This window comes from Agelaius phoeniceus, chromosome 5 (genome assembly GCF_051311805.1).
Source record: "Agelaius phoeniceus isolate bAgePho1 chromosome 5, bAgePho1.hap1, whole genome shotgun sequence".
NCBI classification, from domain to species: Eukaryota; Metazoa; Chordata; class Aves; order Passeriformes; family Icteridae; genus Agelaius; species Agelaius phoeniceus.
The window spans coordinates 53,463-175,358 of NC_135269.1; the positions used below are offsets into that span (position 1 = coordinate 53,463).

A 121,896-nucleotide genomic window follows, 5' to 3' on the forward strand; every position below is an offset into this window, starting at 1 on the left:
TCTCTCTTTCTTTCTTTCTCTCTTTCTCTCTCTCTCTTTCTTTCTTTCTGTCTGTCTCTCTGTCTCTCTCTCTGTCTCTCTTTCTTTCTTTCTCTCTTTCTCTCTCTCTTTCTTTCGTTCTCACTGTCTCTTTCTGTCTCTCTCTCTCTGTCTCTCTTTCTTTCTTTCTTTCTTTCTCTCTGTCTCTCTTTCTCTCTCTCTTTCGTTCTCACTGTCTTTCTGTCTCTCTCTCTGTCTCTCTTTCTTTCTCTCTTTCTTTCTCTCTCTTTCTTTCGTTCTCACTGTCTCTCTTTCTGTCTCTCTCTCTCTGTCTCTCTTTCTTTATCTCTTTCTTTCGTTCTCACTGTCTCTCTTTCTGTCTCTCTCTCTCTGTCTCTCTTTCTTTATCTCTTTCTTTCGTTCTCACTGTCTCTCTTTCTGTCTCTCTCTCTCTGTCTCTCTTTCTTTATCTCTTTCTTTCGTTCTCACTGTCTCTCTGTCTCTCTCTCTCTCTCTCTTTCTTTATCTCTTTCTTTCGTTCTCACTGTCTCTCTGTCTCTCTCTCTCTGTCTCTCTTTCTTTCTCTCTCTTTCTTTCGTTCTCACTGTCTCTCTTTCTGTCTCTCTCTCTCTGTCTCTCTTTCTTTCTCTCTCTTTCTTTCGTTCTCACTGTCTCTCTTTCTGTCTCTCTCTCTCTCTGTCTCTCTTTCTTTCTTTCTCTCTTTCTCTCTCTCTCTTTCTTTCGTTCTCACTGTCTCTCTCTCTCTGTCTCTCTTTCTTCCTCTCTTTCTCTCTCTCTCTTTCTTTCGTTCTCACTGTCTCTCTTTCTGTCTCTCTCTCTGTCTCTCTTTCTTTCTCTCTCTTTCTTTCGTTCTCACTGTCTCTCTTTCTGTCTCTCTCTCTCTCTGTCTCTCTTTCTTTCTTTCTCTCTTTCTCTCTCTCTCTCTCTTTCGTTCTCACTGTCTCTCTTTCTGTCTCTCTCTCTCTGTCTCTCTTTCTTTCTTTCTCTCTTTCTCTCTCTCTCTTTCGTTCTCACTGTCTCTCTTTCTGTCTCTCTCTCTCTGTCTCTCTTTCTTTCTTTCTCTCTTTCTCTCTCTCTCTTTCGTTCTCACTGTCTCTCTTTCTGTCTCTCTCTCTCTGTCTCTCTTTCTTTCTTTCTCTCTTTCTCTCTCTCTCTTTCGTTCTCACTGTCTCTCTTTCTGTCTCTCTCTCTCTGTCTCTCTTTCTTTCTCTCTTTCTCTCTCTCTCTTTCGTTCTCACTGTCTCTCTTTCTGTCTCTCTCTCTCTGTCTCTCTTTCTTTCTCTCTTTCTCTCTCTCTCTTTCGTTCTCACTGTCTCTCTTTCTGTCTCTCTCTCTCTGTCTCTCTTTCTTTCTCTCTTTCTCTCTCTCTCTTTCGTTCTCACTGTCTCTCTTTCTGTCTCTCTCTCTCTGTCTCTCTTTCTTTCTCTCTTTCTCTCTCTCTCTTTCGTTCTCACTGTCTCTCTTTCTGTCTCTCTCTCTCTGTCTCTCTTTCTTTCTCTCTTTCTCTCTTTCTCTTTCTTTCGTTCTCACTGTCTCTCTGTCTCTCTCTCTCTGTCTCTCTGTCTCTCTTTCTCTCTTTCTCTCTCTCTCTCTCTGTCTCTCTTTCTTTCTTTCTTTCTCTCTGTCTCTCTCTTTCTTTCTCTCTGTCTCTCTCTGTCTCTCTTTCTTTCTTTCTCTCTCTCTTTCTTTCTCTCTGTCTCGCTTTCTGTCTCTCTCTCTCTCTCTTTCTTTCTTTCTCTCTGTCTCTTTCTTTCCTTCTTTCTTTCCTTCTTTCTTTCTCTCTTTCTCTCTCTCTCTTTCTTTCTTTCTCTCTTTCTTTCCCTGTATTTCTAATCTGGGATTTCCATTCTGGCTTTAGGATAAAAAAGCAGCAGTAGAAACGTTCAGGCTACCGGGGAGTGCAAAAAACCCCAAAACGGTAATGATTTTAGGAAAACTATTTCCTCCATGGGAGCCTGAAATTTTCTACAGCTGCAGGTGACATCGAGCTTTTATTTCTTCTTCTAGATAGTTTATACTTAATACTCTATTTATACAGCGCCCCCTGCCGTCTTCATGGGCGCACTGCAGGCACAGCGCCCTTTGCCGCCTGCATGGGCGCACTGCCGGCACAGCGCCCCCTGCCGTGTGCATGGGCGAACTGCAGGCAGAGTGCCGCCGAATGACGTCACCTCGTCGACACGGCGCCCCGCCCCGGCCCCGCCCCCAGCGCCCCTTGGAAAGACCCCAAGGCGTAGCCGTTTTGCCAGCTGCCTGATCAAAATGCCGACACCCACCTCGAGCCCTAGAAACGATTTCCCGCGACGCCGAACCCTGCAGGCGAACCGGAATGCCATCATCGCAATTGAAACGCCACAGAAAAGCTCGTCGGGGCCGCGCCGGCATCGGTGTTCCGTGCAGGCATTCCGGATAGACACACCGCCGGGGGCCCTCCGTTCTTTCGCCCTTTTGAGAAGGTCAAACAAACTCCGCCACGCGCCACGCCCAAGAGGGCTGCCTGGCGGCGGCGCCGGGCTGCAGTACCGCGCTCTGCCCACAAGGCGGCAGCACTGCCGCCCACCCCAGCCGGGGGCGCCGCGCGCCTTGGGCCTGCGGGCGGCCAAGGCGGCAAAAAGGAACAGGGGCGATCCCCCCCAGAAGCTGCTCTGAAATAAATGCCCCAAAACAACCAGGAAGAAGAAAAAAATCCTCCTGCCTCTAACCTAATAGGATAAAAAAAAAAAACCAAAAACACCAAACCAAACCCAAACCCAACAATTTCTTTTAAAAAATAGGTAAATATTTTTTAAAATAGTTTTTCATATTAATATTCACCTTTCTATTTATAATGCGTATTGATGTATATTTATACATTTCTATTTATAAATAAATTTCTATTCTATATTACATCTCTCCCTAGTACTTAAATTTATTTCTCTATTTTTATACATATTTTTACATAGTAAGTATATATTTGTTAGGATTTTTGCTTCTGTAACGTTTACATTATTTAAAATAATTCCCCTGCCCCTACCCGGATAAAAGCCAAAAAGAACCCCCTTTAATTTCGACTGCATTTAAATTTGTAAAAAAATTATTTTTTTTTCATCTTTATATCCACATTTATATTTCAAATGTATATTGATGTGTAATGTTTATTTTTACATTTATAATTTCCGATTTTTTATAAGTTTATATTCTATTTTACATCTGTTCCTATTTCTTCTATTTATTGACATCTTTTTATTCATATCTTTCTATATTTAATCTATATTTCTGTGTTAGGATTTTTACTTCTGTAACTCTTCCATTATTTAAAATAAAACCCCTGCCTCTACCCAAATTCAAGCCAAAAAGAACCCCTTTCTTTTCAACTCTATTTCAATCTTTTTTAAAATTGTATCTTTCAGGTTCATGTTCACATTGACATTTAAACTGTATATCAATGTATACTCTTATTTGTATTCTATATTACATCCCTTCCTATTATTTCTATTTCCTTAGGTTTTATATTTATATCTTGATTATCTATCTCAATATTTAGAAACAGGTAAGAGTAATATCTATGTTCATATTATTTCAAATAAAAACCCTGCCTCTAACCCAAGAAGAGCCCAAAAAACCCCAACCCTTTCTTTTAGACAATATTTGAATAGATTTTACCCCTAGGTTTTCCTATTGATAGTCACATTTCTATTTATAATGTGTATTGCTTACTGATCCATTTCTCTTTATCAATGTCAATTTATAAATCAATTGATATTCTACATTACATCTATTCCGAGGACTTATTTCTATATTTTTATACGTATTTTGATTCATTGATTATCTATTTCTGCCTTCAGATTTTCACTTCTGGAACACTTGTGTTATTTCAAATAAAACCCCTGCCTCTACTCAAACAAAAGCCAAAAAATTCCCTTTCTTTCCAACTATATTTACATCTTCTTCTATTTCTATTCCCATTTCTCATTTATATTGCCACATAAGGTCATTTCTATTCTATACTACAACTCTTCATATTACTGACATAGATTTAGATTTCAATTTCTATCCATAGTTTCGTCATTTCTCTTTCTAGACTTATGATAGATTTCTATCTTAAGATTCACATTTCTATAATACTTCTATTATTTCAAATAAAACCCCTGCCTCTAACCAAACAAAAACCAAAGACACCCCTTTATCTAAACCATATTTAAAACTCTAAAAATCATCTCATTTTTCATCATTCTCTTCACATTTACTTTTATAATTTTTATTTATTACATTTGTAGGTATTATACATACTAGAGAGAATACCTTTTAATAGAATAATAGATATATAGTATTTTTATATCCTAGATATTCTTTTACTTCTATTTCTTTATATTCAATATTTAGAGAGATCGGTATACGCGTTATATATTTGGAGATCTGGATTTTTATTTTTATATTATTTCTATCTAGAAAAAAAACCCCAGCCTATAACCTAATAAAAAAAATCCCAAAAAATCCCCAATTCCTTTTAACTCTATCTAAATATTTTTATATTTACAACCGATCTTTATACATCTTTGTATACATATATAATAGACTATCGTTTCTATAGATTAGCATCTGTTACAATAATATACTATATAGTATAGTTTTATGTGTTTATCTATTTGTTTTCTATATTTATGTTTACCACTATCATTTTATATTTGTTTTTATATTGATATTTATTTCTACTTTAATTAATCTATATATTAGACCGTATCAATTCATTAACCCAACGCATCAGAACCACACAAATACCGCGCCTTCGGCAGCACCGGTACGCAGCCCACGCTCATCCCATCGCAGCGTATCCAAACCAAACCTATTTCTAGGACTAACAGAACAAAGACCCCACAACATTTAACCCTAAGAAAAACTCAAATCAACCGAACTGTCAAGACATTTGAAATCCCACTATAACTAGCCCAAAAGCTCCGTACATTCTCATCATAAACTTCCTCCTCAACCAATGGCTCAAAACCCCAAAAAACTCAGATACACATGGAAAATGACAGAACTGCTAGTCAAAACAAACACCCGTGAAAAATTAAATCCAACCAACTCACTAAACTCAAAACCCTACAACTGACCCTAAACATTACTAAAAAAAGCCCCCAAAGCTCTACCTTGAGGCTAACTCACAAATAATAACCAATCATCTAGAAAGGTTATCTTCCAAATTTTAAAACAACTCATTAAAAGCATGAAAATAAAAAAAATCGAAACTATTAAAATACTAAAAAATATCACTACCCAAATTGAAAGACACATTGCCTCTAGAAACCCACCGTCTACAAACGCCCCTGTCCCCCAAAAGAAAACCAGAAACAAAACAGCAAAGCAGAAAGAAATCGGAACTTAGGAACGCTAAAACCAGAACGTTCAAGAAGTTCCACCATATCCCTGATCGTACACCAACTACAAACAACGTGAAACGATACAAACAATTCTTAAAGACCGCCTTAAAACCACTACATTAAAAACCCTTTCAACAATTCAAAACTGCATTGAACAAAAGCCATCTCATAAATTAACACCCAAAACTCCAGCAGCCCAGCTGGCCCTACCAAATCTCTCTGTTGATACACACAGTAAACAAAACCAAAATCCCAGGAATACCTGTCAGAAGTCTAGGAAAGAAACCTCTTGAAATTTATCCTACCTCAAATACAAACCAACCCGTCCAGAAAGTTAGCTTCACTCAAAAAAACTATTTACACAGAGGTAATAAGACCAAGAAATAAAACAACACACCATATAACGAACCACCAACGAATACAACAGCGAAGGAAAAAAAAAAACCACTTTTTTTTCTTTTTTTTTTATTTCAACTAGCTTCCTTTATTAGCTAGAACCAAAGATTTTGCCAGGGCTGTAACAACAACAACAACTTCTTTTTCTTCTTCTCCTTCTGAAATGTCCCTTCTCCTTCCCAAATTCCTTACAACTTCTGCGTTTGAATCCAAGCCAAAAGCAAAATTCGTGCACTTGTGAGTCCGGTGCTCCTGTCAGATTCTCTGTCTCCCTCCACATCTTCTTACACTTTCAGTCTGAACGCTGTCCTGCCCTGATGAGTTTGACAGAAGAATTGGCACATGTTAAGAGAGCATTTCCCTCCCTCCCTCCCTCCCTCCCTCCCCAGAGCTGGTTTCCTTAGCGCATTTCAATCGATCCCAAGCCCGCAATGATGCGCGCTCTGCCGGAAAGGGGAAACACGTGCTAGTGAACAGCAGCTCAGAAACAATTCTTTTCTAATGTTACCTGCTCTACTTGACTGCTCGCTAACACAAGTCTCATTTTACCATTGCAGGGAGAAGGCTGTAGGAAAATGTCTGATGAGCAGCCACAAAAGGCCTCACTCCCTGCTACACAGCCTGCAACAACCTCGGCAGAGCGGAGCAGCCAAATCACCGCGCTCTCCTTGCCGTGGGCAAGGGTAGAAGATGACTGGGGGAGGCACATAAAAAGAAGGGAAACGCTCCTATAAATGCACAGCCATTTGCTTTCAGAAGCCCAGAGGTCAGGATCTTCTCTAGGAAGCCAGACGTGACATGATATTTCTAAGATTTTCTTCTTCATCGAAGGAAATGTACGTACATACCCACTCTTACAAACGTACCTACGGTTTTGGGGTTTTTTTTCTTCTGAAGCTCCAAGAATGATTTCCCACCTTGATTCATTCAGAAGAAACGGCCCCTGTGACTCAGGTCAGAAGGGCGGCCTGCGTTTTTGATCACGACAGCTTTTGGCTTTACCCTGTGAGCAGGAGCAGCCAGAGCTGAGGCTCAGCAGAGGCTGACCCCGGCCAGCCCCTTCCTCCCTTCCCTGTGTGTCACAATGACTTCCAGGCAGAAGGATGCAAAGCAGGTTTGTGTCTTTTCTCTTCAGTGCCAAGAGGTAAAAGATGTAGGCTTTGAAATAACTAATGACCCTCTCTTGGAACTCTCCCAAGGACAGTTTGAAAGCAAAGACAGAAGATTGCTGCTAAATCCATATGGGATAAGGATGAGAGCAGCAAGGATCCGAGGCCAGCAGCGTTGCCAGGCAGTGTCACGTCCCTGCCACCTTGTGACAAGGCACACAGCTGCAAAGCCCCAAAGCCTGCAAGCCCTGGAGCTGCCGCACGGATGGACCTGGTTCCCTTCCCAGGTGCCCAGAGGGACACCTGAGGGCAGGTGTCGTCCCCCGCCCCCCGAGGGCGCACCCAGAGCCCCGGGCAGGGACGGAGTCACTGACGGCTCTCTGGGGACGAGACCCTCCCTGCAGGTGACACCGGCTTGTCCTCTCCCTGTGGCACAGGGACCTCCAGGCTCTAGGACCAGCCTCATTTTGTCAGCATCCAGGTGCTGTGCTAGAGCCAGAGGGGTCAAGGCTTTCCAGAACCATAGGATCCGTAGCATCCTTGCGGTTGGAAAAGCCTTCTAAGGACATCGAGCCCAGCTGCTGCCCCCCCAAGTCAGGTCCCTAAACACCACATCTTGACATCCTTGACATGTCTCCAGGCATGGGGACTTTCCTGGGCAGCCTGCTCCTACGCCTCAGCACCCTTTCAGGGAAGAAATTTTCCCTCCAATCCAATCTAAGCCTTCCCTGCTGCAAGTTGAGGCCATTTCCTTTTGCCGTGTCACTTCTTACCTGGGAGACCTCGGTACTTCAACCTTACCTGCTCCTTCCCTAGGCGGTCTCTGGCTTGGCTGGAGGAGAGGAGAAACACTCCCACCACAGGAATGGCAGCTCAGGAGGTCCCACACCAAGGCCAGGGGGAGCAGCCGTCCTCGCCAGAGCTCGCACGTCCCTTCTTCTCAGAGATTGGCTCTGCTTTTCCTCCCGGGCAGATCTCTGCTGAGTGCTTCACACTTGCCTGTTTGGAGGAGGGGGGGAAAAGAGGTTAGCCAAGTTTTTTATCCAGACTTAGCTGCTGGCTTTGCCTCCTCCTGACTTCCTTCTGCTAAGAAAACAGCTGCCTTTGGACTTCTAGGGGCAACTTGCACGTCATGCCTGAAAAGGAACTACAGAAAAGCGCCTCATTTATAAAGCCTCAGCCAAGAAGACAGACAGCCATGGCAGGCACCAGGCCAGCTCTGCTCCTCCTTCAAGTTGTTCCCAAAGCTGCTGGAAGAACTGAAGGCTACTTTGGCCTTCCATTGCTCTGCTTGTCCCGAGAAAGAGCTTTGAGTGTTGTTACCCCTCCAGAAAGGAAGGGCCTTTCTGTCTCACACGCTCGGTGACACAAGGCTACGCAGCCTCTGCTCCAGGTGGGAAGGGCTTCCTTCCTCCTCTGGCACCTGGCTGGCACAGGGCACAGGTTGCTCAGAGGTCCCGGGGCTGCCCCACCGCTGCAAGTGCTCAAGGCCCGTCGGTGCTCTGCGATGAGGCTCTGAGCAAGCTGCTCTATGGAAGCACGTCCCTGCCCACGGCAGCAGCAGCCTTGGAATGAGGTGATCTTTAGAGCCCCTTGCAACCTGAATTCTTCCATGATTCTGGGAACTGAAAAAAGCGGGGAAAGAAATCCGTAAAGGTCACTAAATGCATCAAAGCACATCCCCATGGATCCAATCCTCAGCAGCCCATGCAAGGCAAGGTCAGAGCTCTCTGCCCACCGAGGACACGGCAAGCAGCACGGACCTTTCTCCCACTCTCCAGCACGGAGAAGTGGGAAGGCAGAGGGAGTCCGTCTGTTTACAGACACCGGAGGGCGGCGGGACGGGGCGGGGCGGGGCGGACGGTCTTACCTTGCAAAGCTGGCGGCAGAAAGGGCGGGCAGCGCCGCCGCCCCGCCGGGATTTTCCGGCCCGCCGTCGCTTCCTGGAGAGGCGCGTGTGCGGGCTCGGGGGGGGGTGCAGCTCCGTTCCGACGGCGTTCGCCCGCCCCCGCTCGCTGCCCCCGGCCCGCGGAGCGCTACGACCGCGCCTCCGCCGCCCGCCGAAAGCGGCCCCGCCGGGCCGCCCCCCCCCCCGGCCATTCTTCTCAGCCATCGTGTCCCTTTTGCACTCCTGAACGTCTTTCACCCCTCCCGGCCATTTACCGAGCCCGCCCCGCCCGCCCCTCGCTCCCGCCCCGCCCGCCCCTCGCCCCCGCCCCTCGCCCTTGCCTCGCTCGGCAGCCGCGCCCTTGCCCCGCCCCCGGCAGCCAGCGGCGAGGGGCAGGGCGCTGGCTCGGGGGGCTGCAGTACCGCGCTCTGGCCACAGGGCGGCAGACTCCCGGGTCCGCGATATCCCCGCCCTTTTGGCCGCCATTTTGAGAAGGTCAAAAAAAAAAAAAAATCCCGCGACATTGGCGACGCGCCACTCCCAACATGGCGGCCGAGAGAGGGCCCCCTCGGGCGAGAGAGGCGGTTACTCACATGCCGGTCAGAAACACGCCAAAATACGCCCGCCCGCGGCGCCGCTGACCACACAGCCCGTGTCGGGTACACCTAAAACGCAAGAGAAAATCCCGCCGGGGCTGCGCCGGCGTCGGTGTTCCGTGCAGGCAGTCCGGATAGACACACCGGGGTCCTCCGCTTTCCCGCCCTTTTGGCCGCCATTTTCAGAAGGTCAAACAAACTCCCGCGACATTGGTGACACGCCACTCCCAACATGGCGGCCCAGAGAGGCCCCCTCGGCCGAGAGAGGCGGTTACTCACATGCCGGTCCGAAACACGCCAAAATACGCCCGCCCACGGCGCCGCTGACCCCACAGCCCATGTTGGGTACACCTAAAACGCCACAAAAATTCCGCCGGGGCTGCGCCGGCGTCCGTGTTCCGTGCAGGCAGTCCGGATAGACACACCAGGGTCCTCCGCTTTCCCGCCCTTTTCGCCGCCATTTTCAGAAGGTCAAACAAACTCCGCCACGCGCCACGCCCAAGAGGGCTGCCTGGCGGCGGCGCCGGGCTGCAGTACCGCGCTCTGCCCACAAGGCGGCAGCACTGCCGCCCACCCCAGCCGGGGGCGCCGCGCGCCTTGCGCCTGCGGGCAGCCAAGGCGGCAAAAAAGAACAGGGGCCATCCCCCCCAAAAACTCCTCTAAAAATAAATGCCAGAAACCTGCCTCTTACCAAACAAGAACCAAATAAGCCCCCTTTCTTTCATGCCTTCTTGAAATAAATTTGATAGTTCTAGTTTTCCTAGTTCTATTCACACGCATATTTAGACCGGACAGTGATGTGTTACGTCCTTTATACCATCTATTATGCCTATTCCTATTATCTGTATTTATTCATACTTTGTGGTTTTAGCAATATCATTATATATTGACTGTATATTTCTCGACTTCCATTTAGATTTCTATCATACTTTTATTCTTCCAAAAAAAATCCCATCTCTAACCAAACAAATACCAAAAAACCCTTCTTTTCAACTCTATTGAAATAGTTTTATATTTAGAGCTTGCATAATTAGATTCACTTTTATAGTCACCGTTTATACTGATGCATTCCATTCATCATTACATATCACATATCTATTATTCACATCATAGAGATAAATCATTATTTTTATCATGTACCAAATCTACTGCTACAACTTCTTTTTTCTAATATTTTCAATTTTTATATCCATCTTGATGTATTCATGAGATCTTTTTACAAGTAGATTTCTACCTTTCTATCATTTGTATTTGTAGTTTTTATAATAAAACCCCTGCTTTTGCCAAGTAAAAAACAAAACCATCCTTTCTTTTAAACTACTTTTAATAATGTTGTTGTATTTACAGTTACCATATCTATAATGTTTTAGATATTATATCATAGTGATGTACTAGATTTATAGCCGTTTCCTATAATATACCATCATAAGATCTATACGGTATCACTTGTATTACGTGTTGTATGGATTTATGTCACTTTACATTTACAATCCTTTAATAATTTGATCTATATATCTGCATAGATTCGCAACACATTTCTAGATTTAAAATTTCCTTTGAGCTGTGTTTATATTTAGCATCTCTATTGATATATCTATCAACATACACAATGCTCTTTGAAAAATACAATATCTTATTGGAATATATCATGACTTAAGTTACCTGTTAAATTTTAAATAGAGATCGAATAGATCAAAATGAAAGTTTATTCCCATTTCTACACATCTACTCGTTTTGTTTAAAGATAGCTATCCTTAGAATTTTACATTTAAAATCCAATTCCTAAATGCAATGACAAAACAAACAGCATCGAATTCCCACCAATGTCTTCCAAAACCATCAAGATACCTCCACCAGCCAAACGACTGCCAGCGAAAAAAACACACAACACTCTTTTCACTAACAGTTCTCATCACATCAGAAAAATGGAACCAAACGAAAAGAAAACCCTTGAGAAACACACGCAGCAAATCACAAAAACCTCTAAAAAAACCCAAACCAACTCGCTCAACTCCAATCAGTGCCACTGACCCTGAACGTTATTTTAAAAACTAACCAAAATTCTACATCTACACTAACTCAAAGAATAAGCAATACTCTGTCAAAAGAACTTTAGAAAGCGAACTAATGAACGAAATAGAAAAAAACCAAAAAATCTCAACCACTAAAAAATAAGAAAATAACTACCCAAAAAAAAAAAAAAAACCCTACTTAAAAAGACCCACCATATAAATACCCACGTTCCCAAAAATAAAACTGATCAATAACCACCAAATACGTCAAAGGACAACAAGAAACCAAAAGAAAAAAAAAAGAAAAAAACAAAAAAAACCAAAAGAAAATACATTTGTAAAACAAAAGTCCCCCAAACCAAAGCAACTTTAATTTACCTCAAAAAAATTATTCCCAACTGAAGAATAAACGCATAGAGCCTCATTCGATCAAAATAAAAATACCACCCAGAAATAAACACAAAGCCGAAAGAGAAACGTAACCATTGACAAGATCTCCCAAAGGATCCGTCACAATAAAACGTACACTACAATCAAACAAACCAAAGAAATAAAAGCCCTGGAAGACGAGAAACACAAACGCAATTAGAGAGATTTTAAAAACCCCGCCGCTATTAACGACACGACGCCACCTCGAACCCACCGAAACAAACGCTACACGCCCACGCTAATAAAAGCCACGGCGACAGAATTAAAATCCGAGCCGCTGCTTCACGCAACGACCCGTAGAAACCATTGCACGCCTTTAAAAACAGAATAGCCCGGCAAAAAAAATATCCGACTACGGAACTCGATTCAAACCAAACCTTTATCCGACTACGGAACTCGATTCGTCACCACCCGAAGAACCGAGAACCGTACCGGTCAGGAAGAACGCCATAGCCCTTAGCGCACACCCACTGCGACCAGAACAAACCCGTGCGATCGATCCCTACAAAGCACCTCCGAACCGCGACACCCCAGAACTTGCGGCAGCCCAACCCCGCGCTGCCGGCCCCGGACGGAGCGCGGCTCCCGGCGGCAAAGCGGCTCCTCCGGCGGCTGCTCCGGCGCGCAGGGGCGGCGCCGCCCCGGAGACCCCCCCCGCCCCCGCCCGCTCCCCCTGCCCGGGGGGCCCCGGCGGCGCCCGAGCCCCGCGCCCGGAGCGGACAGAGCGGCCGGCACCGGCCGGGCCGGCGCAGCAGCGCCCGCGCCGCCTCTGCCGCCCTTGGCCGGCCCGGCGCCAGCTGCCCTCGGCTCCGCACGGCGGCTCGCACCGGCAAAGCGGCTCCGCCGCTGCCGCGCCAAATTCCCCGTGCGCCTCGGCACCCGCCCGGCCCGGGCCGGCAGCGCTCCCGAGCGGCAACGCTCCGGCCCGGGCCGCGGCCACAAGAAGCGCCCTCAAATGCAGCGGCACAGCCCGACTGCAGCCCTGCAAACGCCGCCAGAGCTGCGGCTTCCCGCAACTCAACCCCGAAACTGACGCCGCGGGCGGCGCTCACCTCGCTTCAACAAGGGCAAAGAAATGGCTTCTCCCCTTCAAGTTCATCCCCTGGGAGAGCAGAAAAGAAGGGGCTTTCCTCCAATGAAATCCTTCAAGCCATGTGCAAGGGGGGATTTTGACCTCCATTCAAACCCTTGCTAAGGAGGGACACCAGCGCTGTCCCCTCCATTTAAACCTTAGGATGATGAAAATGGGCTGGCTACCTTCAAATCAAAGCCATCCGATGACAACAATACTTTGCCCATTCCCGTTCAAATGGAACGCAGGGATTCCCTGTCACCCCTGGGATACCCCTAACAGCCGGGAAAAGGCAGCTTTTCCTTCAATCGACATCCTTGGAACCGCAAGCGAAAGCGGATCCCCCCTAGTTCAAACACAGACAATATTAGGAGAGTAGCTGCTTGCCTCTCCTTCATTTCTTTTGTCTTCACAAGCTCCCTTTTTGTTCCTGGGGAAGCGGGGAGGGGGGACTGCCAAGATCCAATTGAAAAGGGAAAGGACCAAAGTCCCCGCTCCAAATCCACACGCCCTCAGCCGTTCGGCTGCTGCTTCCCGGCGCAAAGATTCGTCCCTCGGCACCTCCTTGAAGCGATGCTCCGCGGATCCAAGCGCGTATCCAGGTGTTCGCCCAGACGCTGCGAGAAGCTCTCGCAGTCCTTCCATGAGACAGCCCCGGGAGCCCCCCCGTGAACCCCTCTACTCAGCAGCTCCATGCAAAAGGGAGCTGAGGCGAAGCCTCCCCCTAAAACAGCCTCGCACCCCCCCCCCCCCGGCAGGAGCCGGCCCCTCATCATCCTCACAGCTCACACCTGGGGCTGCTCCGAGCCCCCCATCATCCTCACAGCTCACACCTGGCGCTGATGCCACTCTCCAACAGCGCCTCTCCCCGTCCAGCACACAGCCCGCTTCTCACAGACACAGAGCCAACAGAAATCTGCTCCGGGTGCTGGCTTTTCTGAGTCCGTCTGCTTCCACAATTCAGACACGGACGTGCGCTGATGGCACTGAGGGAAAGCTTTCCAGTGCACAAAACTGTCATTCTGGTAGCGCGCTTTGAGACGCCTTCAGAAAAAGCAGAATCAGCGCCGCCTCCTAAGAGCCCTGCTGAGGAACCCCGCCCTCCTTGGGACACCCAATGCAGCAGAGCTCGAAAAACGAGGGCAAAAGTCAAGCTTGGAGTGGAAAAAGACAATAGAAATACAGCAGCCTTTCAAGAAAGCCTTCACACAGTAATAGTGGGAGCCGGTCCCATTTCTTCTTTCCTTGCTCTCTGGAATGACATCAATACGAAGTAAAAAACCCACACGAAACACAAGGCAGAGCTGGGATTTTACACGTCTTCCTTTTGGCTCTCGGGATGACAAGCGCCTCTTCCGGGACTGCGACACGCTTTGGGCGCTGGCAGAGAACGGAGGCAAAAGGTGCCAGAGAGCCCTTTCTATCGCCTTCAGCCCCTGCAGCTGTTCTGAGGGTTCCAGGGCACAGCTCGCTCCGTTCCTAGATCAAAACCTCACGGCAATATCTTCAGAACTACTACCCATCTCCAGTCGGAACCTTCTACATTCCTGTAAACAAATGAGTGCATAGAGAGGGTTTCTCCCAGCTGAGTTTAGAGACCAATTCCTATTCTTTAGCAATACCTAGAAAACCGAATGCCTTGCCAGGTTTTAGCATCCTACACCCACTCACCCCTCCCTGTGCATTTGGTGGCAGCTTTGGGTCCCTCCGGGGGACGGCACCCAGCGTGACCCCCGCCCCTCGCCCGCCCCCCACCTGCTCCTGCACCGCCGTGGGGCTCCCTCTCCCGGGCACCTTGGGGTGCCCCCAACGGCATCAGAGCCCCGAGTCTTCACCCCGCCTTTCCCTGACCCCCAAAGAAGGCTCCGAACGAATCCGACTGCCCCGGACAGCAGCGCAGCGCTTCCCCCAAGCCCTTCCCACACGTGCATGGCCCCAGCAAGGGATTCTGCTGCAACAAGAAAGGGGGGGCAGCCCCCAGAAGGCTTGAGGTTCCTGCCCAGCCTCGCTGTCACGGGCCAGGGGCAGCGAGAGAGGGAGCGGCACAGACGGCGGGGACGGCCCGGCACGGAGCGGGGGCCGCTCTCAGCGCGATGCCGGCAAAGCCGCAGCTCCGGCGCTGTCGGCCGCGCCGCTTGAGCGGCACGGGGGGATCCGCCGAGAGCCTCCGGCCCCGCGCGGGGACTCCCGCAAGGGCCCAGGGGCGCCGGGCTCCGGCCCTCGGGGCTTTATTCTCCGGCAGCCCGAGCCCCGCGGCTGCGGGGCAAAGAAGGAAAGGGGGCACGGGAAGAGAGGAGCGAGAGCAGGGCACGACAAAGGGCGGCGAGGGAGCTCGGGCTGTGCAGGAAAGCGGCACGGGAAGGGAAAGCCCGGGACGAGGGTACACGGAGGCTGGGCCCAGGAAGGAGACAGGGGGAACAGAAGGGAGTAGCGGGCTAGGGACAGGACAGGAAGGAGCCGGCTTTGCGGGGGGAGAGGGAATGGGGGAAAGGGAGCGAGAGAAGGCGAAGACGGGGAGAAGGAAGGAGGGCTAGAGAGAGGGACAGGCGGGGAAGCCTCCCAGAGCCCCGGCTGCACCCCGAGCCCGGCCCGGCGCCTCGCCCTACCCGGGATGCTGCGGCGCTCGGCGGAGCTCGGCTCGCTCCGGAGACGCTCGGCTCGAGTCGGCTCTTGGCGCCTCAACTCGGCTCTTGGCGCCTGCATTCGCCTCTTCGGCTCCGCTCGCCTCGCCTCGGCTCCCCGACGGCGGGCGGGCAAGCGCCGCCGCCTCCCGTTCAGCTCGCCCGGCTCGGGGCTCTCCCGCTGCCGCGTCCCGCGGGTGGCCCGGCCACGGCGCGGACACGACCGGGAGCGCGGGCTCGGGCAGGAGCTCATTAGGCTGGGAGCGCACTGGCGCTAAGCAGCGCGCACGAGAGCAGCAGGCTCGCTTCGCCTGAGCTCGGCTCGCTTCGCTTCAGGCAGCCTCGGAAGCCTCGCCTCGGTTCGCTCGAGGCCGTCAGGGTCGGCCGCTCTCGCCTTGCTTCGGCCGAGCTCGTGCGATTCCCCCGAAGGCGGCGGCGTTCGGTTGTGTTTTTAGAAATAGCCTCCTCTATCGATTGGATCTCTCTACAGTTAGATTTATATTTCTAGAATACGTCTATTAATCCAAACAAAAACCCCATCTCTAACCAAATAAATACACGAAAACACCTTCTTTTAAACGGTATCGAAATATTTTTATACTTTGTGTAATTATACTCACATTTCTATTTATCGTTTCTTTTGATGCAATCTATTAATAATTATCTATAATATCTATAAAATTCTAGACATGTATTTAAAGTATTATCTATATTATGTATCGTATCTACTGCTGCAACTGATTTTTTCTTCTAGTTTTAAACTTTATCTGTATGTATTTATGATATCTTTCTAGACTTAGATTTCTACCTTCATATTCTTTGTATTTATCATTTTTATCATCAAAACCCTGCCTATTGACAAGTTAAAAAAACCGCTTTCTTTAACGATCTAAAAAATATTTTTATATTTATAATTTTCATATTTCTATTTCTAATTTGCTCTCTAGTACGTGATAACATACCTGCTCCTGCACCGCAGTGGGGCTCCCTCTCCTGGGCACCTCGGGGTGCCCCCAACGGCATCAGAGCCCCGAGTCTTCACCCCCCCCCCCCCCCCCCCCCCCCCCCCTTTTCCTCTAGTTAGAAACTACACTGGAACTTTTTTCTGGAAACAAAGACATGACCTAAATCCTCTCCCCATGTCCTAGACAGACAGATGTTCAGTTCTTAGTTGACTGGGCAGCAGTTTCTTCAATAGAATGATAAACAATATGGAAAGGTTTTAGCTACAAGCAAATAGGCAAATCGGAACAAGGTCCTGGTGGCCAGCCACTGCAGTTCTTTTGAAGCAATTTTTTAAACAATCAAATACTGATACCACAAAAAATAAAGCAAAAAGCTGACTACTGGCTAAGAAAGAAGGAAAAATTAACTTTTGACGACAACAACAACATTCCAAGGACACAGGCTTTTTTCCAATCTCAGACCTTATTACTACTACCTCTCTTGGGAATTCTCATCGTGGATCCCAAAAGGAATAAATCCCTCAGCGTGTCCTAAAGCACCAAGGAGCTACCTACAAGTGAAGGTGGCTACTTTCAGTGCAGACACAGCTGATGACACAGCAGTAGCACAGTTCCGTGCTGCACAGGGATAGTACTGTCTCCTCTTCTCCAGCAGCTGACTCTCTCCTGCCATGGCTTCTGTAAATGCATCAGAGCACGACCTTAAACACAAACAGGCAAGAAAACACCATCAGAAGTCTTTCATTAAGCAGTACAAGAAGGGTTCCAAGCAGAGACCAACAGAATTTCAAGGAAGCAGTATGCAATTAAACCCCCTCAGACTCGTTCAAGTAGCCGGCAAAATGGAACCATTCAGAAACGACAAAGAAAACCCCCCCAAGTATTTATACAGGAGTCCTTAATGTCAGAAAGGGGATGACAGGTTATGTTCAGATAAGATGAATGTTTATTTGGATCTATAAATAAACTTCTCTCGTGGTCCTTTGCCAAAAAATAGAACCTACAAGTGAACACCTACACCTGCCTCAAGAGACCTAACGAGCCCCTGGCAGCCACCGGCATCAAAGCGCAGTGGATGTTTCTAATCCAGGCTAAGGAGAACAATATCACCTTTTGTTCTCTCCAGTTTGTTTCCTCTGCAGTCCTAGTTGCTTCTTATGATTTTTACAGTCTCTGTATCTTCTCGGGCAGCGCTGAGTCTGACGACCGGGATACGAGAGTCCTTCCCTGCCCTACGGAGAGAACCAGGAAAAAAAGTTCAAAAAAGAACAGGGCAGTTTGAAGTTAATACCTCCGACGAGAAGCAGCACCCGACAAACAGAGCAACGGTGAACAAAGCGTGACACCTCCCTGGGGACAGAAGACTTACAAACTCTCCGGGATTTACAATTCTAGTAACCAAGCCCTTCAGCACAGCAGCCAAGTGTCCCATTAGGTGGTGCTGCACCAAAGCACGATCCGAGAGGTTCCAAAGAGCGAAATGCACGTTACTGTCCAAAGACGTAAAATCTTGCAAAATAACAAAACTACAATAGATCTAAACTACAGGGCAAGAGTACAAGTGTTAGCTTGAGGAGCTGGAACCATCCAGGTGAGCAACTGCTAACCGGATCCTCAACAGACTTTGAGGAACCCTTCAGGATACAGAAGGGTTTTCCCCAGAAATTGCACAGGCCGAGTTTTGATAGAAGTGCACTTGCCAGATGCTCAGAAACGTCACCCATCCTCCTCCGGGTGTCCTGAGAGAGCTGCGAATGGCTCTCACCTGGTTTGAGCTGGTTCTGTAAGGGCTCAGGCTGAATTTCACCAGATGCAACCAAACTGGGCAACACCCAGTGGGACAGAAGGAACCCAAAGCTTGTTTTACCCAAAGCTTGGGTAAGCAGAGCTCCAGCAAATACTGAGGAAACGGACAGAACGGGGTAACAAATAATAAACATACCTTTTTTTTTTTTTTTTTTTTTTTTTCTTTTCAGATGAGCAAAACAATTAAGGAGAAGGTGAAAACCTCACCATGACTGAACATTTCATCACCTGTAAGCTGACCATCCTTAGCATAGAGGACTCCAAATTTAAAATTCACCGATCCCAGGAAAATAAAACCAAATATTATTTGGTAAACAGTCAAACAGAAGACATAAAAATTTGTTTCCTCTAATCTTTGCATACATCCTACACGTTAGAACATACATTTTATACCATCTCCTACTACACAATAATTTACCTTTAAACTTTGATAGTATAGCATAAAATCATTAACTTAGACGGGTGATCAATTATTATTAAATTGGTGCTTCAAGTTATTTTTGCTGTCAGGTTCAAAAAAACATGACTTCTTTTTACTGTAACGAGCAATTGATTTAGAAGTCATCAAAAGCCCATCCAAATACAAAGCCGTATTCACCGGACGGGTCTGTGAGCAAGAAGTAGTTAGGCTTGTACTCACCTCTTGCCCTTCAAGAACCAATAAATCCTGTCAACAAAAACAGCATCTTTAGCCCCCTCCTATTAAAGATTCTACAAGGATGATGCTTTTATTGGTGTTTAGAAGTTTGGATTTGAAATGGCCAGTTCAATGGATAAAGAGACAGTTTAAGTAGTATTAGATTATTATTATTATTCTTATTAGCTACTGGAAGAAACAAACCAGTAGGATCTATACTTAATTACTTCTATTTCCAGGAAATCATAAAGAAAAAGAACCAAACCAAAAAAAGTCACTTCCTACCTTTTGTATCTCAGGATGAAAAATGTCTCTTGGGCTCTTCTCCAGTTTCTCCAGACTCCTGGCACTGAAATGCAAATGAACGAGTGCTTTATAGGAGGGCAAGTGCACATTCCAACCCCGAACCCCCAACCGATGGGCAGTTAGGCTACAAAACCTTCCATTCCCAGAGGAGCCTCTGGGAAATGGAACGGTTTGTGCAACTGCCATTTCTCCCCCAAAATACTAACTCCCAACACTTCCTAAACTGAGTTTGCATTTTAAAAACAGAAATTAGGGAGACTCAGGGTGGAGATCAGGTTGAAATTGATTTCCTTCTAAAGCACAGGGGCTCTGTTCCATCACCCTTCACTTTGGCTCCACACGGAATCACAGGGAGCATTTTAGGAGGGCTCAAGAACCAATTCTATTTCTCTCTTTTTTCTAGTGCTCTCTCTTCCTAAATAATTCAAGGCAAGTCAAATGAAAAAGGACAAGTTCAGCAGCAAATTCACACTTTTTCCCTTCGTCTGCTCAAGAACAGGCTTTAAAACCACTTCTTGCTGCCTTCAACGGTCAAGACTTGCAAAACGGTTTCGCAAGTTTGATAGGTTTATCATAAAAACCACAGAACGCAAGCTCTGAATGACAGGAAAAGGTACACAGGCAAATATCTCAGCTGATGGTGGCTTATTTGTAAACACAGACCTTAACGGAGATTGCACGGAGAATGTTTCAGTGGGACTCGAAGGGAAAAATATTTTCTGAGTACCCTGTAAACAAGAAAAGCTAGGATATATTACAGGACATACCCACGTGTTCTGCATATTCAAATAGGATTATCAATAAAAACATTTAAGAAGGAAGAAAACCAAGGTAATTTTACTCAGCTATATTTACTGCCGATTTAGAGGAAAAAAAAAAAAAAAAAAAGTGAACCAGAAACGCCTACAGTAGAACTTTAAAACAATTGCTTGGATAAAAGCAGCTCATGGAACATGAAGTAGAAAAAAAGCGAAACCAGTATCAGACCTGCCTATTTTCTTACCATTGCACAAGAAAATCCGACAAGCGGTAGAAAGTCACTGCCTAAAACCGATCCTAGGATGTAACCGAGAACAATGGAGGCATTTGCTAATCTAAACGGAAACCTTTTCCGGACCCTAGTGTCAAATCACACGTTTTGTCTCTCAGCAGCTCGAGGCTGGAGAGCATTTCCCCTGGGGGTCGGGAGGGCAGGGGCACAAGGGGCTGAGTTTGCCGATCGCACCTGTGCCATCAGAAGGATCCAGCCCGGCGCTCCTTGCGCTCGCCATTCTCCGGGCCATCGCTGTGTTTTACTGCTCAGCGATGCCGCTCCATCTGTTTGCGTGGAAGAAAGAGCCACGAGCACTGAGGCACTCAGCAGCCGTGTCATGCCAGCGATGTCGAGCGCTCTCTGCTCGCAAGGCTGAGCACGCCGCGGAGCCGCCTCCGCAGCCGCTCGTCCGCCCCCGCCCGCAGCAGCGGCAGCGGCCCGAGGGAGACGGCTGCAGCTCGGCGGCTCCCGCGCCTCCGCCAGCCCGAGGGCAGCCGCCGCACAGTGACCGCGGCAGCGCCCGGCGCCGCTCGCCCGGGGCGGCTCCTGCAGCTCCCGGCCCGCGGCAGCAAAGCACCGCCTGGCGCTCCGCCATCGGCGGGCGGCAGCGCGCCCCGCCCGAGCTCAGCCCCCGCCACCGGGACCGCTGAGCGAGGCCGAGGCACCGGGCGGACGCCCCTTCCGCGCCGCTCGGCTCCGTGCGGGCGGCAGGACGGAGGCTTCGCCCCTCCGGCGTCGCTGCCGCGGCTCCGTCCCGCGTGGCACAGGCGCCGGGAGCTGCCCGCTCCCCCGGCGCGCGGCCGCCTCGGCCCGCCAGCCATTCATATGGCGCGTCGGCCGTGGCGTCAGACGCCGCGCTTTACGGCCGCAGGGCCTGCCGGGAGTTGTAGTCTCGAACTGACAGCCACCGCTCCGTTCTCCGCCACCGGGAGCTGCGCTCCCGCCAGGGGATCAAACGGCTCCTTCGCTCCTGGGCGCGGAAGCACCTTAGGCAGCACCGCCCCTCCCGAATGTCCTTTCTTTTCCACTCCAACTCTTTTTTCTTTTTTTCACTCTGTTTTTCACCCCCTTTTCCACTTTCGCTCTTTCTTTTTCACTCTCACCCTTTTCCTTTTTCATTTTTTTTCCTCCTTTCTCTTCCTCCTTTTTTTTTTCTTCCTTTCTTTTTCCTTTTCTTTCTTTCTCTCTTTCTTTCTTTCTGTCTGTCTGTCTCTATTTCTTTCTTTCTCTCGCTCTCTTCCTGTCTCTCTCTTTCTTTCTTTCTGTCTGTCTTTCTCTATTTCTTTCTCTCTCTCTTTCTTTCTTTCTTTCTCTCGCTCTCTTCCGTTCTCTCTCTTTCTTTCTTTCTGTCTGTCTCTCTTTTTGTCTCTCTCTCTCTCTTTCTTTCTCTCTGTCTCTCTCTCTTTCTTTCTTTCTTTCTCTCTGTCTCTCTCTCTTTCTCTCTGTCTCTCTTTCTTTCTCTCTGTCTCTCTTTCTCTCTTTCTTTCTTTCTGTCTGTCTCTCTTTCTCTCACTCTCTTTCTTTCTGTCTCTCTCTCTCTCTCTGTCTCTGTTTCTTTCTTTCTCTCTCTCTTTCTTTCTTTCTTTCTTTCTTTCTTTCTTTCTTTCTTTCTTTCTTTCTTTCTTTCTTTCTTTCTTTCTTTCTTTCTTTCTTTCTTTCTTCTTCTTTCTCTCCTCTCTCTTCCTGTCTCTTTCTTTCTTTCTTTCTTTCTTTCTTTCTTTCTTTCTTTCTTTCTTTCTTTCTTTCTTTCTTTCTTTCTTTCTTTCTTTCTTTCTTTCGTCTCTCTTTCTGTCTCTCTTTCTCTTTCTTTCTTTCTCTCTGTCTCTCTTTCTGTCTCTCTCTCTGTCTCTCTCTCTGTCTCTCTTTCTCTCTGTCTCTCTTTCTGTCTCTCTTTCTTTCTCTCTGTCTCTCTTTCTCTCACTCTCTTTCTTTCTGTCTCTCTCTCTGTCTCTCTTTCTTTCTTTCTTTCTTTCTTTCTTTCTTTCTTTCTTTCTTTCTTTCTTTCTTTCTTTCTTTCTTTCTTTCTTTCTTCTCTCTCTCTCCTGTTTCTTCTTCTTTCTTTCTTTCTTTCTTTCTTTCTTTCTTTCTTTCTTTCTTTCTTTCTTTCTTTCTTTCTTTCTTTCTTTCTTTCTTTCTTTCTTTCTTTCTTTCTTTCTTTCTTTCTTTCTTTCTGTCTCTCTTTCTCTCTGTCTCTCTTTCTTTCTTTCTCTCTCTCTTTCTTTCTCTCTGTCTCTCTTTCTGTCTCTTTCTTTCTTTCTTTCTTTCTTTCTTTCTTTCTTTCTTTCTTTCTTTCTTTCTTTCTTTTCTTTCTTTCTTTCTTTCTTTCTTTCTTTCTTTCTCTCTCTCTCTCTCTTCCTGTCTCTTTCTTTCTTTCTTTCTTTCTTTCTTTCTTTCTTTCTTTCTTTCTTTCTTTCTTTCTTTCTTTCTTTCTTTCTTTCTTTCTTTCTTTCTGTCTTTCTGTCTGTCTGTCTTTCTCTATTTCTTTCTCTCTCTCTTTCTTTCTTTCTCTCGCTCTCTTCCTGTCTCTCTCTCTTTCTTTCTTTCTTTCTCTATTTCTTTCTCTCTCTCTTTCTTTCTTTCTCTCGCTCTCTTCCTGTCTCTCTCTCTGTCTCTCTTTCTTTCTTTCTCTCGCTCTCTTCCTGTCTCTCTCTTTCTTTCTTTCTTTCTTTCTTTCTTTCTTTCTTTCTTTCTTTCTTTCTTTCTTCTTTCTTTCTTTCTTTCTTTCTTTCTTTCTTTCTTTCTTTCTTTCTTTCTTTCTTTCTTTCTTTCTTTCTTTCTCTTTCTTTCTTTCTTTCTTTCTCTCTCTCTCTCTCTCTCTCTCTCTCTCTCTCTCTCTCTTTCTCTTCCTGTCTCTCTCTTTCTTTCTCTCTCTATTTCTTTCTCTATTTCTTTCTCTCGCTCTCTTTCTGTCTCTCTGTATTTCTTTCTCTCTCTCTTTCTTTCTTTCTTCCTTTCCTTTTTCCTTTTCTTTCTGTCTCTCTTTCTTTCTTTCTTTCTGTCTCTATTTCTCTCTTTCTTTCTCTCTCTCTCTCTCTTTCTTTCGCTCTCTTTCTGTCTCTCTCTTTCTTTCTGTCTCTCTTTATTTCTTTCTCTCTCTTTCTTTCTGTCTCTGTCTCTTTGTCTCTCTCTCTTTAATTCTTTCTCTCTTTCTTTCGCTGTATTTCTAATCTTGGCTTTCCATTCTAGCTTTAGAATAAAAAAAAGCAGCAGTAGAAACGTTCAGGCGACTGGGGAGTGCAAAAAACCCCAAAACGGGAATGATTTTAGGAAAACTATTTCCTCCATGGGAGCCTGAAATTTTCTACAGCTGCAGGTAACATAGAGCTTTTATTTCTTCTTCTAGATAGATTATACTTTATACTCTATTTATACATCGCCCCCTGCCGTCTGCATGGGCGCACTGCAGGCACAGCGCCCCCTGCCGTCTGCTTTGCCGCACTGCAGGCACAGCGCCCCCTGCCGTCTGCCTGGGCGCACTGCAGGCAGAGCGCCCCCTGCCGTTTGCTTTGGCGCACTGCAGGCACAGCGCCCCCCTGCTGTCTGCCTGGGCGCACTGCAGGCAGAGCGCCCCCTGCCGTTTTCTTTGGCGCACTGCAGGCACAACGCCCCCTGCTGTCTGCATGGGCGCACTGCAGGCAGAGCGCCCCCTGCCGTTTGCTTTGGCGCACTACAGGCACAGCGCCCCCTGCCGTCTGCATCGGCGCACTGCAGGCAGAGTGCCGCCTAATGACGTCAGCCCGTCGACACGGCGCCCCGCCCAGGACACGCCCACTCGGGCGGCCCTCGCCATCTTGTACGGCACCCCGTGTCGGCCAGGGCGCCGCCAGCCTGTACGGCACAATTTTACGGCAGTCGCGCTTTACGGCACAATTTTACGGCAGTCGCGATTTACGACACTTTTACGACAGTCGCGCTTTACGGCAGTTTTACGACAGTCGCGCTTTACGGCACATTTTGCGACAGTCGCGCTTTGCGACACCTTTTGCGACAGTCGCGCTTTACGGCACCTTTTACGACAGTCGCGATTTACGGCACCTTTTACGACAGTCGCGCTTTACGGCAGCTTTATGACAGTCGCGCTTTACGGCACCTTTTGCGACAGTCGCGCTTTACGACACCTTTTGCGACAGTCGCGCTTTACGGCACCTTTTACGACAGTCGCGCTTTACGGCACCTTTTACGACAGTCGCGCTTTACGGCAGTTTTACGACAGTCGCGCTTTACGACACATTTTACGACAGTCGCGCTTTACGGCACATTTTACGACAGTCGCGCTTTACGGCAGTTTTACGACAGTCGCGCTTTACGGCACCTTTTTCGACAGTCGCGCTTTACGGCACCTTTTGCGACAGTCGCGCTTTACGACACCTTTTACGACAGTCGCGCTTTACGGCAGTTTTACGACAGTCGCGCTTTACGGCAGTTTTACGACAGTCGCGCTTTACGGCACCTTTTACGACAGTCGCGCTTTGCGGCACCTTTTACGACAGTCGCGATTTACGGCAGTTTTACGACAGTCGCGCTTTACGGCACCTTTTACGACAGTCGCGCTTTACGGCAGTTTTACGACAGTCGCGCTTTACGGCACCTTTTGCGACAGTCGCGCTTTACGGCAGTTTTACGACAGTCGTGCTTTACGACACCTTTTGCGACAGTCGCGCTTTACGACACCTTTTACGACAGTCGCGCTTTGCGGCAGTTTTACGACAGTCGCGCTTTACGGCACCTTTTACGACAGTCGCGATTTACGGCAGTTTACGACAGTCGCGCTTTACGGCACCTTTTACGACAGTCGCGCTTTGCGGCAGTTTTACGACAGTCGCGCTTTACGGCAGTTTTACGACAGTCGCGCTTTACGGCATTACCCTTTATGGAAGTTTTATGGTACTTTACAGCACTTTACGGTTTTTATTTTGTTTTTAATCTATTTTTATTTTTAATTAATTTTTTTTTTTACTTAATGTTTATTTTTAATTTTTCAAGCTTTTATTTTTCTCATTCTATTTTTTATTTACTTATTATTTTTAATTTTTCTATTTCTAAAGCTTTTTATTTTATTTCTTAAATTTTATTTTTTATTTAATTTTTAATTTTTCTATTTTTAAAGCTTTTTTTTTTTAATTTAATTTTTTAAAAATTTTTATATTTTTAGGGCTTTAATTTTATTTTTTAATTTTATTTTTATTTTTCAATTTTTAAAACACATTTTATTTTTCTATTTATATTTTTTATTTAATTTTTATTTTTAATTTTTCTATTTATAAGGAATGTATTTTATTTTTTTATTTTATTTTTGATTAAATTTATATTTTTTTCTATTTTTAAAGTTTTAATTTTTTTTTATTTAGTGCTGCCCAGACCAACTCAAGCTGGTGATTGTGGTGGTGTTTGAGGGTCTTCCATTACGGCACTACCTTTTATGGAACTCTTACAGCACTTTACAGTTTTTATTTTGTTTTTCATTTATTTTAAATTCATTTTGTTTTTTTACTTTTATTTAATTTTTATTTTTAATTTTTCTATTTTTAAAGCATTTTTATTTTATTTTTTAATTTTATTTTTTATTTACTTATTATTTTTAATTTTTCTATATTTAACGTTTTTTATTTTATTTTTTATTTTTTAAATTTACTTACTATTTTTAATTTTTCTATTTCTAAAGATTTTTATTTTTTTATTTTTTTAAGTTTAAACTTTTCTATTTTTAAAGCATTTATTTTTTTATTTTTATTTTTTATTTAATTTTTACTTTTAATTTTTTTATTTTTAGAGCTTTAATTTTATTTTTTAATTTTATTTTTTATTTTTCTATTTTTAAAGCTTTTATTTTATTTTTCTAATTTTATTTTTTATTTTTAATTTTTCTATTTTTAAAGCATTTATTTTATAATTTTTATTTTTCTATTTTTAAAGCTTTTATTTTATTTTTCTTATTTTATTTTTTATTTTTTATTTTTAATTTTTCTATTTTTAAAGGTTTTTATTTTTTTTTTATTTAGTGCTGCCCAGACCAACTCAAGCTGGTGATTGTGGTGGTGTTTGAGGGTCTTGCATTACGGCACTACCTTTTATGGAACTCTTACAGCACTTTACAGTTTTTATTTTGTTTTTCATTTATTTTAAATTCATTTTGTTTTTTTACTTTTATTTAATTTTTATTTTTAATTTTTCTATTTTTAAAGCATTTTATTACATTTCATTTGGTGCTGCCCAAACCTGCTGTAGTGCATTTTTATACTTTATAATACTTTGAAGTCATTTTTTTGTATCCCCATATTTTTCCCAAATGGTTTATCCCAAACTGTACCCCCCTCCCTTTACCTGTGTTATCCCTCTCCCGGGATGAGATCATCCCCAAACCCCCACCCTGGCTCTCTGTCAATGACTCAGCCTCCCATCACCTCCATGCAGAAGTTTCGGTCCAAGTCATCCAATGATTAGCCAGAGGCCAGGGGTCAGCCCCCCGAGCCTTGCCCCATACGCTGTCCTGTATGTCTATGCCCCAGCATCCATCCCTTAGGGTCACTTACTGGTTGGTAAAATGTTATCTACTTTCGGTTTCCACCTCCCTTTAAATGTAACCTTGGCACATCTCCCTGGGGCTTGGCAGGAGGCCCCTGAGGTGCAGGAGCTCCTTTGGGACTCCTAATAAAACCTTGGATTAACCCCTGCTAAGAGTCAGCCCTTTATCATCTACCCATGTCTCTGGTGTCTCTTGTGCTGCACAGGGGCCCAGCCCAGGTGCCCTCAGCACCCTCGGGGCACAGAGAGTGTCTCCCCGCTCTCGGCCGTGTCAGGGCTGCCCCCCAGTGTCTGCCGACTCGGGACCGGCCGAGGGTTACTGAGAGGCTCGCACAAACCCGCTCGGCTGCTGATTGTGGCGGTGTTTGAGGGTCCCCAGGACGAGGGAAGAGACGAGAATATTGACTCCACCTCTCAGAAGGCTGAAATATTATTTTATGATCTCTATTATATTAAAAGAAAATGAGATAGTAGAACTATACTAAAAGAGCAAGGAGACATCAGAAAGCTGGAAAGGAATGAATAATAAAAACCTGGGACTGCTCACAGCCCCGACGCAGCTGGACCATGATTGGTCATCAAGTAGACACTGCACAGGAGACTAATCCAAGATGCCCCTGTTGCTAAACCATCTCCAGCCCACACTCCACAGCCAGCAGATCGTAATTGGTTCCATTTCTGTTCTGAGGCTTCTCAGGAGAAAAATCCCAGCAAAAGGATTTTCATCAAACACGTCAGTGCCAGGTGATGGCACAGGCAGCATCGGCCGGCCGAGGTCACTGTGTCATCCCTGCCAGCCCAGGTGTCACAGCAAGGAGGAGAGAGTTCACCCTGTGCTCACCCTGCAATACAGAGCAATACAACACACATATTAACACAAGATGATAACCTTTTTCTATTTTCCTTACATGTGGATTTATTGTTATAGGAAACCCAAAACAACAAAAGCACACAAAAAACAACACTCATCTACAATTAACACCCCCTTCAGATGACACACGAAGTCACCATCCCTCTCATCACAACTGCTAAATTACACCCCAGCAATCATTGGTCCTCGGGAACGTGGTTCCCGGAAGCCTCAAAAAAATCCTCCTGCCTGACAAAAACCCCGGTCCCTGGACAGTCCGCGCCCAAACTCTGGTGATGAACGTCACCTCACAGACCGACTGGGACCGAGGAAAAAAAAACAGCTGGCGGGGGGGAAACCCAGCTGGGGATTTTTTATTCTAAATTTAAAAATGAGTTGAAAAACTTGAAAAGCAAAAGTCACACACACAAGGTTAAATCCAGTAATCCAGTCGGCATGCGCTGACACATGCAGAGATGAGCAGACGCAGACAGACACAGACACATGCTCTCACACACGCTCACACGCTCTTCCCACTTACACACTCGCTGCGGCCCTTACTCGAGACGCTGAAGAACGTGCTGCCACACATCTTCTGGCTGCGCTCCTTGACGTCAGTTGGTAGGTTCTGGGGAAATCGGTAGCCTCGGGGACCTGTGAGACGACAGGAAGCGGTCAACGAGTGGCTATCTGACAGCTAGGACTTGTCTCCACTCTGAACCAATAAGTTTTCTACCCAAAATCCCATAAAAGACAGATGAACAGTAAAGTTTTTATAACTCTTCTACCTGACTGTGACTACGTGCCCGGGCAGGGCAGCTCCAACCATAAGTGGTACAATATAAGTACACACAACAATGTAAGTCGATGCATACAGTGCAAGTGTACATAGAGGGTAGGTACATACAGTATAAGTCAGCACAGGTACACGCAATATAAGCCAGGACTTGAGATAACTCGCTGGAAGATGAATTCTTGAGTCCTATACCCTTCAGAAGATGGAACCTATAGAAGTACTGCAGTCACATGAGGAGGGTGCAAGACACTCCCTCTAGCAGTCCAAGAAAATGGCATGGAAAAAAAGGCACTACCAAAGCTGGTAGTGAGAAGGAAGATGGATGAGAACATCTTGTCCGTTTGAGACATTCCTGTCTCAAAGAGTAAAAATGTAAAGATGCCAGAATAAGGGATATCCAGAAAGGAACGTGAGTAGAATACAGCCTATACGGCACAGAATAGTGCCAATAAAGCATTGAGACGTAACAAAGGCCTATGACGTGGAAGACAACGGACACAGACACGGACAACACAGACACGGACAACACAGACACGGGTGACATAACACAGAGACAAGTGGCAACTGCCTGGCACTGTCCCCTTAGGCACCCGAGATGCCTAGCGCAAGATGTGCCAGAGGCTGATGATGCCAAAGGAGAGGAAGCCCTATGACAATAGCACGTGATGATGAAATGTAACTCGTTAAAAGAAGTTAGTGCCACAGCAGTTAAGAGGATGCTCGAGAGGCTCAGCAAGCCTAGAGAAGGAAGCCAACGGCCAGGTGACCGTGGCTATAGCTCCGGACGTGAAGGCGAGCTCCTCAGGGGAAAGATCCGTGACGACGTCGGGCCGAGGAAGGCGGACGATGCAAAGTTCACGAGAATCCTGAGATGGGTCGGAACTGCCCTGCCCGGCAAAGGCTCTGGTCAGGCTGAGGAGAAATCCTCTCCCTTTTCTTCCAGAGAGCTGGTCCCACTACAGACCTCTCCGCTAAGCTGACATCAAATTGCCCTCTGTGATAGTAAAGGTTTTTCCCCTTCTCCCAACTGCTGGCCCCGACACTTAGCTTTTGGAAAAGGAGCAGACAAAATCCATCCTTGGTCCGACGTGGATGTTGAAACATGCTCCGTGTGTGCCTCGGTGCTGTCGTTTCCAACCTTTGGCTACGAGGCTCCTAAGGGTACCTAAGACAAAACAGAAAAGGTGACTATTGCCGTCAAAAACAGTAATCCCCGGGACTCCTCCGCACCCCTGCCCCGGCTCACCTCAAATCTTGATTTGACTCCAGAGGGTGCCCAGAAGATACCTGCAAAGAGAATAGGTACACACTTAGCATGCTGCTGTGTAACACTCACCTATGAGTCAGCCTGCCTAAACACCGACTCACCTGCCCTCCTCTGTTCCTTGGCGTGCCTAGGGCAGCGACAGCACCTGCAAAGAAACAAAGCAGAAAAGCATGCTGAGACACTGCGAAAACACAACCTCCCAAATCTGACAAGGATGCCACTCTGATACCTTAAGCTGCACACAGCTGGAATGGGCATGCCCGGCCAGGATAGATGGCAAGTGGACCACCTAAAATAAAAAGTGGAGATGCTAAGAGCTGCACCAGAAACTGAGACATCAGCAAAAACAACTGCTTCTGTACACTACTCAATGCTCACCTCGCCCACTTGGCCTTGACTTCCTAAAAAGAGAGACAAAGAAGACTGCTCTAACAGCCATCATTTATGCTCTCTCTACAGAGACAAACAGTGACTGACCTGCTCGGGGGAATCCCCTCACCCGGGATGAGGGGCTCTGCCCTGGATTTCATCCTTCTGCACCTGAAAGAAAGGACAAAAATCAAAGAGCTGCAGGATAACTTAAGAGCTCCAGACATCTTGTGCCCATCTACAAATCCCACCTAGAGTCCAACGACACCCCACATTACAAACATCAAGTCCCCGGGACTTCTCCTATTGCACCAGGCTATGCAGCAAGGCAGAGCAGCTCCAGCACAAATGTGTGCAGACACCCGTGACACAGGACAGGACAAACAACGGGGACACAACAGGAACAGAAATCTCTGGGTAAGGAAAATGACAGCGAGCACCGAGAGGACGCAAAATTAGAGGACTGAGGTGAAACTGATGGCGTGCTGATGAAGTTCAGAGAACCCTGGAGGAAGAAGATGCTAACTGAATGATTTATTCCAAGAACTGCAAAGATGGATGCCCGAGAATCCTACGGTCAGAAGCCTCTACCTGTCCCCACATTCTTACAAGTCCTAATCCATCATAACAGAACCTTGCAGGGTGCAGCTGTCCATACAGCTCAGAACAAGACCTGAAAAGACATCTGACCGGATGCTTCAAAAAAGAGTTGCCATTCTGATACCTGTCTGAGCTGCCGAGTTAAAAGTTCCATGGCATCGGCGCCAGGGCAAGGAACGCTGAGAGTACAGATACTAAGACTGATGCCAAGGTTTCTGACAGGCCCCTCAAAGGGCTATGATAAAAGACATGAGATATCCAACAACACATAATACACAAAAGACAAGTGACACAATACACACTGGGACTGCTCTGCCCCGCTCACCTCAGCACTGGGATCAAAAGTGAGATTTTGCTTTTATGGGGCCTAAGGGCCACTTCATGGACACTCCTCACCTCCAAAGCGGACTCAAATCCCCCCCTCCCAGTAATTCCCAAACCAGCACCCTGCTTTCATCCCCCCTGGGGGTCGTGGCCCTCTACTTCTCTCTCAGACATCTGGGGATGCTGGTCTCAGGTGCAAAGAAAGGCCACCTCGCCAGCTGGGAAGGTCCTGCTGGCACCGGGCTGGTGTCTCTTAGACAGCTGTATTAAAGAAAACCAAACATCAATGCCTGATCGTGGCACCACATCGGCCAAAACCCCACAAGTCTGCTACTCACTGTGCTCCTAAGAACGCTCAGCTGCTCGGGCCGCACGCTTCGGGCACGCTCGGAGACCGAGGCCGTCGCCACAGGGGACGCCTGGGTTCAGAGGAGATGAGGTGATTTGGCACGGCTGAAACCTGAGTGGACCCTCGCTCTTCCCCCCTACTTCCCTGACTCACCACAACTCCTCAGCACTTGCTGGAGGCCACCTGGATGGCACCTTTAAATAGAAAAGTTCAGGGCTTCATCACCAAGTCCTGTAATGCATCCACAGGGCTCACACATGCAGGGAACCCGGTGCATCGGCCAGCTGGTGACGGGGGCTTGGCATACTCCGAGTGGATTGCCTAAAGTGCACAAATGAGAACGGAAGCTTAGAGCTGCACCAGAAATTGAGACCTGAGCAATAACAACTACTGCTCTCCACTGCTCACCTTGACAGCTGGTATCCACATTTGCTTCCTAAAAAGAAAGACAAAGAACAGTGCTGTAACAGAGTCACCATATACACTTCTGCTGCAGAGACAAACGGTGCCTCACCTGCTTGGGGGAAACCCCTCACCCGGGATGGGGCCCTCTGGCACACATTTAATCCATCTGAATCTGAAAAAAAAGTTAGGACAAGAGTCAAACTGTTGCAGGATAACTTAGGAGCTCCAGACGTCTTGTGTCCATCTACAAATCCCATCTAGAGTCCCACTACACCCCACATTACAAACTCCCGGGGACTTCTCCTACTGCACCAGGCTATGCGGCAGGGCAGAGCAGCTCCGGCACAAATGTGTGTGCTGACACCCGTGACACGGGACGGCACGTGACAGACAGGGGGGACACAACAGGAACAGAAAGCTCCTGGCAAGGAAAGTGGCTGCAAGGACTCAGAGAATGCAAAAGGAGATGACCAAGATGAGACAGATGGCAAACTGATGAGGCTCAGAGAACCCTGGAGGAAGATGCTGGCTGAATGATTTATTCCAAGAACTGCAAAGATGGATACCCAGGAATCCTACGGTCAGAATCCTCTCCCTAACCTTGCATTCTTACAAAGCCTAATCCGTTGAAATGGAGCATTGCGGAGCACGGCTGTCCGTGCAGCTCAGAACAAGACCTGAAAAGCCACCTGACTGGATGCTTCCAAAGAGAGATGCAATTCTGATGCCTGTTGGAGCTCCCGAGTCAAAGGTTCTATGGCTTGGGCACCAGGCTGAGGAACACTGAGATCACAGATTCTAAGTATGGCGCCAAGGTTTCTGACAGGCCCTTCAAAGGCCTAAAGATAAGAGACATGAGATACCCAAACATCACATAATACACAAAAGACAAGGGACATGATACACACCGGGACTGCTCTGCCCTGCACACCTCAGCACTGTGATCAAAAGTGAGACTTTCCTTTTACGTGGCCTAAGGGGCCACATCTTGGCTACCCTCATCTCCAGAGACAACTCAACCCCCTCCCCCCCAGGAGCCCCAACCCAGCACCCTGCTTTCATCCCCTCTGTGGGTCGTAGCCCTTGACTTATCTCTTGGACATATGGAAATCCCAGTCCATGTCAGGTGCGAAGAAAGGCCGCCTTGTCAGCTGGGAAGGTCCTGCTGGCACCGGGCCGTTGTCTCTTAGACAGCTATATCAAAGGAAACCAAACATCAATGCCTGATCGTGGCACCACATTGGCCAAAACCCCACAAGTCTGCTACTCACCCTTCTCCTAAGAAGGCCCGGCTCCTCGGGTCGCACGCTCCGGCCACGCTCGGAGGCCGACGCCGTCGTCGTGGGGTGCGCCTGGGTTAAGAGGACAGGAGGTGACGTGGCATTGCTGAAACCTGAGTGGACCCGCGCTCCTCCTCCCTACTTCCCTGACTCACCGCAACTCCTCGGCGGTTCCTGACGGCTGCCCGGAACGCGGGGCTCGCGAGAGCGGCAAACCCGGTCCGTCGGCCAGCTGGGGATGGGAGCTTGGCATGCTCCGAGCAGATGGCCTAAGGCACAAAAACGAGAATGGAGACTTAGACTTGCCCCAGGAATTGAGACCTCAGCAACAAGAAAGGCTACTGCTCACCTTACCCTCTTGAACTTGACTGCTGAGATCCAGCTATACTTCCTAAAAATAAGGACAAAGAACAGCACTGTAACAGGGTCACACTTGACACATCCCCTGCACAGACAAATGGTGACTGACCTGCTATGGGGAACCCCCTCACCCGGGATGGGGTGCTCTGCCATGGATGCAATGCATCTGCACCTGCAAGAGAGTTAGAACATATGTCAAACACCTGCAGGATGACTCAAAAGCTGCAAACACCTTATATCAATCTAGGAACAGCATCTAGAGTCCAAGTACACCCCACATGAAAAATTTCAACTCCCCAGGGCTTGTCCTATTACAAAAGGCTATGCAGCAGGGCAGAGCAGCTCCGGCACAAATATGTGCAGACACCTGTGACACAGGACAGACAGGACACGACAAACAATGGGCACACAACACAGACAGAAATCTCTTGGCAAAAAGGATTACTGCGAGCAACGACAGGATGCCAAATGAGATGACTGAGGTGAGACTGATGGCAAGCTGATGTGGCTCAGAAAACACTGAAGGAAGAAGATGCTAACTGAATGATTTATTCCAAGAACTGCAAAGATGGATGCCCGAGAATCCTACGGTCAGAAGCCTCTACCTGTCCTCACATTCTTTCAAGTCCTAATCTGCCATAATGGATCCTGGCAGGGCATAGCTGTCCATACAGCTCAGAACAAGACCTGAAAAGACATCTGACTGGATGCTTCCAAAGAGAGATGCAATTCTGATACATGTCTGAGCTCCCCAGGCAAAGGTTGTATGGCATGGGTGCCAGGCCAAGAAATGCAGAGATCACAGAGGATAAGAACAATGCCAAGGTTTCTGACAGGCCCCTGAAAAGGCTAAGGTAAGAGACATGAGATACCCAAACAACACACAAGGCACAATAGACAAGGGACATCATACACACCGGGACTGCTCTGCCCTGCGCACCTCAGCACTGGGATCAAAAGTGAGATTTTGCTTTTATGGGGCCTAAGGGGCCACTTCATGGACACCCCCCCACCTCCAAAGCGGACTCAAAAACCCATCCCAGTAATTCCCAAACCAGCACCCTGCTTTCATCCCCCCTGGGGCTCGTAGCCCTCTACTTCTCTCTCAGACATCTGGGGATGCCGGTCTCAGGTGCAAAGCAAGGCCACCTCGTCAGCTGGGAAGGTCCTGCTGGCACCGGGCTGGTGTCTCTTAGACAGCTGTATTAAAGAAAACCAAACATCAATGCCTGATCGTGGCACCACATCGGCCAAAACCCCACAAGTCTGCTACTCACCGTGCTCCTAAGAACGCTCAGCTGCTCGGGCCGCACGCTTCGGGCACGCTCGGAGACCGAGGCCGTCGCCACAGGGGACGCCTGGATTAAGAGGAGATGAGGTGATTTGGCACAGCTGAAACCTGAGTGGACCCTCGCTCCTCCCCCCTACTTCCCTGACTCACCACAACTCCTCAGCACTTGCTGGAGGCCACCTGGATGGCACCTTTAAATAGAAAAGTTCAGGGCTTCATCACCAAGTCCTGTAATGCATCCACAGGGCTCACACATGCAGGGAACCCGGTGCATCGGCCAGCTGGTGACAGGGGCTTGGCATACTCCGAGTGGATTGCCTAAAGTGCACAAAGGAGAACGGAAGCTTAGAGCTGCACCAGAAATTGAGACCTGAGCAATAACAACTACTGCTCACCTTGACAGCTGGTATCCACATTTGCTTCCTAAAAAGAAAGACAAAGAACAGTGCTGTAACAGAGTCACCATATACACTTCTGCTGCAGAGACAAACGGTGCCTCACCTGCTTGGGGGAAACCCCTCACCTGGGATGGGGCCCTCTGGCACACATTTAATCCATCTGAATCTGAAAAAAAGTTAGGACAAGAGTCAAACTGTTGCAGGATAACTTAGGAGCTCCAGACGTCTTGTGTCCATCTACAAATCCCATCTAGAGTCCTACTACACCCCACATTACAAACTCCCAGGGACTTCTCCTACTGCACCAGGCTATGCGGCAGGGCAGAGCAGCTCCGGCACAAATGTGTGTGCTGACACCCGTGACACGGGACGGCACGTGACAGACAGGGGGGACACAACAGGAACAGAAAGCTCCTGGCAAGGAAAGTGGCTGCAAGGACTCAGAGAATGCAAAAGGAGATGACCAAGATGAGACAGATGGCAAACTGATGAGGCTCAGAGAACCCTGGAGGAAGATGCTGGCTGAATGATTTATTCCAAGAACTGCAAAGATGGATACCCAGGAATCCTACGGTCAGAATCCTCTCCCTAACCTCGCATTCTTACAAAGCCTAATCTGTTGAAATGGAGCATTGTGGAGCACGGCTGTCCGTGCAGCTCAGAACAAGACCTGAAAAGCCACCTGACTGGATGCTTCCAAAGAGAGATGCAATTCTGATGCCTGTTGGAGCTCCCGAGTCAAAAGTTCAATGGCCTGGGTACCAGGCCAAGGAATGTAGAGATTACAGATGCTAACAATGATGCCAGGGTTTCTGCTAGGCTCCTCAAAGGCCTAAGGTAAAGGACATGACACATCCAACCACACAGAACACACAATAGACAAATGACACAGTACACACCGGCACTGCTCTGCCCTGCGCACCTCAGCACTGTGATCAAAAGTGATACTTTGCTTTTATTTCCCCCCCAGGCTTAAGGGGCTACTTCGTGGACACCCCCGTCTCCAAAGCGGACTCAAAAACCCCTCCCGGTGGGTCCCTGCCCTGCGCCCTGGTTTCATCCCCTCTGTGGGTCGTAGCCCTCTACTTATCTCTCAGACATCTGGGGATGCTGGCCTGTGTCAGGTACAAAGGAAGGCTGCCTCGACAGCTGGGAAGGTCCTGCTGGCACTGTTGTTAAACAACTTCCTGTTGTTTCTTCGTCTGCTCCAATAAAGTAAACAAAATATCAATGCATAACCTCAGCAGCACATTGGCCAAAACCCAACAATTCTGCCACTCACTCTTTTCCCAAGAATGCCCGGCTCCTGGGGCCGCATGCTTCAGCCGCACTCGGAGGCTGACGCCATCGTCGTGGGGCACGCCTGGGCTAAGAGGAGACAAGGTGATGTGGCGTTGCTGAAACCTGAGCGGAGCCTCACTCCTCCTCCCTACTTCCCTGACTCACCGCAACTCCTCGGCCACTGCTGAAGGCTGCCCTGGTGACACCTTTAAACAGAAAAGGCAGAGGCTTCATTGCCGAGTCCCCTGATTCTTCCACAGGGCTCGGGAGAGCAGCAAACCCGGCGCGTCGGCCGGTTGGTGACTGGGACTTGGCGTACTCCGAGTGGATTGCCTAAAGCGCAGAAACAGGAACGGATGCTTAGAGTTGCACCGGAAAGTGAGACTGGAGCAATAACAACTAACTGCTTCTGTACGCTACTCAATGCTCACCTTGCCCATCTCACCTTGCCTGCTGATGTCCAGCTTTGCTTCCTAAAAAGAAAAAGAACAGAGCTGTAACAGAGTCACACTTGACACTCTCCCTGCAGAGACAAACGGTGACTGACCTGCTCGGGGGAACCTCCTCACTCGGGATGGGTGGATGGATTTTGCTCTGGAGTTTATCCTTCTGCGTCTGAAAGAAAGTGAGGACAAACGTCAAAGGGCTGCAAGATATCTTCACAGCTCCAAACATCTTCTGTCTATCTAGGAATATCATCTAGAGTCTAGCAACACCCCACAAACTGCGTGTCCCTGAGCCTTGTCCTATTGCAGCAGCCTCTGCGGCAGGGCAGAGCAGCTCCGGCACAAATATGTGCAGACACCCGTGACACAGAACGTGACAAACGGGGGGACGTTAAACACGACACATTATGCTTGTGGTGAGGGCCTCGAGGGGAAAAGGCAAAAGGGACCCCAAAGACACAGTAGGTAACACGGTACACCGGACAACACGACGTGGACCGGAACTGCTCTGCCCTGCCCGCCTGCACGCTGCCATCAAATGTGGAGTCTCTCCCTTTAGCTGTCCTAAGAGGCCCCTTGGAGAAGATTGCTTTTCCCTCTGCTAATTTTTAAATCTGTCCCAAGAACTCCCAACCTGCTACTCTCCCTTCTCCAGGCCATGGCCCCCGACTTATCTTTTGGATGATCGGCGATGTGAATCCACGTTGCACCTGAAATGAGTCTGCCTCGGAGGGCCCCGTGATGGCCTGTTAGCCTCTCGGTCAGCTACAATAAAGAAAAACAAAACCAAAGTATGAGTTTAGAGTTATGTAGGCCAAATCCCAGCAAGTCAGCTACTTGCCCTCTCCTGAGTGTGCCTGGCTCCTTCAGGCTCCATCTTCATCCTGATTCCAAGGCTGTGGCCTTTTATTATTAGTGGCACCTGGGTTAGAGAAAAGCAAAGTTAAATGGCATTCCTGTGAGTGCAGTGGATGACCTTGTGTGAGGAAAACATGGGAATACCTCTGCTATGCTTCTGAAAAGCCTTGTGTGGGGGGGCCCTCAAATAAACACCCTTTCTCACCCTGCTGCCTGCAAACCCCCCTGCCCCCCAATAACTCCTAACTGGATACCTGCTCACCCTCCCTCTCCCAGTCACAACCCTCAACTCACCTGAAGCCTCAATCTCAAACATCATTTTTAACACTGCCAGATGCCTCCTGTGACATGATGAATCTGCTGAAAGAAGTGCTGTGCTTGACACAACCTGGGATCTCTGGAAGCTGTGCACCTCCTAAAAACAATAAAAACACAAAAAAAAGAACAAAACCAGAAATTGCAGATATGCTTTATCACCCCTAAACACAAAATCCGAAATCGTCACCTTAAGTACTCCCTGTATTCCATGCCATTTTCTTCACAGTATCTTCCAAGCCTCTATTGCTTTAGATGCCCAGAAACACCTGCTGAAAGCAAGCTAAGCTGAAAGAGGCTCTTCACTAAAATGACAGGAGAGCTCTCACCCGAGCACAACCCAGAGAGGGAATGAAGCCCCTCAGCAAAAGCTGGGGTTAATATACCCCTGATGGTGCCCGCCTCCCATTCCCATGATGCCTGGGAAAAGGGAGGGGGCTAATCCCACCAAATATAAAAGCCCTCAGAGCAGCTACAGCTGTTTGGCTCCTCTGACTCAAATTCAAAGGGAGTAAAGGCCTTGTTATAGAAGAAAGCTCTTCAGAAAAATAACAGCGCTTTCTTTTTTACAACAACTACTTGGAGCAGAAGAACAGAAAAATGGTAAGACATAAAGCATTGTGTTTAGGTAGCTTACCTAGATAAATTGGGTAATTTGCTGTTAACTTACATAATTATTCTGTGTTTAACAAAAGCCATCTAATAAATTAACACCCAAAACTCCAGCAGCCCAGCTGGCCCTACCAAATCTCTCTGTTGATACATACAGTAAACAAAAAAACCAAAATCCCAGTAATACCTATCAGAAGTCTAGGAAAGAAACCTCTTGAAATTAATCCTACCTGAAATACAAACCAACCCATCCAGAAAGTGAGCTTCACTCAAAAAACTATTTACACAGAGTTAATAAGACCAAGAAATAAAACAACACACCATCTACCACCAACGAATAGAACAGTGAAGGAAAAACCCCAGGTTTTTTTCTTTAATTTCAACTAGCTTCCTTTATTAGCTAGAACCAAAGATTTTGCCAGGGCTGTAACAACAACAACTTCTTTTTCTTCTTCTCCTTCTGAAATGTCCCTTCTCCTTCCCAAATTCCTTACAACTTCTGCGTTTGAATCCAAGCCAAAAGCAAAATTCGTGCACTTGTGAGTCCGGTGCTCCTGTCAGATTCTCTGTCTCCCTCCACATCTTCTTACACTTTCAGTCTGAACGCTGTCCTGCCCTGATGAGTTTGACAGAAGAATTGGCACATGTTAAGAGAGCATTTCCCTCCCTCCCCCCCTCCCTCCCTCCCCAGAGCTGGTTTCCTTAGCGCATTTCAATCGATCCCAAGCCCGCAATGATGCGCGCTCACCTCAAGGCTCACAGCAAGCACGCAGCAGCTCAGGCTGACTTGGCTCCAGGGCTCCGTGCCTTAGATAGCTGAGAAAACTTCCCATGAACCTCTGTTCCAAGACATTGGAATGCAATTTCCCTGTGCATTTGGTGTCAGCTTTGGGTCCCTCTGGGGGATGGCACCCAGCGTGACCCCCGCCCCTCGCCCGCCCCCCACCTGCTCCTGCACCGCCGTGGGGCTCCCTCTCCCGGGCACCTTGGGGTGCCCCCAACGGCATCAGAGCCCCGAGTCTTCACCCCGCCTTTCCCTGACCCCCAAAGAAGGCTCCGAACGAATCCGACTGCCCCGGACAGCAGCGCAGCGCTTCCCCCAAGCCCTTCCCACACGTGCATGGCCCCAGCAAGGGATTCTGCTGCAACAAGAAAGGGGGGGCAGCCCCCAGAAGGCTTGAGGTTCCTGCCCAGCCTCGCTGTCACGGGCCAGGGGCAGCGAGAGAGGGAGCGGCACAGACGGCGGGGACGGCCCGGCACGGAGCGGGGGCCGCTCTCAGCGCGATGCCGGCAAAGCCCTCGGGGCTTTATTCTCCGGCAGCCCGAGCCCCGCGGCTGCGGGGCAAAGAAGGAAAGGGGGCACGGGAAGAGAGGAGCGAGAGCAGGGCACGAGAAAGGGCGGCGAGGGAGCTCGGGCTGTGCAGGAAAGCGGGACAGGAAGGGAAAGCCCGGGACGAGGGTACAGGGAGGTTGGGCAGAGGAAGGAGAGAGGGGGAACAGAAGGGAGTAGCGGGCTAGGGACAGGACAGGAAGGAGCCGGGTTTGTGGGGGGAGAGGGAATGGGGGAAAGGGAGCGAGAGAAGGCGAATACGGGGAGAAGGAAGGAGGGCTAGAGAGAGGGACAGGCGGGGAAGCCTCCCAGAGCCCCGGCTGCACCCCGAGCCCGGCCCGGCGCCTCGCCCTACCCGGGATGCTGCGGCGCTCGGCGGAGCTCGGCTCGCTCCGGAGACGCTCGGCTCGAGTCGGCTACTGTCGCCTCAACTCGGCTACTGTCGCCTCAACTCGGCTCTTCGGCCGAGCTCGCCTCGCTTCGGCCCAGCTCCCAGCCGCTCTGTGCCTTCGGCGCGCCTCGGCTCCGCTCGCCTCGCCTCGGCTCCCTGAGGGCGGGCAAGCTCTACTGCCTCACGTTCAGCTCGCCCGGCTCGGGGCTCTCCCGCTGCCGCGTCCCGCCCGATTCCCAGTGCAAGTTCTACTAAGGCCGATGCTCTATTGCAGAGTTACGTTGATGTGGTAAACAATTCTTCTTAGTATTTAGGTTCCTTTGATAAGTAAAGATTTTTATTATTCTTTCCAACTTTGTTCATTTCCGTTCACCCCTAGCAAGTGGGTTCTAGTAACATTCACTGCCTGAGAACGAGATGTGGAAGTCTTAAGCTCTGTGATAACTTTTTCAAACTCAGCAACAGAGTAGAGACAGAAATGAGAGTTTTCTTCTTTGCATTCATTTCTCCTCATTCCGTTCCATTCTGTCTGACACGGGCCAGGCTGGGCTCTACAGGTTACTGCTACTGTGAGCCCATGGGAATTCCAAGATATTGGCTGCTGCTTTTTGCAATCACATCGTCTGCAAAATGCTTTCAACCAAAAGTCTGCAAACCACAGGCTGTTAAAAAACTGGAGCATGGATGGTAAATAGTCTGAAACATTTGACAAATACTGATCCAAAATCCAAATTTAAAAGAAACAGCATCTAAACATTGAAAGGCAATATTGAGTAAAATGCCAAAATTTAATGCCAAAGTAATTTACAAAACCAAGAGAAATGTATTTATAACTTTGTATTTTTTTAAAAGGTATAAAATTAGATTTGTGAAAGGATACAAATAAATGCTTTCAATAAAAGTATTTCAAACTCCCATTCCCGCTTTTCCCTTATCTTCTGAGGGATTTAACAAACACTGCTTGATGTTGCAGACTTGGAAACTCCTAGTTAGGAAGCTGAAGGGCAAGAATGCAAGAATGCAACTCTTTTGGGAAAATAATTTTCACTTCCATAAACAGCAGAGAGGGAGGAATTCAGGGCAGAATTAAAATCTTAAAAAAAAAGAAAAATTAGAAAATGTCAGGAAAAAGATGGGTGTAAAATGAGAGGGAATCCTGGATGGCTGGAATGCTGGAGAAGACTCTGCACCTTCCTGAAATATGATGGTGACAATGTCATTTCCAATGTGTCGCTGCCTTTCTGCCTGGCAGAAAAAAGGAAAACAAGAAAGGAAAACAAGAAAGGAAAACAAGAAAGGAAAACAAGAAAGCAGAGGCAGAACAAAAGCCACAGGCGGTGCCTTCCACACCATCCGTGTGTATTTGAGCAATTGTGTGCCAGAATAGCAGAACAATATTCCTGAAGTGCCCCAGAGCCATTGCAGTCCCTGTGACTGAGGCCGGGATAAAATCATGGCCTGGCTGTGCCAGGGAAAGCTGGCAGTGCCACGGGGCACACACCAAGGCAGCCCCTGCCAGGGCAGATATTGCACATGTTTAGAGAAGCACCCAGAGTTTCCATCATTCATGGTCATGGCCTGGCCATGGGAGCCCCAGCATTGCACACACAGCAAATCAACCGCTGGAAACCAAAGGCCAAAACACTCTGGGGCTGAAATATTCTTGGTTACAAAATATTGGGATTGGCCTCCATTTCCTGCTGTGATCCTGTCATCAGCCCAAGGCAAGAGCATGAGCAAACTGCCACGTGTCAGAAGGCATAACCAGAATAAATGTCAGAATGTGCAATAAATACCAAATGCAGCCATGTGTGGGTCATTCAGGTCAATCCCTATGGATGTGTGAGGCACAGCACACACATGTGCCCATGCAGCATTTCTGGCTTTTTTGGCATTTCTTGCTGCCTTTTTTGGGCTTTTTCTGGGCTTTTTTTGGTGTGTCTTGCTGCTTTTTTGGGCTTTGACCTTTCTTGCTGCCTTTTTTGGGCTTTTTTTGGCCTTTCTTGTTGCCTTTTTTGCCCTTTTTTGGCCTTTCTTGCAGCTTTTTTTGCCCTTTTTTGGCCTTTCTTGCAGCCTTTTTTGCCCTTTTTTAAAGTTTTTTTTGGCCTTTCTTGCTGCCCTTTTTTGGGCTTTTTTTGGCCTTGCTGCCTTTTTTGGGCTTTTTTTGGCCTTGCTGCCTTGTTTGCCCTTTTTTTGGGCTTTTTTTGGTCTTACTGCCTTTTTTGCCCTTTTTTTGGTCTTTCCTGCTGCCTTTTTTGCCCTTTTTCTGGGCTTTTTTTGGTCTTTCTTGCTGCCTTTTTTGGGCTTTCTTGCTGCCTTTTTGTGGACTTTTTTTGGCCTTTCCCCTTGCCATTTTTCTGGCCCTTTTTGCCTTTTTTTGGTCTTTTTTCTTGCCTTTCTTGCTGCCTTTTTGCTGGCCTTTTTTTCTTGCCTTTCTTCTGGCTTTTCTTGCCTTTTTTGCCCTTTTTTTTGCCTTTCTTTTTGCTTTTCTTGCCTTTTTTCCCTTTCTTTTTGCCTTTTCCTTTTGCCTTTTTCTGGCCTTGCCTTTTTTCTGTTCTGTCCTTGCCTTTTTTCCTGCTGGGAATTGCTGCTGCTGGAAGCAGGGGGGTGGGGTGCCCCGGCAGGCACAGATGTGGCCATTTTTTCCCCAGCAATGAGCTGTGCTCATGACTCCAAACGTTCCAAGTTCCTTGGGGATGAAGCTGTGTGGAGGCACTGTATTTGTTACGTTTCAGGTTATATTTTGATGGAAGGCTTTGAATCTTACCTTTTCCTCCCTGCACTGCGCCCTCAGAACATGGCTGTGGGCTCTCCTTGTCTCCAAATCCAATAATAATTCAGGAAACAGAACAGTGTTTGTCAGCAAGAGTGAGGGTAGAGACTGCATGGCAGCTTGTACCACTCCAGGACACTTCTGGGAATCATGGCTCCTGCCATATTCTGCATCCCATTTCAGCAGGAGTTCCACTCTCGGCTGTGCTTTCCAAGAGTTCCTTGAGACTGAGGGCTCATCACAGCATCCAGCTCAGGAGCTACTGACTGACTCCTTCCACCAAAGCACAGACACAAAATGGAGCTGCCTTCACTGCAAAGCCCTGCTCAAACCTGGAATGTGCTGCAGGATTTCACTGCAAAGCCCTGCTCAAACCTGGAATGTGCAGCAGGATTTCTGCTCCACCTTGGGATCACATGCATCACTCCTCTGCAGCACTGCTGATCCAGCTCTCACACCACTGTTACTGCAAGGGACAAAGTGCTGGGTGTGCTCAGGATAGGAAGAGCTGCAAGGTTCACACTTCCCAAAACCGTCACTGACACCAGATGCATGATGGTATTTCTAGAAGAATATAAACATAGAATGAGGATTTCCCTGAGAGGCCAAATTTTCACTTATCTAGGAAACAACTGAGTTGAAATCTCTCCATACAACAGATGCTTCAGGAGCTGACAGTACAGATTTCTCCAAGTGCCACATTCAGAGCAGACTAATTTTGGTCTTGGAAGCCAATTTTGAGACAATCCTCCCAGACACAAGGTACTGGCTGAGGAAACAGTGAAACAGAAAATGAGGCACTCGGCATTGTGTGACATCAGGAAGCAAATTTCTGTTTATTTGCCTTTCTTCAAGAACTCCAAGTCACCATCAGGCAAAGGAGTGCATACAAGGATGTACAACAAAAAGATTAAAAGAGACTTCTTCATTATTGTATTCTGTGGCACGAAAGCCAAAAGCCTTTTGTATTTGTTTGTTGGTTTGTTTTTAAAGGCCATGTTTCTATTCTGGCTGAGGTGTTGAGCTTCGGAGAACAACCTACCATCTGCAGGAAACTTCTCTAGAAAATCACAAGGGAGCACAGCTATTGCTGAGCTGTTTTCCTGAACAAACACTGCCAGCTGCGCTAATAGCATTTCACCAGACACTTGTGAGCTTCTGATGCCCTAGGTTTATAAAGAAATAGGAAATCCATCTGCAGGGTGACAGGGATGGGGAAAAGCAGTTGGAGTTGCTTCCCCCTCAGCAGACTCCCAGCTGCTATAACCAAACTGGGTTTGTTCAGTACAGCCACAATGACCTGGCAAACCTGCCTGAGATCTGCCAGGCATAGAGAGCTTGCCCACAGTCCAATACACTGTCTGAGTAACTCATGTATCATTGACCCCACAGTTTGTGGGGCTGTACTGCCCACAGTCCAACACACTGAGTAACTCATGTATCATTAAACCCCACAGTTTGTGGGGCTGTACTGCCCACAGTCCAACACACTGAGTAACTCATGTATCATTGACCCCACAGTTTGTGGGGCTGTATTGCCCACAGTCCAACACACTGAGTAACTCATGTATCATTAAACCCCACAGTTTGTGGGGCTGTACTGCCCACAGTCCAACACACTGAGTAACTCATGTATCATTAAACCCCACAGTTTGTGGGGCTGTATTGCCCACAGTCCAACACACTGTCTGAGAAACTCATATATCATTAAACCCCCACAGTGTGTGGGGCTGTACTGCCCACAGTCCAACACACTGAGTAACTCATGTATCATTAAACCCCACAGTTTGTGGGGCTGTACTGCCCACAGTCCAACACTCTGAGTAACTTCCATGTTTAATGAAACCCCAGAGTTTGTCTCCTCACATCCTTCACACAATGCTCTGCCTGTTGACATCCACACTGTAGGCCGATGAACTGGGACAGCCTCGGCCAAAATCAATGAAAATGCCTTCAGAGTCAGAGTCGATGGACTCCAAGATCTGATCCACCACGTTCTCCGGGCTGGAGGACGGAGCTGGCAGCAAGGCAGCGTGTGTGTCCAGCTCCAAGGAGCTGCGTGTGTCGCCGGTGGAGCGGAAGGGTCCCTCCTGCCGCTCGGCTGTGCCCAGCTTGCTGGGGCAGTGCCCCGGCGCGGCGCCGGGCCTCTCGTGCTCTGCGGGCAGCGAGCCCTTCACGGAGCCCCTGGAGCCGCTGTCCGTGATGGGGGCGAGGCTGGGGTAGCCCTGGAGCTGCAGGCAGGAGGTCATTTCGGACACCGAGTGCCTGCGGATGCCGGCCCCGTTGGCGGCCGCGCTCTCGCTGTCGTACTCGGCCACGGGCGTCAGCAGGGGGTTGTTGTAGCTCTTGGAGCGCACCACGGGGTTCTTGGGCAGCATCTCCCCCGACCTGGAGCGCCTGAAGAACCGCTTCTCTGTGAACAGAGAACCACAGTCACACCTGCACTGCCTCCTGGGACGGCACCACAACTATCCGTGTTCAAAGAAGTGTGAAGCCCTGGTTGCTCACAAGCTTTTCTGAATGAAACTTCTCTAGAACAAGACATTTTGCTGATTTTGGAGATTAACAGGCTTCAGACTTCCTAGATTTCTTTAGCATACTGAGGAGCCCAAATTTATCTCAACAAATAATAACTGAGATTCCCTTATATTCACACAACTTCAGTGGCTGAACTAGAACAGGAAATACAGTGAGAGAGGTGATAGACAGTTGTAAATACTTCCTTTAGACAAGAACAGAAACTGCAATTCTGTTCTTTTTCAGGCTATAAACATTTTTACTCCTTTTTTAGTAGCTGAAATCTAACTTTTCCACCCACCCTGGGAAAATAAAGTCTCTTCAAATTTGGAGCACAAGAATTAACACAGGCAGTTTTTCTACTAATTCTGGAAAAACCTTCTAAGTTCAGAGACCACATGGGGGAGAGTGAGACCACATTCAAGAGTGACTGAAAATGTTAACTAGAGGGCAGTGCCCACAGAAACCTCTTTCTGGGGGTGCAAATCTGCCTTAAATCCAGCAGTGATTGCCTGAATGCTGTTAAGCAAGTGGGGATTTCAAAAAAAATAGGCAGCAGATGGCAGCAAGTGAGTGCTGAGCTCCCTCTCTGGCAGTAGCTGAGCGCTGGAACGTCCTGGCAGTGTGAATAAAGTGACCATCACAACCACCACTCAAACTCTGTGCAGTCTCAGTGCTCAGACTCACTCCTGCTATCAGAAGAAAAAGTGCTGTGAATAACAGGTCTCACTTTTGGAGCTTGCTTTCTGCTGCTCTCATTTTGCCATCCCATGAAGAGGCACAGCTGGAGCAGAGGATCAAATTACCCTCTGGAAGTCACACAGCCACTGCAAATAACCTGTCTGCTTTAAATCAGGATGCTGGTACATGTTCCCTCAAACATATTCCAATCTCTTAAATTCATGCTATTGTGCAATTATGTGCTTACCTAGACACAAATTCCAATCATATGCTGTGCTACTAAAAAAGCCAGTTTCTGTATTTAAGGCTGGATGTTGCAGCTGTGTCTGCCTCAGCAGTGAAATCATCTGATCCAAGTTCATTTCTGGACTTTTTCATTGTTAGGAGTTTGAGCTGGTAATCAGAAAAGGTTCCTGGGGCTGTGAACTCTGCTAACAACATGGTACCAAAATAGTTGAGGAGAATGAGATGCATTAGTTCCACACAACTCCCTGGCATCCAGGCTCAGTGATTGCAGTCAGACCCATTTCAGGAGAATTGCTACATCTACAGCCCAGACTGCAGCAAGAGCAAGTGCCCAGCCCACCAAAATCTTCCTAGCCTCTGCACTCATGTCATCAGACATTTGTTTGCTAACGATTCCTTTCACTGATGCTTTGGTCTCTTCGGGTGCATTTTTCCTATCTTGACATACAAAAGCTTGTATTTAGAAAATGTCCATTTGAGGCTCCACTTAAATGCTTGTGGCCTTTTAATGGCAAGCAATAAATACGAAGTAGTAATCCCGAACCATTTTCAGGACATAACCAGCCTCCATTTAGTCACTTCAAACTCATTTGTTTCTTAAACACCTGTTGCAACACAACCATTTTGCCATTCAGCTCCAAGAGAAAATCAACTACTTTACTGACCATTTCTGACAAGCCAACAGGCTGAACTGACTGCAGAGAAAACATGCAATTGAACTGATCTGCCCTTCTGCCTGCTCTATTTAACCAGGCCCTCCCAGTATTTACAATCAAATACTCAGGTACTACCACGTTTCCTTTGTCACTTGCACTGCTAGTATCTCCCTTGTATTTTGACCAGATTGCATTGGTATGTAGGATGTTGCACCTTCACCCTGGCTAAATGTTGCCATCACAGAAGTCACCAAAGGCTTCAGAGCTCCAAGAATCAGAAATTAAGCTGGAGGGAACTCAAGCTGCCACCAGGCCAGCCCACGTTTCCCCCTCGCCCCTTATGGACGCTGATGTTTGTGACAGGTAAAAGTGTCTCAGCAGGGAGGATTCAATGATCTCCAGAGGCAATGCATGGGAAATTAAAGAGAATTTTCCTTCCATGTACTAGGAATTCTCACTGCTATGTAAGACCCACTCTGTATTTCTTATCTCCACTGGGATGGAGAACAGCTTATTACCTTTATTCTGCAGAAAGCTTTTACATGCTTGGAGGCTTAGGTGTTAGTCTTTTCTAAGACAAATTCCTACTTTCTTCCATAGTTTTAGCAGCCTTGTGCAATCTTTGTGTACTAATGAACACTAATGAAAATGAACTACTGACTACTTTAAAGGTGGCCTCTTGCTTCTTCCTCTCACTGTCCATAAAGCATCCTGTGTTAAAGCTCTCTTGGTAAAAGGCAGAATGGACATGCTAAACACTCTAGAATCATTTTACTGATGTTTTTGTTACTGAGCACTTTTATGATGAACTGTTTCCATCTTTTGCCACGGCAAGGTTCACTGTGGCTCTGCACCTGGGATGGTGTTAAAAAAGAAGCCTGATGTACTCATGAAAGCAGTGGCAGCACCTCCTGTGCAGGCCCTGGCCCTGCATGGAGCGAGGTCTGGGAAGCTCTGTGTGCTGTGCCAGAGCAGTCTGTGCTGTGCTTACCCAGGATACAGGCAGAGTGCGTGAAGGGTCCCTCGCTGGAGTACAGCCCGTACGTGCCCAGGTAAGGAGAAACAACCTTCTGGAGCAGGGATTCCAGCTTCAAATAATCTTCAGACACACCTTTGGACTCATGGACCCCCTGAAAAAGAGCAAACAGCCAGCATGAGCGCTGCCCCCTTCCATCACAAGCTCTCCTGGCTCCCCAGGGCAAGCAGAGCAGAACAAGCATTTCCACTGATGAAAGCAAAGGCGCCCTGCAATGTGAGCCTGGTGTGCTGGTACAGCTGATTCCTCTGCTGTGAAACCAAGAGATGGGAATCAGACCAGAGCTACCTGCAGGACATTTAAATCCAGCAAAGTACATCCTGCTTAGAGCACAGCACTCAGGGAAGGACAGAGGACATGATCTGTAAGGAGGAATTAAAAACATCCCTGGATTTTTTGCTGTTGCAACCTTATAGTGACTTCCTGAATGATGGCATCTGGTACCACAGGGTGTCACTGCCATCTCGGCAATGCCAACAGCATTAGGAAAAGGTGAAACTGAGACCCTCAGAAATACTTCTGGCCAGGATATTTTCAACAACCAATATTTCCAGTAAAGAGGTTTGTTCGCTTTCCTCATCCATCCCCTGGCACCTATCATGTTCCAGGCAAAAGTCACATTATAATCAGCATGGTAAGAATCATCCACAGCCAAAATGTTTAGCCTTGAGCTGTTAACTCTGCACTTCCACCCACAAGCACACTTGTTAGGCGGCAGAGGGGACAGGCAAACCTTGCAGAATTGCATTGTCCCTTCAGCTCCCAGCTGCAGAGTGTGTGCTCCATGGGCTCTGAGCAGAGCCAGAGAGGGGCAGAGGGGACAGGCAAACCTTGCAGAATTGCATTGTCCCTTCAGCTCCCAGCTGCAGAGTGTGGGCTCCATGGGCTCTGAGCAGAGCCCCGTGCACTCCTGAGTAGGATACCCCTTGCAATATGGAGCAAATTCACATTTTCCACGTGCTCAACACGTCATGCTGCAGAATTAAGATCCTAAATGCCATACTCAGCAAGAACTCTGCCACAATTTAGGAGATTTCATTACGTGTTCCTGAGCTACTGTACAAAGAAACTGATTGGGATGAAAGGCTCTGGAGAGCAATATAAAGAGCAGATGAGTGAAGCTGCAACACTTCCTTCAGCACGTGAAAGGATCCTGACATTCAGGATGTGCTCACAGCTCAGTGTGACTCACCAGCCAGTCCTGAGTGACTCTCAGATGTGTTTCTGAATGGCTGACTCCACACCCTGCTTGCTGCCCTGCCTCCTCACTTGATAGAAGTTTATGAATGGAAAATGAATAATGGCTAACAGACAATTCAAATTTGGACAGAATTTGAATTCCAGCTCAGCAGTTTTTAAATAACAAATAACGATCTTTGGTGATGTGCTATGTCCTGAAAACCTTTGGGACAGCCACAAATAAAAATGTGAGGACAAAGACATATCCAGTGGATCCAAAAGCTTGCAAACATCAAAGGAACAGTAGAATGAGCCCACAGTTATTCCGCCAGGCAAAATTAACACTGGAATAATTCAGAAGATGTAATGAAGGTGCATGTATTATTTCCAAGTCATTCCCGGCTTACTGAGCTCTGTTCCAGGGTTTCTAAACCTGCTGGGATTTAGCCAAGCCCTCAGAAAGGCAGCATGCCTGCTACCTTACTACATATTCACAAACCCATCATGAGCACATCAAGCAAAGGCCAGGGCTGGGGACATGCCACAGCACCAAATACCTCTGGAACTGTCTCCTAAACAGGACACATATGAGTGGCAGAAGCCAGTGATATTTAGCATTGCTCATGCCCAGGCTTTGCTGTAGAGCTTTAGTTACTTTTCTACCATTTCAGTATTTTTTGTACTTGTGAAAGACAAATAGCTAAATATCAGCTGTGGGTAAAGAACCCTGTCGCAGTTCTTTTAAAAATGGATGGTCTAGAACAAAATTAAGTGAACTGAGACAACCTTACATATGAGAAGTGTTCCTTGGTAACCAAAACCAAGAACAAAAGAAGAAGCTGACCTACTAAAGAGGGCTAGAAAAGACAGAGAAGGAGAAAGGAAAATGGAAAAGGAGAGCAGGGAGAGAGAGACTGAGAGGGAAAGCGGCATTCAGACCAGCAGGATGGGAATGGCTGTCGAGGAGCAGGCAGCGCGGTATGAGCTGCGCCTGCCCCACAGGCGCGGCCCCACAGGCGCGGCCGGCCCCACGGGCACGGCCCTGCGGGCGCGGCACTGCCGGCCCCACAGGCGGGATACTTTTAAAAACATATACTGAAAACTGGTAAAATACGTGGTGCTGGCTGGAGCCAGTGCTGACTCTGCACTGTGCCTTGGCACGAACATGCTCTGTTACCTGTGACATCCTTCCTGCGTTGACCATTGTTTAAAGCTTTTCTGCGGGGGCCTGATGGAGCAATCCCCTTAAACCTTGTACTGGCTGTGGAGCTTCTGTCAGAGTAGGAGCATTACCAGTGTGCAGATCCCGTCCTGACCCCCAAACCAGCGGTTCTCCTGCATTCCCTTCTGATGTGATATTCAATGACAAGCATCCTCTGCAGTTCAAATGCATCAAAAGGGCCCTATGCATGACTGGTTTTTATATGAAACATGCAAGCACTCTCCGAAGGGCCCCGTCCCTAAAGCCTGCAGGTTATTCATGTATTTACTTTATGAGGACACTGCCCCATCTGCTACACTTGAGTGTGGTACTGGAATAAAACTCTTCTTCTATTTAGGAACAAAACCCCCTAAGTCACATCCAGAACCATTCCAGCAAGCAGGGATGCGTCCAGCTGCTCAGGTTTCCATCCCTGTTAATTCTGTAAACTAACCATGAACTCCTACTGAGCTTTTGAGGGCACAAGGGCTCCTTGTGAAAGCACAAAGGAAAGAATAAATGAGCAAAGAGGTATGTTCAGAAGAACAGGTGGGGGATTTGTACCTGAGCACATAAGGCCACAGCCTCCTTTTTCAATATGCACAATCACAGAATCACAGAATGGTTGGGGTTGGAAGGGACCTCAAAGCTGATCCCATCCCATCCCCTGCAGGGACACTTTCCACTGTCCCAGGTTGTTCCAAACCCCACCCTGCCTGGCCTTGGACAATTCCATGGGTGGGACAGCCACAGCTTCTCTGGGCAACCCGTGCTAAGGCCTCACCACTGCAACAGGGAAGAATTTCTGCTGGATATAGGATTTCTTTAAGCTTTAAAGTCTTAAAGCAGAGGCCACCTCAGGCAGGCATTTAAGGATGCAAAGGGTCCCTCTCAAAGATAACCTTAGAACATATTCCATGTTCATTACTTTAACCTTTTAAATGCTGTTCTTCAAAGCACTCCAATTGTTTAATGTACATAAATTCTAATAAAAAAACCGCTAAGCCATTATTAACATTGTATCTAGGCACAGGCTGCCTGACTTGTAAAGCTTCCAGAAACATAAATTATTTTGGTAACATTTGCCACAATTTTTCTTTAAATAAATTTTTAAAAATCATCAAATGTCCATGCTTTGCTCTACCACAGTAACAAAATAAGCACAATCACGAGTCTGTACTTCTGTTTCCTATTACATTAATTTTTCCCACCCTTTTTCTTCTTAACTATTTCTGGTAGCCACCACCAGTATATTCACCACCCCATCCAGCTGCCTTGAAATCTTAGCAACTGGTGGAAAAATGACTTACCCTAAAAATCCTGCAGTGCACCGGAGCACAGACCTAAGCACAGAACTCACAACAGTGGAGACTAAAGATCTACAGCTAAAGCTACCACATCCTCTGGCCATCGTGCACACCCTAAAGGGATGTTTCATAGATGGCAAAGAAATGAAACAAGCCTGCCTGCTGGCTGTTCCTGCTACCCAGCTGCTTGTCACTGATGTTTGCCTTACAGAATTCCACTTCAGGGCCTTAGCTGGATGTCCATCTGGCCATCCCTCTCAAGTCTGATTCCTTCCCGTTTAAAGCTTTGCTTCATCCCTTTGACATCTGCGGTTTCCTAATACCCCCCACCCATCCCCAGCTCCTCTTTTAGTCCTTGGGCAAACCCCCATCTGCTGAGCTCCTCCATGGGATCAGGGACTGCAGCTCTCCATGGGATCCCCAGCATCAGGGATGCTGTTTCTGCTCTTGCCACAAAAGCCTCTCTGCATTCACCTTCACCAGAGGCTGCTTCAGCTCTGGCTCAACAGCTGCACACACATTGCCTTAGGGAACTCCTCACTCATCTGTGTATGAATGTCATCATAAACAACTATTAAACACCCAAACAGCTTTGCATTGACAGCAGTAACTCAGTACTTATAAAAGGTCACAGGTTCTGTGTTTTCCAGTTCTGGTTAATAGTACCCACCACCTGTAACACCTAGAAAGGGCAGTATTGCTCAGCTGCTTTCATATCCTCTTTAGCACAGGCTATTAACAGGCCATTCACCTAATAAATTATACATTGAAAAGTACCTCTAGTGTCTAAAGGTGCCCTAAAAACTGGATGCAATGGAGGAACTGCTTCATGCCCACCTGAAGCTTGTGGATGTGCTAAATCAATGACTGGCCATTGATTAAAGGCTGGAGCACTCACCTGGAGCTTTAACACTTCAGCTGATCAGCATGTGTACATGAGTAATATTGCTGCAAAGGATTGTCTTCTGCTTCAACTGATAAACTGCTGCATAGCTTTTAAATGAAAAAATAAAAAAGAATAAAATAAAACATAAATAAAATCTGTATTCCTCCAGACCCAGGGGAACAAACAAAGCAGACCTTCTGGACCCAAGCCCCAGGCCCTGCCAGTAACAGACACAGCACCAAGGGACACACAGCATGGCTTGGGGCTTGGTGCAACTTCTGAACTTGGCAAAGAAAAGAGGAAAAGGCAAACCTCTGGGTTATTTGACAAAGCAATTCAGCAATGATCACTCTTGGTAACTTAATGGAACAGAGAGCAAAGTCCTCTGCTCACAGACAAGAAGTGACTGTGTATGGCTCAGCTCATGGCCAGATAACAATCTGGATCTCAGTCTGCTGGAGCATCCTCCACATGGTTACATCGGGGGCACCCTTGATGGCTGGAGTCACCCTTGTCTACCACAAAATGCTGGAGCAGTCCTGACCTGGTGCTATGTGAAAGGAAACACTGCCAGAAGCATTCACAGGCTCAGTTCTGAAAGCACACGTCTTGGCCTCAGGTATTGCCCTGTCTAACCACTCAGGCAAACAGCCAAGAAATGGAACTATTCTCTGCTTAGAAGCAGCAGATTCTTTGGAGAAAAGGAAATCTCAGTATGACAGAAAGAAACACTCAGGCAATGGTGATAATCTGACACAGACTGGATAACAATTGTTGCCCAAACACTCCCAGAGAAAACTGAAATTAAAAGTCACAAGGCAGATGCAGAATAATATCCACTGTGAAAATACAGGATTCAGCCAGTACTGGTGGTGGAGACCTTTGGTGCAGGGCAGTCTGCACACCCTGGCGACCACAGAGACAGCAAGATGCCAAAGAGAGAGCAGCAGCCTTACTTGTGAGGCACTGAGAAACCAGTGCCCTTACAGGACTGCCTGTTATCCCACTTTGACTGCATCACAACCTTCTGGAACCTGAGTAACACAGAGCAGCCCTGCCTTAGGGCAGGCAGGAAATCTCCATGGGGACAAGCTGGAAACGAGTGCGTCACTGGTCCTTGCCACATGCATCACCAATGGCACAGCACATGCTCCCAGTTACACTGTGGGTCACATCCAGGATGGATCTTCCTTACCAGAGATGGATGCACAGACTTCACAGCCAATCATCCAATTTGCACTGATCTTCCAGCCAAAATCACAGACTGCTCACAGACAAACCTGTGGCAGTGAGTTACGTTGTGGTTTACTTGGTTGAGAAGAGGCCTCAGGAGCTGTTGCCAGCTGTGCACAGCTTTTGTTTGCTCCACAGCCCTGTTTGGTTGTCTAAACCCATCCAGCACATGCTCTGGACGGGATCACAGTGGTTCTTGGAGCAGGAAGTGTTGCCCAAGAGCTGAGGCCTTCCTCTAGCACACAGGAGCTGCTGCTCTGACTGCAGCACACAGCAGCGCCCTGCATCGTCCTGCAAGGCTCCTGCTCACTGCCCTCCCTCTTCAATGGCCATCACAGCACTCTGAGGAAAAGCTCTACGATCTCCCTCTTACACCCACTGCAGGAGCTCACACACAGCAAGGAGGACTCTTCTCTCCCCTCCAGTGTCCAGGATGTCAGTCCTGCAGAGCAAACCCCACAGTACTATACACATTTATATATAGCAGTATTGCACTACGTTTGTGAGCAACAGCTGGCCTCCATTTACACATGCAAACAATGCTCACCGACGAGTAAACTCATGGAAGTATTGGATGTGATAATGGATTCTTAGCTTTTGCTACCTTGACACCAAGGGTAACGCAATGCATAGAATCAGCCATGCAGTTTCAGACCTAAAAGTTAACTAAATTACACATTTTCCTGCTAACAGTGATAGCAGGAGAAATGTACAGGCCAAGAAAGGAAATAGGGCACGCTCAGTGCAGGCCTTCTTGGAGGATGTGCTGCTGCTAGTGACAGGGATGTAAAAACCTGCTGCATGAGACTTGCAGTATCCCTTAGGCATAAACAATCTGTGCTAGAAATTAACAATCAAGATGAAGATTGTCAATAAGTGATAGAATAACTAATTTCCAGAAATAAAGAACTAGCTTAGCTATTGAGTCCTCTGAACAGGGGAGAGCAAGGGTCTCTTTGGTGCTTTCAAAACCCACCATTCCCTTGTGCCTTTGTCCACCCGGGGTCATCCAGGGCAATTAAATTATACTAACTGAATTAAGAACAAATCTGTTAAGATAAATTATGCTTAGGCCTCTGATGGAGAATTGGAGCATCATTAATTGTCTCCCTTCCTACTCCTTTCATTCTCAGAATGAGTGTCCATACACACTTCTAATGAGGTTTAATTAATCTTCCTTAAAGGTAGCTTAGTTTAACTTTTTTCTATTCCTCCTGTAGACAACTCATGAATTACAGAATTAAAGCACCCTGACTCAAAGCATTCTTGCACTGTGGGAACACCTCCTGCTCAGAGTTTTTCAACAGTTAAAATTTCTAGCTGTCTTTTATGCCAGATTTAGTCTACTAGCCCAAATGGATCCACAAAAGACATCTGTACAGATGAATGTAATTGGGTAAAATCTTCTCCTTCTGTTACTCAACAACGTTACAGGGTCTGCAACAACACGCTAATTCAAGTTAAGAATGATTTTACTGATTTCACTCCATTTTGGCAGGGATTAAGGGTTTGCCTAGCAATGTACTTGTACTGGTTTGAATGGACCAGTTTCATCACCAGAGGCAAATTCCAGAAGACATTTATTTTAGTTTAACCAACTCTGCCCAAAGACTTCTCTTTGGTTAAGTAACCAGTATCCTTCACAGAACTGATCCTTTACCTAATATGAGGTACTCTTAAAATGCACCATGACTGCAATACCCAAAGGGAATCTGGACAATGCAAACTGCCCTCAAAAATAATTGTGTTTAATTGGTACAGAAAACCATCCATCTGCTGAAGATGAGGGACAAGATGCACATTTAAATTGCTGTGACATGGTGTGCATGAGACAGGTTCACATATCTCAAAGGAGAACTGTATCATTTTATGTTGCTTCTTTGTTTTTCCACTGCCTAAGTTTACAAAACTGGCAACACATGGTGCTGTGAAATATACTGAGAGCTAGTTTTGGAGAGTAGTGGATCTGAAAATAAAATCTCTTTTTGGGTGGCAATTGCCTTCCCCTGTCCTTAGTTACAAGGAGGGTGCACATGAGTGCAGAACTATTGAGGTCTGAGGTGCAGAAGCATGGGCTGTGTTGGAATTACTCCTGAGCAAATCCCAGCAGTCAGGAATGGTCAGGAGTAACCACCAGGGCTCCCCAGTCTCTGCCCCTAGAGACACAACAAAATCAAATATGACAAGGACTCCTCATCAGATGCTATGCCTTGTTAAAAATCCCAGCAATACAAATTCACTCCAGGATAACATACCTGTGTCAATTTAACTACTGCAAACTGCACTTGCTGATAGAGACAATAAACAGACTAGAAGAAGAGAGAATACTGCACAAAAACAAATGTATCTACAAAATACTCTGCAGTGTGAATGCTGAGGGCCAGATTCTCAGTTCTGCACATGTGAACACAAAGCAACAGAGGGCTCTTTCCCTTTGTGTCCTGGCTGCAAGATTTCTTACCTGACTCCTCATGGTGCTGATGCACACAACACAAACAAAACCCCCTTTCACCAGGAAGGAAGAAAACATCCCAATTTATGCACAAGCCAGATAAAGTATAGGTTTTTGATATGGTGATTTATATTTAAATAAGGTCTACAATACATTTATTTACTGATTTCCGCTTTTTGTGTCTTTTAAACCAGGAACTCAGACAAATATAAAGATAAATTAAAGCACCCACACCACTTTGTTCAGCCTATGCTTCAGGTCTAAGAGACTTAGTAAGAAAGCCTCCCAGAAGCAAGCAGCACTTGTGGGAACCTGTGGCCATAAAGAACTGACTACAACTGGCATTGCAGTGTTACAGCACCTCCACAGCTGCAGCTTTCTGACAGCAAAGGCTGTTTTGTTTTTAACCACCGAGCTGTCCTTAGTTTCACGTGTGGCTGCTGAGATGGAAAAACAGCACCCTCTGCATTTCACTTTCACATCTTGCAATGGACTTTCCACTCCTTTAAAATGGAAGGAACTTTGCAGAAATAGCAAAAAAAGTCACGCTGGGCAGCTTATTTTGTCTTCCTCAACAGAGAGAGACAACGGGCAAGGGACTTCAAACAAGACGCAGAGAGCCACAGAGGAAACCACAGGTTTCATTTTTTCCTTCAGAGCTTGTATTTAGTGAGGCCTCCTCCCTCAGCACAAGAGATATTGTGCAAATATGTCAGGTGACCCTAAGAGATTCTGTGAATTCAAATAATCCTGATGTAAACTGAAAGATGCAGATGAACACTCTCTAATTCTTCTCTTTCAGCTTTCTCAGACCTCAGGGGAGTGACCTGGAGATAAGATGTTCCAGTTTCAGCAGCCAGGGTAATCTGTGACAACATACTTTGGGAAGCAAGTTGGATAGTGGGAGTTCTGCTTTTTGGTTCACAAAGTTCTTTTTAAACTCTTACTCACCCCTCTCCCTCTGGTATCCTCATTTAAAGCAGCCTGAGCTCCTGTGCACCATTCAGTGCTGACAAGCAGTGTTAGTTCTTTTCCTTCCTTCCTCCCTTCCTTCCTCCCTGACTCTGCTCCTGAACTCCCTGCAGCTCAAACAGGAGCATCCTGGAGGCACTACAGCCTGTGCTGCCTGTGAGCAGCCACAAAGGATCAACATTTCAGTTTGTGCTTGGCAATTGACTCAGGCTATGCTGGCAGCTCACAGTTTGAGTGATACAAGGCCCTGCTTGCAAGCCTTGATAAAACCACCACTGACTGCCAGAACATGAACATTATTCCTCCCAGAGTTCCCTCTTTGCTGAGAGATTGCTGGTTTGTAATTACACCAGGTCACAGCCCTGGTGAGAAGTAGCTCTATTGAACTGAGGAACCCAAGCCTAATAATTAACCTGAGAACTGATCTCTGCTCCTTCAAATGGAGCCATTCCATTTCCTCTTTAAAAAATTTCCCTTTCTGTCCCATAAGGAAAGTGTCTTCTCCTGACAAAGTACCAGAGCTTTTCCCCTGCACCCTGAGAGGCTAAAACATAACTAACACCAGATGCACCCTGCATTAGTTCCCAAAGCTCTGCCCCTTTGCTCCAGTCCAACAGAGTGGATTTCATCCTCTGACATTACAGCTACTGTCTTACAGAACATCAGCTGTTCCTTAACTGCATCCCACAGCTGCATGAGGATGTCAGGGACAGAAACAGGGAATCTCAGCACTAAGTTCAACACCTGCTCCAGATGCTATTACTGCAGGATCTTCTGTCCATGGGAGCCTGCTCCAGTCCCCAAGTCTCTTATGGAAGAGCTATTCACAGTGGTCACAAACCAGGATTAGGTAACATCCCCATCAGGACACCACGTCTCAGTCCAGGAAATCAAAGCCCACGAGACCACCATGTGCTCACTGGACAGCTGAATTGCTGTCTTCCAGCCTTATTAACAAATGGAGTTCAACTAAATTGAGAAAATTCCATTATGCCACTAATGTATAAAATTTGATTTTGTTTAACATGACATTTGAGTTCAGGAAAAAGTCTTTGCTCTGAATTCCAACTACTCACTAACACCACTAAGAATGTAAGTAGCTAATTCCCAGATTTTCTTCTGACCTCTTCCCACAATTCCCATTAGGTTTTAAACCACGAGATTGCCGGAGCTATTGCCAAGAAAAGACTTTCACCATCCCCACCACAGAACCATAGGCAAAGTATGCAGAAATAAACACCCAGGGGCAAATTCCCTCTCACTTGGTTATTGATTTCCATGAACAGCTTTGCAACCAGAATGGATTTGACCCTTTGCCCTAAACAGGGCATCCACGGTGTCAATACTTGGGGTTGCTGAAGAAAGCAGATTTGCAAAGAAGAAATCAGGATGGAACTCAGCTGCCAGCCCAGCACTGAATCCATTCAATGCCAGGTCCTGCCCACAGCCAGCACAGACTCCCTAAGCAATCACAAAAAGCTTTCAGACCTGCCAATAACAATGCTGCTGCAGCCTGATGTGGAAGGGGCAGTTCAACTCACATCTCAGAGGGGCTGAGCCCTCAGAACATCCCTGTGAGGAAGGTTTTTGCAATGGCACTGTCCTGTGTGGATTCTCTGGTGTCTGCTAATGGGCCATGGCTCAGTCCCTGTGAAGCCCTTGATGCCTCATTGCACATTTCAGTCAGAGCATCCCCCTGAAGGAGGTTTCTGCACTGGTCCTGTCCTGTGTGGAGTCTCTGGTGTCTGCTAAGGCAGCTGGGCTCATGGCTCAGTCCCTGTCAATTCCTTGATTACGCATCTGAGTCCATGCCCCAGCTTCTCCCTGAGGCTCCTCTCCTCTCTGCAGACACCAGTTTCCATGAGACTCCCCAGCTGCTGTCCTGTGTCACAATCAGCCAGCAGTTCCAAGAAGCTTCTGGAAGGTGGGGGCCATGAGAAGGGAGACCAGACCAAGCAGACATTCCTACATGGTAAGAATTTTTTGTTCTGAGGTAATCAGGCTGAACACACCATTGAACACCCCAACAAATGGACACTGAGATATCACTGATTTCACTGAGAGCTGAAATCCCATTTCTTGACCCAGCAGACAGGATCTTGCTCCTTTCCTTCATTTTCAAAATTGATTGGCCTCATTATATTATCTTGCTCTTCAAAACAATTTTGGATACAGAACTATTTCATACTGTGATGAGGAGCAAAGAAACATTTATAAAAAAATCAGAAGCCATGAAAATCTCAATTCGTTCACCCTTTAAAAATCCACCCCTGGTTCTCTCTTTCCCTTCTGCCTCATTCCTTTTCTCCACATCATACCTCATGCTTTTATTTAATTAAGCAAATAAAAATATCTTAAAATTGCCTTTCACCTGGATTTCTCATTTTGTTTCTCCTACTACTACACACACACAGAGAGAAAAAAATCCAACACTGAAGTCAAATACCAGTATCTGGTCCTAATATCATCATATTATATCATCAGTTTTTATATCATCAGTTTGGATAGAGTTTGGTTCCAGTTACCAAGTATGACCACGATTCAACCATTGCTGTATTAATTGTATATTCACTTTGATGCCTATTCCAGATGTGAACCTTCATATCCTGAGCTGCTAATGCAGCAACACACAGCACCCAATGGAAATCATGGCATCACCACACACCTGTCAGCGTTCAAAACTTCATCTTTCAAGGCCTAGCTGCAAAACAAGTCTGTACTCTCACACTCACTTGATCTTACGTCCCTACTTGAAGATATTTGATAGTTTAATTATTACATTACAATTATTATTTTATTACACCCTTATATGTCACATTATAATTAGATATTCTATACTAGATGACATATTAATATACATTATTACTATTACACGATGGGAAAGTTTAGATATTAGGCTAATAAGATTTTTTAGACACTAGACATTTGGGTACTTGGATACTAGAATATTAGGATTTAGACATTATGACCACAGGAGCACAGAAGCTCTGGCATTCTGGGTAGGATATTTCCAATGAATGAGCAAAATCAGAGACTGGTTAAGAAAACTTCAGCAATGCAGTACAGAAAGGCTGAGAAAAGGAACCAATTTACCTGGAGTATGAGCAGCATCTGAATAATAGAGGGTGGAACTCTGGCTCTGGAACGGGATAATGCATCCTCCAATTTGATATTGAGGGTAATGATATTCCTAAAATGCAGAAGAGCCAACTGCCGAACTGAGGGCTCCTTTCCCTTGGAAACACAAAGAAAGCAAGACCGATGATCAGCAGTGTGAAAATGAGTTCCAAAATCCTCTCTTCCAATTCCTTCCTCCACTCCTGAAGGATTACAAGAATGGCAAACCCAAATGAAACACAAAGGAAACACACCAAAGGACAGAGAGCAGCCCCCAAGACTGCACAGTAAATCTGATTTGGCTCCAATGAACTCTACAGATGGTGACTGTGTCTGACTGCATGTGCAGAGGATGAAGGGCTGGGGTGGGATGAGATAGGAATATTTTGTATTTTAACAGTTCATCACAAATTAAATGTATCATAAGTTAAAAAAAAGGCATTACTGCCTTTGGCATTGGTTGAATTTCCATTATTAAGATGCCGAGTACTCCCTGTTGACTTTCTCCAAATGTGGCAGGAATCCTGACTCAGCCCAGCTGTGGATGCTCCTCTCTGCACAGTTTGAGAGACCTCACCATAAAGCAGGAGCAGAGCTGAAGGTTCATGCTGCATTTTCAAGGCCATCTGTCTTTGGTTCAGCAGCACCATCTCACTGAGGAAGCCTCCCAGCTGAAGAATACAGCTCCAGCTCTGTCTGCAGGCTCATGCAGAGCTCTGCAACTGTTTCTCTTTCTGCCATTAGGGCTTTTCCTTGGCTATACCTGGCTGCACATATGGGAACTCTGGTGTTCAACTGGTGCTGACTTAAGTCTGGAATAAATAAGCCTGGCCCAACCCCTTCCTTTTCACTTCCTAAATTATTTAAACTGAAGTAAAGAAGGCCCCATATCAGCTTCAGTTGCTAATGAATAGAATTTACAAGAGCACATAAGCACCAACTGGGCTTTTGGAAGAAATATCAGAACATGAGCAACGAGACCTATTTGAATTTACATGGGACTTAGGATTCTTAAATCCTCAAGGTTCCTTTGGAAATTCAAGTCATTATTTCCATCTGACAGGGGATAAGACTTGTGATACTAAAATATTGTGAAAGGCCTCAGATACACAACAGAGTCTAAATTCAGACTCCATATCTGTAACTGTCTGAGGATGCAAACAGTAATATCCTTAACATCTGGGTAATCATTTGAGGTATAAAGTCCACCTGAAAACATGGGAGAAGGTTTCTCAAGTCTCCCCAGATATATTCAGGCACCCAGCTCCCACTAAAATCTGTAGGCATCCATGAGCAACTGCAAAGATCACTTGCACCTGTCTGGTACAGATTTCCTTGAGACTTCAGTGATAAGCAATACTCTCTGGCTATCACTGCATCAGAGGATCGAGTACCTATTGTGTATTTAAAATTACTGCACTCACAGTCTGTGCTCATCAAACCCCACTGACTTTGGCTGTCCACTTACCATAGCAGAGAATTTGATCTCAGAAATACAATTCCTTTTCAAAAAGTGGAGATACTTCAAAGACAAAATTCACATTGCAGAGAAGGAAAATGCATCTATTTAAATCAACACAACTCCATTTATCCCACTGTGCAACACTTCATTTTATCATTCATGACCTTTTTTCACTTTTAGTGTGATTGGCAGATGGACTAGCCAGCCTCCCTGCACTCTACTTTTGTTTTCAAAGTTCCCGTTCATCTTTTCCTTCTGAGCACTTCAAACCATTTGCATAAATAACTTATTTGCATGACATGGCTAAACAGAACAGCTGCACTGGGAGGCTGGCCCAAGGAGAGAGACTTGAGGATTGCATCAATCTGCTGATGAACCTGCAAAGCTGCTTCTTCCAGTTTTTCAAGATTCTATGATAATACAATAATTTTTTTCACCTGCACAGGATAGAAAATAGCCTGCAGCATGGGCAGGACATCGCTGAAGAAAAAATCCCAGGTTTCAGCTAAGGTATCCAGTAGCTTCTGCCCTGCAAAAACACAAAACAAACTAGTGAAGAGTTTTGGTTGTTCCAGCCACCTGGAATCCTCACAACAAGGCCACCTCCCTGTCCATCCTTTCCCCAGCTGCAGCCACCTGGAATCCGCCCCAGCAGAATCTGGAGAAGCTCTGGCCAGGCTGCACAGCCAAGCTGGATATTGAGCTCCTCACAGAACATTTTGCACAACACAGAGGCAAATGCAGGAGCCAAGATCCACAGAGGAGATCTAGTTGAACAGGTGGGTTCTGGCCTCAGATCCCTGTTCCCCAAAAGGGCCCACGGGACCTTGGAGAAGGTCTTTACCATGCCTGTGACCCCAGCCCAGCTGTGAGAGCAGAGCAATGTCCCTGCACCTCCACCAGCAAGTGTTATGGAGGAAAAGACATCAGAGATTCTGACCTATTCGCACAGGACGATGTGACTTACCACGAAGCACATTCAGTAGCAATCAATCAATATTGCTACTGGTGTCAGAATGTGATGCTATTCTTACTTTTTGTATGAGAGCATTACTTGGAGCCTCATCCAGGGAGTGTTTTGTCCAGAATTACACAGATATCACAAAGCAATTCTGCATGAAAGCACTGACACTGCTAACTGCACTCAGAGTGAGCCAATCTTCACTATGGGATACTTGATCCCTCTGCCTTTTTAAGCACATGATGAATAATAACATCAGCTGTGGTCAATCTGCAACTCCTGAATGATTTCCACGTTGAGGACTTTAGGTGCTTTCAGTGGCAGATGTGGACCATCATGTTCTACTGTGTTCCACAAGCTGCTGGCTTGGGGAACACACCAAGGTCTTGTTTTCAGCACCACCAGGCAGGACTTCTCTCTTTCCTGCACAAGACTGAAAAGGGTGTTCTCTGTTTCCATTTTTAAAAAATCTGTTTTTCATTAGTTTTAATGAAATACAGCAGGAGACCAACTAAAAAGATTTCTAGCAGCTGTAACAGCAGTAGTAGTAATAATAATAATAATAACAATGGTGGCAGTAGTAGTAATAGTAATAATAAACATGTGCTGGTTTTGGCCGGGATCAGTTTCTTCCCAGTAGCTGGCAGGGGCTGGAACAGTGCTGATAACACAGGGATGCTTGAGTTATTGCTGAGCAGGGTGTGCACAGAGCCAAGGCCTGTTCTGCTCCTCTCTCACCCCACCAGTGAGGGCCTGGGGGGACACAAGGAATTGGGACGGGTCTATTTTCACTTTTCCTGAGCAGGATGTCACTGAAGGAGAAGGAAGGGTCCTTGCTGGAGGCAATCCTTCCCTGACTCCCTCAGTGCTGCTCTGGGCAATCACCTCTCCTTTATAAAGGGAAATGAGAGCACCAAGGCAGGGCCCAACAGCAGACTGCAGGAATGGACATGGACATGGAGACCCACAGGAACAGAGTGGAGAGCATGGATTGGGGAATGGACATGGACATGGAGACCCACAGGAACAGAGTGGAGAGCATGGATTGAGGAATGGACATGGACATGGAGACCCACAGGAACAGAGTGGAGAGCATGGATTGAGGAATGGACTGAGACATGGTGACCCACAGGAACAGAGTGGAGAGCATGGATTGGGGAATGGACTGAGACATGGTGACCCACAGGAACAGAGTGGAGAGCATGGATTGAGGAATGGACAGAGATATGGTGACCCACAGTGCCAGGAAGAGATGGAAAGCATGCCAGGGCCCCCAGAGAGCATTTGCTAAAACACCCATGACACACACAGCCACGCTAAAATCCAAGTTACCTTCATAGAACCGGATCTTGTCCCTTAGGATCACCATGCCTTTTGTGAGCAGCTGATTCTGTAAATAAAACACAGACTACATTTACTCAATCCTGTACTTCCCTACAGCCATAATATTTTACATTTTCTTCATTCTTAACTTTAGACAGTGAAGGGGGTCTTTTATTTTAAAAATTAATCATCAAAGAGCTCTTGCTGCATCCATCTTATTTAACTCACTTGGGACCCTTGTGAAATTATGCTAAAATCACCTCTGTTTTTAGGGCAAAGGATGTATTTTGCAAAGTGCTTCTCGAACTTCAAATGACTGACCTACAAAACCCGTGTTTAGAGAGGCAGAAAGAATACTGCTTCAACAGACAGTGGTAGTTACTTCCAAAAGTCTTTCCTAGTAACTCTATGTCAATGAACTTCACTGGTTTACTTCAATTTTAAGCTAAAAACCAAGGTCTGAAACCAAAAGAAAGACAGCAGTGACCTACAGAAACACCATGATGGGTTGGGCTTTCCCTGTCAAACTATACCTGCGTATACAAAATCCCAATCTCATTAATCTGTTAATTTCAAAACCACAGAGAAGTCTCTGAATGGTTTCAAGGGTCTCCAGGTCATCATTTAGAGTGGGCAAAATTATTGTTCTCGGTAGCATAAAACAGAATTGTCTTTAAATAAAGAAAACACAGGCCTACCTGCAGATACTCAGTGAAAAATGATCCCAGTTCTGTTTTCAGTAATTGCCTGTATTAAAAAGAGCAAGAAAAGAATCATGCTTTCCATCAATGCATTTCTAGTCAGCTTGCATGTTCAGCCAAATGAGATGCTGCAATAACTTCAAGTCAACTATGTTACCAAGTGGTGCAGGGTTTATAGCCAAGGAAATTAAAGCAAAATGTGGGCACATTTCTGTCTGTTTGTTGGCTCATACCAGATTATATTTGTCTGACACATCAGCAGAAAATTTTTTCTCTTCCGTCCCTCACCAGCAGATGAGCATATTAAGGGAAGTGCACTGGGCCAAGAAATCTCAGTCCAGAAGTACCTTTTTTTGTCAGTCAGGTAAAGCTGAATAATCCTAAAGGCACTTACAATAGTAACGCTGATTAACCATTATTCCAGTAAGTAACTCAATGTGACTGATGGACCATGCTAACTGACAGACATCCTGGAAAAGCTACTCTATGCATGTCATTCTCTCACCAGCCATGTAAGAAATAACTGAAGAGTGAGTTTATTTTAATTTCAAGAAGAGCAAGCACAGGCCCAACAGCATTGGGCTGGACTTGTCTGAGATATTGTCACAATTAAAGGAACCAGACTGGGCCATCTATCCCAGCCTGGGAATCAGACAGGGACAAATAAACCCAGAATATCTGTGTATTGTGGGGAATATACTGCAGAGTCTGACTCCAGTGCCCAGACAAAGCAGCAAAAGGTAGTAAGGGAAAGGGAATAACTAAGGATCATATCTGAAGACAGCTAGGGAATGTAATAAGCTGTCTGTCTTTTGCAAGTGCAGATTCTTTCCCACCATTTATTTTATAAAGCATTGGACAAATTTCTATAAGGAAATCTGCTGCTTTGCTCTTGCCAGTGAGAGGGTTTGGTAACAATAATAAGTGCTGAAAAAGCAGTAAAATGTGAAGTGTTGTAAATACAGGTATCAGCTTATATCGCTGTAATTTTTCTTACCAACTGTAACGTAAATAACTCAAATAGTAGATATTTCACTTTTTTTTAAAGGGAAGAAAGTTCCCATCACGCATCCCACTGGCCTACAGTTAATCTGTTGCAGATAAACTGGCACAGGGACAAACCTGAACACTCTGAGGCAGCAGCAGCTGTGACTGTGCCAGGCCCTGCAGGGCCCAGGCTCTTACCTGACTCCTTCATTGAGGTTGTAGAGCTCGTGGTCTGGCAGACCCTTGCGCTGGAACACTGCTATCACTCCATTGTGGATGCTGAAAGAGGACATGAGGAGTCATTAGTGCCCAGCAAGATGTGAGATGGGTATCACCTCCACAATTATCCCAGCATTTCTGTCTAGACACTCCAGCACCTTTTAAAAAGTCATAGATGATTCTGGTACTCCCCCCATCCCAAATGCCTGAAAGGAAATTACTGCCTAGAAAATAGATAACATCTTTGAAAATCAGTTCCTTTTGAATTGTTCCAGCTCAGTAGCTTTAACACCTGCACATCTGAAATCAGTAATTTCAAAAACTTAGGCCAGTATTTTTAAGTACTTCAAGTATGTCAACTATAACTTTTAATACACACATTAAGTATATTTGAGGCATTTGCAAGTATAGTTTTTATCTGCATGGCTCAGTACAGAGACAATTAACAGCTTCCATTGTGCTGGAGTCTGTGCAGCAGCAGCAGCAGCAGCTGCAGAACTCTGGAAAGCAGGATAAGGACCAGATCTGCCATCCTGTACACACAGGCTGTGGGGCTGCTGTGCCTTGTGAAGAACAGCTAAAGGTGGTCGGTGTCTGGTATAAGGTCGCCAGGGGATTCCTGCTGGTGGAAGAAGAGCTTATCAGAGAATCACAGGATGTCAGGGTAGGAAAGGACCTAAAGATCATCCTGTCCCACCCCTTGCCATGGGCAGGGACAACCTCCATTAGAGCAGATTGCTCTAAGTCCCATCCAACCTGGCTTTGAATGCTCCCAGGGATGAGGCAGCCACAGCTCCTCTGGGCACCCTGTGCCAGGGCCTCAGCAAACTCACAGGGAGGAATTCCTTCCTGCTATCCAATCTAAACCTCTCTGTCACTTTGCAGACATTCCCCCTTTTCCTGTCACCACATGTCCCTGTAAAATGTCTCCCTCTCCTTTCTTGTAGGCTCCCCTCATGTACTGAGGATGTGGTCAGCCCTGGCCTGATCCATGCCCAGGTCCAGCTGCTCCCATTGCAAGGGGCTGTCCCTGCAGGAGCTGTGCCAGGCAGCAGCAGAAATTGCCTTGGCAATGCCAGTGCCCACGTTAAACTTCGCCAGCCCATGCTAGGACAGCTCCTTTCAATGCTGGCTGGGAGCAGAGATGGTTGGAAGGTGAACTCCACGCTGCTCACTGAGAGATTCCAAATGCACAATGGCAGAGATGCACGATCCGAACAGCTCAGCCACCTTCAGCTAAGGAGAAGGAAACTGAAAGTGGCAGTGAAGGGTCTGACCGGCTGTGGGGAAATACAGACGTAGCCAGAAATAAGAACCATGTCCTCTTCTCTCTTCTGTTCCTTTGAAGATGTTTCCAGGGCCTCACACACCACTGCTGCCACAGCAGTCCCTCCTTCCCCCCTACACACACAGGCACAGATACACATCCACGATCTAACCCAGATTATTTTGGCTGGCTCACACAGACACACTCAACTTACAATTACTTGAAAATCAGCAGATAAATGTCTCTGGTTTACAGTGAAGTGACGTGGGTATTTGAACATTATGAGTAATATGGGAAATAAGATCAATGTAGTGAATAAAACAAGCAGTCTTGACACGCTCCTCTGATTCAGAAATGAACTTTGCAATGTTGCCTGCCAGACTTCTGCAGAGAACAATGACTAAATAAATACCTCTCCTAAAAGGCAACGTGCTCCCTCTCTTTCCCTCGGGCACCCCTTTCTAAATGAGGGAGAGGTCTTCTCTCTGCAGCTTAAGAGGTCCATCATTATTCCTCAAAGAAATAGGAGAGAGCAAGCTTTTTTAACCAGAATTAAAAGGGACAGGTTGTGAGCATTTAATTTATTGTCTGTATAGAACAGCACCTACATAAAACATCCTAACAGTGAACTTTCAATCTGCCCTGATCTCCCTGGTAGTGAGGGACAATATCCTTGTCTGGAAAACAAGCCCTGGCCTCATTAAGGTGACCAGCTGCCTTTCCTTCCCATCACAGACAGCAGTGCTGGTAGGGAGGGCGCAGGACACAGCCCCAGCCTGCAGGTTATGTGGGATGCTGCTGGTGGCCTCAGTTTGTGCAAGGATAATGAAAAGTTTGCTTAAATCTTCTTAGTTACCTTAAACTAATGAAAAAAAACAGACCTAGACCTTGGTTAAATCAATGGGTTTCCATAACAAGTGATTGCTTAAAAAGATTTGGTCAGAATGGTTCAACCTTTTGGTGTAAAGAAAACCTGAGCTGCTGCTCACACACAGCAGTCCTGCAAGATGCTTGAGGTGGGTGGATGGCCTGACCTGTGCCTGCAACCAGCTTCCATTGAGGCTTAAGGCAGTGATGTACACAATGAAACTTACATTGCAATAGCTCACCTGAACTGAAAATGCCTTGTGAACTCCCTTCTCTAACTCTTTTACAACATGAAAGTTAATAATGGGTGCCCTCATGCACTAACATTGCTGTGAGCACCTCCTCTGCACCTGCTCTGTGTGTGTGTGTGCACAGAACATGGTGCTGCAGGAAACAGAGTCCAATAGATAATGGTGTTAAATGGGTTAATAATGGGTGCCCTCATGCACTAACATTGCTGTGAGCACCTCCTCTGCACCTGCTCTGTGCGTGTGTGCACAGAACATGGTGCTGCAGGAAACAGAGTCCAATAGAGCCCAGAAAACTCCACAGAGCAGGCTTGCTGGAGAAGGGGAAATCAGGATGTGCAAACTGAAGGGACCTTTTTTGGGGGGCTGCCTTTGGAGTAACAAAATGTCAGATGGCTCCAACAATTTACTGCACTTATCTACCCATGGTAGCTACAGATTGCCAAAGAAAACTATCAACACCCAAGGCAGCCCTCACAGCCACAAAAACCAACTCAGCAGCCTAAGAAACTTCATCTCATCCAGAAGACAGCAACTCAGTGCACATTTGACTGAACCTCCAGAGGAGGAGGTGGCTCCAGCTGACCATCATGTGGGGAATGGCAGCTCCAGCACACACAGCACAGACTGTGCCCACCATTAGCTTCACCATGAAGGGACTGGAAGGTGCAAATCCCTGAGGCACAGAGCTGGATGCTTGCTGAGGGCACCCCCAACCAGCCCAACAGGGGCAGGCTCCAGGTGGGCAGGGTGGGCTGAATTATTCTGATATTTACAGAGTATTAATCAATTATAGGCTACTGCCTCCAGGGCTCATTACCACCAGAACAGACATTTCTCCTGAGCTGCTGTTTGTCCGTCATTACCACCAGAACAGACATTTCTCCTAAGCTGCTGTTTGTCCAACATTACCACCAGAACAGACATTTCTCCTGAGCTGCTGTTTGTCCGTCATTACCACCAGAACAGACATTTCTCCTGAGCTGCTGTTTGTCCAACATTACCACCAGAACAGACATTTCTCCTGAGCTGCTGTTTGTCCATCCAGACACCACAGGGTGGGAGGCTGGCTCCCTCCAGTACCACCCATAAGTGTTCTTTCACTGACATCTGGAAGCCAAGAAGAAAAAACTATTGTGATTAAAGCAGCTTTCTGCCAGGTCAGAATCAGTCTGGCCACAGAGATGAGGAATTACTAATATTTCTAAATAAAAACTGAATAATGGAAGAAAGAGAAAAATATGCTGGTCTGGAATATTTTCTCCACTGGAAAAGCCTTCCTGTGATCTGAAAAAACATTAACCATAACTTGGGAGACGAAATATGGTTTTCATGGCTGTAAAAGTTATTTTACAGGAAGTTGTTGTGCTTATTACAACCCTGTAAAAAATTAGCCCAGGCCATAAAATGCTTTCAGGTATGGTATGTCTCCTCTAATTTACTGCTGATCTCACTGATGTCACAAGAAACTCACCTGCTTTCTTCACCTTTTCTTTGCTGTCTCCTACGCCTTCATGTCTCTGTGAATTTTCCATATTTTCTTACATCAAAGAGGATCTCAAGCCTTTGACTAGAGGCTTTCCCAGAGCACAGCTCAGCCAGTATCAGCTCCTGATGAGGCAGTCTGTGCTGGCTCAGTCGGAATGGAAACGCTGCCATGGATTTTATCTGGCCTGAGTGGGCCCCTGGTGTGTGAGCTCAGGATTAAAACCCCTTCGTTTCTCAGCCCAATGGGTTTAGTCAGCATTCAGCCTTCATTTCTTGCCTGAAGCAGAAATGGGGGCTGAGGGGGAGAACAAGAACTGAAGACAGGGCTAGTGAAAAAAATCTGAACTATTTCAATCCAATGCAAATTCTGTGAGCTGTAATTCAGGAAACTGTCCCGCTATGTTGCCATTGCTTGCTAGCTAACTGCACCGTCAGTGTTTGGCTGCACAGATCCAGGGTCCATGGGAAAGCAAGCTCTGAAAAGCCATGATACAAAGTCTCATTTGCCTAAAAGCAGGCAGCAGCTTGGCACTGATTTCCCTTTGATGTTACCGTGCTGAGAAGTTCCACTGCGTTTTAGTTCAGACCTAAGGGAGGTCCTCAGGGACGAAGTGACCTTCCTTGGTACCACAGTGCTATGCTCCCCCAGCAGGCTGAATCTGGCTCCCTCAGGCTGTCCTGCCCTGGTGCCTAAATGCAGAAATGATTCTCAGGTGTGACAATTCAGCCTGAGCTGGGACTGGTGTGAAGGGGGCAGAGGCAGCAGAGGGGACAGCACTGGGCCATGGGGGCCACACACAGAGCAAGTGCAGAGGGGCAGCCATGCATGCACCCCAGGGACAGAGCTGCTGTGCTGTGAGGGACCCCAGGAGCAGCAGGGACAGAGCTGCTGTGCTGTGAGAGACCCCAGGGGCAGCAGGGACAGATTCAAAGCCTCTTTGAAAAGCAGGCACACACGTGCCACACCCAGGCACAGCTGCTAACACCAGGCAAAGAAACAGCAGACATTTAAATATAGAACAGCCAGCCTTGGTGAGAAGGGAGAGCTCTGCTGGTGCATCTTGACTTCCCTGATCAGCAAGCTCTTATGCTTACACAGAATGAAACAACACAAGCAATCATTTCATTTGGAAGGAAAAATACTCCTGTAAACCGAAGTATGCGAAGTGTCCTATGTTGGGTTGTTTCAATTTTGCAGCAGAAAAAGAAAAGAAATTGCACAGCCCAAGATTTAAAAAAGCCAGACCAGATTTCTGGTGAGTGAAACTTTAGATGTCCAGGAATGTTCAGTATCATTTAAGACCTGACCTTCCTCAGGACAAAGACCCAGTTTTTCAGCCTGTAGAATATCTGAGTTTCTTAACAGTAACAGATGATACGAGTCTGAGCCTGGAAGAAGAATTACCCTCACTCTTTCACTCAGAAGAAGGCCTTGCCCTGTTAAACAAGAAACCAAGGGCCTTCCCTTTGCCCGTGCAGTGACCCAGCTCATGTCTGCAACAGCTGTCACAGCTCTGGCAGCTGCTAATGCAGGGACACGGTGACACCTGAGCCACGGCACAGCCCCATGGTGCCATCACCTATCCCACAGCACAGCCCCATGGTGCCATCACCTGTCCCACAGCACAGCCCCAGGGTGCCATCACCTGTCCCACAGCACAGCCCCATGGTGCACACCTGAGCCACAGCACAGCCCCACTGATGCTCTGGGGTGTTCCAGGGGAGCATGCCCTCACAAGGACAGCCTGCCAACGCCTGCACTGGCAAAGGCCACCCAGGGCTGGAAAGCACGGCCAGGTGTGAGTTCATGCAAAGCAGTGTCAGGGTGACTCATGGACACCCGGTCAAGGAACAGGCAATGGGACAGTTGTGCAATTGTGTGGATGAAACGTGCAGATGTACAGCTCATTGACTGGCAAGCCAGTCTGGCAGCCACTTCTGGCCAGAGCTGCACCTGTCCTGTCAAAATTAAAAGTTACAGACTCTCGCTTGCTAACAAACGCATCCCAACTAGGGAAATTCTCTGGTTTGAATATCAGCAGGCCCAAGCTTGGAACTCTCTGCCTCCCAGCAAGCTGGGTGCCTGACCTGCTCTCCATTCACAGCGGCCTCCACAGCTCCCTCCCCACATGCAAAGCCTGGAAAAACCAACCTCTGCCAACAACAGCTGTCAGCACACCATCACAAAAAGGGTCTGGGGACTCTGTCACCATGATCCCCTCCCAGGAGTCTCTTACTCCCCGCTGCTTCCCTTAGGGGTACTGACAAATAAAGTCCCAACTGGCACGACTCAAGATGGCCCAATCTATCCTTGAACTACCACCACCATCCATCTGCACATCAGGTACAACTCAGGGTCATACTAGCAGCACGATATTTGAGAGGAAAATCAGTCTCTTTTGTGATCAGCACAGTTTCAGAGTTTAGTGCACTGTTGGCATTAAACGACTAATTGGTAATACAGACATGAAACCACAAATCAAGTGGTGAGAAGGACAGAAGATATGCTATTTTATATATTTTATTTTTCTCAGAATTTTAGCAAATGCTTCTGCATTTCACTGGTATTTTTTTTCCTAGAGTTGTACCACCTTACCCTTATAAAATACTACAGATGACACTTTCCAAGCTGTGATCCAGGAGGTGACATTTCATTTTCAAAAATGACCTAAGAATTTAATTCCTAATGATTTAGAGACTTAGATTAATCTTTTAAGATTGTCACCAAAATGGACTTTCTGACTAGCTGAGCTAATTGACACATTCACAATATAATGTTTGCATAGGTTTTCTTGTAAAACAGCCACAGAATTAAAATGCATAAATACAATAAAGTAAACAATCAGGGCTTATTTTGCCCATCCAAAGTGCAAAATAAGTGCATTGCATGTGTTTGCGTGTGTACATACATACATGCACAGATCTATTTGTACGTGTATTGTAACACGAGTAAACTTAGCAGACTTTGCCCTAACTACCAGCAACAGCCATAGACGTGCAGATAAAAAGTATGTGTTATAAATGATCAATAGATTTCTAACATATATCACATACGTATTTTAATAGCTGCGCACATGTAATTTAAAAAAAACCAAAGAACCTAAGCCAAATAAACTTTGAATATCTAGACAGACACAAAGATATGTTTGTAGCTGGAGCCTAGGAAACAAGTTGTTGTCCCAAAGGGAAGCCAGGGATCCCTGTTTGTTATAAGCCTTCAGAGGAAGATGAAGAGCACGGGGTAAAAAGCACTCCCGTGTTTATCCGAGTGGGCAGCCCCCGGCACACCAATCCCCGTGCCAGGAGCCGGCACACGGCGCCACCTTACCTGTTCCAGGCGGCGTTGGAGCAGGCCCGGCGCTGCTGCGTCCCCCGCTCGTCCAAGGCTGCCTGCTCTCTCTTGCCCAGGTCACTGAGGCTGGGCGAACTCATGAACTTCAACCTGCGAAGAGTCCTCATGGTCAGAGGTGTGTGTGCGTGTGGCAGCTACAGACACACCATCCTGTGCACACGCATACACACGCGGCTGGGCAGCGGCGGCAGCGTGAGCGGTTCCCTCCGGCTGCTGTGCAAAAAACAAACTTAAAAAAGAAAGAAGAGAGAACCGGTCTCTACGGAGCACACCTCTGCCAGCAAGAAAACAAACCTTTAATCAGATCAACTCTGACGTCACCAACTGGGGTTAATCATTTCTCCAGTCCTTTCAAGAAATAAGTCAAACTTCTGGCTGCTGCCACAGCGCACTGAAGGGGCCCCTGTAACCGCGGCTGCCCCGGGCGTGGAGCCTTCCCTTCCCTTCCCTGTGGTGTCCCAGGAATCTCGCTCAGCACTGCGCTGCTCCACCTGTCACAGGAACTGCCCGGCTCCTCCAGCAGCGTTTCCCAACCTCTCCCCCTCTTCCTGCACTCATAAATGGAAACAAAACTGCAGGGCCACGGACAGGAACAAAAGCAAACAGAAACAGCAAACCTAAGAACCAGCACTGACGCACGGAGCCTTTACTGTGCAGTTTCATAACAAGTGCCTGTGCCCTGCCACGTTACGACACCGAGTACTCGCACATCCACACCCTCAGAGGCTGCTCTGGCTCAGAGCTCGCACGAAGGGTTCACGAGCAATTTAACTGCAGAGTGAAAAGTGACGGTCTGGGGTTTAGCATTTGCAGGAATTCTTGGTGGCCCACACAAGAGCCAGACGCTTTGCCTTTCTCTGGCTTTTATTTTAAATTGTGCTAACAGCTGCACAACATGGGGCACACTATGTTTCTACAGGAGCCCCATGTGTCTTATCTTCAAAGGAAAATCTTTCTCTGAGTGCAGCAGCGGAGCTGAAGGATGTGCTGCTGCCACCAGACTCCAGCCCGTGCTCAGTTCACTGACACTCACTGGCAGTTCTGTTTCAAACCCACGAGTGCCTGGCTCATCTGCTGAGATAGTTTGCAACAGACGGAGCCAGAACATCAGAATGGCTCTTCCGTGGCCACGGCACTGATCTGCAAATGGTCTGGTAAAAGCCACAAAGGCTCCTTGCAGGGTAACCTCCGCTCACTGCAAAGGGGCTGCAATACAAGAACCTAGCCTTGGCTTTTTTTTTTCTTTCTGTTTTCTCTTTACTCTTTTCATCTGTGATAGCCTGTTGTCTAGATTCAGGCTATAACCAGATTTGTTGGTGTCCAAATAACATGACAAAGCTTACATTACAGGAAAACTCAATTTCTCACAGAGAGATCTGCCCCATGTGCATCATATACTGACATATTTTAGTAAAAAACAATTCCTCTCACTATCCAACTGAGGTCAGATAAAATTATTTCCTATAAATATTTACTTCCAAAATTTGAATTTGGTGTTAGCTCCATGGGAACCAACTGCAGAACTACTTACAGAAATAAATCTGTTTTTACCTTGTGCCAGTTTTAGACATAGTTGTTTTATCCAGCTGTGTGAATTAGCATTGCATTAATTGCCCTTCCCACACCAAAATTCTCAAGTATACAAACCAGGATCACAGTGGATGGCATACAACATTTCACTTTGGAAGGGACCTGCAGCCCCACATCTAACCAACAAAGACATTACTATCCCCAGTCTCTGCCAGATGTTTATGTTTAAATCCTTCAAACAAAGAACAATCTATTATGTATATGGCAGCACAAGGAAAACAAATACAACTATATATATATATATTCATTTTTTAAGGGATGAGATGCCTTCTACGGCATACCAATGAGGGAGCAAATACACCTCCAGCAGAACACTGCTCTATCCAGATAGCATGAAGGGTACTCCATTTCTGTGGGCAATATGGCTGGGGAGAGCAGGGCAACACAACCCGGCCTAAGCTTCTGCTAAGGGCTCAGATAAAATGTTTGTTTGCCCTGTTAAGTGAAACAACGACTTAGATAGACAAGGAGCAATCTAATTCTCTCTAATTTCATTTTCCACTTAGCTCAGGAGCTTTTCTGCTTGTCACTTGCTGTGAATTTGATAGGTTTTGCAAAATGTTATTATACTGGATTAGATCCTTGGATCTTTTAACTCTTGGATTCCATCTGTATGGTGAAACACTACACCTGTAGGATTCATTCTGTTTTTATGCCACCCCATCAATTGCAGTAAGCAGTACTAGCCTCAGAGTCAGCACATGCACCAAAACCACAGCTGAGCCAGCGCCTCAATCTCCTGAAACATTGTTAACAGGGGACAGGCTTTCTCTACACTCCTTTCTCCTTTTTATGATTACACCTGACCAAATGATGATTTATGATAAAATAAATAATTTTCAACAAGGGCTACCTCCACCCCTAACTGCAGAGTAAACCTTCAAACTTATACCATGCTGTGAGTCCCCTGACACGCTTGACTTTAGGTCATTCATTAACTTGGCCTAAGCAGCTCTTGGGTATGAATGGAGAAGACAAAATCTGCACTTCAGCATTACAAGTGCAGAGAGAGGTGGTGTGACATGCCCAGGCCACCCCATGAGCAGGTGGCAGGGACAGCAGGAGATCCTGGAGCTCTGTTTCCCATTCCCAGGTGGCAGGGACAGCAGGAGATCCTGGAGCTCTGTTTCCTGTTCCAGCAGAGGAACAAGTGGATCCTGCAGGGCACAGGTAGCTGGGGATTTCTGGGGCCCGGGCAGCCAGAGGGCAATGCAGGAGAGGACAGAACTCCTGGGAAGGGCTTGTGCTGAGCTGTGCCTCTGCAGCCCTGGGGCAGAGCTCTCCATACAGAGCTCTCCATCCATGCAGCCCTGGGGCAGAGCTCTCCATGCAGCGCTGCTTCCAGAGCAGTTCCACAGCACAGACTGCTCGCCACTGGCCATGGAGAGGGATGAGAGCCCTGTCAGACCTCCTGGGAGGGAGGGGAGACCTCCCAAAGGCTCAGTAAGGAGCACTAGAAGCTGCTTAAACAGAACAAGTGTACTCAGCACAACCCCAGAGCTGAGGCTGTGAAGCACTGTAGGGTAACCCACTCAAACCCAGCATGCCATACACGGCACCAACACCACTGTTTGGCTCACACAATGGCAGAGCTGAGGCTGTGAAGCACTGTAGGGTAACTCACTCAAACCCAGCATGCCATACATGGTACCAACACCACTGTTTGGCTCACACCATGCCTGCAGCTCAAAGGTTAAGTGGTTTACCACACAACCACCTTGGCAAGGAAGGCACTGCCAGCCCTAGCTCCTTCTCCTCCCCTCCAGCATCTCTCCTGTAAAAACAGGCCAGTCTCTACCAGAAAGAGCCCTATGATTTGTGGGGCCCACATCCTGCCAGGGACTGCACAGCAAGCTCCAGAGCCACCACAGTGCCAGAGCCATGGGGAATTTCTGCTTACCTGGACTCACTTCTTTCCAAAGGCCTGAGACAATATATAGGTAGGTAAATACCTGGAAGTTGAAGAGGATTTATGCTTTTACTAGAAAACCAAGTTAACATACAGATCCAGGACCTTGTATTAGACACTGCTTTTAAAATCACAAGGGTCACTGCACAGTTACCTCCTGATATGTCATTTATGTCTGCAATATTCCTGCTGAGACTGTGCTTTAAAGACTGTATTGCTGTGCCTAGAAAACATTAGGAAAAAACATCTCCAAGCATACACTTGATTTCAAAAGAATGAGATTTGCTGAAAAAAAAATAAAAGAAAAAGAAAGAACCACACATTTTATGTACTAATGTTAGTTTTTACAGTTTAATTGTACTGTCTACTTAAAAGTTTCTTTTTGATCATGAGGAGAGGGAAAAAGAAGCAAAAGGTAACGTTCACCATGGGAAACATTAGGAAATTCACAACCTATGAAATCCCTGATAAAGCTGTGACTGCTGTGGGTCAGCATGTTTCACACTACACCACTCTGCTGCTGCAATGAGAGGTGAGCACTGCAGTGGTATCCCTACCAGGGAAGATATAAACAGTAACAGAGTTTGCCATCTCAGCTTTAGTCACCCTTCAGAGCTCTGCCATGAAACAAAACAACTCAATAAATACAAATTTTAATTGGAAAAGAAAAAAGCAGCCCACTACTTCACTTCATCTCCCCATCTCTTTTGGAGAAGAGAGCAGAACTTGCTATAGTGATGTTGAGTGGTGTGCACTTTGCAACCAAAGAAGAGAATGGTGAAGCGCCTCTGTGGCAGAAAGGAGTTAAAAATCTCCCTAGAAAAACGCATTTCAGTTTTTCACAAAGTACACCACAAAGCTTAGGGCATGCCTTGACACATGCCAAGGCTCAGGAATTAGTCTGTCAGAGCAGCACAGCCCTCTTAAAGGCACAGCACAGCCTGCCACAGCAGCACACGGGCAGCAAAGCAGAGAGGAAGGAGATGCAGCAGAGAGGAAGGAGATGCAGTCACCAGGAAAAAATAGAGCCAGGAGGAAATGAAGTTGTAAACCTTAGGACTCATCAATTCTTTTGCTACAGTATCTAAATAAAGCTCCTTTATCATCAGAAAACAGAGAATAAAGAGAGTAAAGAAAGTATGAAACCAAACAAGGTCTATTTCCACCCTTCCTCCTCCATCCCACCGACTCTCTGCAACCTCTGAGATAAAGGCATTCTTAAGGATGCCTTTTGTTTATTGAGGTTAGTCCTAAGACACCTTTGCTTTTGCTAATCCTTTATCTTATTTTTGCCCTCACCACAGCCAAGTGCTGATTTGTAAGAGAGGACTTGGCCTTACTGGGACATCTTCCCAACCTTTGGAACCCCTCCTGTACCTCTGCATCCTGAGACCAACCATGCCTGCACGAGCACAGCTGCCTCCCTCCCTTTGGACTCAGGTACAGACCCCAGTCCCCAGCACAGGCTAACACAGGCTGTGAACTGAGCAATACCTGCTAAAGCATCCATGAAATCCCACCCCCTTTGTCAGCAGTTTTTGGTTTTACAGAGCACAGCAACACAAGCTGTTCTTGAAATACAGTCGACAGCTAAATCTGTTTTGTCTTGTTTTTCAGGATAAAGGCACCAGGAGAGAATTAGGACAGGAATGGGCCTTTTCTGCCCCCATCCAAAATATCAAGGTTTCACGATAAATCAATTCTCCTGGCTTGCAGTCTGGCTCCTAGTTATCTCTGTAAAGGTTCTAGGAGTTAAAGACAGTGCAGTGACCCAAAAAAGGCAGTGGCTCTGCTGGAGGAAGTGAGGACCAATGCTCTGGATTACATGACCTGTGGCATTACCACCTCCCACTCACATGCCCCAGGAAAGGAGATGGATGGGGTTCTGAGTGCCAAATGTACCTGTTTCAGGTATTACTGCTGCTCACCCAGTAAATAAATTAACAACCTGTTAACCCAGTAACCAGTGTACACTCCAAGACAAGCTCACAACTTTGCACTTAAACAGGAGTCAAATCTTACATTTTGATTTAGAAAGCAAGGTCTCAAGAGTTCTGATCAGTAAGTAAATCAAACATTTAAAATACTTTGTGCCCTTATTACAAGATCATGAGACAGTGGAAAATTAATCTTACAAAGTAATTGAGCTCATTATACACATGATTTTTTGCCTTCCTGAGCTCTATGTCAATTCTTTCCTAAATTGCCATCTTGCATAATTTTATCTGGCTCCCAGAACACCGTGACCTTAATGCAGCAGCCACAGTATCTCAGTGCTGTCTTCTGCAGTTATACATGGTACCCTGCCTTCCAAATCTGTGAGCCCTGAGAGATCAGAGCCATGTGCTGCACAGTGCTACTTCTCTTATATCCAAATATTTCTGATTCAAGGTGTTCCAAGAAGGCTCTGATTGCCTTGGAAGGTCACCAAGACGAAGAACCCGCCGCAGCAACTCAGTGGGTTTCTAATGAGCTGCACGGGTGGGCAGCTGTGAGTTACAAGCAATAATACCCTGCCTTTCCCTGCAAGCCAGGGCATTGCTCGTGCAGTGTTCTCTCTGAGCATGGCTAGAACATGAGCTGTGCCTTGAGACTGCTGTCCCCTCCTGTGCCCAAGGAGGGAGGTTACCTCAGGCCCGAGCAGTGCTCTGGAACTTGGGCAATCTTTGGCTCTGGTGGAATTACACTGCTGCGATTTGCACGGTGCTATACAGCTCCTTGGAGCAAGTCCTGCAGCCCTGCACGGATCAACACAAGCCTAGTGCTCCACACAAATGGATTCTCTCAGAAAATTCATCATTCCCCCCTGCCTCACATGGATATCTTCCTGAATGGAACAATTGCCAGAGAGATTTGAATGACAATCCCAAATTGCAACATCTATCTGTGCACTTGGACTCTGCAGCTCTCAGTGTGATGGAACTTCCATAGGAACTAAAAATGGGGACTTTTTGCCATCCTTCACACCTCCCCATACTGAGACAGTCCCCTCAGACTGAGATATTGGGCAGTGGAAGCAGCCAGAGTATAAAAAGCCTTAATTGCACAAATTATTTTACACTTGCACCTTTAAATCTTCATTTCACCAGGTCAGCCAGCCCAGCACCATGACCTCTCTCAGTATGTATCACATTCTGAGTGTTTTCTCGGATGCTCTGGCAAATAATTTATCTCCAAGGGCAGAGTGATGGAATGTTTTACACTCCACAGCAAGATTTGGAAGAACTCTTCACTGTCACTGCCAGTGTCAGTCTTCAATCGGACACAACATGGCATCAACATCCGAGTTATCACATAGGTGGAATGTAATCCTCATAATTTAACTTTTGGAGGATTACTCAAACCTGAGTGACGTGACCTGTCCTCCTGGAGAAAATGGAAGAGGGATGAAAGGTACTACTTTTACCTTTACTTACTGCAAAATTCAATGTAATAAAAGTAAGACTTAAGCAGTTATAGGGTAGAATTGTTTCACATAGTAGTAACAGGTAGATCTATAGATAGAATATATTGCTTGTATCTACACTTTACTACTGCCTGTATTCGTGGATGGCAAATAAGTAAAAGGATGAAAACTGGAAACAGCATTTGAATGACTTTCTTCCTTTTGATTAAATTCTCCATAAGAGCTGTGAAGAGAGACAAGATGCTCATGACCACAGCAACAGCAGAGTAGTGGCCTGGCAGGTCAGAACTGGAAGGTGCATTTAAGACACTCTTCAGATAAAGTTCTGTCATTCCAGTTTGGTCTTCCACCTTTTTTTAGCTCATTCAGCTCTAGCTGCTAGAAAATTCTAGTACAGGAAAATTCAGATCTCATTCTGTAACTGCTGGAGAAAGCTGGGCACATTCAGGGGGCAGTGCATCCTTTAAAGAACATTTCAGCCTGGTCAGGAAAGCCACACTGGGTTATAATGTGAGCAGTTCAGATATGGATATGGCATTCCAAGCTGTAAACACCTACAATTGGATGACATGAATGTCATCCCCAAGATTTTTTTGCCAGATTGAGCATAATACAAGTACAAATAATCTGGCATCCAATTAATGAATGTTTAATTTCCTCAATTACATGCTCTGACCCTGGCTGAAGAAATCTTTGAGAGCTATCACCAGTACAAGCTCAGCTGGTATTTCAAGTTGGGAGGTAGTAAATGAGTATTTCTAGGAGAATGTGCTGCTGACCAAAGGCATTGAGAGACTGAGAGGAAAAGGATAAAGGCTTTCATGAAACAGCCTCAACAGAAAGACTGGCTGAGAACATCTCCTGGCTAGGAAATCAAATGAAATTTTAGGGAGACTTCAGCTTACAGCTACACCCCTCCAGCAGTGAACAAAAATTGAACAATAAATGAAAATACTGCCTGATTCTCTTCTTTGTATTTGGAGGAGGCGAAAAAGGGAACAAACAAAGACAATTTTGCCAGGATTTTCCCATAATACTGATTACTGTAAAAATGAGTGCTTCTCTGCTGTGACACAGTAAACCCTTCTAACCTCCTTTATTATCTCAGCACTCTCCTAGTGACTTCTGTCTCCTCATGAGAACAGCAAATGTGTCACTTTGCCATTTCTGCCTGGCCCTGACATGCCAAGGCTTCTGCATGTGCTGGATTTGAAACTGTGACATTTCCATGACATAACAGAGGACACATGCAGAAAGTAATGTACAAACCTAAGTACAAACACTGACAAAGGCTGTGGCCTGCAGATGTAAACTAATGGGGCCTGAAGCCTTCAATACCTGTTTTCTATGGCCCCTGTTACAGCCATATTCCTAAAATCTTTAGATTACAGCATTCCACAATGAACAGCAAGTAATACTTATGACTATAAATTGACGTTGGAATACAAAAGTTGAATAAAACTGTAAACATCGCTTAAAGTTTACTATATTGCCAGCCAAGTAATGCATTTTTGCAAAGAAAAAACCCAAGTTTGCAGTGGGGAGGCAGTGATTTTTCATAAGATGTTGCTATTTCCAGCCAGCAAACTCTGTCAGGGTGCTGGTAAGTTGCTCAAGGTACAGTGTTGGATAATATCTCCTCACATGGTGGGAGCTCTGAGCTGACTGTCCATCACAGCGAGGTTACAGATTCCATGGCAATCAGAAACAGTTTATAACAGGATAGTTTGCAAATGCTGCACTGAGATCAGAGAGCTTTCACGTACCTCTGCTTATCCTGAGCTATTTAGAATACCAAGAATAAAAAGTTTAACAATGAACAAACCAAAGACCAGTTGTACACAGTGAATGGTTAAAACATTCCAGTGAGGCATGAAAGCAGCTTTTAGCTCTGCTGGAAGTGGCTGAATCTTCCTAGGAGTATTTGGAGTTGCAGCTGACAGAACACATGTTTGGTAGCAGATTAGTTGGTAGACTGTTAATTTAGCTAAAAGCAGATGTGGGCATTTGTTTTAGGGAGGGTTGTAAAGTTCAGAAACATAAATTTTCTGGGTATATGCAGGCAGAGATAGCAGGGATTTCCTGCCTGAGTCATTTTCCCCTCACCTTTTCCAGATGAATCACTTATGAAGAGAAAATGCCCATACTCCTCATGAACCGGGACTGTCAAGTTCCCATGGTACAATATCCCCTCTCTGCCACTGACACCCTTAACTCATCTGTCAGGAATCCAGAGTGGCAGTACCTGAACAGCACCTGAGGGACAAGAAGCGCAGCACAATTCAAAAGGAGTGGGCTCACTTTGCCCTCAGTTTGCAACATCTGTGCCCAATGTACAGGACAAGATAAGTTCTGCTGTAGGTTTCAGCCCTGCACACACCCCTGGAGGTGTCCAAGGCCAGGCTGGACACGGCTTGGAGCTGCCTGCTCTGGTGGAAGGTGCTCCTGCTGCCCATGGCAGGGGCATTGGAACAAGAGGACCCTCAAGGTCCCTTCCACCTTGGCACTGTGGCTATGATTGGAGCCATGCAAGGCTCTGGCAAGCTGCAGTTTATAGGGATGAGACCAAGTGACACTGTAGCAAAGTGCAGCTACCACTGCAATAAAGTAGCACTGAGCAGGAATTCCCACCATTCCAACCCCATACAGACTGGGAAGAAAGCATGCATTACTACCAAGGAGATCAAAATAAAAATTTTCCAGAGCCAACCTTTTAGAAAAGACCTCATTCCTTAAAAAAACAAAGGAAAACAAGCCAAAGCCACGGCAGAGGTTAGATTCTGCAGTTTAGTGATGAAGTAAATAAATCACTATACATTCTGAAAGGAAATCCTTTTGCAAGAGGAAACTGACAACTGTTTTCTGGGAAAATTTCTAAGTTGTTTCAAAAAAACAAGACTTCTTACATGTAATGATAATATTAACAGGAAAACAGAACAACATCAAAGACAGAGAAAGCACATTTACTTTCTTTTCACATAAATGCACGTGCACACCACCATACACACTCTCCTTTGACAACCAGCATTTAACAAAAGCGATTTCAAGAAATCATTAAAAAACTATTTCTTCCTAAAAACCTTGCATCTCAAACACAAATCCAATTCTAACAATGAATGTTAAGGGTCTGGCCAGGCCCCCCTGCAGGAAGGCTGCAGCTGTGTAAGACACTCCTACAGCCCAGCTGCTCCGTGTCCCTTCTGCCACACCTACACATATATACATATATACATATATACATATATATCTATATCTCGATCACATATGGCCAGCCAGGGCAGCTAAATGTGTTTCTGCAGCACTGACTGATCCTGGTGACCAGTGGCTGAATGCTCCCCTTCAGCTCGAGGGCACTGTGGGGTGACACCCCAGCCCTTCCATCACCCACTCTGCCTCTCCTCCTCAGGGCTTTTTTCCTCAAGAACACAAAGTTATTTAGAGGCTCCTCTCAGGCAGCAACAATTCAAGCAATTTTCTGTACTGCTCGCTCACAATCCTGATTCAGCTCTAAATAGATTCCCAGCTGAAAGTTCATGCACAGCATTTTCTGAGTTGCATTAAAGCTGGGGGGATGCAGACTGACAGGCACTGATGCTAAAGACTCCAAAGCACTGCACTGTTATTCAGGTATTTTCCTGTGGCAGAAACTTTGGAGGAGAGATGTTAACCCTACAGAGTCCAACAAAATTAACTGTTCAGGTGTCTGAATTTGGAAACATTTTCCAGTTGGAATTAGTATTGCAGAAATATATGCTTACCTGCTAAAGGAAGAAGAAAACAGGACTGAATAGTAAACAGGGAAGACTCTGAAGCAGGTTTCCGAGAGTCAACATGAAAATTCTTGACAGGCAATTCAAACTGCTTGAAAAAAGTCAGGCCCTTGCAAAAAAGTCACCTCTGCAACAGAAGATGAACAAAAAATCAGCATTGTAAACATTGCTATTCTAGAGTATGTTTCAAGAGTGCACTAATAAACCCATAATGACATACACAGAAGTAAAATAAGCACAATAATCAGTGCTGTTCCACCTCATTGCTGACTCAAATATTTCTTCTCACACTTTTCCCTTTTCTGTTTTATTTTCTTCATGGGGAGCAATTCATTGGCACCATCACCAAAAGCTACACTTACCTCTAAAGAAGGCACGAGATGGTGCAAGCAGTTCTGTGTCCCAACATTGAGGAGGTGACAGAAGAGGGTTTGAAATATGCTGCATGATCTACTGTGATTAGCTTTGGAGAGCAGAGGTCCTGGAAGGCCCAAGAAAGCCTTAAATGAATAATTAAGGAACACTGGGGATTCTTTCTTTAGGGCTTCAAATGATGGGCACAGTATCACTGCCTGCCCTGGGCTGGTCGTGAAGTGCCCCTCTGTGGTGACTATAAACACAGTTAACAAACCCAGAGTGGATAAAGAGCTGAAGCACAGAATTTAGAATTATGGGACTTCTAACCCCAACATAAACATCTTCATCATTAAAATATTATTTTTTCAAATAGTTGGCCAATAAATATAGAACACTATTAGGAAAGTAATATATGTGTGTGTGCATATACACACATACATACACATATATATACACACACATGCACATACACACATATAGCATGCACACAGATACACAGTGGTGCTCACAGGCATCCACATTCTGAGTACAGCTCTTCGTGCCTTGCACTTGGCAGTTTTTAGAACCAACTCTAGCACTAAACCGCTAAATTTAACTAAAAATACATGTGTGTCCTTTTTGGCTTAGTTCATCCTGGGTATAAATCACTCTTGCTTTTGTTTTGTAACATTTCACACTCACTTTGCAAGGATGTGACTGCATGTGTTTAAAAGTATGTATTTTACAGTTAATCTTTGCTGCACTTGAGAGAACAAAACAACCCCCTTCTATTCCCCCTTTGTCTGCTCCATGGATATCAGCTTCACTCTGTTACCACTTATTTCAGGTGAACTTAGAGCATTGGGCAAAGCCAGTGCATTTTGCCTGCAACGCATTGAGGAGCACACACACAGCAGCTCAGCAGAGCTGCAGACATCACTCACAGCTCGGAGGCAACAAAATGCATCAGAGATAACACAGCAACAAAATGCATCAGGAGATAACGCAGCAACAAAATGCATCAGGAGATAACACAGCAACAAAATGCATCAGGAGATAACACAGCAACAAAATGCATCAGGAGATAACACAGCAACAAAATGCAGCACGCAGGAGATAACAACAAAACCCAACCACAAGGTACAAACATGGTCACCCGGAGCAGCAGCAATTGCTGTGGACACAGCTGGAGCCTGCAGGAGTGCATGGAAAGCTGCCCTAATTGCATCAGGAATCCCACGGATGGGCCGAGGCTGAGGATGAGCAGCAGGCCTCGGCCAGAGCTGCCTTACAAGATGCACCCTGGGCAATACGTGGCTGACACCATCAGTATTATTTAGCTAAAAATCCATGACTGAGAGGCTGGAGCTCTCTGCTTAACACCAAACCCACTGCTTTAGAGACTTGCACGTAACCCTGTGCAGTTATCTGCAAGAAACACAGCATTTCAAGGATCTTTCCCAACTGACATGAGCAGAGACTTGGCTGTAGGGTATTTTATGGGGTATTTCATGGGGAACCCTCCCAGCCAAGGCGGGGCCCTTGGCTGGTCCCTGTGTTGTGAAGTGTGCCATCAGCTCCAGGAGTTTCTGTGATAAAATACAATCCAGCCACTTGGACTTGCTGATTGTGCCTATAAATGCTGGGCCCATTTTGGAGTGAGTTTGGAGACCTCTCCTGTGGGTGGAAGCCCTGGGTAGGATTTCCCCCATTGCCAGGAAGGGCTCCCCAGGGACTGTGGGCTCTGCATGCTGCTGGAGTATTTAGGCAATTGGTGATGTTTCTATCTCTCTCAATCACTAATCTTTCTCTTGTACAGCACTGGTTAGGTGCATCACCTTTCTTACTTTTGCTTGCTGCTAAAGCCAAGCATGTAGTTTTATTAGATGCATCATTTTACTTTTGTGCTGCCTTAAAACACACAGTAAAATGAGACCACTCCTTCCATTGGTGTCTGTGCCCTTTAAATTGCCCCAATCAATTGGGAGAACACCTCCTGACTTCAGACAGGTATTATCAACAGAGAGCACAATAATAGCTAATTTGCTCTCAAAAAATGAAGTGCTTAGGGGTATGAAAATAGTGTTTTGCTTGGAGAACCTGCTTTGACATTTCTATGCTAGCAGATTTTAAAAAAAATCCTCCATTTTGCCTCTAATCAGTGATAATTTGATCAGCCAGGATAATAAACCTACATCATAGTGCTACTCTTTAGGATTTAAGGGGGTCATTTCAGAATAAAATTCTGGACTTAACTTGGATGATTAAAGCCCAGCTATTCCATCAATGCAAGTGTGAGGTACAGTTTTTTTTTAAAAAACTTGTTGAAATACATTTATCTTGCCTTTATCTAACATTTAGTATATCTAAAATACTTAAAGGTCCAGGAGAAAAAGAGAATGCCTAGAAAAACCCAGCTCATGATGCTGTTGCACAGAAGTTCCGGGAGACTGTAATTAAATATTCCTTTCTCCAGCTGAGCAATCAATGCATTCTTGGGCAGATAAAGCAAATGAAGATTTCATTGACCTGTCATCAAGTATTGATACCATCCCTTAAACCAAGCATTTCCCAGCAGCAGGATTTCAGAATTGCATGGCAGCTTTCTCAGGCACACACTGCTGGCCTAGCCCTCCACCTCACCCCAGGGACAGCAGACACACGAGGCTCTCAGGAGAATCCCTGTTAATGACCCAGACCTTCAGGCTGTAGCTTTAGAGACCTCCTGACCAGCATGGAAACAAACAGGACTCCAGAGGACTCCCTAAAAAGCTGCCACAAAATCCAAACTCATCCCAAACTCCTCTGAGCCATGGGGCAGTACAATTTCCAGGTAAATTCCACATGTGAGGCAGAGGAGGACAAGGTGCAGTGTGGTTACTGATGCTGTTGGTGAATTTGCTCAAAACCAAAATGTTACTCCTGGCAGCCTATTCTGTTGCACAAGTTCTGACTTTCTTTTCTTTTGCATTAGTTACACCGAGTCTGCTTTTGTATCTCTGAAGACATAAACTAATGAAGATCAAAACCTAAAGGAAATTATTCTCCTGGAAATTCTTTGTGCTACTCTTAAAAGAAGCCAGATGAAAAAGTTCTAGAAAGCTCTGGATTAGAAAGTGTCAAATTTAGCTCTGGAGACAAAGAGAAAGCTAGAATGTACTAAAAACAAAATTGAAAATTTAAGGGGCTAATTACAGGATTAACATGGTCTAAAAGCATCAATATATCCCCCATCTTATCTCAGATTATGACTTTTTCAATACTCAGGGCTACTACTTAGAAGCTCTCTTCACATCACAGCTCCAGGAATTCATATTTAGACTCTCTCATTCGGCACTGTCTTAGCTCTGCCTTCATGAAAATCATAGAAAAATATTGAACAATTTCAGCAGGAAAAGACTAGAAAATCCTATTCATAGTGTGCATAATTTGAAGTTAAATTCACCTTTGATGTATTAGTGCCTTGGTTTACAGGCTGCCCATTTGTAAGTCTCACATTAAAGTCAACATCCCACAGTGATTTCAATAAAACATTAAAGCTTCAGCTTAACTCAAGGAAAAGGGCTCTTGGACGGGTGGGCACAGCATAACCAGGCACTAAAAGTTCCCTTTGAACCCTCCATGAGCTCTTTCAGGACAAAACAGAAAGGCCTTTCCTTTGCTTCCATTAAAGCACTTGAAGTCATGAATTTTTGAAGTAGCATTTAAAGGGTTTTCATGCTAGAGGATGCAGTGAGTGTAAACGAGGTCATTTTGTAAGAATTTCAGTTGAGAATGCTCTGGATCTCCTTTCCTGGCTCAGTCACTGCAGGAATCTCAGAGACAAAAACTGCCAACTGTTTTCCCCCTGAATCTGAAAACTGAATAAATCCAGGCAGCAGCCTGGCATTACCTCTGCAGCAACACTTCTCTGCCCACCACAAAAAAAAAAGGCATAAAAAGCATTCCACTTCATCTTCCTTTGCTTTTGACTGAAATGCCAAATGCCAACATCAACATTTCTTATTGGCTTCCTTCCTCATTCCCAGAACTGTGGGAGGTGGGAATAGAAAATGGGAACATGTCAATTGGTGCTCCTATTTATAAACAATGTCCTGCTCAGAGCCATCCTTACCCTGGGCCCAGTGCTCAGCCCGTCTGCTGAGGTGTCAGAGCCCATGTGGAAAGCACCTTCAGGAACAGCAGCTTCCTATTAGGAACAACAGCAACCCTCTAAGGAGATTAGAACAGGGATGGGTCCTGGGCAAGCTGGACTCACAGCCCCTCGGAGAAACAGATCTCACCCTTCTCACCCAAGCCCCTGCTCCTGGCACGGCCAGCAGCAAGCAAGCTTTGGAGGAGCATGAGGAGAGGGGCACAGAAGCACTGACAGCAGAGCAGAGCCAGGAGTGACTTCCAGTGCAGCAGGAATGTACAGAGTGCATGGCAAAAAGGGAATTATTGGGTCACAACTCACAAACCCCCTTGACAACTTTATCTGTCTCTTTTCACACTTGTGTAGACTTGGCTGAACACGCTCTAAGGATCACCAAGGGTATCATGAACATCTCCACTCACACCACAAGGCTCCTGGCACACCAGAAACCAGGAATTCACCTCTCACATGGCTCCATTTCCACAGTGGGGATCACACACGGTGCCAAGCAACGGCACCAGGTACAGGCATATGGAGAAATGCAGAGGAATTTTACAAGAGATGCTCACAAGAGCCCACTGACAAACAAAAACTCTGAGTGGATGGCACGGATTGGGCAAAGGCAATGGCAAACATTTTAATTCTCAATTCCCATTCCACTACAGGGAAACTTAAAAAAAAGGAAAAATAAAAAGAGTTGAATCCTTACATGGACAGCACTCTAGCATCATGAATCCTGAAAACAGAAATAATTGTCACTTGCATTTAATAGTGTGATGGAAATAGGAAAAAAACTGGAATAAGAATATGAAGCAGGCAGTTCATCCTAAGCTCATTAGAGATTGCTCTCAAGTCTGCAAAGAGAAATTTAAGAAATGATGCCACACTACCATGCCTCCTGGCCCACCAGAGCAAGGATGGTCATGGGGCTGTGTTCTACTGTTCCTACCCAGTGGTATCAGCTCTGCTGCCCAGTGGGTGAAGCTTTGCTGAAGCTGCCAGATGCAATAGCAGGATAACTTTCTGCTCTAGCAGCCTTGCAGATTTTGAAGAAAGGCAGCAAATAGCTGGGGGCAGCAACTTCTCATATTTCCTCTGACATTTCTACCACATTGTGAGACTCACATTCTGACTCTGCATGAGATGGCAGCTGCTTAGTCAAAAGCTTCCCCAGGAAACCCAGAAATATGAGAACACAGCCTGCATCTGCTGCCATTCTCAGAGCACACGCTCCTGCCTGAACCCCTTGAGAACAGCAGAAGAAAAGGATCTAAAAGAAGCCTGTGCCTCCTCTCCAGTGAGGCTGATATGCCTGGACATCTGAGAACAAGTTCCTGTGGGAGGAGACAGAGCAGGTCCCTTACCTTTTAGCTCACAGAGTCTGGGGTGGTGTGAGTAGAGGCCTTGGGCTTGTGCAGAGGTTGGCAAGGTCATGGCTCCATTGGTTCTCCAAAACTGAAAGCAGCCAGAGGCCGGATGAGCTGTGCACCAAAGTCAGGACTTGCTGTGCTGGCGGCAGCATGGAGGGAATGGCTTTGTGGGAAATAAACTAACAAAAAAAAAAGAAGAGCTGAATAGAAGTAGCAGCAGTTACAGGGCTATCACCAAAAGCACTTGGACTCAACTCAGCTATCTTTTTGTTATCACTAATTTATCTGCTGTCACTAATTTATAGTCCCACACTGCAAATATATGTGATGCAAAGGCTGCCATCCCATCATGACCTCTCTGAACTGTTCTGAGAGACACCTTGGGCCCCTAAACCATATTCAGATTTTCTGTAATGACTCAATTACAGAACGATTCTCAGGGCTTAACAACTGCCTGAATGGTCCTTCAGGCTCAGCAAGGGACACTTGCCAATGACTCATCTCTGGAAAATCTTTATCATCATTGATAACTCCAGGAGAGGAGTATCCACAATTGTGCTGTGCTGGGTTCTATTTTCTTTAGGTTGGGTACACAACGTATTCTTCAATGGATGCCAACAGTACTGGATCAGGACCCAGGCTGTCATGAGACCACCTCAAAGAGCCTGTGCTCTGGGAGAGGAAAAGCAAACCCTACATTGCTTGCCCTGGGTGAATCCCTCAGAAACCTCTTGAGTGCCCAGTTGATATTTCACCAAAGGTATTTACAGCCATTCACAAGAGCACACTATACTTTTGGAATTTTGGTTTAGTTTTGTGTCTGTTACATTGCAGTTCATGCTTGCCTGTTTTCCACAGCACTTGATGCAAAGAGCATTTTCTTCACAATTAAAAGGAGAGCATCTTCCACAGATCCCCGGGACTGTCAGAAACTGTGCAGCCCTGGGTAGCAGACAGACCCTGAGCTAATGAAGCTTTAAATACATCCTTAACTAATTTTAAGCACAGTAGCAGTACCACTGTAACTCTAACTGGCCATTCCTCTTTGTTTCTAGATAACCTATCAGTGTTCCAAAACTGACTGTGCTGCAAAGACACAGGATTTGATCCAGAGAAATCATGTGTGCTTTTTCTGGATCAAATGTTTGGCTCCCAAATGGTGCAAGTTTTTGAAGAGAAGTGTGAATGAGAGGGAGAGGATTCTGAAGGTTTTGAAGCAGCTAGAGGCTTTGCCTCGGGGTACATTTTGTGACCTGGCTATTTAGTAGCACTAACCCTCAGCTGTTCTCGGTACAAACCATTTGGCTGCCTGCACTGAGTGGAGAGACAGAGCCTGTCAGTGGCAGAGCAGCTGCACCACTCCAAGCAGGCAGATGGCGAGGATGCAGCTCAGCTCTTTCCTCTCTTTACTTCCCTCCTATCGTCCTATTTCATCCAACTCCCCTCTCCCTCCACCCAGTTCCTTTGGTGGGGGGAAGGAGATCCACTTGGACCTCACTGTGCCTAAAGAGCAAATGATGGTTTGGATCCAATTGCTTCCTGAGTCCCTGCAGCAGCAGCAGCAATCTGTCCTCTCCCCAGACAGACAGACAGACAGCAGCTGCTGCTGCACAGCTGCTCTGGCACAGCAGTGCTGGCAGATGAATGGCAGGGCAGGCAGGTGCGATGCTGGTTTGGCTCATGAGCTGCAAAGAAACCAAGGAAGAAATCCCTGCCTGCTGCAGAGGGGAGTGTGATTGGGAAGCTGTTCCTGCAGAGTGGCTGCTGGTTAATCAGAGAAAAGCCTCATGGATGAGCCCACTAATTCCTGCGTTGTGCCAGCTGGCACTGGGCCTTTACTGGAAGACTGAAGGAGGCTCCCAGAGCCTCACTGGCATCCACCTGCCATGGCTGTGGGCACACAAATGCCTCAGGAGCATCTTGAGGGCAAGACTGGTATTAGAATCATTAAAGATAAATAACCTTACCACAAAAGAAGGTAATAAAAGGAACCCCAATTCATCAATATAAAGAACAACCTAAGACTTCTTCCCCACTCTCCTTCACTTGATAAAGCAACAAGTTATCCTGGACCACCCAACAGGTTGCCAGCTTGGCTGAAGTTCTGTGCAACTTAAAGCTTTTTAAAATAAAAACCTTTTCAGTCTGGGGGGTGGTGTCTTTTGCCTCTCTGTTTTCATTTGCCAGGCTGGCCGCAGAGACTGCCACTGTCACGTTGTCACTCCTGCCAAAATGTCCAAGACCAGTGCAATTTTCACCCACAAATGGATGGATGAGCTTGTTTCCAGCAAAGGAGGGGTATGACCTCCTGAGAGCATGCACCTCCTGCTACCAACACAGCACTGCGTGAGCCTGCACAAGGGCACAGGGATGAAAAACACACTCAGCCTCAAGCACCAGCCTCTCACCAGGCACAACAGAGGAAAAGAGCTGAAAACAATACCAGTTAAAACCTGAACAAAACTGCTTCTTCCACAAAAGATGGTAGAGTTGAAGAGTTTTCAAGCTTCCATGAAAACAGAGGAAACACCAGAGATCCCACATGACAAGTAACTGAAGAACAACACGATTTAGATTTTAGATCCAGTGGCACAACCCAACCAGAAGATTTTGCTACACATGAAACCAAACTCTGGAAAATCGTACAAAATTACAATAGCAAAAATTAGGTGGTAACTGAAGAGGAGGAAGAACCTGGGTATCAAGGCATACTGGGGAGCTTGTTGAATCTGTGATGGTGCACAATACCAACTGCTAAGAGCTCTAACCTTCACAAAACCACCCAACCTCTGCTGAATTAGAGCACTGCTTCTCCACTCCTTCCCAGCGGGTCAGTGCTGGGAACCTGCCAAGGCTCCAGGCAAAGCAAACTAGGAGGGGAAACCCCCCTGAAACTAACCCCAAACCTGAAAGATGCTCAGAAGCCTGCACAAACCTAAGCACCATTTCTCAGACTTCTTATTTAGGGAAAACTTTCTCTGATCGTCAAGGGCAAGTGCACCTTGAAGGTGTGATTACACTCAGTGAAAATTAACTGCAAGTCAGGCAGGTTTTCCCCCAGGCCTTATTGAGCAGGCTCCTAAGCATTTACCAAATAGCATAAAAGCAATTGTACTAAAAGGCTTAGAATTCTTATTTCTTGGTTTTTTTTTTTCATTATTCTCAAACTGTGGAAGCTCAGTCACAGACTCCCAGACCAAAATTCGACAGAGGTAGCTGCTGTGGGAATGCAGCACAAGAAAAGATAATCAAGCATTAAGCAATAATAGAAGCAGGTGTTCTCCCAGGATACATTCTAGGCACAACCATTTATGGGTAACTAAAGAACAGCAACACCGTTTCCACAAAATCTCACAGCAGGAGCCAGATGACTCAAAAACAAACCTGAAAACTCGTATATCTTTTCATTTTCAAACAAGGAGGGAGAAAAAGTCAAGATGTCACAAAAGGCTGGGGGACTCCATGTATGCCGTGCTGGGTCAGCATCTCTGTGACGATGATCAGGCAGCAGCTCCCAAGGGAAGATGGGCCAGATCCTTGCTGCTATGCTCTCCACACAGGGTCAGTGCATGAACACTGAGATCTGTTTGCACCAGGGCTGGAGTCACCACTCCCAGACATCTCCTGCCACTTCCCAAACAGCCACAACCCATTTCACTTCCTCACAGAAAGCCAAAACCATCATAAATTAAGAACAAAACTGAATCTTGGTCTGAGCAGGATCTGCAGCACTCACATACTAGAGATTTCTGTTCCCACAGTAGGAAGATAAGGGCTTTGCTGTAGTCAGCAAAAGAAAGTGTTTTTAAAGCATAATCAAAGCAAGACTCTCTTAAACAGCTTCAAATATCCCCTATGACTTTGCAAATCTTGTCCAAGGGCACCATCTCACAGCACTTTATTCCAGCACAGCATTCTGTGCTGCTCAGTGCTATGAACTGTCCTTAAATTCCACTAAATCCACTGATTTTTCCTGTTCTTTATCAGCCTAATAAATCTGCTGCACTGCTGTCTCATTCATACAGGCAGGCAGGGGAATGTGCATCATAGTGGATGCAGGAGTTAATAAAAAGCCACCAGTAAGGGGGAGCCAAAGCAAAAGCTCTGACTTGCTTCCATCTGGGACCTGTGACTGCGTGCACAGAGCTGTACAGCCAGCCAAAGCAGCAGCAGTGACCACCTCAGCTCCCCTCCAGGAGCTCTCCTGATCACCGTGGCCATCCCAAACCACAGCCCGCCTCCGGACTGTATCCCATAGGGAGCTGGGTCACACCCAAACATCAGACCACTGCCCCAGGTTATGTGGACATTGTTTGCCAGGGCTTGTGGACAGAAAGCCACTCTGAGCTCCTCAAGGCTAGATCATCTAGATCCCTACAGAAACACATCATCTAGATCCATAAAGAAACACATCATCTAGACCCATACTGTGTGCTTCTGGAGTCACATGCCAGGTAACTCCCCACAGAAGGGTACACCAGGCCCCAGAGAGGACACAGTGCACATCCAGCAGAGCAGGGATGTTGGCTTCAGAGCAGTGGCTCAGCCACCATGCTCAGTCTGTAAACACCGTGTGGCTGCATGTTTGTCCATGTACATCTGTGTCCCTGCATGGAAAACCAAAGGAAAAACAAGGAATGCTTAAGAAATGCTTAGGAAAGAGCCTAGCTCAGTTAACTGTCCTACCATCCACCAGCTCTGCCTCCAAACCCTGGCTGCCCACAAAATCACACCCCAGGCTCCAGTCTCCCCAGAGCTCAGAGGAGTTCACAGGAGTCTGTGCTCAGCAATGCCATGATCTGCAATTTCAGTGTGCTTTTATCATCCTTCGTGCCATAACAGACTTTGGGACAAGAAATGACCATCCAGTTTGACCATCTGTGGGGGAAGCAGGGCACCCTTCTTCACAGGATTACTCGGTATTAGAGTATTTCCATTTGATGGGTGTTTTTCTTCTCCTGCTGTTTAACACTGTGAGTGGAGAAGCTGTTGGAGGAAGGCAAGCAAACCAGGAGGCTAACAGGGATACACAACTTCCAGCATTTATCAGCTCATTGGCTTGTGTGAGAGCAAAGGCAAGGCAGAGAGGAGAGGAAAGAGCATCACATCTTTGCCTATGCCTGCAGATGATAGTCTCTATAAACTTAAATTGTTGCACCTTCCAACAAGCACAAGAATTTTTTCAGCAACAATGGTGCTCCATTTTAATTATTTTTTCCCTAAGCTGGAGATTTACTTTCTAAATGCGGCTGAAGTGGCAACTGAGTGTCTGTATAGGTTTGAGCACAAGGCAGTTAGCAATCTCCCTCACACAGTAACAAAATGAAAGTATAAATGTGCAAGGCAGGGAATGCACTTTGATTTGTGTTTACACTCTGCCTGGCACAGGGTGGTCTCAGTGCCTCAGCCCAGGGGTTCAAAGGCAGAAAAAAGTCACCAATCAACAATAGATACTAAGGCAGATAAACGAGGAACTGAAACTATTTGTTAAATAGGCATGGCAAAGGCTAATAGAATTAGCATCTATGGGACTTTCCTTATGCTACAAAATAATTACAAAGGCCAGGATTAAAGTGTGAATGATCAAGAAACCTCCATGAGAATTCAGTAAAGATCTCAATGTATTCAGAGGGAAGTAAAAGCTCTGCAATTCAGTTACATCTCTCATTAAGCATTGTTAAAAACTCCATGAAAGGGAAATGAAGTTAATTGAATTTAAATCAGCTAATAAATATTCTTTTGCATAGTCTTTTCCCAGCAAAAAAATTAAAAGAGATGATACCAGAAGTGTATTACCAATGTTAAAAACAGCAAAAGAAAGCTTATTGTACGCATGTACAGTAAATTCTAACTGTAAACCTTGTATCTTATTCGTGGCTGGGATAATTCTGCAAATCAAATATTCAGGTAAACTGAGAAATGGTGACTGAAACACAGTATACACAGTACACAGGGAAAATTTACCTTTTAACCTGGATTAGTATTTTCTGTGTGTGTAACTGCAGACAATTCTGGTAGTCACACAAGCACACACTTATGCCTGAGTATCTCCAGGAAATAGCTTAATAATGATAAATGAACAGAAGTCATGCAGAATAAAACAGAAAACCAACTCACACTGGAATTATACATGACAGAATTAATTTGGGAAGCATGCTGTAATGCCAAATTTGATTCATGCAAGCAAATCTCACTAATTCGGGCCAACATCTGGCTTCTTATCTGAACTTTGCAAGCTGCTTCTCGGTTTCACAAGACTGGCCTGGATATTTTATAAGAACCAAGTCTTTCTCAAATTTTCCAACACTTTCTGTCATCAGGGATGCCAGAATTACCACAAGTATGTATTTTTCCGGGCACTGTGAATTGGATTGATCCAGACTTCACTGGTAAGTATTCTGGTCTGAAGGCCAGGGATCTGCCAAGGAAGGTGGGAACCTACCTTGGAATGGAAAATGTGACCCCTTCCCCCAAATCACCAGATGAGGAACTTCTGTGACTCTAGTTACACTTCATTAAAAGAGGTTCATCCTTAAACCAGCGTTGTAAATGCTTGTCCATGTATTACCTGCCTGCCCTTCAATAACCCATTCATGCTGAAGACAGACAAACCATCTCCAATTTTTAAAGCAGCCACTGTGAATCAGAATAAGTGTACTCCTCCCTATCTAGCAACAACATGCCATCTTGGAGCCCTTGTAACTCCACCAGTTCTGCAGGAAGAGCCCGTCCAATTTATAAAAACTCTGTTTATTTTGGGACAGCAGAAATCTAGTGGAGGAGAGATTGCCTGTTACAACATCCAGTCACCAGGAGACACAAGTTATCACACACTGTAATTCTCAGTGTCTGATCAGACTCTGCATGAGCCCAGCCCCCTGGTATCTGAAGAGATAAAGGCAGCAGTGCAGTAACACAACAGAGCCCAGAGCTGCACAAGCCTCTGAAATGGCTCTCCACATTCTACCAACAAGCTGTGCCTGTTACTGGGCTCGGCAAAGGAAGAGGCAGCTGCTGCCCCAGACCATCCATTAGGTTATCCACTACTGTCCAAGACTATCCCTTAGGCTTTCTTTGCCAGTTACGGCTGAAACTAAAATCAGGAAAGCACCCCAGGTCTGTTTCTTTCCAGCTTTTCTTCAAGAGGAGAATGCACCATGGGTCCAAGAACACAAATCAACAAAGCCAATGCAAACCCAGCAATATTTCTAGCCCAGCCTGCTGTGCTCACCACTGGAGCACCTTCCATCACTTGCCTCCTCCCATACTCCCTCACCACAGGATCAGAACAGAATTCCAGATGCTCCAGCATTTGTTTCACAGAATAACAGCAGCCAGTTGATGCTCATGTATTTCCTGCATCAGAGGCTAAGGATGGAATGGGACCTATTAATTCATCCATACAAACCCAAGCTACCAGGGAGTGACTGCCCTTCCAGCAGACCACAGAGGCGGCTCAGCAGCCAGCTCCCAACAGAGGAGCTGACCTGGCGGACTGAGGAGCTTTGTTTCCAAAACCTGCACCCTTAATCCCCAGGCACAGCTCAGCCAGGGAAGGTGTGACTCCAAATGACCAGCCCTGCACAACATTTTTCCCAGCTCTTTGTGTCACACAACACCAAACAACGTTACCCATTTTCCATGGAAGATTACTTAGCTTCATCCCAAGCAGCTTTTCTTGATGCTCAAGGTACCTTCTCTTTTGCAGCCCCTTATGTCTAATCACACCCCCTTGCCAAGGCTAAGAGATTATGTTTCTTGAGTAATCACACCTGAAATCAATGGAGTCTTTGCTTCTCAGATTATCTATATGAAGTATTTTTAATCATTGCTCAGAAATCAGTCACTTTGCTCTCCTAGTCAGCTCTCTGCGCTCCCTCAGAAACTTCCCAAGGGCAAGCAGCTTACAGTTATGGCAGGAGCTAAATGTGCATCCAGACTGCCTATGTGAAGCCTGCTATTCCCTGTCCATAGCTGGGATATCTGCCTGGGCCCCGTGCTGTGTGTACAGTGCTGTACACTGTACAGCCACAGCCACGCACACGCCCCCTGTGGCTGCAGCGCCCTTTCACAGCCCATGCACACATCAACCCACCGATCATTCTCTTCTCTCTTCCCAGCCCTCAGTCTCCTCAGATTGTTCTGCATCGCTGGTGTGTCTGCACAGTGTATTGCCAGGAACTGCAGGCACACAGGTCTGACACGTGAAAAGGTAAAACTCACCCCTCTCTTGTGACGCCTTTCATGGCCCCTTTCACATTCCCTCCCCAGCTGCCATCATCCTGGCTTCTACGTCTCACTACTCCTGAGCAGAAAGAGTTTTACTCTTGCTCAGGAAATGCAGCACCACATTTCCTGACAGAGCTGCTCCTTTGTCTGCTCACACGAGCAACATGAAGGAACCTCTGTGGGGGCACCCAGCATCTCTGGAATCACAACTGTGCTCCAATCCACTCAGCAGCCTCCCAGGCAGATTGAATTTCAGCCTGAGCAGCACAAAGGAGTATATTGTGGCTATCTGATGGGCACAAAGGGATTTCACTTTACAGTTTCTGGGAGTTCTCAAGCTGTTGTGGGGTAATGTGACAGAAAGTAAATATCTTTCAAGTGAAAATATCTCAGAAAAAAATTGCCATCCCATTTGTTTTCAGAACCAGTCTTCATTTCAGATCTGCAATCATTAAAAGAAACAATCTCCAACTCAATTGTGTGAGCAGAGGAATGCCCAGCACCACTGAGTGGCATTTTCAGTGAGCTCTCAGGTTTCATTTAGCATTCTGCACTGGTCCTGTGGCTTGGTTCGCCTGGAAATTTTAAATGCAAATGTATTTTCAGGATGACTTGAGAGAAGAATATCAGAATTTTACCTCACACGACAGTTCCTCGCTGAGTTCCATTCAACTCCCTTTTCCTCATTCCCATATACACAGATTTGCTGCTACTAAAAAAAAGGCTCAAACAAGAAAATCTTTATCTACTATTTTTTTCCTGTTGAAAGACTTTCCCTCACTCTTCTGCTTAAAGAAACCTAAACCACAGCTTAAATAATGCTTTAAAATTGCCTAGAGCTCCAACTTGAGACACAGAGCAGGCAAGGAATTTCTTTCACAGTAGGGAATAAAAGCACTTAATTTAAAATCATCCCCATACATTATTTTCCATCTTCCAAGGGCTAATATGCACTGGCTAATTAATCACTCTTTTAGCAACACCTCAAACTCACCAGTGCTATCCTATGAAACTGGGGGAAAGCAAACACCTCCGAGAGGATGTGCTGCTGGACAAGCACTTGTGATTTTGTCACTTTGTGCTCAGTGCCAGTGAGTCCCAGGCCACAGATACAGGCAGGTAATCACCAGCTCTCATAATTCAACAGTTTCTTGAGAGGCTGTGACAGGGCTGTTGCAGAGGCAAAATTTCACTGCCCTTTTTCTGAAGGCATTTATTGAGCAGTGACACTGAACCACTTCAGACAGGGTTAAATGATCAGAACCATCCCTAGCAGCTCTGCCTGGCACAAGGATGTTGCTGAAAGGATCAGAACCACCCTAGCAGCTCTCCCTGGCACAAGGATGTTGCTGAAATGATCAGAACCATCCCTGGCACAAGGATGTTGCTGAAATGATCAGAACCACCCTAGCAGCTCTCCCTGGCACAAAGCTGTTGCTGAAAGGATCAGAACCACCCTAGCAGCTCTCCCTGGCACAAAGCTGCTGCTGCCCACGTGTGAGACCAGCCACTCGTGTAAATGGAGGCACAGCCCCAGTGCAGCTCAGCAGTTTGTGCTGAGCCACACGGGATCAGAACACATTCTGGAAATTACACTGCCTTCATGCTGCAGCAAAACATGCTCCAGTTTGCGCTGTAAAGAACAGCTTTTTGATCTGCAGTTGTGATTTATTTTCAAACACACTCACAAAAGTGATACTTTAAAGGAAAATGAAGAAGTAGGCCACGTCAGCAAGCATGAATGATCTGAGCCTCCAGCTCTGGACCAATCTATCTTGCTGCAGTTAATATCCATATTTAACTCTACAGTTGAAAGAGGAAATACTATTTTTAGCCATTACCTATTACTTTTGTTCAGAGATTAAGTGCCACATACTATTACTGTATTTACAGAGCTGCTCATCAATCCTGACAGCTTCTACACTACAAAAAAAATTAATTAAAGTAATTTTACTGGCGTGCCTTATTGTGGCTAGGTTTTACAACTGTAGTTCTATCTGTTACACAAATTAAATGGAAGTGCCTCCAGAATGGAAGTGGTAGGAGTTATGACTGCAGCCCAAGGATCAGATTTTTTTAAGTGCTCAGGGTGTGATTTTCTTATGCACTGAAGATAGAGAATTTGGCTTACAGCAGACACATTTCCCTCACTGTCTGCCAAAGCACTCTGGATAGAAAAGTCTGAATACTGAAAAGAAAGACCTGAAAATCTAGCAATTAACTCTGGACCCTAAATACAAGCTAGAAGTATTGAAAATCTGACCTTGTCTTGGGTGATGAGTAAGTACTGCTGGAAATTCTTCTTATACTCTGTCTGCTCTGCAATGCCTTTTTTACTGAGTTCCACTGGGACTGTGTCTCAGTTCCATATTCCTTCCAGAGTTTTTCCCCTAATTAGATTATTAATAAGTAACAGTGAGATGAAGCATGAAGTCACTCAATCAACGATGTGTATTACAGACATGAAATCCCTGTCAATACATGTTTCATAAGAAGCCACTTGTCACTAGTTTACCACAGAGAAGTAGATTTATACACTGTATTCACCTGACTCCTAGAATGAAGTTTTAGCTCTGCTTTGGCAACGAGACAAGTTTCAGACAAAGAACAGTTTTGCCAGGCAGTACCACAGCTCTACACTCAGCTACCTACAAGATGACAAGTGGGTCCATTATTCTGTAGCTGGCCTATAGTGAAGTATTCCTTTAATTAAAGTTGTAAGAAAGCTGCCTAATCATCACCTAACAATCATCTTTTCCTAAGAGCTAACGGGTGCAACAGACAGAAGAAATGACAAGAATTTATTTTAAATGAAGCATCAAAATTTAGCTTTAGACCTATCTTCTCTTATTCATCAACGTGCTAGTAAATACAAAACCTAATTGTTTCCTGCAATTTACCACGACTTGCTTACAAGTATGCCAGCTGGAAATGATAAGCGTTAGGAAAACTGAACAATTTCCTTTAACCTTTTTTAAAGGCTGTTCTCTCTTGTTGCTTCTGCAATATCAAAACACAGGCACACATCCAGCCTAACGCATGCCTGAAGAACACGAAGACACCGGACGTTTACCAATGATCACTTACGAGCTGCTAAAACCAACAACGACCGCACACACACAGACACACACACTGAGGGGGACAAGCCCATCTCCTGCATGAGCCATCGGAGACTCTGCATTTCAGGGTGCAAACATGCAAAATCATTCTGCAAGAACATTTCACTCATGCATTGAGGTCTTACTCGCGCAAATAAAGCTTACAGCAGTCAGAGCACAGGAATCGCATTTACAGCCAAGTCCAGTTACCTGAGATGGCTATTACAGACTGCAAGAGAAGGAGAGCAGTGTCTGCACAAACACTGAAGGCAGCAAAACCTGCGAGCCCGAGCTCCAGCATTCCCAGGCACCTTCCCAAAGGCTGCCAGGGCTGCGTCTCACCCACCGCAGCTCACAGCCACGAACAAAGCCGGCAGCCCCCGCGCCCACGGCTCCCAGCGAGAGCCCCGACCCTCGGCCGCCGCCCGGCCCGGGGGTGCTGGGAGCCGCGGCCCCCGGCACCGCAGCCCCCGGGGGCCGAGCACCGACCCACGGCCCCTTCGCGCAGCCCTGCGGGGCGAGCCCCGGCTGGACGGACCCGCGTCCCCCGCAGCGCCCGACCCGCACTCACCGCGCCCCTGAGGGCAGAGCAGGCGGCGAGGCCCGGCCCGGCCCGGCTCGGGGGCGCTGAGGGGCCGCGACCCCTCCGGAGCTCCGCCCGGGCAGCGCACGGCGCACAATGCGCGGCCGCGGAGCCACGCCGGCGGGGCGGGCACGGGCGGGCCGGGGGCGGCCCCGCAGGGCGGAACCGGGCTGCGAACCAGCGCCCAGCGCCGCTGGGGCCGCCCGAGCCCGGCCCCGCAGGGCCGCCGCGGGCACCCCCGGCCCCGGGGCGGGTGCGGCCCCACGGCCGGGCCGGCGCCGCTGCTCCTGCTGTGCGGAACAAGCCCGGCCAGCGGGCCCCGCCCCGGCCCAGCCACAGAGAAACGAGCGAGAGCGACCGGCAGCGACACACGGCCACGAGAAAGGTGCAGGTGGAGGCAGCAGCGCATCCACGCGTGCCAAGGAGAAATGCTGCTGCTCCCGGTGCTCCAGGGCTGCAGGAGCTGGAAGGCCACTAGGAAGCATCACGCCCTTCTCCATTGGCGCACGGAGCCGGTATGCAGTGGTGCTGGCCAGGGGTTTGTTTGCTAGAGCACGCAGTGCATACACGGCCCCTGGATCATCCCAAACTGGTGCTTTGGCCGCGGCTGGAAGGGGTAGTTTGGATCTGAGCTGCGGGATTTTAGGTACACCTTGCAAGGTTTAAACCAAAGGAAGTTTTATAAAATCAATTCCACCTTGACTTTCAGCCACATCAAATCATAGCTTGGTTAGGCTATCGGGCAGGCACTGGTCTCATACCTGCTTCAGCTGTCCTGCTTGAGGGAATAACAGTGCCAATAAGCGAGTTCAAATGCCAGCTGTGTTTGCGTGTTACTGCCACTGCATCACGTCACAGTACCATGGGTTTCAACCTACACAGTCTCAGAGACTGCTCATGCTTCAGAGTCTTCCAGTGGAAGCTGGACATCACCATTTACTGCAACTATTTGATCCAGTTTGCATTCCAACTAGAAGGACTTTAAATGGTGATGGCACATCAAGGAACTAAACTTCTGTTAGGAACCTCTTATGGCATCAGAGCCTCACTTTGCTGGATTAATTTGTGATTATGCTAGGTAGGTGAAATATGGTGTCTTGGTGTGAGAAATATTTAGTTTTCACTAGATGCCATAGCATCTAGCTGAGATGCTGATAGACATTTTGCAAAATAGCTGCAATAGCTAAAACATCAAAATGAACATAAGATTACTTACCATTGGGTAATTTTTGAGTGAAGCATTCTTTAGGAAGATCTGAAATTTTTCATCCCAGTCAGTGAGTTTACCTTGCGAATACACAGTGCACCTGAGGGCTGAAGATGTTTGTCCAGAATGCCAGGGACCCACAGTCCTGCTTTGATTCAGCTGCTGAATTTGCAGGCAGGTCCCACACAGCATCTGTAGGAACAAAACTACAGCAGTGATTGGCTGCTTGAAGGAGGATCCATCTCTGCCTTTTCTTTGCAACTATTAATTTTGGTGTAAATGGCTCACTGTGAACTGGGTGAAGAAGGAGGAGGCTCTTGCCCCGTGACCCTGCTATTGCACAGGAGAAAACTGCAGAGTGGCAGCGTGAATCCCATGGGTCCCCAGCAAAAGGAATCTACCAAAGGAGCCATTGCTGCCATCTCACGCCAGTGCCAGCCATGCTGGCAGGGCCTCTGGAGGGAGGGTTGCTGTTCCTCATGCCTCAGAAGAGCTGCACACACCACTGCCCCCTTGTCCTTGCATTTCCCAAAGCTCCCTCGTGCCCCACACCGTCCCTGCCTCTCCCTGGGCAGCAGGTATTACTGGGACTCTGCCAGCCAGGACACTGTCTCATCACCTCCTCCAATAAAAACAAACTAACCAAATCCAACCAACCAACAACAAAAGAAACCAAATCAAAACAAACAAAAGATAGTAATTTGAATTTTGAAGTGTTGCAGGAGGTACAAGCTGTTTCTACAGTGCTCTCCTGCACATACTGATGCAGGTAGTTTTTTGCTGTCATGCTCTTGCCCTTCCAAATCTGTCACTTACTCAGGTCCAGGGAATTGCTTTTAGGGTTTCTCTGGGCATCCTTCTAAGATTTTAGGTGATCAATAAATTTGGACTGCTGTTGGCCTTGCTGCTAAGGGGTTGCCACTTTCCATGCCAGTGTTGGCTGCATTTCCCTGATTACAAAGAGGGATCCTTACATCTCATATCATTAAAAGTTTAAGTACTAGTGGTCTCTTCAGCTAAAGAGTCCACATGCATCATTTGCAGGGATTTCAACTTTCTACAAAAATACTTGAATTTTAATATTTTTCATTTCATATTTTTGATTTGTTTTTTGAACAATTTGTTTATTGCTGCTGAGACTCTTCCTTAAGGGAGTCTGTTTTCTTTTTTAAGTACTGTTTTTAATACCCTGAAGAACAAACTTACAGTAGCCCTATAAAATAGATTTTAAATATTAATAGCAGTGTACTAGTAATGGCATAGGGAATGATAATATCTTCTTTAATATCCATTCACCAAAATTACTTCAATAAGATTATTACTCTGATACTAGACTAAAAGCAATGAAATCATAAATCCTTACATATTTGCTGTTTGTTGAAACAAATCTTTCAAAAAATTACCATAAAAGATCTGAAATTTCTGTAAGACCTCAACAGCATATCCTGCTTGTCTTTGAACAGACACTACTTTTTCCAAATTAAAAACCAGTGGTTTTGTTACTCTCAATGTATCCAGAGATATTGCTCCCATAATAACTGTCTGCCCAGAACTGATCAGATCTGTTCTACCTCATTTATCCTTTGGCTAACACTTGTTTGCAGCAGCACCTGTAGCTGACCTTTCTCCAACAGCAAATATAAATCTCATATATTTGAAGGTTAGAAGTTTTCTGAGCTTAAGCTGCTGGCATCTGCTGGCTCCATAGAGCAGTGAGGCATCAGCACAGACACCTTGGAACAACTCACTGTGAGGGAGAGGAGAAATAATGGAAGACTGAGAAAATTCTCGCTGTTCATGAACATTAGGAAGGAGCTGAAGACTTGGGATGATGTAAAAACCAGAATGCCAGTAGGTAGCTCAATATTCCATCAAGATCCAAAGTGTGTAGGTTTCATATTTTCAGAATGAGAAGTTCAAAGCAATTTAAAAGACAAAAATGCTTATCAGTACAAAGAAATGAACAACCTATCCAAACAACTGAAGGAAAGGCCTGTGTGTCATCAGAAATGCTGCCTGTGTAATTTGATTTCTTTGGAGAAGGCCTTTGCTCCATATTATGACCATTATCCAGCAGCCAAAACATACTCAATTACATGTATAACCTTCCTGCTCTTATCTAATCTGTGTTTTTCAACCTCCTTTTAGCTTTGTAACTGAAACATCTTCCAAGTGGCTGACTCTGCAGCCTCCTACATGCTGAATGAAAACCCACCTGCCAGGAGGATGGCTCTTGTGTCTGTACATTTGGGTGGACCCCTGCAAATCAGAGATACCTGGGAGTCCCCAGGGACAGGAAGTGAAAGACAGTGATTTTAGAAGCTACCCTCAAGGAGCAGCTGGAAGTTGGCTGCATGGAGCATTCCAGATAAATGAGGGGGGAAAGCATCCCAAGAGCAGCAGGCAGAGATGAGTGAGGTGGGTGGGAGCACCTGTAGGGCGTTTGCTGGCTCCTGCCTGCTCCCATGGGGGGAATCCTGCACCCAGGCCTCAGGCATATGTTGTACCTGCTACTCACACAAAAGCAAGGTGTGTTCTAAAGACTGTTAGAGCTTCTTTCCTCTGCACTAGAGATGTTATCTATGCCACACGCTGCTCTAATAAATACCTTTGCATAATGAATAATGTGGAGGGGAAGATTCTGTGATGTAGAGACTGGTCAGAACAGCTACAAATCCACTGAAGAGTTTAAAAGTGATTTGTGTAACAATTTTCAAATTCAGCTGTGTACTATTAAAGTTTTTGTTTTTTTTTTTTCCTGTGGGAAGTTCCTGTTTTCTCTTTACTGTGGTTCTTTCTCCCAGTGCAAGACAGTTCGTGCCCCAAGAGATGCCAGTGGAACAGAGATGGAGAGAAGAAAAAGCATGCAAGGAAAGGGTCACACATTAATGTGACCACTGCTCCAGTGCCCTCTGCCCCTCAGGACAGAGGAAAGCATACCCACCCCAAAATATTGCAAAATGAGAAGGAACATTTTGGGGAGGCAGGTTCTCTGTGTTTGAGGTGTACAATACGTGATGGAGGAGACCATTGGGTGTCAATGCAAAGATCAAGGCCCTCAGAGCAGATCTGCAGAGACCAGGCACAGAGGATGGAAAAGCACTTCATGGTGAGCTCACGATTTCCCAGAAATTTTGGTAACAGGAGAACAAAGTGTCATTTACTACTAAAAATTATTGTAAATCCGGTCAGATTGCTAATTCATTTTATGAAAATCACCGGATTGTGTGATGGAATTTCACACGAGACCTAGATTTTATAGAAATCTGTTGACCTTTTCTTTCACAGGGAGCTCCTCAAAGACAATCTAGAAGGTGTTCAAATTTAGTCTACCCTACACCAAAAACCTGACTTGCTGACTTTTTAGATCAGACGATGACAAGTGTCTAGGAGTCACTTGGACAGAGGAATAATTGAAAAGGTTTATCAACAAATCTCTCCCTATTCATTGTGTCCTAGAAAAGCAGACCATTGCTCTCAAGCTGTCTTTGAGGGGTTTTTGGTGGGCTGCAGCTATGCACACTCAGCTCTCTAAGATATTTTCTCTTACATAAGCAGAGCTTGGAGGATGCTCACAGCTTTGCTCAGCAGCCTTTCCTTTCCCCCTGTGCTGCAAACTGCTGCTTCCTCTGCTTTACCCCAGGACCCAAACATCTCTGGCCCTTGGCCAGATTCAATTGCTCCCTAAGGGAAGGGGCATCCTTTCTTTTGTCAGAGCCTCTGTACACACCCACTCTCCTCTCACAGGGAGATAACCTACAAAGGAAGGACAATACAATACACACTGTCTGTCACACACAGCTGTCACTCTCAGTGTGCAGGTGGCAATAATATTTGTTACTCACTGATCTGGTAACATGGCTTGACTTTCCAGCCTGTGCTTGTGGCAGCTTCCAGGAGCAGCAGGAGCACCAGGAAACTCCTTTTGGAGCCTCATTAATAGCCGTAGGCAGGCCAGAGGGGATCACCCAGCAAGGCTACAGGGCAGGAACAACTGATGTGCTACAGACGAAGATAAAAAGAAAGGACATCATCAGATCCTCTCCATGCATTAAGCTAGACATAATGCATGGAGAGGAATTTGCAGCATCCCAAACTTGGAAAAAGGGCATTTCTAAAGAAAGCCACCTGCTTTGACAGTATTTTAGGGGTGGTGGGTGTTAGATTCAGAGTGTTGAGACATTGAATTTGTCAAAAGATTGGGAAGATGCTTCAGCCAAGAAGCCCCAAATATCTGTTGGGAACAGACTTCTTTTTCAGATCTGACAGAAGATATCAGAGGAGTCAACTTTAAAATGGAATCACCCTATCTGCTGCCAGTAAATGTTCTGGGAGTGTGCTATAAAACTAGACTTACTCTGTTAGATCTTATTTTCTGTCACAGTGGGCATCAGATAGGGCTGCAGAATCACACACCAGCACAATCCTCATTTTTTCAGGAGCTCCCATAAACGTATGGTCAGTCATTGTGCGTGTACGTGCTATGGATGCCAAAATAATTGTCAGCAAAAGCCTGATGACTGAAGAAGTAAAGAACAATCTCTTCCTTGTTCTGCTAGCAGTTCAGGATTTCAGTACTTCACATTTTAAGTTACGCTGTACTTGAGCATGAGAAAATAATTGCCACACAGGAATCCACATCTCAGGTATACTGTGGAGGTCTCTGGAGCACCACCCTGATAACTGAAAAGGGGGTAGAAGCTCTTCCACTTGCATGAGCACCGAGTTGTCTGATGACCAGAGTAGTCAGGAAATGTCTGTTGTCCCCATTAAAAAAACCCAACATTGTCCACAAAAAGATGTTTCTGCCCAGGGGAAGTGGCTCTTGCTCAGTCCCAGCAGTGCAATTTCTGCAAGGTGCCCTTGGAGCAGGAAGATCCCAGAGCCCAGCACTGCTCCCCCAGCAGCCAGGAGCGCTTCCACACTGAGGAGGCTCCTCTGCAGCCCGCGGAGAGAGCTGTGTTAGAGCCGTGCCTCAGCAGCACCTGAGGAGAGCCCCTGCAGCAGCCAGGGGGCGGCTGCCCAGTGCCCTGGGACGGTGTTTGATGGCCAGGAGACATTGAAGGACAGAGCCTATGCAGTCCTGCAGGAAAGGCCTTCACACCACAGTGCTACCTCCACCAGCTGGCACTCCTCACAATTTATTTCTCCTGCGCAGGACATCATTAATGCAGGCAATGAGCTCCTGGGAGTACCAGAGTGCTGGTTGAGCCCCCTGTGGGTGCCTCCTGTGCGTGGGCAGCTTCCCAGCAACAAGGCTTGGGCTGTATTTGCAAAGATGCAGTTAACTAGCTGTCCACAGGCCCAGAGCAAGAACCCTGTGACTAAATGAAGACAATTCATTGCAGGAAGTGAACACACCCAAAATTGGCTGAAACCAGGGGCTTCTGTGAGTTCCACCTGTCTTGCTAACTTTTTCCTCCCAAACCACTAAATTAGTTAAGAAAGCAAGGCAAAAAGCCTCAGCAGCACACAACCTCAGTGCATAAAATTATGCCTCACTCAGCAAAAAAAAGAAAGTGAGTAAAACAACGCAAGTGATTTATATCACTCCACTTGCTTTTCAAAGGGCTGTGTGAGCATGCCACAATTACTCATTTTTAACTCTATCTCACTGCTGTTATGGATTCTGTGAACTGTCTGGCTGAGGCACTGCTGGGCCCTGATATCCCCCCCAGCCCTGCAGAGACCCTTCACAAAAACTCATTACAATGTGTATAATTTTTGTAATAAAAGAAATTGCTTATCCACAATGGCATCACAGCTGGAACAATGAGCTGGGAGAATCCTGCGTGGAAAAGTGCTGACCTAGCTCTCACAACATCCAAATTCAGCATTTTGTAGCAGGTGGCCACAAAACATGGAGACACAAGGTGAAGTTTGCACTCTCATAACTTCCTCAACCTACCATGCTGTGAGCATCAGGGTATCAGCATTAGCCCCTGCCACAGGGATAACACCGGGGAAGGACAAAACACTTGGACAAAGAAGAAGATGGCCTTGAGAAACCTCTCTCAATCTTGCCATATACTCATTAAGTCATGCAGGTACAATCAAGCACACCTCTGGGCAAGCACGTGGAGCCAGAGGATTTGACTTCAGTGAAACCAACAGTGGAGAACATACATACACAGCCTTTGGAGCCCATTTTCACTTCTGAAACAGTGTTAAATAGCCCCACTGTAAACTAAGTCCTCTTTTCCTGAGCTGCTTGGGCAGTAGATCACAACCTGTGTTATGGGAAGGGTAGCAGATATTTAATTTTCCTCCACAAAGCAGTCCTCTATATCACTCATGGGTGTTTCTGCACCTTCATCTGGACTTTGGGTGAGCACCCTCTAATGAGGCCCTCTGCTAACGCTGTGCAGTTGTCAGGCAGACATGAAAGAACTGATCAACATCTTGGATTTCTTCTTGAGCTTTAACTGATGCTTTCCTTAATTAGAGCATTCTTTTGGTTTTTAATTCTTTTTTCCAAACGTCAAAGCCGGTTGCTTCAAAGGATCATTTCAGTCACCCCTGCAAGAAGAGAGAAAATTGCTCAGAAAGATTAAAGGGAGCCTGAGAGAGGGAGGTGCAGACTGACAGCACAGAACAAAATATTTAATGAATGCCTTATCCTACTCCCCCCACAGTGACTCTGCAGAAGAGATGGAGAGAACAAATAAGATTTTTGCATTTAAGACACACTCATGACAATATACCAGAATAGTAAATGCAACTTCTGTGACATTCACGAGAGACCTTTTGTGAAGCTCCTCTACTCCAATGAGGCAGATCCTGGCAGTTCCCTTCTCAGGTATCACATTGCTGATACTCATTCCAGCTCAGAAGAGCTTCAGAAACGCCAATTTTAATTCTTCAATCTTAGTTCTTTTCTTCTTTCTCACAGCAATTTAAGTTAAGCAGAATAGCCCTTAAATCACAATACCTCATTTTCTAAATACCCACCACATAATGCATTAAAGCTTTTGGATAGAAATGTATTGTTTGACAATATAGTATTTCTAATATTTTCATGCTCTGCAGTTGCTCCAGTGGGTTCCTGTTGTAGTGCATATTCCCAGAGACATGTGTACGTGGAGAAGAAATCAGAAGAATGAAATCCAGCTGCATTATTGTGCACATATAAAAAACACTAATCTTGTTTCAGCCTAGGCTATAGTGAATATCCATTGGCTGTGTTTAACAGCCAGAGCTGTGGACCTGATGTTAACACAAACCTACTGACGTCAGTGGGACTCTGCATGGAAATAAGAACATCTTTACACAGCACTGCACCGTTCCATGCAGCTGATCCAGGAAGGAAAATGCACAGCAGCTTCCTGGAGCATTCAGCCCAAGCTGCTTCCCTCTTTGGAGTAATGCTCATGCTGCCTATGCAGCTCAGAACTAACAGAGGCTGCATTTTCCAGGGGGGAAGGGATGACTCAAAACCTGACTTTTCATGCCAAAAGCAGCCAATTTGATTAAAATTTCCTAAAAATGTTCAGCTTAAGTTCTGTGAAGGACCGGGAAATTTTAAGGCACTAAACAGACCCAGACATCTCCTCAGTGGGTGGGACAAACCTACCCACTTCTAAAAATCTTAGAGAAACATACCTGCACTGCATGAAACAAGCCTAAGAACCATGGATATTTCTAGTCTAGGTCTGGTGTTTTCCAAATACACAGCCTTCAGGAAAAGACAATTTCAATAGCAAAAATGAAAAGACTCAAAGATCATGGTCTCTCAACTTTCCCCTTTCCCATTTACAAGCCAGCAGTTTATCTGCCCATGACCACATTTCAAAGAAGCCAAAATAAGGTGTAAGGATGAAATTTGTGACCTCAGGATGGAAAGCCTGTCCTCATTCCATCACAGACAAGTTAAGCACTTGGGCAGACCTGATAGTGATCTAACAACCTCCAACAGAGGAGACCCATGACACTAACTGGATAATTAACCTAGTTCTACAAAATGCATTGATTGGAGGTTGGAAAAGTTCATAGCCAGACGAAATACATCCCTTTTTTGAGGTATCACACCATTAAAATGGTGACCAACGAGGGAACTGCTGCACTAGCATGACTTGCCAGGTGCAGCTCTGCAGTGCCCCGGACACACTCCAGCCCCAGACACACAACTGTTGTGTTTGGCTTAGTTCACCTTTCTGGATGCATTCCAGGTGTAAACACATGTGTGCAGTCATGTAGGCACATACCCAAAAATGCCACAGGAACCTTGCAAGACTACTGCTGTTCCTAGCTCTAGCCAAGGAATACACGGTCCAGACAAAGTAATGAGCCCCATAACCATCCCTGCCTCATTTCCTTGCTCTCTCTTGTTCTTTAGCTGGGACCAGGGATCTCCTATTCAAATGGTTGCTTTTGACCCTTTGTTTTTCCCTTTCACCTGAGAATTCAGGACCTCCAGCAAGATCAGTGGCAAAAACCTCAACCCAAGGAATTTTTACTTAGTTCAATTTATTGTCCATTGACACAAATTCCTGATTGTTAATTGAGGTCAGTAATTTGAGGGGAAAGAGTACAAATACTAGAGACCTTTTAATCTTTCTGAGGGTGGGCACTGTAGCAATCTAATACAAATCTATTCCACGTTCCACACCTTGCTCCTGTCAGCTCCTTCACCTAATGTTATAATACCTGCTGCAGACTTTGCACCTCGTCCCTGTAAAACACACCAGCAAGAACATCATACCCACATAAACTACTCATTAAACCTTAGCATCAAAAGTACAAGCTTTGTTCCAAGATCAGTGTAACTACAATGGATACTGATATGTCTGTAAGCCCAGCAGGCCCAAGGGGATGGTGAACACTGGTCATTTGATGAGCAGGAGCCTTTCCCTTTCTGGGGAGTAGAATGATGCACTGAGGGGTGCAGCTCTCCCTCCCAGAGCTTCCTCCATGTACTGTGGCATTAACTGAGATCTCACCTCGTCCCATCACTTGCAATTCCTTACCCCTCACCTCAAATTCTGCAGGGCTTTTACTTCATCAAACCCTCTCCCTCTTCAGGAATTTACACAAGTCCCTTCAAAAATACTACAAATGCAAAATATTTGCTTGCATTTACAATTCCAAGCAAAGAAGTTGAAGAGAGCAGCTATGGTGTTCCGTTTAATTTCTTTTCAGGCAATTCTGGGCAAACAATGAAGACAGATTCCTGACTGGGATTCCTAACATATGTCTAACCCTTGCATCTCTTGGGCCTCAGAAAGAGTTGTGTAGGATGCACAGGATAGTTTACTAGCTTTTTTCCTTCTGCTAGTCTAAGGATATGATGCTCATCACAAACTGCAAAAAATTTACATGGGAGAAGCTGCATAGATTATTGAAGTATTAGCTGTGGATGTAAAAAAAGAGGCCTCTTGCTGCCAAAAATTAGGCTACAAGACCTTAAGCCATCTGCAGCAGGGTGGAAATTCCAATGATAACACAAGGAAATAATAATTTGCTCCATATTTACCTGCTTTTATCTCTACTAAAGAAGGAGACAAGTAAACAGTGAAGGTAGTGGGCTTCAGAAATAACTTTCTAACAGAAATAAATAAACACATAAATAAATCTTCACGCTTGAAAACTCAAATGCAACAAACCAGAAAGCAATGTAGGTATTTGTCCTAAGCCTCCCCCACAGCAGAGAAGGCAGAAACACTTTGCTGCATTTCTTTACTTGGCATGCCCATATGGCAAGTGACAATCCCAAATCTCTGCCACACTCACTGGTTCTTTACTTGTGCCAGGTTTTGCTTTTTGCTCGGCTCACAGACATTCTCTGAGGCAGCCCTCTCTCACACAGATTTGCAGATGAGAGAAACAGGATATGTATTTTTAAGAGACCCACATCACTTAATGCAGGGGTCCTCCAAAATCTCCTCAGTCAACACATTCTTTATCTAAGCTGTTTGTCATTAACTTATGCAAAAAACGCCAAACTGAGAAAAGCAAAGAAGAAATATAATCCTGAATGGGAATACTGATATTGACCTGCTTGCAGGGCTGAACTGTTCATGCCTTGGGATGCAGACAGGACCTGAGGACATGCCTCCTTACCTGAAGAGAAGCAAGTTTGAGAGAAACGAAATCTAGATAGCAATAAAAATACTGGCTGATACAAAACCTTCAACAATTCCAAAAGAAAGGATTACTTTTTACAAAATGAAGACAGTCCTATGCTCCCTGTTTGAAATTAAAATTATAACAGACATGTTTTATACAATGGGCTCTCCTAAAGAAATGGCATAGACTTTACACTATCTTTCCTTTTATTGTCTGCTTGTGTCTTTGACTTGAACTTGCATTCTGGAAAATTTTATTACAAGTAAGTAAATAATTACATTAGTCACTTGTTATTGATTCTTTTTCCATATTCTAGTCTCCTATGCAAGAATTTAGGAGCAACTCAGCAATGTAAAACCCAGGCACAAATCTTTGTATCAACACCCAGTAAAGACAGGGCTGCAAAAGCTGCAGAAGGGACTTGGTGAGCAGTTATGAACCACAGAACCAGTGCTCTAAATTGAATTCAGTTTGTGAAATATTTGGAAGCCATAAGGGAAAAAAAGCCCAAGAAAACAAACCACAGACCCAGGGAGGATTACTCTGGAATGCAATGCAGTGACTATGATTTTCAACCTATTTTCAATTATAAATCCCTTAAGATGTCCCATATTTCTTGTCCTATTTACAATGGAGCAGTCATCATGCTATTAGGTATCAACAACACCTAAATGATGAGCATGAAATTAAAGCAATGAGTAAAGAGTGAAAACTAGAAGAACAACTGTAATAAAAAAGAAATAAAGAAATAACTGTAGCTATTTTGTCAGGGACAACTCAAAGACAAGCATGTCTCCCATGTAAAATGCCAACATGTTTTAAAAGGGAGGAGCTGTAACACACTATGAAATTGAAATGATGAAACAGATTAAATTTCCATAGTAATGTATAATGGCTGAGGAAAAGCAACTCTGATAGGCCTTAGTTTGGCAGGGTGAATAGGGATGCCTTTGTACTCACCAATACACATATTCTGAAGGTTTCTGAACTGCAGTCTGTGATCCAAACCTGTATTCATTTGGCTGCCCCTCTGAGCTCCAACACACCTAGAAAATACACTCATAGGGATTGTGACTTATAGTAAAAATATTAAATACCTTCATTTGGGTCACAGAAATAATGGTTATAACAAATCCATATCATTGATGATAAATTCCCATGTCATTCATTTATAAATAGAAATATATAATTATGGGTCCTGTGCATTTCAGAAGAGTTACATTAAAAGTAAACTGCTATATCTGTTTTATGAGTGACCTGAACACAATAAATGTAGTTCTTTCTTTTATATAAAAACTTCAATATTCTAGAAATGCCTTTTTCTTTTCAGACTGACTTTTCTGTTCATTATTGCTGAGCAGGCACATTCTGAAAACGTCTATATAAAGCACAAAGGCACCCTGACAATAGACACCCATATGTACCTGATAAATTCCACATGATTATCTAGTCTGTTACTTGCATTCATTATTGCTGATTTGCACTGGAGATTTCCAGCTGTCCAAACTTAGAGTGCTGAAGAAAGCAGAGAGATTTTATCCACTTTTGTTTAAAAAAAAAAAAAAAAAAAAAAAAAAAAAAAAAGCAGCAACAAAAGGCAAGCAGAAAGCAAGTCTTGTAACAGGCATTCATGAATAATTCAAGTTTGCTGCCTTGGCTGCAATTCAGACGATGATTTCTGAATGGGCGGCCTGCCTCCATGCCACAGCATGGTGATGGCATTTTCAGCAAGCCCACCCCTCGATACACAGAGCTGAGAAGGAAAGCGCAGGTGCAGGGGTGTGCTGCTGGCTCTGTGGGTGCAGCTGAAGGTGAGAGCAGCAAGAGCTCTCACCGGGCACTTCTGTGAGCTCTGCTTGTGTTTGATGTTTTTCGAGTTTATATCAGACTCTGCGAGAGTGAAGAGGTTTCCCAGGGCAAAGCAGCTCGTGGTGCCGTTTGAGTGTGGTGCAAACAGGAGTTAGTGTCGGGAAGGGGAAGACCAGCGAAATCGTTTTGTCCTGCTGACACAGTGGATCGGAGAGCAGCGACACTTCCAGCGTGGCTCTTGGGCACGTGGGGTGTTCCCGAGCTGGGCTGGGTGCGGTCCCTCCCTTCTGCGAGCAGACACCGCCGTCCTGTGGCTGCTTGGGTGAGCGCTGGCAGCGCCCGGCACAGAGGGCGCTCAGCTGGCCCGGCCCCGTTCGTGCGGGCGGCGCGGGAACGGCTCCGCTGGGGATCCCGGGCACCGGCAGCTCGGGCTCCTGCAGGCAGCGGGCACGCAGGAGGGATCCTTGCCTTTTACAGGCTGCAAAGGAAAATGCAACTTCCAGCACGGCCGCCTTCTTTAGAACCTTTTCTGCGGGAGCAGGTGCTCAACAGGTAACTTGCACCCGCTGAGCTGCATCCTTTCCCTCAAGCTCTAGGTACCACTCTACACTCAGGCTCTGCTGATCTTGAACCCCTCCAAAACATCCATGGACTTTGCTTTGTTGCCTGCAAAGAAAAAGCCCAACAACAAAAAGCCAGTGCTGATGTTCATCCTCCCCTGTAAACTTGACCAAACACGCTTAGTGATCTGCACTTTCCTTCCCAACTACACAGATAGCATCATCCCCTTCTCTCCAGCCCTTAAGCTACGTGCTTCCAGCTGAGGACTGCAGGTCCCTCAGTCACTGGAGCAGCTCCCAAACCACCCAAATGCTTCAGAAGAGAGTGTTGGCAGCTCTCTCACATTGTCTCATCCACAAGTCTCACACTGCATGTTAATAAAGCAGGCCATCATGTTAATGAACAGTCCACAAGCTGGAAAAATAATCCTTCAGAACAACACCAAATACATACTCTTGACCTGTGCAGCTCTAGCTCTAGCAAAATCCCAACCTCACAAATTGTTCTCCTCACAAATCCAAGAGAACAGTCACAGGTTCCAAACAATTCCTAATACAAAGATGTGGGGGCTGTAAATCTGAGACTCCTTCAAAAGTGACTGAACAAAAGCTTTGTCCCCATTAGATTTATAACTTGGAGAGGCATTACAAAACTCCTTTCTCTCCAATAAACTCCACATCCTCTTTCAGCTTTCTGAGTCATCCACAGGGAGAATCCATGTAGTCTAAATGCTACGCCTGAGCTCAAACGCTGTTTTCCGAACACGATGTGAAGTGCTGAGTGGAGAGTTGTGGGAAATGCCCATTGAAAAACAACCTGTACAATTTTGCATAGATGAGATAGGTATGAAAGAAACCCACAGACTTCAGAGAACCATGGAATGGTTTGGGTTAGAAAGGACCTTAAAGATCAGCTTGTCCCACTGTCCCAGGTTGCTCAAAGTCCCATCCAACCTGGCCGTGAACACTTCCAGGGATGGGGCAGCCACAGCTGCTCTGGGCAACCTCACAGGGAAGAATTTAATCCCAATATCCCATCTAAACCTACTTTATGTCAGTTTGAAGCCATTCTCCCTTGTCCTGCCACCCCAGGCTCTGGTAAATAGCCTCTCTTCATTCATCCCGTAGGATATCTTCAGGTACTGGAAGGCCACAATTAGGTCACCCCAAAGCTCCTCTTCTCAAGGCTGCTCCACCATTCCTTGCTAGCAAATGCTTGAGAAAAAGGAAGGCTTAGATAAGCATTGATTGCTCTGACAGCTCTCAGCCGTGTTTTTGTCCGAAATCTAATTTTTTATCAACGTGTTTAATCCTTTTGGCTCATCATTGAACTAAAGGCTTCTAGCAGAAGACAGTTATTTTGTAGGGGTTTAAACAAGATTCTGAGCAATGCTGGAGAATGGATGCCCAGAAGGTAAAATAATGCTGCTCAGTATGGCCCTTAAAATAACTCAAACTCCAGAGTTTGCAGTCCAGCTCACTCACCTCCAATAAGTACCCTGGGAGACTGCAGCATGTCCTGCTCTTACAGAGGGATCTCTGTCCTAGTTTCAGCTGGGATGGAGTGAGCTTTCTTCCCAGGAGCTGGGGCAGTGCTGGGGTTTGGATTTAGAATGGGAACAGCACTGATAACACACTGATGTTTTGGTTGTTGCTGGGTAGTGCTTACCCTAGATCAAGCATTTCCTGGTTTCCCAGGGTCTGTCAGAGAGCAGGTGTACAAAAGCTGGGACAGATGAACCAAACTGGCCAAAGGGATATTCCATAGCAGCAGCTAGGCTGGGAGAAGTTGGCCGTGAGCTGCTCCGGAATGGGCTGGGCATCACTCAGAGGGGAGTGGTGCTTATTCCTCTCTTAGCTTTAATTCCTTTCTCTCTCCTTTTCCTTAATAATAATTTTTATATTTTCTTTTATTAAGAAAAGAACAGCTATTAAACTGTTCTTACCTTTTTTTTTTCTTTTTCTTTTTTTAATTTTTCTCACCTCAGCCCACCACTCAGTCTTGGGGAAGTCAGTAGCTGGTACTGAGTTGCTGCTGTCACAAGAATCTGCTGAGCAGCTCTCCTAATTCTGTCTTCCTCCTGGCATTCCTGAAAGGACAAGCTGGAAGTCTGCATGCAAACTTATTGACATTTCAGTTTTGTTTTCTCACTGACTAAAATAACAGCTGCACCTGGTGTGTAATTGTGACATTTAGAATTCCCTTTGCACCAATCTTGTGTTTGGATGATGTGGAAAATACTGGTGTATGGATTTTGAAGCCCCAGCTCTGATTTACACGTTGCTCTGAGGTAGGAATTACTGCTCTTCTCTGCTGCAGCCTCTTGGTGGCAACAGTGTAAGGCAACATTTCTGAAAGTGTACAAAAGGCTGCGTTTCCCTGTGTTTTATGTTCAGTAGAAATCCCCCTGGCAGCTCTGGAGAAGGAGGTAGTGTCTGGAAAAGTTTAACTCCTAAGATCCAAAGATCCTCACGTTTTCTATTCAGTCATCAGCCCCCTTTCCTTCTGCTCCCACCAGTGCCTGCTTTAACCACACAGGCACTGTTCCAAAGGAGTTCTGCCTGGCTGAGGGAACCCCAGAGCTCCTGGGCAGCTGTGCCAGGCGAGGAGCAGTGTCCAAGGCAGAACAAGCAATCATTTTGTACTCGAGTGCAGGCTCTCAGCCCGTGCAAAGGTGAGCACCAGTGCTCAATGCTAACACACCTCCGTGCTGACAAAGGGTGCATTCAGTCACCAGAGCACACAATAACATTTAGAGCTTGGTCACAGGTTCCAGTGACCTCTGCCTGAGGGGTTGCAGAGCTGCAGCAATTACTGAACCTCCTGCACATTACAAAGGAACTTCTGTTTCACAAGGGGTCTTCCCTTGACAAATCATTTTCCAGCACACAGGAGGTTCAATCTGTGGCCAGCTCACTCAGCTCCTACACCCCTTTCCTTGCAGTTGTATGGGCACTTTCATGACCTTTTGAAGGAAAGTGCATTCAGGGAAGGTGACAGCTCATGGACTTCAGCTCCTGACAGGTTTTACCAGCCTGTTCCTGGTGTGGCATTTGCATTCAGTTGAAACAGTGAATTGCTATTGAATAGCATTGAACAGGAAGCATTATCAGCTTCTCCAAAGAGAAATGAACACTCAGGCAGGCAATTTTCCTTCTGTATTCCAGGGTATTGCATACAGACATATGAACTGACTGCAAATCCAAAAAGGAAGCTTAACAGAAAATATAAGCTGTAAATTTTCTTTTTATGTTTTTTTTGAGAAAGACACTAAGTTCATAATTTGGTTAGGAGTTAGCACCTGAGACATTTTTATTGGTATGTCTCTGGTGGCTTAGAATTTATTTTCATGGTATTTGATTAAACTGCATGCAAGGAAGGAATACTTAGTGCTCACTGAAGATAAAACAATATTTTAAACTTATGGCCTTTTTTCTTGCTTTGCTAGCACCACTTAGGCCTTAAAATCACGGTATACTTGGTTCATTGCCAAACTGGCCCAATTTCTAATCACTACTAAGGGGGGGGTTGGCTCCTCATCTTTCAGGCAGTTTCCAGATGGCTGAATTTGGGTTGTTGTATCCAGAGATGATGTACAATGTGCCCCAAACTTCTGGTCATTCACACTACCTCTTAATAGCAAAGTCAAGGGCATCAAACTCTCATTATGCAGTTCTGGCATAGCACAAACACAGAGCTACAGTATGAGGACTTGTCAGGATTTTGAATTACTCTGCATTCGCCTCATCCCTTTTGGACACTGATTTTTGTTACTGCAACAGTCCCATCTATGTATCACCATCCAAGACATCCTATCTAATATTCCTATTCCAGGCTCAGGTTGAGAAAAATTTTTAAAAATTACCCAATCTTGATTCTAAGGATGGCAAATGGTGTAAAAAACCATCACCTTCCCTTTTGCAAATTGATCCACATAGTCTTAAATTATATCTTGTGAGCAGGATTTCTGTCTCTTGGTTCTGGATACCTATTCCTGAGACAGACTCTTTTTATAGACAGAGGGAAAAAAGAAGCATTGCAAAAGCACAGTTCCTCTGGCTATATTATATCAGCTGAAGACTGATCTAGACAAGTCACTTCTTCTCCCATTGGCTCCCTCTTACCTCTACCTCGACCCTAATTGTGACATAATTTTACCTAAAGAAAAATATTTGTGTTTCAGACTGTGATGTTTCATGCTTTCCCTCCGATGACCTGAATCAAAGGAATTTCTAAATCTCCCAGTACAGTGCAGATTTTCAAGCCTCGAAGTCACTTCCTAAGTGTTAAAGCTCCCTCCAGTTTTTCAGGATTTTGGGGGCTGATGGATGATTCTGACAGCACTTTGCAAGCCTGATTCCAGTGTATGTGGGTCCAGAGGCACCAGCAATAGGCTCCTTACTGTGGTGCTATGTCTGAACGAATTGGACAAGTGACTCAACCACTTAGTTAAGGAAAATTGTCACAGTGGTGTGACCATAGTCATTCACAAGTGACACTGTAATCTCTGCACTGCCTTGTGTTGCACAGCTTAGACAGAAGGGGGTTTAGAAAAATGTCTTTGTGATTTGGATCTCACAAAGAAACAGGACAAAAATTAATTTAACTTAATATAGTAAATGATGAATAAAAAGAAAATGACAATAGGGAAAAAAAACCCTAGACACTTAATAAACCTTATAATGGGTTATCTTGGAGTAAGCTATTATATAGTATATTCCATGTTCTTTGCTTTGTGCCCCAGAATGGTTGCTGTATCTTTAGGGCCAGGGACTGGTTCTGTGTGGGGCTGGGAGAGGCCCTGCTTGGGCACGGGCATTTTTCAAAGCCTTGCCGTCCATGTTTTCTGTGGCTTGGGGGAATATTGAAAAAAATGTAAGCTTGGCCTGAGCTCATGTTGCCCTGTGGCACATTTTGGGCACTGTGCCCAGGGCCTGCCCGCTCGCTCACTCACCTTTTGTTCCCCGTGGTGTGGAAGCCTAGAGTGAGGGTGCCCCTCAGGCTGGGCCTGTGCCAGAGCCCTGCTGGCCACGGCTGCTCCTGGGTGCTGGGCAGGGAACTTCGATCCCTGCAGCTCCTGCACTGCAGGCTGGCTCTCTTCTGCTCGTTTTCTGCCCGTTTCCCGGTGTTTGGCTGTCCCGAGCTGCAGTGCTGCCATCACTGGCCTTCCTGCCCACAGGCCGCTTCTCCCAGCATGGCGCCGGGGCCCTCACGGCCTCGGCGGGGCCCTCACGGCCTCGGCGGGGCCCTCACGGCCTCGGCGGGGCCCTCACGGCCTCGGCGGGGCCCTCACGGCCTCGGCGGGGTGGGCCAGTGCCAGCTGCTGCCTGTGGGCTTGGCTGAAGGAGAAATCTCCTGGAACAGGTAAAACAAAGAATGTTTTATTTTTGCCTGTTTCGGTAGTTTGTTTTTACTCATTTTTGTTGTTGGCCTAAAATTTGTAACTTTCATTTTATAATTAAGCTTTACTTGCTTGATTTTGCTTAAACTTTGTAACTTTCAGTCTGTAGTTTTGTTTTACCATGTAACCGACTTTGGTAGCTTTGTTTTATTTACTGTTCAGACAGATAGTAGAATGAAAGGAATGAGAAGGAGGTGTCTTTACCAATAAACTGTGGGCCTGATGGGAGGAAAAGCTACACATGGCAAAGAAACAATGAAACATGAAAGAAACAATGGGGGAAGCCATAAATTCCGTAGGAATTCCCCTAATAGACACAGACTGTTACTCAAGACCAAGCTAAATCTCTGGATTTAGAGAAAAAGAGCAGGGACACAAAGAAAAAGAAACAAGGGTGGAAGCAGTTACATATTACAAGGGATCTTAGGTATTAGGCATTTGGGAAGTCTGAACCTCTCAAGTACCTCAGCCAGTGGGGAAAGAGAGAGGGAAATGCGACCAGGAAATTGGGATAAAAAGGAATGAAAATTCCTTTTTATCCCCAAGAGGCCAGGGGAAATGCCCCATGGCCTCTCCCTTTATTCAAATAAAGTTGCAGGACTCCTCTGTCTCCTTTTTGAGCATAAACCTCTGGTGTTTGTGGATTTTCCTGAGATATACAACACCCCAAAACCCCAGAACAAATGCTGCAGTTCTGAACAATGAAAGGCAGATGACAATCTTGCACCACGAAAACATCAAGGACCAAAAATACAAAAAATTCAGGATTTATGTACTGATTACATACCAAGGGGGATGGACTTTGGGTGTGATCTGGGGAATTCTTCAAATATTATAATGTACATAAACCCAAGAGAGCAATGCCTAAACAAGCATGCTTATGGAAAGGGACACCTCCAGCATGCTTCCAGTACTGAATAAATTAATGCTTTCTTAGCAGGTTACACTGTTAAGTGTTTTTCTTTAAATAACTCCCATCTTTCTTTCTGCCTGAGCTCCCACCACTGTTTGAAGAGGTTGCTGGC

At 46.1% G+C, this 121,896-nt stretch overlaps 3 protein-coding genes and 2 long non-coding RNA genes across 12 annotated transcripts; 1 reads left to right on the forward strand and 4 right to left on the reverse strand.

Moving 5' to 3' along the window:
* Positions 1 to 27,163: 27,163 nt before the first annotated feature.
* LOC129119223 (uncharacterized) lies at positions 27,164 to 35,540 on the reverse strand. Its single transcript, XM_077178038.1, has 22 exons — positions 35,142 to 35,540; positions 35,036 to 35,063; positions 34,945 to 34,958; positions 34,791 to 34,831; positions 34,627 to 34,707; positions 34,411 to 34,549; positions 33,459 to 33,521; positions 33,344 to 33,380; positions 33,145 to 33,258; positions 32,981 to 33,061; positions 31,819 to 32,903; positions 31,713 to 31,740; positions 31,612 to 31,625; positions 31,458 to 31,498; positions 31,294 to 31,374; positions 30,140 to 31,216; positions 30,041 to 30,063; positions 29,892 to 29,951; positions 29,764 to 29,807; positions 29,642 to 29,682; positions 28,161 to 29,560; positions 27,164 to 27,591 (listed from the first exon to the last, which is right to left on the reverse strand). Exons 6-11 carry the CDS (start codon positions 34,419 to 34,421, stop codon positions 32,832 to 32,834), a joined length of 378 nt encoding a protein of 125 aa, XP_077034153.1. The 5' UTR covers positions 34,422 to 34,549; positions 34,627 to 34,707; positions 34,791 to 34,831; positions 34,945 to 34,958; positions 35,036 to 35,063; positions 35,142 to 35,540; the 3' UTR covers positions 27,164 to 27,591; positions 28,161 to 29,560; positions 29,642 to 29,682; positions 29,764 to 29,807; positions 29,892 to 29,951; positions 30,041 to 30,063; positions 30,140 to 31,216; positions 31,294 to 31,374; positions 31,458 to 31,498; positions 31,612 to 31,625; positions 31,713 to 31,740; positions 31,819 to 32,831.
* A 228-nt stretch (positions 35,541 to 35,768) lies between these two features.
* On the reverse strand, positions 35,769 to 37,997 carry LOC143694030 (uncharacterized). Of its 2 annotated transcripts, none has more exons than XM_077177988.1 (7): positions 37,918 to 37,997; positions 37,607 to 37,687; positions 36,867 to 37,530; positions 36,765 to 36,792; positions 36,485 to 36,525; positions 36,321 to 36,401; positions 35,769 to 36,240 (listed from the first exon to the last, which is right to left on the reverse strand). In XM_077177988.1, the coding sequence occupies exons 3-7, from the start codon at positions 37,016 to 37,018 to the stop codon at positions 36,159 to 36,161; spliced, it is 384 nt and encodes a 127-aa protein (XP_077034103.1). In that variant the 5' UTR covers positions 37,019 to 37,530; positions 37,607 to 37,687; positions 37,918 to 37,997; the 3' UTR covers positions 35,769 to 36,158. The 2 variants fall into 2 exon arrangements, with proteins under 2 accessions (XP_077034103.1, XP_077034102.1); XM_077177987.1 differs by having other exon boundaries at positions 36,321 to 36,406.
* A 5,854-nt stretch (positions 37,998 to 43,851) lies between these two features.
* PRR5 (proline rich 5) lies at positions 43,852 to 108,111 on the reverse strand. Of its 7 annotated transcripts, XM_077178040.1 has the most exons (14): positions 107,393 to 108,111; positions 106,881 to 107,037; positions 103,045 to 103,227; positions 89,913 to 90,097; positions 84,440 to 84,558; positions 84,066 to 84,204; positions 73,379 to 73,492; positions 66,160 to 66,240; positions 64,972 to 65,020; positions 64,283 to 64,340; positions 62,427 to 62,518; positions 60,504 to 60,644; positions 48,136 to 48,274; positions 43,852 to 45,457 (listed from the first exon to the last, which is right to left on the reverse strand). In XM_077178040.1, the coding sequence occupies exons 7-14, from the start codon at positions 73,480 to 73,482 to the stop codon at positions 44,916 to 44,918; spliced, it is 1,206 nt and encodes a 401-aa protein (XP_077034155.1). In that variant the 5' UTR covers positions 73,483 to 73,492; positions 84,066 to 84,204; positions 84,440 to 84,558; positions 89,913 to 90,097; positions 103,045 to 103,227; positions 106,881 to 107,037; positions 107,393 to 108,111; the 3' UTR covers positions 43,852 to 44,915. The 7 variants fall into 7 exon arrangements, with proteins under 7 accessions (XP_077034155.1, XP_077034154.1, XP_077034159.1 ...); XM_077178039.1 differs by lacking the exons at positions 103,045 to 103,227; positions 106,881 to 107,037; positions 107,393 to 108,111 and adding an exon at positions 101,817 to 101,994; XM_077178044.1 differs by lacking the exons at positions 89,913 to 90,097; positions 103,045 to 103,227; positions 106,881 to 107,037; positions 107,393 to 108,111 and adding exons at positions 101,411 to 101,474; positions 101,817 to 101,994.
* On the forward strand, positions 101,984 to 105,807 carry LOC143694072 (uncharacterized). The gene is made up of 2 exons (XR_013182239.1): positions 101,984 to 102,906; positions 105,184 to 105,807. It is a non-coding gene; the product is annotated as an uncharacterized LOC143694072 (long non-coding RNA).
* Positions 108,112 to 114,849: 6,738 nt separating the features above from the next.
* Positions 114,850 to 120,822, reverse strand: LOC143694031 (uncharacterized). Its single transcript, XR_013182205.1, has 4 exons — positions 120,425 to 120,822; positions 117,453 to 117,559; positions 116,518 to 116,684; positions 114,850 to 115,575 (listed from the first exon to the last, which is right to left on the reverse strand). It is a non-coding gene; the product is annotated as an uncharacterized LOC143694031 (long non-coding RNA).
* Between the last annotated feature and the right edge of the window lie 1,074 nt (positions 120,823 to 121,896).

Excerpts from the sequence above, each read along its gene's own strand:
- LOC143694030 (XM_077177987.1), bottom strand. The coding sequence starts at position 37,018 with ATGATATTCCTAGATAGACAGAAGATGTTTGGAGCTGTGAAGATATCT. Across the intron at positions 36,793-36,866 it reads GAGGAGGTTCCCCCGAGCAG|GAAGCAAAGCTGGACATCAG; the intron begins GTCAGTCACCGT and ends TTTTCTTTTTAG. Across the intron at positions 36,241-36,320 it reads CGGGCATTCTTGGGAAAAGA|ACGAAGAAACAACAGGAAGT; the intron begins GTGAGTGGCAGA and ends TTATTGGAGCAG.
- PRR5 (XM_054631731.2), bottom strand. The coding sequence starts at position 73,509 with ATGAGGACTCTTCGCAGGTTGAAGTTCATGAGTTCGCCCAGCCTCAGT. Across the intron at positions 65,021-66,159 it reads AACCTCAATGAAGGAGTCAG|GCAATTACTGAAAACAGAAC; the intron begins GTAAGAGCCTGG and ends TTTTTAATACAG. Across the intron at positions 64,341-64,971 it reads TTTTCACTGAGTATCTGCAG|AATCAGCTGCTCACAAAAGG; the intron begins GTAGGCCTGTGT and ends TTTTATTTACAG.
- LOC129119223 (XM_077178038.1), bottom strand. Across the intron at positions 33,381-33,458 it reads GAGGGGGTTCCCCATAGCAG|GAAGTATAGCTGGATCTCAG; the intron begins GTCAGTCACCAT and ends CCTTATTTTTAG. Across the intron at positions 33,062-33,144 it reads GGAACCGCCGAGGAGTTGCG|GCGCACCCCACGACGACGGC; the intron begins GTGAGTCAGGGA and ends CTCTTAACCCAG.